The following is a 134674-nucleotide window of genomic DNA, read 5'->3' as shown; positions in this document are numbered from 1 at the left end:
CCGAATCAGGCTGCAGAGGTTGCGCGGGAACTCTGCCCGAGCCGGCAGTGGGAGGAGGGCCCCGCAGGCAAGCACCAGCCCCCGGACTCCAGGGCTGCTCTGCACAAGCTAGCAGCGTCCCCGGTCAGCGGTCGCTGGGCAGGGGCAGGGCCAGGGAAGTGGACAGGAGCTGGGCAGGGCGTGTGGCCGGCAACGGGCCTGCACAGAGAGAGGACGGAAGCCAGCTGGAAGTCTGCTCGGTGACAGGGTGCCCAGCACACCCCGGGACGGCCCTCCTGAGCCTGCCGGGCTGGTCCTGTTCCACCCTAAGCCTGCAGCAAAGGGAGGGAGTGGGGGAGCAGAGCTGGTGCCCCCACATCCCCGCCGGGGCACCCTGCTCAGGGAGCCATGCGGACCCAGCTCCTCCCCGCAGGGCTCCGGAGGCAGAGCCGGGGCACAGCCCGGCCCCCAGGGATGGGAACGGGGAGGGGCTGGGGCGCCAGGCGCCCACCCACCTTCTTCTCATACACGTCCTGCCACACGATGCTAGCGAAGAAACGGTGCTGCATGATCTCCTTGGCGTCCTCCGGGCCTCCTCCAAGCCTGCGGGGACACACCGGCTGCGGCTGCCTGCCTGCCCGGCTCAGGAGAGGCCTGCCCCCCACCGGGCTCTAGTGCAGTGCAGGGACGTTGTGGGGGGTGGGCTCAGAGCCGGGGCCACGGCCGGGTCCTGGGGCCGCAAGGGTACGGCAGCCCCTCTGGGGGGGGCCGTGGACAGGCCGTGCCCCCGCGTGCAGAACACTGAGGAGGCAGGCACTGCCGGCACGGTGGGGTCTTCCTGAGCAGCTCTGGGAGGCTGGGAGGTCAGGGTCAAGGTGCCTCTCTGGCCCCGGCCAGCCTGGCCGAGGACGGCACACATCAGCCATTGCTGCGGCCTGGAAGCAGCCCCGCTGTCCCGAGGGGAAACGGGGCCGGGGCCGCGCGGCTCACCTCTGCTTCGGGTCCTTCCGGAGCAGCCCCGACAGCAGGGACTTGGCCTCGGGGCTGAGCGTGCGCGGGAAGCGGAGCTCCTCCATGAGGATGAGCTCGAAGAGCTTCTCGTGGTCCTGGTTGTAGAAGGGCAGGCGGCCGCACAGCATCTCGTACATGACCACGCCCAGCCCCCACCAGTCGACCGCCCGGCCATAGTCGTTGTCCTCCAGCACCTGGGGGCGCAGGGCCGCGGGGTCACAGGCCGCCTGGGGGCGCGGGGTCCCAGGCCGCCCCAGGGGATGCAGCAGGGGCGCACCTCGGGGGCCAGGTACTCGGGCGTCCCGCAGAAGGTCTTCATGGTGGCCCCATCCTTGATGCCCTCCTTGCACAGCCCGAAGTCGGTGATCTTGATGTGCCCGTCCTTGTCCAGCATGAGGTTCTCCAGCTGAGGGGCGGCCTCCAGGTCAGCACCAGCCCGCCCCCCCGCCCCCCCGCCCCGCCGCCCCCCGCCGCCCGGCCCGCCCACCTTGAGGTCGCGGTAGACGACGTTCTTCTCGGAGTGCAGGTAGTGCAGGGCGGACACGATCTCGGCGCCGTAGAAGCGGGCCCGGTCCTCGGGGAACACGCGCTCCCGGGACAAGTGGAAGAAGAGCTGCGGGGCAGGGGTGTGAGGGGCGCCAGGCCGCAGGGACGCCCCGCCCCCGCGTGAGACCCCGCGGGCCTGACTGCCCCCGCCCCCCGCGGGCCCTGTGCTGGCTCGGGGAGGGCCAGCCCCAGGCGGGCCGCGCAGCCCCCCTACCTCGCCTCCGTTGGCGTATTCCATGACGAAGCACAGGCGGTCGTGGGTCTGGAAGGAGTACTTCAGGGCCTGTGGGGACACGGAGCTGGTGCCCGGACCCCGGCCCGCCCAGAGCCCCAGCCCCCACAGGCCGGTCCCAAAGGAGCAGCTTGGGCTCCGCACCCAGTCTCAGCCGGCTGGGATCACAGACGCCAGCAGGTTCTGGGGACAGTGAGGAGGCGTCCCTGCGACCCTCGGGCTCCCGGCACAGGAAGCAGGGCGGCAGCCAGACCCTCCGCGAGGCCAGGACGCGCCCAGGGCAGAGCTTCCCAGCCGCCTTCCCACCTCATGGCTCAGGAGGCCTGGCTCAGAGAGGAAAGGCCCAGGTGACCAAGTCGTCCCCCCAGGTGAATGACCCCAGATCTAACCTAGCGGCCAGAAGGAGCCGCATTCACGGGAAGGCCAGCTCCTGACTTCAGGCAGCAGGACCAGCCACGCCGCACGGCGTCCGTCCCCACGGAGAACCCGCAGGACGGGGGGTGCCGCTGCCGGGCCAGAGGGGCAGGGGCTGGTGTGCGGGGACCCCAGCGTCTGTCCACCGCGACGGGGGTGCCGCGGTCACGGGGCTGCGCGGAGGGGGAGGGAAGGACACGCAGCCTGGACATGAGGAAGGGGGCGAGCGGACACAGAGGAGGCGAGACCAGCATAATGAGTGAGTCCGGCAAACCATCAAACCTCGTCGAGATGTCGGCTGCTTCTCAGAAGAAACCACTTTAATGACCAGACACGTTGGAGAAATACAGCCTTTCTCTGCTCTGCCCCTGCTCTGGGCCAGGCAGTCCCCTTGGAAGAGGACGCCACACTGAGCAAACGGTGACAGGGCCTGGAACTCCCGGGGAGAGCCCGGGTGGGGGCGGCCGTCTGTCTCCTCCATGCCGACGGGCTTGTCTACCCCTCCGGGAGCTGCCTGAGCCTGGGACGCTCACGAAGGCTAACAGCACTGCACGCGCCCCTCCTGGGCTGGGCACCCCCCCTCCGGGACAGGGACCCTCCACACTCCAGCCTCGGAGCAGAAGCAGCAGGAAGGTGGTGTGTCCAATGGGGGGCGTGGGGGCCTGCCAGGGCTCAGGCAGCGCAGAGGGAAGACTCGGGGCTCCCATCCCATTTGCTACCCCACCCCCGCCCAGCCTCGGGGGCCTCCGTCCCCAGCCTGGACTCTGAAGGACACCAGCTCGGTGGCAGGGATACAGGCACAGGGCCTCCAGGACTCACTGTCAGGAACGGATGCCTCGAGTTCTGGAGAACACGGTTCTCCGTGAGCGTGTGGGCGACCTCGTCCTGGAAGACAGGGCCGGGTGAGCGGCCCGCCCCCGGCCCGCCGCAGCCCGCCCCCGCCCGCCCCCAGCCCTGCGCCGTGGGTACCTTAGCCACGATGACCTCCTTCTTGAGGATTTTCATGGCGTAGTAGCGGCCCGTGGCCTTCTCCTTCACCAGAATCACCTTCCCGAACGTGCCCTTCCCCAGCAGCTTCAGGTACTCAAACTCATTCATGGTCTGCGGGGCGGCGGGCAGTCGCCTGAGGTCAGGGGGGCCCTGCCCCCCCAGAATCCCGCCTCCCCGCCCACACGGGGCTCCCTGGGGGCCACGCGGGGAGGGGGGTGTGCGGCCTCACCACACGGTGCTTGGGCTTGGCCAGGGACACCTCCATCTCTTCAGCCCCCGAGTTGTCGCTGGGCGAGCCCGACCTGAAGTCCATCATCTCCTCCTCCTGCCTCTTGAGCCCATCGGCCACCGTCTGGATGGCGGTCGTCCACTCCTCCCTGCAGGGCGGCAGGTCAGGGCCCGGGAACGGCCTGGATGCTGGGGACACGGAAGCCCTGCTCCCCACACCCCGCCCCCACCATGCCCGTGGGTCAGCCCCGTACCGCTCCTCAGGGGTCTCCACGTGGAAGGTCCGCTCGATCACCGTGGTCCACTGCAGGCAGCGGATGATGAAAGTGTTGGGCCGGGGCCGCTCCGTCTTCATCAGCTGGCATTCTGGGGGGCACAGCTGGCACATGAGTGCCCGCACCCCCCCACACGGCCCACCTGCCCCCCAGAACCCCACCCTGGGGCCACGGGAGGCCCACTCCAAGCCCTGGCCCCCCTCCTCGTGCAGTGGGGCTGGGACACCTATTCCCGCCAGGCGCCATGCTCTGAGCAGTGAGGCGCCCCTGTGGGGCCAGCTGCTGTCCTCTGCCTCGGTCCTTCGGGCTCTGAGCCTGTGCCGCCAGCCAGGCCACGGCTCGACGGGCCAGACAGTGAGTGCGGGCGCCCCAGTGAGGGGTGGGCAGGAGGGAAAGCATCTGGGCCCTGAGCAGCGACCCCCTGCTGTCTTCCTGCCCACCGCCCCCCAGCAGTCCCCTTCCAGGGCAGAGGCTGCTGGTGACTCAGCCTTCAGAGAGGCCCCCGTCCTGGTTGCAGGCAGCTGGAGCACACGACCCCCGCGGAAGCTGCCGGGCTGTACCCCCCTCACTGGTGACACCCTGCCCCCCCAGAGGCTGCTGATTCCAGACAAAGAGCCAGAACATGCACACACACGGGGAGCACACAAGCACACACACACCGGGCACGGGCGCACACACCGGGAGCCCAGAGACTGTGGGGATGCACCAGCCCCGAGGGGGAGGCCGTCGGGGGTGCTGCCAAGAAATCCTGGGCCGATGCCGGCCCAGCCTGTGTGAGCGGAGAGGGAGCCCAGGGCCGGCCAGGGGCTTCTGGTGGTCCAGCACCTGGGCCTTGGCCACCCCAAGGGGTCCCGCGTGGGCTCAGCAGAGTGTAAGGAAATGGCCCACCAGGGCTCTGCACCAGAAGGGGGCTTGGAACCAGCCTATGGCGAGGTGGCCTGTGTCAACATGGGGGTGGGGGACCCGGAAGCCCGTGGTCTTCTCTGCCCTGCACCCTGCCTCCCACTCGCTCTGCCCTGCACCCTGCCTCCCACTCGCTCATCAGAGACCAGGTCTTCCAGCGTCCAGGGGCCTGGCGTCCGTCTCAGAGCCTGGCTTCTCGTCCCCTCGCCCCCACCGTCCATCCCCAAGGAAAAGCCCCTCAGCAGAGGCCGCAGCCCGGCCACCTCCCTGTCTGTGGCTCTGCACCTTGGCTGGGGCTCCAGCTGGCCTGTGTGGCCTGGCCTTAAGGCCCCAGCCCCTCCCCACCGCTCCGGCCACTCTCTGGACGGTGCCTGCCTCCTGCGAGCCTCCACAGGGTCCCGTTCGGCCCCTGCACTCTGCCCATACCGAACACTCCTGAGGACCCTCGCAACCCCTGCCAGCAAGGTGGCCCACGCCCCAGCCCCGGCCGAGGCGGCAGTGGAGGGAGCCCACGGGTCAGCAGGCTGCAGGGGACGCTGGTGCCTGCCTCTTTGTCTCCCTTCCCCCGGGACCCTTACTCCATCCGCGTCTGTGGAAGCCTGAGGCTGGGGGGTGGGAGGGAACGGGGCTCCGTGGACTCCGTGGTAAAACCTCCCTGGGAGACCCCCAGGCTGGGAACTCCTCGACAGAAACCCCTGGGGCAGGGTACATTGGCACCGGTGCACCCTGGGAAGATGGGCAGGGCAGCCAAGGTCCGGGGGCGCCCCTGCTCAGACCCTGGACCAGAACCTGCCCCGGGCCGCGTGGGCAGCGGGACTGGGAAGGCGGAGCTAGCCAGAGCGTGGAGGAGCGCAGACGCCCCACTGGACACTGCACTCCGGCATCCCAAGAGGGACCTAGGAGGCCTGTTGCTGCCTGAGTCCCTCCCTCATGCTCCCCCCCGACTGGGCCTGCGTCCCAGGAAGTGCCAGGACAGAGCCAGGGACCGGGGTGCCTGGACCAGAAACAGAGACCAGGCCAAGGCCCACTCGGCTGCGCAGCACCCCCTCCGCACCCCCCGCAGCCCAGCTCCGTGTCCGGCGCTCCCCAGCCCCAGAGTCACCAGCCCTTGGGACTCAGCTCAGAGAGCTCCCACTGGCCAGAACCGGCCACTCACCAGTCCCCACGGGGACTCAGGACCAGCCCTGCCCCACCTGGTCCCTGGCCACCGCTGGCCTCAGGGGATGTCAGTGCGGGGCTGCTGGGCCCAGAGGACTCCTGGCACCCTGGCCGCCTGTCTAGCCAGGGCCAGCCCCACGCCCAACAGCAGGGGACCACATCCCTGCGTGGCCCTGGGCACTCACGAGCCACAGAGAAGTTGTTGAGGGGGGCCTCCCGCTGCTCCACATCCTGGGGCCGCTCCTTGTAGCCGGTGAAGCTGCCGTCGCTCTTGAGCAGGAAGTACCTCGGCCGCCAGGTTTTGATGTACTCCCCTGAGGACACCCAGAGGACACCCAGGCAGTGAGGGGCTGGGCCGCCGGCCCTGCTCCCCGCCCCCCAACGCAGCTCCGGCTCTGCAGCATGCCAGACACTCACTGTGCCTGAGCAGACAGGACGCCCTAAACCCAGGCCCCTACCCCTGCCCCACCCCCAGCATGGAGGGCAGGCCGCCTGCCAGGGCGTCGGGGCTGAGCGCTCCCCACCCTCCTGGGGCCCCCAGTTACTGCACTGACCGGGGCCAGGGGACTGCCCACCACAGCCAGTCCCTGGCCTACGGGTTGGAGCCTGGCGTCCAGAACTGAGAGGACAATGGCTGAGACTTAAGGCCCAACCCCCGGGGCTGGGCACCAGCACAGCCCCTCACCACCCCGCCCAGAGCCCCAAGGAGAAGCCAGACCCTGGAGGTGTCCGTGCGGTCCTCGGGCTGCGAGTCCCAGCCCTGACCCCCACGGCACACTATGAGTTACCCAGGTACATGGGGAACTTTCCCTAAAGTTTCGCCACATCAGCCATAAACAGGCGTTCACACTTAAGAACCAGAGCAGATGTCCTCTGCGATATTCGGGCGACTGTCATTTTTCATACTGACACCCAGAAAAAAAATGTTTCATTTACATTTTGCCGAGCAAGGAATTTGAACAACAACGGAGAACTTCCTAATTAGACAACTGCTTTATCACAGGGGCCACTGGGCAGCAGGTGGGGAGGGGGTGGGGTCCCCACGCTCTGGGTCAGGCGTTCCCTCCCAGCTGAGCCCCAGGGGAGGGGGGTGAGCAAAAGCCCCATGCTGGACCGGGCGCCTGTGCTCCCCGAGCCTCACCACCCAGCCCCTCCTCCCACGGGCCTCCGGCCGTGGCCTCTGAGAGCCAGCCCTGCCTCTGCTCCGCACAGCGTGCCGCTGTAGGCCCAACGCGGCCGGCTCAGGGAGCACCCGAGGGACGGCCAGCAGTGACCTGCCCCAGAGCCCAACAGCGCTCAGTGGGCTCTCCGGCCAGCACCGCCAGCCCGGGAAGACACTGGGAAGGCTGCGGTCCGGTCTCGTGTGGACGCCGCTCCTGGGACCCCCCCCCACCCCCAGACACCCCTTCCCTGCTGGTACGGCGGGTGGGCAGGAGCGGAGCAGGCTCCGGGGGCGCTGCGCGTGGCCCCCCCCCGTGCCGTCCCGGGCCGCTTGCTCCCACCCGCCTGCGCGCCGGTCTGGAGCTGTCGGCCCCTGATGGAGTGCTTCCCTCCTGCCAGCTGCCGCTCCCCGGGACGCTAACTGAGCGGGGAGACTGATGCGCGCCTCGCCCGCACAGACCCCAAATCCATCTTGATGCACCAACTGCCACCAGCCCTCACCATGCCCGCACAGCCCCTCAGCACCATGCCCCGTGCGTGCAGTTGGGGAGTGTGCGCCTGCCCAGCAGCACCCACGTACCAGAGGGGCCCTCAGTTTCCCCACTGGGTCCAGGATCCCTGGAACGGGGGTGCCGGTGCTGCTAAGGAGCCACAACTCACCCCGCACCTGCGGTCTAGCAGCCTCCACCCCCTCCCCCACTCCAAGGCCAGGAAGGTTCTGGAAGCCAGAACTGGGGAGTGGGGGCGAGGAGGCAAGGGAGCAACACTGGCAGGGACGAGGCGGAAGGGCAGGCTCGGCCCCAGCTGAACCTCGGACAAGGGTCCAGGACGACAGGCGGGGACTCTGCTGGGCCCTCCGCCAGCCCCAGCCCCAGGGCACGGAAGGGGGGACCATGGTAGGTCCCCAGCTGCCCCCTTCCCCGCCTGTGAGCCCAAGAGCCACACAACACACAGGGGGGATGAAGGCCCAGGGAAGGTGGCCTCACTCGGCCCCCACCTGGGCAGCTGGGCCCACAGACCCCCTGGGGAGGATCCCCCGGGGAGGCTCCGAGACACACAGACCCCTTCTGTCTGGCGGGGTGCACCCCAGGGGCCACCTGGGGCCGCTGCAGTACCAGACTCCTCCTGGGCTGTGGCCTGTCTCTGAACGAGTCCAACCCAGGCCCCAGAGTCCTGAGGGCCTGGGGTGACACAGGCTGGACCCTGTGGGGGCTGCAGCCACCCCTGGGCCGAAGCACCGCTGTCCTCAGCCACAGGACTGCAGCCATCGGGCTACTGGTGGGAACCCCGGCACCTTCACTCTGGGCCGGGGACAAACAGGGAAGACCAAGCAGGCCCGTCAGGCCACGACTCCCTCCACGGGGCTCTGGGCCACTCCTCTGGGGACAAACGCCTGCCACAGCTGGGGGAATCTCCTGGCGGCCACCTGCGTGCAGCAGGAAGCAGCCTGGCCGGGACCCAGGCCCAGGGCACGTGTCTGGTCCCTGCCCTCGCAGCCTGGCCCAGGGCACGTGTCTGGTCCCTGCCCTCGCAGCCTGGCCCAGGGCACGTGTCTGGTCCCTGCCCTCGCAGCCTGGCCCAGGACCCCCAGAGCGGCTCTCCATCCCTGCTTCCTCCCCACCCTCCCCACGCAAACATTTCAGACCAAGGCCCACACAGGGTCTCCGCAGAGGCCCGGACCAGACTCAGAGTCCCCTGCACACCGCCCAGCAGCCCAGCCAGGAGGACCCCATACCTGCTGCCACGAGCCAGGAACCAGGGCGAAACTGCGGGCAGGCGCCCCTCCCCAGAGGGTCTCTGCCTGGGGAGGTAGCTTCTCCCTCCGCGCTCCGCGTTCTCTTAGAAGCCCAGCCCCAGGCCGGGGTCGGGGAGGGACCCACACTGCCCCGGGCCCCACAGAACCACACCCACCCACCCCTCGGGGACCACATCTCGCCCAGCCACCAGACCAGGGGCGGGGGGCGGTGGGGGGCTCACGCCCTCCTGACCCCCTTCACTCCCACACGAGGGCGCCCAAGGAAGGGCCCCAGCTGGGGTGGAGGCACGGCGTGCAGGCTGAGCCAGGGTCCTAGTTGCCCAGACCAGGACTCCCCTAGCTCCTACCAACCCTCCAAGGCCCCTCGGCTCCCAGCACCAGCCCCTCGGTGTCCCCTGTGTCATCCACCAGGAGGGACCTTCCAGTACCCCAGCTCATCCTGGCAGCCAGCTCAAGCCTAGAAAAAGGCTGGAGGACCCCAGAAGAAGGGGGGTTCTTTGTTAGCAACCCTGGCCCCCCAGAGCCCAAATCACACTGACAAGGCAACACGGCAAGGGCTCAGGGACAAGACAGGCAGAGGCTAAGGGCCTGTCCCCGCTGTGGTCCCGGGCACGTGTCCCAGGCCACGCTACGGTCAGGACACCCCAGGCAGAGGACCGGGGGCTGGATCCCAAGCTGGGGGCAACCCAGGGGTCCCGCACAGCCCGGGCCTGACGCTCCAGAGTCCTCTACACCATAGGGGTCCCGGCATGCTACCCCCGACCCCCAATTCGGCTGCCACGCCCTGAGCTCCACGAGCATTCCCTCCAAGTCCCTGGTTCTTGGGGAAATTGCTGGATAAACACTTTGCCGCGGCAGCGGTGCGGGCGGCTGGCAGGGGGCCAGGCAGTGCCGAGCTGTTTCTCCACAGCAAAGCGAGCCCCAGCAGGCCCGGGGAGCAGGCGCCAGCTGACAGCGGCGACCGTGCGGTCCCCTGCCGCCAACACATCCATCGCAGGCCGACAGCTGCCGGGCGCCCATTTACCTTCTCCAGCACAGTGAGCAAACGGCCCCGCCGGCGGCTGGCCGCGCCGATCCATCCGGCCCGCCAGGGAGGGGGCGGGCAGTGGGCGGGCACAGGCCATCCCGGGGGGCCCAGCCTGCCAGGCCTCTGCCCTTGTGCGAGCCAGGGTCCCGGGTCCCCACACTACCAGCAGGGCACTTGGCCACAGAATGACACCGGAAGCCAAGAGTGCCCTGGGAGTGGGGGTGGGGGGGTGTCACAGCCCCACTCAGGCCCCGGCCCGTGCACCACACCAACCCGCCCCCCGAGGCGGAGGCTCTCCAAGGGCAGCATCACGGGTCTTCCCGGAGGCCGGGCTCGGACGGCCATTGTGGCTGCGAGGAGGCAGCCACTCCGTGCCCAGCAGCAGGGCGACACGGGGAAGATAGATGCTCCCCTACTGAGGCCCTGAGCCAGGCTGGGCCCGCCCCTAGCCCACCATCGCTCCCGGCCCTCCCCTCCCAGAAGGCCCCCCTGGCAGGGCTCATCATGCCCACCGGCCACCTGGGGAAACTGAGGCCCAAGCAGGGGACTCTCAAGGTCACAGAGGGTGAGCAGAGACGCCGGGCCTGCTGTCCAGGATGGGCTCACTCCAGACCACCAGCCAAGCTCGTCGGGAGTCTGGTTCTGCCCTCTAGCAGGCAGGCCCCCAGTCAGGACCCGAGGCACACAAGTGGACAGAGGAGCACAGGGAAGGCCCTGGGGCCACTCCCCGCCGCCCTCCCGCCTCCGACCGCGCCTCCCGCCCTGGCCGCAGGCACATCCCCTCCGCCGGGCCACCGCGCAGCATCTGCAGGCAGGCAGGAGGAGGGGCCTCCCGGAGCCCCAGGCCGGCTACCGCACGTCCACATCCCCCCAGGATGTACCCCCGTGGCTTGGTCCCACAGCCTGTGCCCACCCCCACTGTCTCACTGCTAGTATCCTGCCCTTTGCCCACATCCCGGCTCACCCAGAGCCCCCGCGGATAAGGCCACGGCCCCCCTGCCCTGGTGCCCCACGTGCTATGTCCTGCCCACCCCCCACCCTCTCCCCATTCCAGTCTCCCTTGACCAACTAGCCACTGGGCCACCTGCCACACCTGCCCTCACCACAGCGGGGTTCAGGAGACTGGGTTTCCAAGACCAGGGGCAGCCACAGCCACATCTGTGCCTGAACAAGCATCCAGGGGGCTGGGAGGTCAAGCGGGCAGCCCCCAGGCCCATCAGTCCCCCAGCGGCCCCGTATCTGCGGGCCCTCGGGTCCCAGGACTGGGTCCCAAGACTGGGGCTGCAGTCTGGGGGCCCACCTGAGTAGAGACCCTACCCCAGAGCACCAGGGCAGCACCAGCAGCACAGAGAAACCCCTCCCCAACCATCAAGTCTCACGTCCCCGAAACAGGGGACTAGTCCACTATTTCTGAAGGCTAAAGAGACCCCCTGAGGGCGGCAGAAAGGAGAGCAAAGGCCGGGCCCAGGAGGGTCGCGCGGCTCCCAGCAGCGGGCTCGGGGCTCGCCTTGCCCCGTCCACCCTAGCCGGGAGTCCCAGGGTCTCTGCCAGCTGGTCAGAGCCAGATCTGGGCCTGGGGGAGGGGGCCTGCCCCGCCAAGTGGAGAGGAATGGCAGACTATCAGCCCATGGTGGGGTGGCCCTGGCGGGTGGGCACAGAGCCACAGCTGCAGGCTCTGGTTACGGGCCCGTAGGGACGGCACTGGCCCCAAGCCCAGCGGGGTGTGCCCGGGCAGGAGGGACGCCAGCAGTGGCCAAGCCAGCTCCCACCCCACGCTGTCCCACGGCACTTCTAGGAACCCGGCCTGGTGCAACCCAGGCCGGTCTCTCCTCAGCTGCTGGCAGGAGGCGGCCCGGCCCCCTCAACCCAGGCCCCAGTGTCCCTTATGCCACAAGGGCACCGCGCTGCCTAGGGTCATCTGGAGGGAGCTTAGGCCCCTCCCTAGCCTGCAAGGAGCCTGGCCCACCGCAGGGCTGCCCTGCCCAAAGCGCACGCCACAGCCACCTGCTGGGGCCGCCAACACAGGCCAAGTGACCAGGATTGGCGGGTGGTGACCCTCACGCCCCAAGCGAGTCACCCCAGCTTCCTCTTCTGTTGTTTGTTCTGCACGGAGAACCCAGCACGCTCACAAAACAGGAAACAGCCCCCAGCGACGGCGGCCACGGCCACGGCCACACACCAGGGCCAGCAGGCCCTGGAGCACACGTCCAGCCCCAGGCCCGCCTGCTCTGCACCGAGCTGCCCCAAAGGCAAGGCCTGGGCTCCGCCGGACACGGGGCTCAGCAAGAGCCGCCTCCTGGACCAGGGGCTGCTGTAACCAAAGCCACGGCCACCTCGGTGTGCCCTGGACAGGTGCTAGGGCCGCCCCTCCCTGACAGCCAGGGAGACTGAGGCACACAGAAGGCCCAGGGCAGCCCCGCCCTCCAGCCCCGGGCACCGGCTCCAGGGAGCCGACACGCGCCCTCGCTGTTCCCGCTGAGCCCCCTGCTCTGGCGAGGCAGCCGGCGGCACTCCGTGCAGACCCCAGGGCCGCTGGGGCCCAGAAGTGCGGTAAACAGGCTCCTGGGCCTACGTCCCCGCATCTGCCCAGCAGAGCTGCCGCCGCTCCGAAGGGGAGCAAGGCCGCCTCCACGTGGGGCCACAGAGCTAGGGATGGAGAAGGGCCTGTGCCACCAAAGTGGAACTGCCTCAGAGCCACATGAGGGACACAGGCAATGCCATGGCCACGACAGGAAGCCGGACCTTGCCACAGCCCCAGGGGCCCCTCCCCCGCCAGGACCCAGGGGACCGACACAGCCTGGAACCCGAGGAGGCCAGACCCCCTCCACGTGCCTGCAGATGTCACCAGTGACGCACTCCCATGCCAGCCCCAGGAGCCGAGTAGCCCCACTCCCACAGGCCAGCTGCCCAGAGGGGCCGGGCCGGCCTCACGGTGCTCTGGTGAGGACGTCCCCCGCAGCCGCCCGCTGGCCTGCACCAGCACAGGGTGCCCGCCCAAGGCTCCCCACCCCACCCCAAACCCCTTCCTCCCCTCTCCTGGTCCACCTGGCCCAGCCGGCCCGTCCAGGGGTGCGGAACACCCAGGAAAACTCCACGAGCCTGGCTGGGCATGCAGTGCACATGGGCACATATGCCCCGAGAAATCCCAAGCTGAACATCTAGCCGTGGGCCCAGGGGCAGAGACCCCCAAACCAGCTGCACAGACGGAGGCCATGGTCTTCGCCTAGAGCGGTCTGAAGACAAAATCAGACGCCACAGGCCAAGCTCAGCCAGACCAACACCCTGGAGCTCACCTGCTGCTTCCAAAGTGCCGACCCATAAGTCCCAGGGGAACACCCAGAAGGGACCGAACACTGGCCCGGCCCAGCTTCTGCTGAGCCCTGGCGGCCGGAGCTGGGCTCGCTGCTCCTTGCTTGGGGCATCTGCCCGTCACTCAGGACGCGGGTGTCAAATCACCCAGCTCCGTCGCAGGAAACCCGCCCATCTCGGGGGACTCCTGTCTGCCCAGCCTGCCTCCAGCCGCTGGAGCTCACTCCCGGGGACCGGCTCCCCAGTGCACAAGCTGGGACACTGAGGCCCGGCCTGACTGGCCCACAGAACAGGCCACTGCTCAGCTGGAAATCACCACCCAGGCCGAGCTCCCCACCGCCCACGGCGGCTGCTCTGGCCCAGGGCACAAAGCATCGCGACACCCAGGAGACCACCCAAAGGTCACTCACCACAGATGACGCCCACCTCCCCAAGGGGAGCAGGACACCCTCTCTCCTGGCCTGAGGCTGGGGCCAGACAGCAGGGCCTGGAGGCTGCTGAGGCTGCTGGACCCTGACTTAGGGCCCCGATAAATCACAAGCTGAACATCAGCAGACCGGTCCCCACCACCATTCCTGTCACATACACAGGGACACCAGGGTCCAAAGAGCTCAAAACAGATTTGCAGTTACAAAGCAGCTAAATCACATTCAAACTCAGCTCTGCAGACACCCCACTGGGCACCACCCCCGTACCCTACCCCCAGCGCCTTCAGAAGGCATGTGCCCCGAGTGGCAACTGGAATTCACCCAGGCCTCAGAAAGGCCTCCCCGCCCCAGCCTGGCGGGCCCGTGCACGTGCCGGTGACTGGTCAGTCAACACGTGTTTGCCAAGGACAGAGGAGTACCGGTCCCATGGCGGGCTGTGGGCGTGTGCTGCTGCCGGGCCCAGAGAAAAGGCATGGGGCCAGGCCAAGGCGGAGGGGGCACCAAAGGGGTCTATGAGAGGAGGCGGACAGGGCGGAGCCAGCAAAGGGGCTCCAGGCGGGAGGCAGGACTCCTGGGGCAGCAAGGAGGTGGTACGCAGTGGGGGAGGGGATCAAGAGGGCAGGTGGGAGCAGGGGTGCTTGGGGAAGCTAGGCGGAAGGGCTCCCCACGGACCACAGGGCCTGGAGCCTCCTCACCTCCGTGTCAAGGCTCAGTGCACTGGCCTCCCTACAGCTGCCAAACTGAACTCTAGAACACGCCGCTGACCACATCCTCGATCCTCTGTTTCAAGCCCTCTGCAGCCCCCGACCCCTCACCCCATCACCTCTCACCTCCCCCTGCCGCTCCTGCAGGCCCCCAGCCTGCTCTGCCAGGGAGCTCCTATGCATCCTACAAAACCCAAGCTGGTGACACCCACCTCTGCCACGCCTCCCTGTCTGCTCCCTCTGGGGCCAAGGCTCCCCCTCCCAACAGCCCGTGGGGTCCTGGAGCGGGGATGGGGCACCCTCCAGCCATCTGCCGGAGGGCACACGTGAGGAAGTAGCTAGCTGGGGTCACCACAGCTTTGGGAAGGAGCAGGTCTGGAGGAAGAGGAAGTTGGGGGGGTTGTCGCTGAGCCCTACCCTGAGGTAGGAGGGCGTCACCCGCCTGGGCACCTGGACGGAAGCCTATCCAGCCCCCACCCCTCATCCCCACGCAAGGACAGGGCTGTGGGCAGGGCTACAAAGCAAGGGGCCGAGGCCACGGTTCCGGCCCCACTAGGCCCCGCCAAGCCCCTCCCTGGGTACAGAGCCCTCAGTGCGGACAGGGGAGGCTGGACGGGTGCCGGGCTCAGGCCACTGACTGCTCCAGCACAAACACAACCCATGCCGGGCCCCTGGGTGGCGCAGGTCCCCCGGCACCCCCCACCAACTGCCTTCCCAGCCCAGGCCTGAGGCAGGCACCAGGCCAGGCCCAACAACTCTGCCCTGCCCTCAGGAGCCCTCAGGCAGTGCCCCGGGCCGCCAGCGAGCCAGGCCTTGGACAGGCCCCAGTGTCCTCACTGCCTTCCAGGAAAGCAGGGACGGAGGCAGCAGGGCTCTGCGGCCCGAGGGCCCTGGCCAGACAATCCCGGTGCGGCCCAGGGAACGCCTACAGGCTAGCTCCAGGCCCCCGGCCCCGACCCGGCCGCGAGGGCACTGACCTCTCTTGTGCAGCCAACCCTCCTTCACGATGGCCACGTCGCTCATGGCGCCCAGTTCCAGGAGCTGCGGCACCCCCAGCGCCACTCACGGTCCCCTCTCGGCAGTGTCGCCCTGAGCCCAGCCGATGTACCCAGCGTCTGGAAGAATCGAAGGGAAGAGTGTGAGGTGGTGCCCGGCTTGGGGCCACCCCTCCAACCCCACGGTGAGCCCGGGAAGCGCTCTGCACCTAGGGTCCCATTTGGGGCCCCCTTCCCACATGGCTGGCCCCGCTCACAGCCCACAGAGCTGCTGCCGCCCCCCACTTGCTTCCACCACAGCACCTGACAGAACATTCACGTGATTCCATCTGCTCCCTGGGGCCAGGCCTTCCCTGCCCTTGGGGTGCAAGCCCCCTGCCATCCCCTTCTGACCCCCAGACCTCAGCCTGTGACACATCATGCATATGCCTTTGTACAGATCACCCCCATCCCCAAAAGGCCCTCCTCCCATATTCCAGCCTCCATAACCTGCCACCCCAGCAGAGGCCACCTCCTCCAGGCAGCCCCTCTGACTGCTTGGCCTGCCCAAGCCCCTGCTCTCCCTGCCCACGCTGCAACCCCCCGCCCCCACAGGCTAGGGTGCTCGGAACAGGACCAAGATTCCTCCTTCTTGCCCCAGACTAGGAAAGAAGAGAAACTCAAACACAAAGCAAGTAGGGCCAGGAGACTAGTCGCCTGGCGCCAATGAGAGCCCAGAGCCCTCCAGGGTGACATATAAGCCCCTCCCTGAGAAACCCCAGGACCCTCCTAAACCACAGGAGCCCAGCTGTTCTGAATCTGGCTCATTCATAGGGCCAGCATGTGGCAGGCATCCCTGGTTTTGCCAGGATCAGCCCTGGGGACAAAGAAAGGTTCAGATGGGTCCCGTCTGTAACCAGCACCCAGTCCCAGTGGTTACGAGCCCATAATTACAGCATTCCGGAGGCAACAAACGGGGGGTGTGCGGTCCACCAGCAGCCTTCTCCTGAACACACACTTTGGCCATTGAACCAGAAGGGCCCTTCCCATCGCTCCCTGCTGGATGAACTCCTAGGCATCCCTCAAAACCCAGTTCAAACATTGCCCATTCTGGGCATCCCAGGGAAGAGCGCTCCTCTGCTAGCCCCACACACAAGCACTCCTGAGAGCAGACCAGCAAAGACCCCCTCTCCGACCCCTAGGCAAGGAGGACCCCTGAGGACCTCCCAGCATGGATTTTCCTACAGCTACCTAGGAGTTCCTGGGCAACACACCTCACTGGCCTCCTGAGGCAGGGGTTGGGACCCAGAGAAGGGCCGCTGTGCACAGGTCGTCCTAGGCTGAATTTAGTAGAGCAGGAAGACCCCACTGCCTGTGTCTCCTGCCAGCCCAGAGAAGACCCACTCTGTCCCAGGAGGAACGGGCCTAGTGAGCTCAGCAGGCCATGGGGCAGCGACAGGCAGCAAGCAAGATGGAGGAAGGAAGACCTCCAAGGACAGGGCTCTGTGCCCCTGCACAGCAGAGGGGGGACCTAGGAGGGGAGAAGGCCCCCTCTGGTGACACAAGTGGGTGTGGCCTGGACGCAGAGGGCTGGACCCCAAGACCTCTAGATGTCCCCCCTACCCCGCCTAAGCAGGGCCTGCTGCTGACAGAGTCGGACAGCTGGCGAGCCCCGTATGTAAAAATATATCTGTGCTCACGCGTGGGGTGGTGCACACCGCAGAGAAATCAACAGACCACACCAGCGCCTGGGTTGCTGCTGGGCACAAGGCAGAAGGGACGGAGGGTCCCCTTTCCTCATGACCACACTGCCAGCGCCTTTACCATTAAAGTGTGTCAGTGCCGTGATTGTTTACGGAACAACTTACCCAAAATTTGCTCCAAACACTGGTTTGTGAACAGCATGTTCAACTGGGGGAGGACAGGGAACCCAGACCCCCGTGCACCCCCGCCCTTCACTTGGCCCAGGGGCTCAGAGCAGGCAGGGGTAGCCTGGAGCAAGCCTGGGGGGCCCTCTGGCTACAGAGCACAGGCCCGTGCCCCCTACTCTGTCCACCATGGCAATACACAGGAACCAGTCGAGCCGGTGGGCAAGTTCACCGGTCGACCCCCCACCTCCCAACCTGGGAGGCAAGTCCCAGCCCCCCGCCGGGCCCCAGCCTCCGGGATGGGCTGGGCAGCACCTCCAAAGCCCACCCAGGTCAGGAAGCAGTTTCGGCCGAAGGGTCGCTAGCCCTTCGGGGGCCGGCCCGGCACCTCGCCCTCGCGCACAACTTCTCCTCCAGGAGCGAAGGAGGCTCCTTCCAAGGCCCACCCACAAACCTGAGCGACGGCGGCGGCCCCCGAGCACCCACTCCGCGCGCGTCCGGCCGGCCCGCCGCGTCCCTCGCCCCTGCCCGGCCCGATCGGCCGCTTCCCCAAGGTCATGAGGGAGGCCCGGGCCGCGGCCCGCACCCCCGCCGCCGCCGGCCCGGCCCGGCCCCGTGCCCTCCCCGCCCAGGCCGCGCTCGGCCACTTCCTGCTCCGCTCCTCCACCCCGGCTGCGCGCAGCCCGCGCCCCGGGCCCCGCGGCCGGGAACAAAGCGCCGGGCCGCGGGAGGAAATCCGGGCCCCGGCGGCGGCGGGCGGGTGCGCGCGGCGGGGCGGGCGGGGACTCACCGGGCGCCGCGTCCGGGCCGAGCGCGGGCCTAGCCGGGCCGCGGCCTCCGGCGCCCTCCGCTCGGCATCCCCGCGCGCCCTCCGGGCGGGGCCGGGCTGGAGGCCGCGGCGGGCGGGCGCTGCTCGGGCGGGCCTCGCGCGCCGCCGGGCCCGGTGCTCGTGGCGGCCGCCGGCTCGCGTCCCCCGGCTGCGCTGCTGCGCTGGCCGCCCGCCGCGCTCGGTCCCGCCGCCGCCCGCCGCCCGTCCGCCGCCGCCGCCGCCGCCGCCGGCCCGCCCTCTCCCCGCCCCGCGCCGCCCCGCCCGGCCGCCCGCCCACATCCGCCTCCGCCGCCCGGGGCGCCCCCGGCGCGGCCGGGGCGAGGGCGCGGCGCCGGGAGCGCGCGGCGGACGGGCCGCCCACGCTGCCCCGGCCGCGTGCTCCCCGGCCTCAGTTTCCCCGCGCGTCCGGGGCGCCCGCGCTGCCCGGCCCGGTTCCGCCGCGGCCCTGGGGGAAGGGCCGGCGGGGGACGATCCCCGGGCTTCTGCCTCCGTGGCGTCGGGGGTGGGGGGGGGGGCGGTGTGCCTTTCCAGAGGTGCCCCAAGTGGGAGCCCCTGCCGTGGGCCGGAAAGCCGTGGAGATGACCCCAACAGGCCCGATCCGAGCACCCTGCCAAGCGAGCGGTCCTGGGGCCGCGTGCAGGCGGCTGGTGGAGGTCAGGTGCCAGCGGCCTGAAGGCTGGCTGCGGTGCACAGGGACAGGGAAGGCTGCGGAGGAAGGGGACACGGGCCCCTTGTGCTGATGGACGACCTTGCCCTGGGAGGGGCGCCCCACCCCTTGAAAGGGGCTTCCAGGAGCTTCCCCTTGCCCCTCAGGAACACAGGGATGATCCTGCAAGAGGAGACGGGAGACGTCGGGGGGTGACAGAGGGCTGAGAGGCTGAGGAGGCAGGAGAACCCCCCGACCCCTCCGCCTACAGATTCCCAGGACACCGCAGATGACTCCCCACCCCGACTCCTCCCTGGGCCCTGCTCTCCCCCGGAGCCAGAAGGTTCTCCAGCAGCAGCCCCTCCCCCTATCCCTGAGGCCTCCCAAGTTGACAGGGACCCTTTTGTAAAAGGAGGACTCCTGAACGTCGCCCTTCTGGGGTGGGAGTGTATTTTGTGGGGTGGAGGGGGGCATTTTTGTTCCTCATTCAGGGTCAGAATTCAGCCTGGAGGGTAGAGATCCTTCTTCTGGGTCAGAGGCAGATGCAGCCCGGCAGAGCGGCTCACCAAGCATCTGCGCCCAGAACTGGGGCTCCTGGCAGACTTCCTGTGGCTCCGGGACAGAGTTATACTCCTTGGAGAAGGACCCTCCCCTCCTCAGGGGGACACCCTCTCCTCGGGGAGGTGGCTGCCAGTTCCGCCCCTTGGCCCCACCTCCCCTCTCCCCAACCCAGCCCAGGACTCCCAGCTGTGACTGAGTGCCCCTCGCCAGCCCCCACGGGCCCTGCCTCCAGGGGGCCCAGTGAGAGGCCTGGATGACTCAGTCATGCATGCTTCTGGGGCCGACACCTGCCCTGAGGCCACCCGCCAGCTGTCCCACATCTGTCCACCCCTTACCCTGCAAACCTTCCCCGTGGGCCCCTGGGACCCCTCAGGAACGGTCCCAACTACCCACCACCCTCCCAGGAAGAGGGTCCAGACCCGCCCCCATCCTGGCCAGACAGGGCTATGGAGAAGGCCCAGGGCAAGAAGAGATTGGGGTGAGGGGTCTGGGCAGGTGTCCTTTCATGGAAGACGTGGTGGCTCCCCGGGCCTTGCGGGAGCCGCGCGGCCATTTGAGGAAAGGCATCTTGGCCAAGAGGCTGCACCGTGGGGGTCCGAAAGCTCCCTGCTGACCCAGGAGGCCTCCCCACAGCTCAGCATGGAGCTCTGGTGCCCACCTAGTACCTTGAGACCCGCCGGCAGCCCCATGCCCCACCCCTACAGCCCCCCCCATCCCGACCGCACCTCTGTGGGAGCCCACCCTGTGACATGGGGGCAGCCCCGAAGGCAGGGCTGACCCTCTCCTCCTCTGGAACCTTCCCCTTAAGAACATCCGCCCTGCACCTCAGACAGAATGACGAGATGGGGACCCAGTCCTGTCAGTCCAGCCTGGCCCACGCTGGGGCCTCTGGGGAGCCCCTTGACCAGATGTTTGCAGCCAAAACTGCTGTAGCGGTCTTGGGGAGGGTGGCCTCCTCCCTACCCCCACCCCCACCCTCCCACACCGCCCCCCCCCCCCCGCCGCTGGAGCTCCGGGGCCTCGAGCCCTGTCACCTTCTGCAGCTGCCGGCCATCGGGCAGGCGCAGGCCAGCACCCCCGGCCGCCACCGGGGCTCAGCGGCAGCTGTGGGGCGGGGCCGGGGGCAGCTCCCAGGCCAGATGGCCGCCTGGCCAGCTGCATCCAGGGAGGCTCTGCCCGCACCACCGCGGCCGCCTCCCGTCATCCCGGTGTCCGCGACCTTGTCTAGCCAGAGAGGGGATGCTGGGGGGGGGAGGGGGGGGGCAGCTCCCAAGTGCCATTCCAGGGGCTTCTGGGACAGCCCCTCCTGGGGAGTGGGGGGGTGGGGACAGGGGCACTTAACTCAGGCCTTCCCACCTGAGAGGCACAGAGTGGGGGGCCTCCCCAGCAATGACGGCCCTCCCCCCTCCTCTAGCTCATCCCTACCTGGGCGGGCCTCCCAGGCTCCCACCAGCAGTGTCCTAACCGGCTTCGGCCCGTCTCCACACCCCGCAGCCTCGGTCGGGGCCCCAAGGAGCGCTTTGTCCCACTAGCCAGGCGGGCAGGCCAGGACACACCGCCCGCCCCAGGGCCTCACTCTGGCCTACCTAGGGAGCTGTCCGCCCAGAGCCCCAGGACACTGGCCTCCCTCCTGCCTCCCTGGCCTCAGGGGCCCAACCTGGGGAAATAGCACTGGACAGGCAGGCGCCACGGAGGAGTCAGGATTTGGTTGGACCTCGCTCACAGAAGCCCCTGCATTCACTCGAGACATGTACTGAACCCCCATTTAGGGCCGAGCTGACTTCTTTGCATGGAGGAGGCAGCAGGAAAGCCTGAGGTCACGCGCGGTCTCGGACCCCGGGGAGTGCTCTGTAGAAGGCTCAGGCTAAGAAAGGAGAAGGTGGGCCTGGGGGCTCTTAGCTGGGGTGTTCAGCAGAGACTACGGTGGGAGAGGGGCACGGCCCAGGAAACAAAGACAGAAACGGGGGAGGAGCCAGGGCAGGGCCCTCTGGGGGAACACAATGGGAACCCCCCCCCCATAGTTAACCTCCCACTTTGCAGATGAGTGTTTCAAGGCTCAAGGAGGTTGAGCGCGGGGACCGAAATTGGGAGGGGGCAGCTGGCAGACTTTAAGCCAGACAAGACCCCAGGGGGCCATCCCATCAGGGCTCACTTGGACCTGACTTGAATCCATCTCCTCCTGCTGGGAGCCCGGGCGGTGGGGGTGGGGGACCAGCCAGAACAAGCCTCCAGAGCCAGGGCAGTCTCAGCGGCTGTGTGCGGTGTGAGTTCAGGGTTCCAAGGGTGCTGGCCAGATTTACGAAAGAAAAATGCAGGATGTCCCGTCAGATGTGAACTTCAAATGAATAAGGAATAATGTTTTAGTATAAAAATGTGGCTTTCCTTCCCGCAGACTTGAGATACCAGCTGTGCTGGGCCCTTCCTCAGGTCTCAACCCGAGGCTTTGACTAGGACCTCTGGCTGGCTGGCACCCACCATCCCACGGGGGCCGCGCCCTCCTCCTGGAGAGTTCAGCTGGACCCCTCCCCACTCATTCTGCAGCCTGGTGATCCAGCCCCTTGGCCAGCACCTCCTCCACCCCTAGTCGATCCGGGTGGGGGGTCTTCTCCTTCCCAGCCAGCCTCCATCTCTGGGGATGCATGCAGGTGGCAATTCAGGAGACTGTCGGGATTCGAATCCTGATTCAGGGACTTCCTTTTTTTTTTTTTTTTTTTTTAAGATTTTATTTACTTATTTGACAGAGAGAGCACAAGCAGAGGGAGTAGTAGAAGGAGAGGGAGAGGTAGGCTTTCCGCTGAGCAGGGGACCCAATGTAGGGCTCGATCCCAGGACCCCAGGATCATGACCAGAGCCAAACGCAGACACTTAACCGACTGAGCCCCCCAGATGCTCCCCACCCCTAGTTTAGGGATTTACTGCCTGCTCTATGGCCTGCTGGTGGCCCCGGGCCCTTCCCTCGCTAACCACCCCCCACCAGCAAACAGGGGTAATAACAGGAGCACCTAGCCTGCCGGACAGCTGGGAAGGGAAGCTGGGCAGTGGTCAGTGCCTTGTCCCTGCTCCAACAAGGGCAGCCCCTTTAGAAGAAACTGGAAGAGAATGCCAGCCAACAGTGCCCCCCACCGCCGGGGCCCCAACTTCTCCAAAATCGGCGCTATTCCACCCAGGTTCTTCTCTGGGCAGACCTGGCTGACACCCTGACACCTTCCGGGGGTCTCACAGCTGGCCCTCAGGGGGCCAGCTGCGCTCCTCCACAGGGTCTCCCCCTTCCTAAACACGTTTCCGCCTGCCCTGGACTTGGGGCACTTGGGGCTCCCTCCGAGGCACTGGGCTGTCCCCCAGGTCTGCAGAAATGTGCCCTGTCCCTGGGGCTCCGGGACACAGAGCTCAGGGCACCCGGCCCCGCCCCCACAGGTGGAGCTAGGCCCTGCTGACCGGGTGGGGGTCCCCCTTTTCTGGGCTCTGCCGTGGAGATCCCGCCCAGGTGTTTGGAGGAAAGTACCAGCCAAATTAATTCCAATTCAGAAAGAGGCTTTCAACCAAGAAGGGGAGGTGTCAACTTTTCAAAATTTACGACCTCCTCCATGGGTCCCCTCCTTCCTCCCACAGCCAGCGCCCCCCAAAATGCGCCCTCGGGTGACAGCCCCAGCGTGGGCCCGCAGAGGAGCGGGTCCTCGGAAGGGGTGCTATAGCAGAGGGCGCAGTTGGGACCCCGTGGGGGGCGGTAGACACCCAGGCGGAGGCGGCAAATATCGCGAGAGAGCCCCCTCCCCGGCCGCGCCCCTCACCCCCTCCCACCCCGGTGCCCCAGCTGGCGGCTCGCCGGGCCCCGGCGGGGCGAGGCGGGGCGAGGCGGGGCGGGCCGGGAAGGGGCGGCGAGGGTGACCTCAGCGGTTCCGCCGCTCCGGGAAGTCGCCTCGGCCCGCCCCCTCCAGCCCCCGCCCCGAGTTTCGCTCTCTCCGGGGCGGGGCGAGCGGCGGGCGCGGTCTGGCCGGCCAAGTTGGAGCGCGCCCCGCCCGGCGCCCTGCCGTCCCGCGCCCTCCCTGCCGGGGCGCGCCGCCCGGAGCCCCGCGCACCGGGGCCGCACCGGGGAGGGCGCGCGGCGCGCGGCGCGGGCGGCGGCCGGAGAGCCGGGCGGGCGGCGGAGGTGAGCGCGGGGGGCGGGCGCCGGCTCCTCCCGCCCCGCCCGCCGGCCCGCTCCGGCTCCCGCTCCCCGCGGCCGCGCTGCCATAAATGGGGCCCGCGGCGGCGGCGGCGGCGGCCGGGCATCGGGCGGCGACGCGGGCGTCGGGGGACGCGGCGGGCGGCACCCCGGAGTGAAGTTCAGGGGCGGCCCGGCGGGGGCGCGCGCAGGTTCGCGCCCCGGGACCCGCCCCCGGCCCGCGGCTTCTGTTTACTTTCGGTGGAGTTTCTCCTGCGCCCGGGCAGGTGCCGGCGGCGGCGGCGGCGGGGGCGGGGACGCCCGGTCCGCGCCCGCCGGGGCCCGCGGCGCATGGAGTTCCCGGAGCACGGCGCGCGGCTGCTGGGGCGCCTGCGGCAGCAGCGCGACCAGGGCTTCCTGTGCGACTGCACCGTGCTGGTGGGCGCCGCGCGCTTCCCGGCCCACCGCGCCGTGCTGGCCGCGTGCAGCGTCTACTTCCATCTCTTCTACAGGGACCGGCCGGCGGGCAGCCGCGACGCGGTGCGGCTCAACGGCGACGTGGTCACGGCGCCCGCCTTCGGCCGCCTGCTGGACTTCATGTACGAGGGCCGCCTGGACCTGCGCAGCCTGCCGGTGGAGGACGTCCTGGCCGCCGCCAGTTACCTGCACATGTACGACGTCGTCAAGGTCTGCAAGGGCAGGCTCAGGGACAGGGGCCGCGCGCTGCACCGGGGGACCCCCGCCGCCCGGGCCGAGCCGCTGGACCAGCCCCCGCGCCCCCAGCCCGCCCGGTCCCCGGTGTTCTGCCCCGCGGCCCCGAAGACCCAGCCGCCCCGGACTGGGGTCCACGCCCTCCCTCCGCGAGCCCCGGGCCCCCCTCCCTGGCAGGGCCCTGGAGACTCGGACCGGGCCCTGGACCTGTCACTGAAGCGGAGCCCCCGGCGGGAGCCAGTCCACCCACCCTGCGTCCTCCAGACAGCCGCCTGCCGCCGGAGGCAGCCCGGCCTCCCGCCGCCGGTGAAGGACTCGCGGGACTCGCTGTCGGAACCCGAGGACGACAGCGGCCCTCGCGGCCCTCACCGCCCCCTGCAGCCCCCCTGCGCTCCTACAGCTGAGCGCCGGGCTGTGGGCTTGGAGCCGCTGCCGGCCGCTGGCGCGGGCCGCGGGCAGCTGGAGCTGGATGCAGAGCGGGGAACCAGTGGGGGCGAGCTGGGTCCCGGCGGGCCCCTCCGCGTCTGCCCGCTGTGCACCAAGCTGTTCCCCGGCGGCCGCGGCCTGCAGCTGCACCTCAGCGCCCACTTCCGCGAGCGGGAAGGGGCCCGGGCCGGGCTGTCGCCTGACGGCGCGCTGCCCACCTGCCCGCTCTGCGGGAAGACCTTCTCCTGCACCTACACGCTGAAGAGGCACGAGCGCACGCACTCGGGCGAGAAGCCCTACACGTGCACGCAGTGCGGCAAGAGCTTCCAGTACTCGCACAACCTGAGCCGCCACGCCGTGGTGCACACGCGTGAGAAGCCGCACGCCTGCCGCTGGTGCGAGCGCCGCTTCACGCAGTCCGGTGACCTCTACCGCCACGTCCGGAAATTCCACTGTGGCTTGGTCAAGTCCCTGCTGGTGTGACCTGTCCTCGTGGGGCGTGGTGTGGCGTGACCTGTCCTTGGGAGGGCGGGGAGGGGCCGCCCAGGGGGGCCGCAGGGACGGAAGGCGAGGCATGGGAGCTCCAGGTGGCAGGGAGCCCCCGTGCTGTAGCTCCCAGCGGAAGGGCCCCCACAGCCCCTGGACCGCAGTGCCAGACTTGGGGGCACTCAGCACGGCTGGGGCCGCCCTCTTCCACACCTTGCTCCCTCCCCCCAGCCTCCAATGGACTCCGTCCCCCAGCTATGCCCAGACCTTGGTCACTGTCTTCCTCTCCATCCCGAGTCAGCTCCGTGGGGGGTGGGGGGGTTGTCCCTAGGGCCCTGAGCTCCAGCCCAGCCACCGTCCTTGAACCCAGAAGGAGAACGCACTTCTGCCTCCGAGGGGGGCTCTCCTGACCACCTCGCTGACTCGCTGGGGCACCCTCAGGAGCCCGGCACCGGGCGTGGTAGAGAACTCGCACATCACGGAGGTTGCCGGCGTGTCGGGAAAAGGGTACTTGGACGGACCAGGCCGTTTCTGGTGGGTGGCAGCAGGAGCCTTCCTGGGAGGCCCCGGGCACAGGGGGACATTGAGGACAGGCGGGGACATCGAGGCACAGCTGCTGTGGCTGGGCTGCAGAACCAGCCGGATGCCAAGGGGCTCCTGCATTCCTGGTGCTGGGGCAGGAGGTGGGTCCCCGGAGTCAGTGACCCTGACCACACTGCAGGTAGCTGGGAGGGAGGAAGTCGCGGTTTGGGAACAATTCTCTTTAGACGCAGAGAGAGCTTCCCTGAGGTTGCCAGATGTCTGCCCACGGGCGGTGGGCCGTGCTGCCTCCCTGCCTGAGCTTGGGGCCTGGGGTGCCTCAGAGCTTCCCTTGGGTGGGGCCAGGAGGGGCCTTGAGTGTCGCAGGCTGCCACAGGGCTGCAGTGGGCCTCACCCTGAGGTCCTTGGCTTGCCCGCTTGAGGTCTCCCCAGAGCAGCCAATCATTTCCAGAGCACCGAGCTGGGGGCCAGTGCAGGGCCATGTTTGCAGGCTCTCCCTTCCCTCCAGCAGGGCCTGGGTGCACACTGCCATCGAACAGGGAGGGGACAAGCACCTGCTGGGCTGGGGTCACGGCCCCCCACTGTCATCCACAGCTCCTAGACCCCGAAAGACCTCTGCATTTGTAGCTGGTGGGGGTCACCCAGCCAGTCTTGCTGCCCGAGTGTGATTTTGACAAAGGGGGAGAGGGCAGACGGGGCCTTGTCCCCACTTCCAAGAGCCCCCTGGACTCCTCAGGTCCGCGGACTGGAGGCACTGAGGACAGAGTCCAGCCAAGCTTAAGTGATTTTCTCATGTCCTGCAACCACTTGATGTCGTATGTATTTGTCTGCCTTGTCTGGAGTGAGATGACCGATGGCCTTCACGGCGGGCGGGCGGAAGGGGGTCGGCTCTCCCAGCAGGTGGACAGCCTGCCACGTGCTGCAGGGCCTTTCCTGGTGCGCGGGGCTCCGAGGCCCTGGCCCATCCACAGACCAGAGCGCACTGAGGAAGGGGCCCCTGCTTGAGATCGTCCTGACCGTGGGCTCCTCCAAAAGGGCTACCTCACACTCCGTGTCATGTCCTCCATGAGCAGGTTTCCGTGTGTGTGTGTGTGTGTGTGTGTGTGTGTGTGTGTGTCTCCAGCAAATGGCGAGGTGAGCCATGCCCACAGCCCCGCCACACGGCAGGGAGAGGTGGCCGCCCTGGTTTTCCCCAGAGGTTCCGTGGGGGAAGAAGCGGACTTTCCTCCTGACTTACCAACACTGGATTCATTGTCTTCGGCAAACAGTTACTGTGAAGTTAATGTAAAGAGAAGTGGTTAGTTTTTAATGTGACAACCAACACCGGTCCAAGGAACTCTGTATGTCTGACGCAGAAACATGTGCGGATGTGTGGTAGAGGCGCACGGATGCCGTCCGAGGTGGGCCTGCCGTGTGGGGTCCTCCTGGTCCTGTCCCGCCCCCTCCCCGCGGTCTCATGCTGCTCTGCCCCAGGGTGGGCGACTCCTGGGACCCAGAGGACACTGGTTTGCGTGGGACGGTTGGCTTGCGTGCACCCGCCTGCCACGACAGCCTGGACACCGGAGCTGTCCCGTGTCCGGTCATCGTCTTCATGCTGACCCTGCTAATAAAGTCTGCACCCTGTGGAGATGGCCGGGATCATTCCAGGGACAGGAGCGCGGGCATCTCCAAGTGTGTGCGGGAAGTGGGGGCACCGCTGGCTTGGGCGGGTGGGGGCAGAAGAAGCCCAGGTGCAGGGGAGGGTCCTAGGCAGGGAGTGGCCACTCTGGGGACCCTGCCTCAGAGGGTGCCCTGTAGAGGGGGGTGTGGGCTAGTGCAGGGCCATGGATGGGGGCACACCCTCTTGCCTCAGGCTGCTCTCCCTGCCATGGGGGTGGGGGCAGGACGCAGGCTGGGACCTGGTGAGGGCACTGGTTTCTTGCACAGGGGGCAATGGGGGCACCTGCTGAGCAGCCACAGCTTGGATCTGAGGCCTCCTGGTCCACTGGTCTTGGGCCCTCTGTCCACCTGCCTTCTGGAGGCGGCGCGACGCCCGGGTGCCCCCACCGGCCCCCCACATACCCTTTGCCTTTTCCTCTCCCACCACAACTCCTACGTACCCCGCCTCCTTCCGGGTGGGCCTGGGCCCCCAGAGGCCCAATCTGGGGAGATGTGGGCAAAACTTGGGGGTGTGTGTCTCTCCTGGCCCCACCTTCACCCCGTGGGGCCCTCCTGCAACTCTAGAGAGACCAAGTGGCATGGAGCTGGGCAGTGGCTGGGCGGCTCTGCCCCCGTGGGGGCAGCCCCTACTCTGCCCTCGCGTGGGGACGTGGCCCCGGGGCTCTCGGGGCTGCCCTTGTATTCTCCAGGCCCGGGGCAGACGAGCAGACAGCCTCATGTGTGTGTCTCAAGCCTGGTCCTGGCCAAAGTGTCCTCCAGGTAGAGCCAAAGCAGACCCAAGGGCAGGGGACACCGTCCTTGCCAGGGGGCCCCAAGGCAGTGCTGAGCTGAGCTGGCACTGAAAAGGGCTGCTGGGCTTTGGGCTGTACTTTGAGGCCTTACCAGTCCTGACCCCAAATGCAGGCCATTGCTTCTCAGAAATGGTGCCCAGCACATTCCCTCCCCCACGAAGCCTGGCTCCCGATGAGCCTGCCTTCTGGACCAGGGCCACTGTCCTGCAGGGAGACCCTGTCACATTCTCAGTTGGGCTGGTGACTCAGCCGGCCTTCTGAGAACCAGCCAGGAGGCTGTTGCCATGCCAACCAGGCGGTGGGGGGGGGCGGCGGTGGAAAGGCATCCTTAGCGGGAGGGGCTGACCGGGACAGGGCTGCAAGGCCCGACCCACACGCAGCTCACTGTGGGCTCCGCCACCCACGCCTCTGGGGCTGGAGCCATCCAGCCTAACCTGTCGACAACATGGTAAACTGAGGCACGTGGCAGGGCCTGGAGCCTCCTCCTCCCTCCACCAGCACTTCTTCCCAGTAGAGTCCCACAGAAACCGACCCCTAAAATCTGGGCCAACTTCCAAGTGGAGGACGGAAGGCTCGGCCATGCTGCCCAGTGGTGGGGAAGGGGTGTTCCTTCCCTGGGGGCTCCCCGCCTCTCGGGTACTTCCCAGCTCCACCGCACCTCCTTTGTCCCTTCTGAAGGGAAAATGGGTCTGGGTCTCTCTCACCACGCTCACCCGACCTCCCCAACAGCAGCGTGGAAAGCAGCCCTCCGCTGCTTATCACAGAGTGGAGGCCTTTGGGGAGGGCCACCTTCTCCTCGCCCGGGTCCCCAGGGTGCTTCCGTTCTGCCTCAGTCTTCTCATCTGAAGGAGGGAACATCGGCACATGCCTGCAGGCGACTGGGGGCATGCCCGGGGACACACAGGCAGCAGCCACCAGGAGCTGGCCGCCCCCGCTGCTGCGGACCACGGCCGGCCGGTGTACCACAGCTGCCTCCCCTGGGGCCATCCCCAGCTCAGAAGAGCCCCCGTGGCCAAGGGCTTCGGCCACAGTGCCCTGCGGAGCAGGCCGCGCTCGTCCTGGGCATGCCGGGCTTGTGGCTGTGCTGGGCTGCGGGCGCCAGCAGTTTGCGGTTTGGGGACCAGCACTGTTGGGATCTGGGCCTGCCTCCTTACCTGCCCCCAGCCCTCAGCCTCCCTGGCCGAGCCCCCCGTAGGGGTTCCCATGGGCACATGGGGCTTTGGGAGGAGTATGGGGACGGCTGGCCAGGGGCCCGGGATGGCAGGAACACCCCCCCCAGCTTCAGCCTGGGTCTGCGGAGACGTCAGCGGACCTGGGGCATCACCGGAAATCCAGGGGTGCATAGACTCACCTCCCTGATTGGAGCCAAATGGCATTGTTTTCAGCAATTTGAACGGAAGTCTGTAAACAGAAAAACCCATTCCCTGCCCTGTGCTGCAGACACAGCGCCTGTCCTCGGCTGTGCGACGCAGCACCGCGCCCTGGGCAGCTTTGCACCACAGGTGTGTACACTCTCGAAGTTCCTGAGGCTGCAGATCCAAGGTCCCGGCGTCAGCAGAGCTGGGTGCTCCAGGGGCCTCTCTCCTGGGCATGTAGACGCCGCCCTCTCCCCGTGCCTGGGTCCTGATCGCCTGCCCCTATAAGAACGCCAGTCCCAGGGGACGAGGGTCCCCCAGGAACCTCGTTTTAACCCGACCGCCTCGCCTCTGTAAAGACCGTACATCGCAGCTCAGTGACCGTGCAAGGCAGACTCTGGAGAGACCCACTCTAGCCCCTCCAGCAGTCAGTGCCTCGGAAGCACACCCAGGCCCGGATCGGAGCCGGTCCCCGCGGTGTTCTCGTCAGTAAGGTTTGCTGAGGATTCGGTCTCACCCTCCAACGGGCCGGGCAGCCCACGGGCCGCTGGCCACCACCACCTGCTGCCGTCCCCTGTCCAGAGCCACGGCGCAGGGAGGCCTGGCCTTGACGGACCCGAGCCCACCTGCCCACTCCCTCCTCGGCGGCCCGCACCTGAGCCTCACCCCCTTGCTGCCGGCGCCCCAGGGCACGAACCCTCGGCCTCGCTGTCCCACCGGGCTGTCCCTTCCAGCTCTGCTTCCCCTGCAGGATGCCGCTCCCATCTGCCCCCGTAAGCGGGGCCGGGAAGGGACATCTCTCCCCCCGCCTCTCCCGAAATCTCATGGGTCTTGAGGCTCGCACCCCCCTACGTGTAGACCATCCTCTCCCCACTGGGCTCTGCGCCCTGAGGTCCCTTTGCTCACAGAAGCTCCAGCTCCCTCTGCCTCCCTGTCCAGGGTCTGAGGCCAAGGTCCTGGACACCCAACAGTTTGTGGGCAAACGCATTCAGTGGCCCCCCCAGGCTCCATGGCCTCTCCCCCACCTCTGCACACCCCCCGGGCCCGGGTCCCACAACAGCTACAGCCCCTCGGGAACCTCAAGTCCAGGGCCCCCACCCCCCTGCAGCACAAGCTCCATCTCCCCGTCCCCTGACCAAGCAGCTCCTCCATCGTGCGCCTGGGCCCGCGTGTCTGAAGCTGCCGGCCCCTTTCCCCTCCACTCGGCTCCCCTGTCCAGGCCTTGAGTCTTTGGCTGTTTCCTCCTGAGCCCTCGGGAACCCACACCTGGATGGATGCGGCCCGTCCCCTCCCTGCGCAGCCTGCGGAATGGGAGGTCTGCTGGAGCCCATTCTGACGACACCCAGAAGGAGAGTGAGGCCAGCCGCCCGGGGTCCTGGGGACACCAGCCCCGCGTGGGTGGGCCAGGACCTCACCATGAGAACCACCCGTGTTTGAGATGAGGTGAAGGCGCAGGAGTGCGGGTGGGTGGGTGGCAGGTGCATGGGGCGCCGAGAGGCACACAGTGTCTCCGCCGGGAGATGCCTGCGGCAGCAGCAGGTTTGGTGGACGCGTCCCAAGACTCTTAGGGGGCATGCGGACCAGCACTCAGCATCCCTAGTCACTGCGGCCCCCACAGTGAGGTCACGGGACATGCCCGTGTCCGAACCGGAAGCCTGACAGCACCAGACTGCGGGACCTGCACGGGGCAGGAACTTGGGACGGTGCACCACACTGGGGAAGGGACGCCAGTTCCCTGTGAAGCGGGGGGACACTGGTCACAGGACCCGCCCATTCCCCCAGAGGGCTCATCCAGGGGAGGGGAGACATGTGTCCCCACAAGGACCTTCCTTACGGTCCGTGGTAGCAATAGCCACATTCCCCGGGAGCCTGCGACAACCCAAATGTCCCCTGGCTGGAGAGGACACGTCATCCCGTGGCATGTGACTGTGAAGGTGGGAGGCTAGCCGGACGCGACGCCGGGGACGAAGGTCCCCGGTGCGAGGGACAGACAGCAGGCGGGAAGGGCATCCGCCATGCAGTCTCACCTGCGCGAAGCTCTAGGACAGGCGGGGCAGCGTCTGGGAGAACCACCGACATCTGCCCCCGCACAGGGGGACGAGGGGACTTTTGGGGAGTGGCGGACAGTTCTCAGGTCTTATAGGGTGGTGAGCCACGTAGCCGTCAAGAATCTTCACTGTGCATTTCCACGTGTGTATGTTTAAGGAAACCCCAAGAAAATAGTGAAAGGTCACGGACAGAGCCGGGGCTGGGCCACACAGGGGCGAGCGAGCGGCTGCGGGAGCCGGCGACGGGCGCAGGGAGCTCTGAGCTCTGGAAACTGGCAGGTGTGACGCTTTCCGTGAGAAGATGCTGACCAATGCCCTCCTGCTTCAGACCGGCACAGACGACACCATGGTCACAGCCTCCTGGGCGGGGCTGTGGGGCCTGAGCCTGGCAGGCTCGTGTCTGACTCGGTCCGGACAGAGTCTGTGGGTCCCCGCTCCCCTGCCTCAGCCCCCGCAGCCTGGGGGTGGCAGTATGTCCCCTCCAGGGACCGAGAAGTACAAGAACGCACATTTGCGTCGCGACCGAAGTTTCTTGGAAGGATACCAAAGAAATTAAAGGCAACTGGGAATTTTGGTCACTCGCAGGAAGGGAAGTTGGTTCCTGCCTGATGGGGTCTGGGCGGGGGAAAGTGGGGTCATTCGGGGGTTATGGGTCATTAGGCACCAACGTACGTGATTTACGTTAAACTTGAAACCGGGTCCTCTAGCCCGCACCTCCAGCAAGACTTCCCATCACTGCTTACGTCGGTCCTTTTACCTCCCGGATTCCCTGGGTCGTGTTTTCATCCTGATTTTGTCATTCAAAGACACACCAGGGCTGCTTCCTCCGGCGTGTGCCCCCAGCACCAGGGGCTCCCACCACCACTCATTTCTTGGGTGTTCCCCAGTGTTTCTGTAAATACGGATATTCTTTCTCTCGCGTCCCCCCGAGAGGTGTCCTACCACAGAAGCCGTTCTGAGTGCTGTGGATTTTCTCTTAAAAACAGACGGCAGAGACCTTCCCGGCCTGGAGGCTGTAACCTCTGAACAGTCCCACCCGTTTCACCGTGGGCTTGTGTCATCGCCCGGTCCCGGGGGGTGGACACCGGGGGGGTTCCCAGAGTGATGCTGGTACATGAGACACTCCAGCAAATGACCGTGACTGGGTCTCGCTGGCCCGCGGAAGCCCGGGCGGACATCCTCGTGGGCAGCAGCACTTGTGATCCCAGGAAAGCACCACCTCCACGGAGGCGTCGGTGGCTTTGCGTCCCCGCCCCGCACCGGCCCTCTGCTTGCCCACCACGGCACGTGACCACATTCCAGGATTTTCCAAAATCGACAGGTAAGGAACCGTGTCTCTGCATGACTTCGTCTACATTTGTCCTTACAGGTGACCCTGCGCTCGTGCCCACGAGCGTCGTCTGTCCGTCTGGCTACTGAGCATTTCCGCTCTGGTGTCATGGGATTCACCGTTGTTCTCGGCAGCACTTTTACAGGTTTACTTCACTTACATTTATATCTTTGATCCTTTTTAACCGGCGCATGATCACGGTGTGGCTCCAACTTTCTCGTTCTTCAGAGGAGCAACCGCCTATGCAATCTGTCGGCCTGCTGACCGCCGTGACCACGCGCGGACTCCTGCCCTGCCGTGCCGTGCCGTGCGCTCTGCCCTCCGCTGCCCTCCCCTCGTTCTCCTGTGCCACTTGACTAATTTTGCTCGTTCCTCTCCCACGGGGACGCTGGACTCCGCACACCCGGCTCCGGGGAAAGCTGTTCCCCTGCGGTCCACTCCAGCTCGGCTCCTCCCGACCCTCCCACGCGGCTCATGACATCTGCGACCTCCAGGCTGTCTTCAGGTCACGGGCCCGGGGCCTCCACCGGACTGTGGGTCGCTCAGCTAAGCACCCCTGGCTCCCGAGGATCCCAGCTTCCTTCCACCCCGCTGGCCTCGCTTCACCCCGTCCCATCTCTGCAAGCACGGCTGGGCTCAGCCCCGGCAGGCTCCCTTCTGCGTCCCTGCTGCTCCCGCGGGGTCTCACCCTCTCCGTCGTGACAAACGCCATCTCTCCCTTTTTAAGATACTTATTTTAGAGCGAGTGTGCGCAAGCGAGCACGGGAGGGGCAGGAGGAGCGCGAATCCTGAAGCAGCCCCCGAAGGAGCATGAAGCCCAGCGTGGGGCTGGGTCCCACGACCCAGCTGAATGAAATCAAGGGTCAGCCGCTCTACGGACTGAGCCCCCAGGCACCCTCCACCAGAGACCCTCCCCACGGTGCCTCCTGGGCTGATGCCGCCTGTGACACCCACACGCTCTCCTGAGGGCCTTCCAGGAGCCCAGGATGAGGTCTGGAAGTCCCCCCCACACCAGTGCTCTCTCCGCCGCTCCCTCTCCAGCAACCAAGGGCCCCCGGGAGCCTGCGTTGCCTGCTCCTGCCGTACTCCTCACTTCCACAGAAAGGGCTGGGGTTTCCGTCTGCAGCAGACCCGGGGACATCCACCTCCACTGCTGACACCCCGGTCCGAGGCACAGTCACCATCCCCAGGACGACCGCCCTGGTCTGCCAAGGCATCTGTCAGGCCCTGCCAGCTCGCATCCCCGTTCGGACGTCCAGCCCGTTCTTCCCTGGCGGACGTGGCCCCAGCCTGCCCTGGCTCCCAGCCCTGCCCTCGTCTTTCTTTCCTCTCCAGAGTTTGGGGTCACCAGCCTCCAGCCAGGTCCCAGAGCCGCTGCTCACTGTCCTGCCTGGCCTGATGGACCTCCACAGGGAGGGGGCTGGGGCCGAGGGCCTGAAGGATTGGTGGTCTGGGGGCTGGGCCTGTGGGGTCTGGGGCCAGAGGACTGGGGTCCAGGCACTGGGGATGTGGGAGCACTGGGGTGAGGTCTGGGACTTGGGGATGTGGGGGTTGGGCCCAGAGGGCTGGGGCTTCGGGGACTGGGGGTGTGGAGTCCGGCCGGAGGACTGGGGGTCAGGGCACTAGGGGTGTAGGGGCCCAGGCACAGAGAACTGGCTTGAGATCTGAGGACTGGGGGTGTAAGAGTCCGGGGCGGGAGGACCAGGGGTCATGGCACTGGGGCTGTGGGGGCCTGAGGCTAGAGAACTGGGGTGAGGTCTGGGGCCAGAGAACTCGGGGTCAGGGCACCGAGGGTGTGGGGGCCGGGAGACTGAGCTGAGGTCCAGGCGTTGGGAGAATGGGGTCCGGGGCCGGACTGGGGCTCCAGGGGTTGGGGGTGTGCGGGTCCCGGGATAGGGATGTGCGGTCGGGGGCGGGGGACTGGGGGTCCAGGCGCTGGGGGCGTGGCAGCCGGAGGACTGGGGTGAGGTTGGGGCGTTGGGGTGCGGGGCCGGGCCGGGCACCCCGCTCCTTCCCGCCCCTCCCCGGGAGGTCTCGAGGGGACGACTCGACTCGCCCCGCCCCGCCCCCCAGCTGACGGGCGCGAGGAAAGGCGGGCAGCGGGCGGAAACGGCCCCGCACGGCCGACCCGGGGTCCGGGGCCCACAGCCGCACAGGGCGACCCGCCGAGCCTCCGCCCGCTGCCCGCCCGGAAGTGCCGACCCGACCGCGCATGCTCGCTCCGCCTCCCCGCGCTCCCCCGTCACAGGGGACGGCGTGCGGCCGCTCCCGGAAGTCCCCCGGGAAACGCGAGCCCCTGGGCCGCGGGTTCCGCCGCGGGTCGCGGGTGGACTCGGGGGAAGTCTGTCCGTCCCGCGCCGTGGGCGCTCGCGGAGGACGCGCGGCGCGTGGCCCCTCGGCTGCGTGGGGCGGGGCTCCCCGGGCCGGCGCGCTGGGCGGCGGGACCGGACGGTGACTCGGCGCCGACTTACCTGCCGGGCTCACCTGTCCGCGGGGCGGGCCGCGGACCCCGCCCGACCCTCGTCCGCCCGCCCGCCGCGCCGGGTCAGCGGGAGCGCGGGGACCTTCCCGGGGCCGGAGGGGATGGAGGAGGCCCTCCGCCTGCGAGCGCTGCGCTCCACGGGCCGTGTCGCGCGGCAGGGACGGAGTGCGGGGGTGTCCTCGCGGGGCAGCGGCAGATCGCGGAGTCCCACCGCCCGCGGACATGGGTGGGGGGACCCAGGCGCACCGGCCCGCGCCCCCGGGGCGACCCACGTGCCCCCGCCCCCGCCTCCGGGGCGACCCACGCGCCCCCGCACCCGCCTCCGCCCCCGGGGCGACCCCACGCGCACCCCGCCCCCGGGGCGACCCCATACGCCCCCGCTCCCGCCTCCGGGGCGACCCACGCGCCCCCGCCCCCGCTTCCGGGGCGACCCACCCGCTCCCGCCCCCGGGGCGACCTACGAGCACCCGCCCCCGCCCCCGGGGGACCCCACGCGGACCCGCACCCGCCTCCGCCCCCGGGGCGACCCCACACGCCCCCGCCCCCGCCTCCAGGGCGACCCACGCGCCCCCGCTCCCGCCCCCGGGGCGACCCACGCGCACCCGCCCCCGGGGGACCCCACGCGCACCCGCACCTGCACCCGCCTCCGCCCCCGGGGCGACCCCACGCGCACCCCGCCCCCGGGGCGACCCCACACGCCCCCGCTCCCGCCCCCGGGGGACCCCCACGCGCACCTGCACCCGCCTCCGGGCCGATCCACGCGCCCCCGTCTCCGCCTGGGCGGATGGTTCTAAGCCCCTCCCCTCTTCCTCCAAGCAGTTGGAAAAAAGCTCAATTTACTTGCTAAACTTGGTGAAGTGAGTTTGAGAAATGCCACGCGTTTGCTGAAAAGCTCGTGAACTCTAGGATGTACCGACCGCAGCCCTACCAGTGGACGCCCTTTTAGCTTGGAGTAGAAATACAAGTGTGGTCATTTGAACCCACGCGGCTTGTTTTCCTCCCAGGGCAGGAGGCCTGGAAGCGAAGTTCAGCCGCCCAGGGGTGTCAGCCTCTCTGTAACCTGGAGGGGCCTTTCCCTCCTGGTCACAGAGGGTTGCCATAGCTCCAGCTGCTACACCCATGCTCCAGGCTGGGCAGAGTGGAAAGGGAGAGTGACAGCAATGTCTCTTTTATCATGGAAATGCCCAGACGCTCCCCATTTCACCGGCCAGAACTATGCCCCAAGACCAACATGGCGGCAGCGCAGCTGGGAGAGTGGACACTCAGCTTTTCCCGTGTTTATAGTGGAGGGAAGAGAGTGGAGTTAACGGCCAGGGTAGGGATCTGTCACTGTGGCTGTCCCGTGTCTTTGATTGTTCCCGTGTTGGGAATCCTGTCTTCCCAATCGGAATTCAGAGGGACCACCCAAGCCTGCGTCCCTTGCCTCGTGTGACGCCTGGAAGGGGCCTGCCACACCAGGACACCAGTGGGCTGCTGGGATTACGCTTTGCTGAGTCTGTTCCCGGCCAAGGCCGCGTATTTCTGGGGCCGGAGGTGGCGGCCGCGTCAGCTTGCTGCTGAGCGATGGGGTGTCTCTGGGCTTAGCGCAGCCTGCAGATCCATTACCCAGACAGGCTCTGGTAGGAGGTTGGGGCGCAGTTCCTGGAAACGTCACCCAACCCTCAAGCTATCTTACAGCTCCTTGTAAATCCACATTCGCTTATCAAGTAGGTTCTCTCTGCAGCCAGATGGGTTGGATTGTGTCCCTCAAATGTTCTGCTGAAGTCCTGATCCCCAGTATGTGTGACTGACCTTATTTGGAAATAGGGTCTTGACCGATGTAATCAAGTAAGAAGAGGTTATTGGGGTGGGCCTTAATCCAACATGACTGGTCTCCTTGTAAGAAGAGGGGCCTTTGGACACAGACACGCAGGGGGAGAGGCCGTGGGACAGTGGGGCGGAGTTTGAAGGGATGCAGCTGGGAGCCCAGAGCACCCCCCCGGAGGACCACGCGGAGCGCGGCCCTGACCACACCTTGATTCTGGATCTGGCCTCCAGGGTGTGAGAGGATAAACTTCTGTTGTTTTAATCACCCCAGTTTGCGGTCTTTTGTTGGAAACCACAGTGTGGGGGTGAGTGAAAAGGGGGCCGGATGGAGCATAACCGGATTCCAGGCGGGGGGGTTTGCTTAGGGAGGAGGCTCCCCACATCCCTAAGGCAGACGGCTGGCCCAGACTCCCCTGTGCTTTCCAAGAAGCAGCAGGGGGACCTACCATGGCCACCGCGCTCCTCCATGCCCACCAGGCCGCCCTGCCTACCTGCGCAGAGGAGGGGGGGAGGGGAGACCTTGGCCTCATGGGGGTGCCGTGTTCGTGGGGAGATGAGTGATTTTCACCCCCCGTGGCCCCTGAAGCCGAAGAGGACTTTTGCACTTACGCTCGGGTAGGAGTGGGCACTACCCCTGGGAGCGCGGGCGGCGGCTCACTCGGCCAGGCCCTGCGGGTACAATCGAGGCCTTCCACGTTCCCCCACGAGGTCTCCTGGGGGAGGGTTCAGTCCGTTTGGGAAGCTATGGGACTGGGACGGCCAGACGGTGGGGGTCACAAGGCGGTGAGCCCTAGACTCCTGCTCTGAGCAGCGTGGAACCAGGCGTCTGCGCGGGGACGCCCCTTCCTTCTGGAGCTCCGGGTGCTCCGCCTCCCGCGACGTCCTCAGCGCCCGGAGGTCTCTGCGGGTAAGGGGGTGTCCTCAGCTCCTCTCAGTCTGCAGGGGCTCTCAGCATCTGGGGACCCGCTCAGCGTCCCGAGGACACTCAGCACCGGGCTCTCCACATCTGGGGTGGGGGTGGGGCGCGCCCGGCCTCCCGGGGACCGCTCCGGAGACCCCGTGCTTCTGCCGAGGGCCGCAGCGCATTCGGTGCAGGACCCGCCTCTCTCCGGGATGCGCTGGGGGTCCTGGGTGCAAGCCGGCTCCGCGCCCAGATCGTGGGGCTGGGGAAAGCGCCGCGCTTTGAGTGCAGTTGGCGCCGGTGGAAGGTGGGCTCCCGCCCTGCGGGGAGGTCGGAGCGGACGTCTAGGGAGACCCTGCCCCTGCGCGCGGACCAGGGGGCGAGTGGGACCGGTGGCGGGGGTCAGCGGGGCTGGGGGGGGGGTTCCCAGGAGAAAGGGGGAAGCACAGGGGGCTTTGGGTGCAGAGAGGGGGGCGGCTGCCCTGGTGGGAGGCGAGGACGAGGCCTGGACTCCCCCGACCCAAGCAAGCTGTGAAGGCCTTGCGAGCGTCTGCGTGCGGACCGGGGGTGGGGGGGTGGGAGGCGAGGCAGGTGGCCAGGATGGGCTGGACAGGGACGGCAGGGGGTGGGGGGGCCGCCGGGGCGGTGACCTCGACTCTGGCACAGGCATGGGGGGACAGAGAGGTCTGCCTAGGGGGATGGGTGGAAGGGGGTGGGGGGGCGCCTTTGCGGGGGTGGGCCTGGAGTGGCAGCCTTGGCCTCTGCGGGAGCCCGGCCATGGCAGAGCAGGTTGAGGTGGGGACCTCCAGGGGTCTCTGGGCAGTTTGGGGGGCGGCAGCCCCAGGAGGGCAAGGAGAAGGGAGTGCAGGAGCTGGAGAGGCTCCAGTACCGGCCCAGGGCTGCCAGGGGTCTTCAAGGAACCGCAGGCCCCCGCACTCCCGGCCTGCCCTCCACCTCCGCTCCTGTTCATCTGCTCCATTCTCCCCGCAACAGTGACTGCAGTCTCCCCCGCAAAGCTGCTCCATCTGGGGTCTCTGGAGGGGGCTCTCCATGGGAACCCAAGACACTGAATGGGGTGCCCTTGGGTGCCTACAGAATCCCTCCTGGGGAGAGCTGCCTGTGTCCTCCCTGGGGGACTCAGCGAGGTGGCTGGCTGCGGGGGGCGGGTGACCACAGGGCTTCCTGGCCTCTCTCTGTGCCCTGGCAGGGGAGATCTGGGGACCTGGGGCCTCCATGAGTTGGGGAGGTGGCTGGTTTGGAGAGGGAGGGCAGGCGGGGAGAGAGGTGGCTGCCAAGGCCTGAGGGGCCACAGAGCTGGGATGAGCTCCTGATACATCCACCTCCTGCTGCGTGCCTTCACCCCTGCCTGTCCCCCGGCCCCTCCCAGGATAAACTATTTTTGTTTAAACAATTATTGAAGCTTATTTCATGTGTACGTGGTTTTTTAAAAAAGATTTTATTTATTTATTTGACAGACAGAGATCACAAGTAGGCAGAGAGGCAGGCAGGGAGTGGGGGAAGCAGGCTTTCCGCTGAGCAGAGAGCCTGTTGCAGGCCTCGATCCCAGGATCCTGGGACCATGACCTGAGCCGAAGGCAGAGACTCAACCCACTGAGCCACCCAGGCGCCCATGAGTTAATTTTTGGTCCCGACCCGAGGTGAGGGTCCCACTTCGTTCTCTGCTTGCTAGTGCCCAGCTGTTGTTGACAAGAATGTCCTCTGGCCATTGAGAGGTCTTGGCACGGTCGTCAAACACCGGCCGACCATCCGTGGGGAGGTCTCCGTCCGGGCTGTCTATGCGGCTCCATGGGTCCTTTCAGGCGTGCTTAGGCCAGTCCTGCACTATTTTAATGACTGTAGCTCTGCAGGAAGTTTCAAAGTCGGGAAGCGTGAGTCCTCCGACTGGAGTCTTTTTCAAGACTGTCTGGGCTGCTCGGGGCCCCTGGCGATTCCACGCGAACCTGAGGATTGGCCTATTTCTGTGGGAAAGGCTTTCGGAATTCCCATGGGGACCGCGCGGAATCTGTAGGTTGCCCTGGGTAGTACCGACCTTTTGCGATGTCGAGCCTTCTCATCCGTGGGCACAGATGTCTGTCTGCTTATGATTTCTTTCCAGCGCTGCTTTGTAGCTCTCAGAGCTCAGGACTCTGCCCGGATCAGGTGGATTTATTCCTCAATATTTCATTCTTTTTTTTTTTTTTTTTTTTTTTTTAAGAGAAAGTGTGTGCATGCCTGTGTGAGTGGGAAGGGAAAAAGGGACAGGGAGGGAGGATCCTGAGCCGACTCCCCACTGCCGGCAGAGCGTGCTGTGGGGCTGAACTCATGACCCAAGGTCATTACCTCAGCAGAAAGGAAGTGTCAGGCTAAGGGACTGAGCTGAGATGGCCAAGTGCCCCATAAATATTTAAATTGTTGAGATGCTATTGAGGATGGGCTGCTTTCTTTTTTTTTTAAAGATTTTATTTATTTATTTGAGGGAGAATGAATGAGAGAGAGCATGAGAGAGGAGAAGGTGAGAGGGAGAAGCAGACTCCCCAGGGAGCTGGGAGCCCGATGCGGGACTCGATCCTGGAAGTCCGGGATCCTGACCTGAGCCGAAGGCAGTCGTCCAACCAACTGAGCCACCCAGGCGCCCCAAGGATGGGCTGCTTTCTTAATTTCTTTTTCTCTCCCGAGTTATTTTTTTGATCTCAGGACTTACTACTCCCTAACATTTAAATATATTTTGGGGGGCACCTGGGTGGCTCAGCAGGTTAAGCCTCTGCCTTCGGCTCACATCATGATCTCAGGGTCCTGGGATCGAGCCCCACATGGAGCCCCACATCGGGCTCTCTGCTCAGCGGGGAGCCTGCTTCCCCCTCCCCTGCCTGCCTCTCTGCCTGCTTGTGATCTCTGTCTGTCAATTAAATAAAATCTTTAAATATATTTTTTGTTTATTTTTATTTACTTATTTTTTAATAGACTAAAATTTCGGTAAGGGTTAGAGCTTTGATTCGTTTCCAGCCTTAGTCCCCATATGGGGACTATGAAACATGAAACAGTCACATAAAACAGTCACGCACGTAGTAGGTCAGTGCGTAACCGCTGAGCGCGGTGATGACTGCCTCCGTCGGCATTCGCTCTCCCGACCAGAGCTTTTCCCCTTGTGCGGTGATGACGGGGCTCTACTAGGTGATGACGGGGCTCTAGTGGGTGATGACGGGGCTCTACTAGGCAGTCTCTACCCCCAGTGTGGGTCTTGAACTCACAACCCTGAGATCGAGAGTCACACACTCCACCGACTGAGCTGTCCAGGCGCCCCCAAAATCTGTTTTTTCTCCCCTAATCCTTTTGATTTCTGCACGTGGTGGCTGTGTCAGGCTGCTTGGGGCGCGGACCTGCTCTGGGAACTTGCCTCCCGTGGCCCGGCCTCTACCTCTTCAGCGACCTCTCGCCTCTGCCGCCCTGCACAGAATTCTCCTACATGAGGTGACGATTTCTGGAACTTGTACTCGGGTCCAGGGATTTGTCTAGTCCCAAATCCGTTCCACATTCACTGGGTTACACCGTAGCTTCAGAGGCTGAGCTAATACCTGGGGAGGCAGCCCCCTACCCCCTTGGGTCTTTTCGGTGTATCCCCTCCGGCTCTTGTCTCTGCTCATCTCGCCCTGCCAAGCCCTCCTGCGCCGCAGACCCGCGCTGCTTTCCCTCATCGGATCTCGCTCTGCAGACCGCAGAGCTTTCTTCACGCAGGTCCTGGGCCGTGCTTACTGGCTCCTTAAGTGTTTCGTATTTCTGTGTCACGGCAAGAAATGGGACAGATTTTTCTTGTTTTAAAAGCTCATTATTGGAACAGAAAAAAAAAAGTTTAATCATTCCATACGCTTCTCTTGCCAGTTCGCCAGCTTATCCTATAATTCCGGTAGTTTTTACTAGAGTGTGTCAGCTTGTCCAGGCGGCCCAGCACACCGTCCTCAGTGGCTTTGGGGTTCGCCTTCCCCCAAGCTGATGCTCATCACCGACTTCCATCTGTGTTCGTAAGCGGGAAGACCCCCTTCTCTTTTCTTGTCACCTGGGTGGGGGGAGGGGGAGGTCCGCCTTTCCCTGCGCGACGGAGCAGGGTCAGCCCGCTCCTCCTGCGCTGCCTCCTTTGCTCACCAGCGGGTCTGCTCCCCGCCCACCCATCAGGGGAGGTCATTGATCACCTGAAACACGGCGTCCTGTGTGGGGCGGCCCAGGGCCTGTAGTGGACGGCTCTCCCCAGCCCGGGGTGGGGCGTGAGCCCCCTACGTGGGGGCCGGGGGGCTGAGAAGGAGAAGCCTAGAGCCCAGCGCTCCAGAGCCACGAGGAGCCCGCCCAGCCCAGCTGTGGTGGGGCTGCCGTAGGCCGCCCGTGGCGGGTAGGCAAGGCCGGGCTTCACAGGGGCACCCAGTGGTGCTCAGTCTCGGAGGGCTCCCTCCCAGGGCCCTGCCTCCCACTGAGCCCATGGTCCTTCCCGCCGTCTGCACCTCTCTGTGGACCGGCCCTTTCCGCAGGCTCCCCATCCTGCTCCCCATCCTGCTCCCCATCCTGCTCCCCATCCTGCTCCCGGTGCCGGCCGCCTCGGAGCCTCCTTGCTGGCCAGACCCCCTTCTTGCTTTCTGCACCCACGGCTCCCCCACTTCCTGAAGCCGCCTTCCCTCCCGCAAAGAGCGAAGTCTGCGCTCCTCGGTTCTTCTAAGTCGCCCAGGACTCTGGAGGTGGCAGCCCCTGGCCTGCACAGCAGGGAGGTCCCAGGAACCCCATCCCCCGGCGCTCTGCCCCGCGTCCAGGCAGAGCGGAGCCCCGTCCCGGGGGGCAGAGTCAGGGCTCGCAGACAGGTGAGGCTGTGGGGAGCTCAGCAGGGACAGATTGGCCCGTGGGCTTAGCACAAAGCTGTCCGGACAGGACAGGTTCCCTGACGCCTCGACTCTCTGACACTGTGGGGGAGCTGCTGTGCCTCCCCTTCCCTTGGTAACCCCTCCGGGGGGCCTTCGTACCTGCCCACACCCCCACTCCAGGGGGAAGCTCTGAGTCCAGTCTGGGCCAAGAAGGACAAACACTTTGGCTTTGGGACCAGCGTCTCTGCTGTGGCTTTGGGAACTCCAAAGACTGACTGTTGTCTCTGGCGTCCCTCCGAGCCGCCGGGGCGCATCTCCAAACATGCTCTGCGGCCGCTCTCTCACGGGAAAAGAGAGCACACGTTCAAAAAGTCCCAGCCGGGGGCACGGCGGGGCTCAGTGGGTCTGCCTTCGGCTCAGGTCATGATCCCAGGGTCCTGGGATCAGTCGGTCCTACATCGGGCTCCCTGCTTCTCCCTCTGCCTGCCCCTCCCCCTGCTCATGCTCTCTCTCTCTCTCAAACAAATAATAAATAAAATCTTTAAAAAAAACAAAAAGAAAAATCCCATCTGTGCCCACACTGGGGCCCACACTGGGTCTCCCGGGGCCTCCTCCTGCAGCTCTTCACCCTTCCCGTTGCCAAACCCTGCCGGGGGTTGGGGGGGCCTGTTTCCACCTCTCCTGCCCCCTCCCTCCCTCTGCCTGGGCCGGGCACCACATCTGGGTTTTCTGATGGTGAGGAAACTGAGTCACGGAGAAGCCACGTGACTTGCTTCAAATCCCAAGCCGCTGGGTGATTCACGAGTGCCCACTGGCACCGTCCTCCGGGACAGCCGGACGTGTGTCTGGGCAGTGTCCACCACTGGCCAGGCCGCGCCGGACCTCTGGTCCTTCTTCCTCTGGTGGAGGCTGTCCTCACGGGAGTGTCTGTGTCTTTGCGCTCAGACGCGTCCGCCACGGCGACATACTTCCGACAGCGAGTCCCTCCAGCGGGAAGGTCTCGGGGCTCCAGGTTTGGAAGGTGCCTCGGAGCACAGTGTGTGCAGAGGGGACCTGCTCCAGGGCACGGGGGTCCGCGGGGGAGGGTGAACGGAGTGACACAGCTACGAGGCAGGCAGGGCCCCTCGGTGGCCCGCGGGCTTCAGCCCTTCCTCACCCAGCCATGCTCTCTGTCAGGGTCGAACCGCCGGTGGATAAAGCGTGACCGGTGGGTGCGCCAGGGCTGGCCCAGGGGCCACAGGGCAAACGGCAGAGGTGCAGAAAAAGCCTGGGGCTTGTGTTTCGGGGCGGCCCCGTCGGCTGGTGGGGAAGACGGGGAGGTGGGGAGCCCTCCCTGCGGTCTGCTTGCCCTGCGTCCCGAGGTCCGCAGATGCCTTCCGGGGAGGCGGGGGGCTCTGACCCCCCACAAGGGGAGGCTGAGGGTCTCCTGCAAAAGGGTGGCTCCTCCTTCTCCACCCGCATCTCCCCCGCTTCCTGAAGCCGCCTTCCATCCCACAAGCCAGGCCTGTTCAGACTCTGGTACCCCCACCTTGCCCGCAGCCCTGCCCTGGCCAGCGCCCCCCCCACCCAGGGAAGACTGCCTGGTGCTGGACACACTCCTGGTCAGCAAGTGTCCCCACAGCAGACCCCAAGCCGAGGACCAGAGTGCGCGGTGAGGGGGTGCACGAGGGAGGGGGTGGGCAGGCAGCCCCAGCGGGCCGCGGGAACCCCTTTACGGGGACCCTGGTGGGACTGAGCTGGGAGCTCGCCTCCCTGAGAGCAGAGGCCGTAGGCGCCGGCTCCGAATGCGGCTGAGAGCCTCTCCTGCACGCGCCGTCCAGGGCCAGCCAGCTCACTCGTAGTTCCAGTTATTTACTGTCAGTTCCCGAGTTTCCATCTCATAATGGTTTCACAGCTTCCAGGTCTCTGGCAGAATTCTCCATCTCCGTCCTTTGTTTCTTGAATGTTTTAATCATAATTGTTTAAAAATCCGTGTCTGATAGCACCAGTATCTGGACCACCTGTGAATCAGCTGCTTTTATCTTTTTCTCTGTATTTTTTTTTTTTTTTTTTTTAGTATTTCATGGGACAGCTGGGTGGCTCGGTCAGTGAAGCGCCTGCCTTCCCCTAGGGTCGTGATCCTGGGGTCCTGGGATCGAGCCCTGCGTTGGGCTCCTCGCTCCGTGGGGGGTCTGCTTCTCCCCTCCCTCTGCCCATCTCCCTACTCATGCGAGCACGCTCTCTCCCAAATACATAATAAAAATCTCTTAAAAATAAAAAAGTTGTTATTTATTTATTTGGGAGAGAGAGAGCGATCTTGAGTGGGGTGGGGGGAGGGAGAAGCAGACCCCCCGCAGAGCCAGGGGCCCACCTTCCACCCCGGGGACCCCGGGATCGTGAGCTGAGCCGAAGGCAGGGGCATCACTGACTGCGCCCCCCAGGCGCCCTGCCATGTGCTTTCAAATCAAGCTTTTGAGGTCGTTCTTGGTGCAGGTTTTGTCTGATATTTGCGACTCGCCAGAGCGGAAACAGAAGTGTTGGCTTGGTGCTGAGACTTTCGGATGCCTGGCATTTCACGATTGTGATTAAAAACTAAATGGTCGGATAAACTATAAGGAGCGCCTAGATCTGATGGGTGAACGGTAAGATTAATCCAGCAGACGATCTGATGTAAGAAATTTTAAAAATTATATACCTTGTATTTTTAAAATTATATATATTGTGTTTTTAAAAACATTTTATTTATTGGGCACTTGGGTGGCTCAGAGGGTTAAGCCTCTGCCTTCCGCGCAGGTCATGATCCTGGGGTCCCGGGACCGAGCCCCGCATCGGGCTCTCCGCTCAGCGGGGGGTCTTCTTCTCCCCCTGCCTCTCCCCTTTTCATGCTCCCTCCCTCTCTCTCCCATTCCTTCTCTCTCTCTCAAATAAATAAATAAAATCTTTTAAAAAATATTCATCTATTTATTTACTTGGCAGAGGGACACAGGGAGAGAGGGAACACAGCCGGGGGGAGCGGGAGAGGGAGAAGCAGCCTCCCCACTTGAGCAGGGAACTCGATGCGGGGCTGGATCCCGGGACCCCGGGATATCACCTGAGCCGAAGGCAGACGCACAGCGACTGAGCCACCCAGGTGCCCTGTATTGTGTGTTTTAATTTTATAACAGAATAATGAGAGAAATAATGTTGCATTTATTTATTTTTTAAGGTTGCATTTATTTTAGTAAGAAATTTGTTAAGAGGGAAACATGTCAGGATACAGTATTCTTTTCTTTTTCTCCTAACATTTGGCCCGAGAGCAAACCCGGTTCCCCCGGCCGTGTTTCTGGGTGGGAACCTCACGCTCGGCTCCGCACGAGCACAATTCCAGAAGAGTCTGAGAACCCCAGTCCACTGCACCGAAGAGCAGCGAGCACATGTACATCTCATTCTGCTACTTGGGAGTTGGTCCTTTTGGTTCTGCCTCTGACCTTGGGAGGCTGCCATCGGTATCTCTCCTTGGAAGGATTGGATTTCTGCCCCGTTTGAGGCCACAGAACCTTGCCGCGTTTTGTTCCAGTGCTTCCCTGGGAGGGAAGGAGCCGGCTGCGTGGAGCTGGCTGCGTGGCGCACGTTGGGTGTGCGGCAAACACTGAGGGAGAGGCTGAGCACGCGCGTGGGAATCGCAGAGCTGCGCGCCTGGTCTGCGGCCGGGAGCAGGCGGGCCGGCGGGGGGCAGAGTCCGAGGAGGTGGGGCGCCCTGGACAACGGCGTGCACTGGGCTCACACATGGGTCGCGCATAACCTACAAATGCTGTTGGAACGCGTTTTAAAAATATGCGGCTTTCCTTAAAAATTTGAAACTGTACAAAGAGCCTGTGTGCGTGAGTCAAAATGCACCAAAGAAAGAAATGTAGTGTTAGAATAAATATATAAAATATATAAAAAATAAAATATAAATCAGGGATATGACACAAAACATCCATTATGGGAATCAAGATAAAAAGGCATTTTGCTTAATAAAATGTGACACTTCTGTATCTTCACAAGAGCTCCAGCCGATGACGTTTCTGCCACTGTCCCGTCCAGTAGAAGAGCCGATCTGGTGCCTCTGGCCACTGAGGGGATGCGGGCCACCCAGCGGCCCTGCTCCTGCGCGCGTGGGCTGGCGAAGGTGAGCAGAAGCAGCGCTGGCTCTCCGGGGGCCACCTGACAGAGGACCCTGGGGCGCGGGAGACGGTCCCCTGCCTTGTCTGCCCAGGGGACCTGCAGGGCTGTGGGCAAGCATGGGGTGTGAGGGGCCTGGGCTCTCGGCTGCTATGGGCTCTGGGTTCCAGACCGAGGGTGCAAGAGAGCAACAGGGCTTCCCATTTTTTTTTTTTTTAAAGATTTTATTTACTTACTTGAGAGAGAATGAGTGAGAGAGAGCATGAGAGAGGAGAAGGTCAGAGGGAGAAGCCGACTCCCCAAGGAGCTGGGAGCCCGATGCGGGACTCGATCCTGGAAGTCTGGGATCCTGACCTGAGCTGAAGGCAGCTGCTCAACCAACTGAGCCACCCAGGCACCCGCAACAGGGCTTCCTTGACTGGACGTTCCAGCTCCTCACTGTCCGACTCTGTCCCATAGCCAGGGGCATGGGGGGCAGGGATGTGGGGGGAGGGGCACTGGGGGCAGGGATGCGGTCTTCCCCACTCGGGGATCAGGGATCGATCCCCTGTGCAGGGGTCACTTCTGGGAGGGCTGTGGGCAGACACAATGCCCTTTAGGAGGGCGGCTCAGGGACGGCCTGGGGGGACCCCACCTTCCAGACGCTTCCAGCCACCTCTCACCCCTCAGGTTTAGCGGTCCTGGGGCTCCTGCCGCTTCTGCTGCAGCCCAGGGCCCCGCTGCTCCCCAGCCAGGCCCCAGAAGGACAGATGGCGCGCCTCCCACCGCAGAGAGGTGCCGGGTCTCAGCTGGGCGGGTAACGAAGCTTGGACAAAGGGCAGCTCAGGCTTTCTGGGCTCTGGCCTCCTGCTGTCTGCAGATAATCACCTTCAGCCACGAGGACTGGGTCTCCAGGAGGCCAGCAAGCCTGGGTGGGGGGCTGGGGGCGCCCTCCAGGCTTCTGATGGGCAGCGAGGCCAGTGGGGAAGGCTATGCCCGGGACCACCGTTGCCAGGCCCCACTGCTCAGGCAGCAACCCAGCCCCAGCAGGCTCCCTAGCTGGGGGCCAGCGGGACTGGGGCCAGCAGACAAGCGTGGCTCCGGCCTCTCCCGGGCTGGGCAGGCCCCTGCAGACCTGGGCAGCCGTACAGCCGATGCCGACAAGGAGTCGTCTCCTTGCCTCACCTCTAGGAAGGCCCAGCGCCTGGTCGCAGCTGACCTTCGGCTTCTGGTCACCGACAGGGGTGTGCAAGGCCCAGGCTGACTGTGGGAAGGGGAGAAGCGGGGCGGTCCCTCTGCCAGGTGTGTGTGTCGGGCACCTCCGTGTCCTCAGGTGTCCTCAGGTGCCAGCTGTGAGGCCTCCTTCTGCGTGCAGCGCTGCCCAGTGCTTAGGCTGGAAGCTCTCGATGTCCTGATGCTAGTGGCTGGGTGTGAAACCCCAAAGGCAAGAGGACAGTCGCAGTATCACAGGACCCCCAGGATCCCACGTGGACGACAAGGCGGCTGGGCTGCCTGACGGTCAGCCACTGCAGGCGCAGGCTCAAACGGACACCCCTGGCCCAAATCCTCGAGGGTAGCCCACAAAGGCCCAGGAGCACAGGCTGGTCCCAGCCCTGACCTCAGCTGGAGGCTGTGGAGCTTAATGGCTTCAAAGGGCCCCGGGCCCTGGGGCTGGGGACTGGCCGCCTGGTTTCATCTCTTTGATTCTTCCCCTGGCTCCAGTCCCACCTCTGGAGGAGGGGTCTGCACACTCCACCTAAAGCTGTAGCCACCCCATCAGGCCCCTGCCTGACCTTGTAGCCTTGTGTCCTTGGCCCCAAGCCCGCCGGCCCTGCTGGGAGCTCCCCTGACTCTGAGTGTGCTGCAGGCTGCTCCCGCCCCTCTCCCGAGTCTCTCTTCCTTCAGGAACACAGCACATCTCGTCCTCTTTATTTTTTTTTAAGGATTTTATTTATTTGACAGAGATCACAAGTAGGCAGAGAGGCAAGCAGAGAGAGAGGGGGAAGCAGACTCCACGCTGAGCAGCGAGCCCGATGCGGGGCTCGATCCCGGGACCCTGAGACCATGACCTGAGCTGAAGGCAGAGGCTTAACCCCCTGAGCCCCCCAGGCGCCCCCTTGTCATCTTTAATACAGCTTTCTGGTTTAAGAAATTTCAAGCAAAGCTAAGGGTAAGTGGTGGAAACAGGCCCCCCCACCCCCAGTTCCCATGTGCAGACACCAGACTGGGACCAGACAGAGGGGCTGTGGCTTCACTTCGAATATCAAAGACATGGTTCTGGGCTCCCCAGGATGCTGCTGGGGGTCCAGCCTCACTCAGGGGCGCCCTCGCGTGGACACACGTGCAGCCTGTCTCTCGCTTTGCTGGGAGAAGCAAGGCAGTGATGGGAATCGCAGCTGCCCTCGGGTCTGTCCCCACCGCACACATCCCAGCAGGGAGGCAGGGCTGGCCCGACACCTGCCTTTGTGAGGTGCGTCGCCACGCAAACTGCTCACTCGCCTTCGGGATGTCACGGGGGGGGGGGGGGCCCTCTCTCCATCCCTCCCCCGCTGACCCCTGCTGAGACTTCCTGGTCTCCCTGCGGGGAAACAGCTACCTCCAGGGAGCAGGCACTTGCGTTTCTCTGACCGTGAGTGAAGTTCAGCCTCGTCCAACAAACAGCGGTTCCCGTTTCCCTGCGCCCACGTCCGGCAGCACGACGGCTTCGGACGCGGGGTCGGCCTTCACCTCACTGAGCTGGAGACTGCTTGGCTAGCTCATCCTTGAGCATCCGCGTTACAAAGTTTCCCGTTTGTCACGCGTCCTTGGACTTAAAAGGCTGTATCTATGAGAAATGTTGCAATTTGTAATTTAATTGGACTTATAAGCTGTATTTTTAGTGGCTTCTGCATCTGTATCATGCTGAGAAGAGCCTGCCTCACCCCGAGACTGTCAAAGTCTCCCGTGTTTTCTTGGAATGCTTTTGTCGTGCTGCGCTTTTTTGCACTTATGTTTCTGGACCATAAGGGTTTCATTTTGGAGACAGATAAATAATACCCTTTTCTCGTGGATTTTAAATGCCCCCGGTCACGTGACAAACGGCGACACACACCTCTGGTCCATGTGTCCAGTGAACTGCCCATAGCAAAATGTTCCGGTTGCCTCTACAGCAGATCGTGCTCTCCAGCCGGATGAGGCCTCCGCTTCAGAATGTTGCAGGGGCCGTCTGCTTTTCCTTTCCCCCTTTTTGTTGTGTTTAATCTGCGTACTATGAAACTTGCCATCTCCACCATGTTTAAAGGTAAAGTTCAGGGGCATGAAGCATGCTTACCTCATCGTGCAACCTTCGCCGGCACCCACTTCCGGAACCTTTTTCATCTCCCCAAACTGGAACTCTGTCCCTCTGAACACTCCCAGCCCGTTGCCCCAGCCCCAGCGCCCGCATCCGACTTTCCGTCCCCGTGAGTCGGACTCCTCTAGGAGCTTCATGTTAGTGGACCCACAAAGGTCTTTTCCTTTCGCGACTGGCTCTGTGCGCGCAGTTCATCCACCTGCGGCAGGAGCCAGGATCTGCTTCCTTCTTGACTGAGCGACACTTGAGGTAGGGCCGGATCGTCCACGGATGGGTGCTGGGTGCTGCCACCTTTTGGCCACTGTGAGTAGTGGTGCTGGGAGCCCCGCGCCTCTGGGTCCCTGCCTTCAGCTCTCTGGGTGAAACCTGACGTGGAATGAATGCATCATATAATAATTCTATTTGTAAGTTTTTGAAGAACTGCCGTACTGTTCCCCAGAGCAGCTGCACCATGCTACATGCCCACCAGCAGTGCACAGGGTTCCAATTTCTCCACATCCCTGCCAGAGCTTATTTTATCTGTCAACGTACCTGCTTTTCTTGCTAGTAGCTTTCCTGATGGTGTTCGCTGGGTCTCGCGCTGGGACACGCTGGGCTGCCCAGGGGCGGGTGATGCCGAGACCCTTCCATGCGCTCGTGGCTGTCCGTGCACTGTCTCAGGGACGTGGCCGTCCTAGCACTTTCGGCCTATTTCTTCTTCTCCCCCCCTTTATAAAGATTTATTTATTCATTTGAGAGAGAGAGAGAGAGAGAGCACGCACAGGGGGACGGGCAGAGGGACAGGGAGAGAGAGAATCTCAAGCAGGCTCCCCGCGGAGCGCAGAGCCCGGCATGGGGCTCCATCCCACCACCCCGAGACCAGGACCTGAGCCCAAACCGAGAGTGGTCACGGAGCCGACCGTGTCTCTTGGCTCATTCTCGTGCCTTTCTTCTTCAGGTGGACTTCAGAACTGGTTTGTGTAGTCATAAAGGACACCCTGCAGCCACTTTCACTGCTTGTGTTCACCATACGGGTCCGTTTGGGGGGCTGTGGCCCCACTTGTCCTGTTTTCCTTTCCCTCGCTCCTCTGTGGATTCCTGCCTGGGAGTGCCTCCTTCTGTGCGGGCCCTCCCTGTGGCTCCAGGGATCCCCCCTTGTCCGACGGAGCCCAAGCTGCTGCCCTAGCTCTGTCCTGAACCCCCAAATATTGCCGGACAGCTCACCTGCTTGTCCTCGGGCTCTCGACCCCTGTGTCAATCTGTCAACTGCCCATCCCTGCACGTCCGCTCCCCTGATTCCCAGGGACAGGGGCTGTCCAGGTGACCGCCGGGAACCACACTTGCCTCTCCTGTCCTGCTCCCTAGAGAAGTCAGGATCCTGGCAGGAGACAGACACAAAGAGAGAAAAGGACTTTTTAAAAATTTTTAAAAAAGATTTTATTTATTTATTTATTTATTTATTTATTTATTTATTTATCTATCAGAGAGAGAGGGAGGGAGACAGCACAAGCAGGGGGAGGGGAGAGGGAGAAGCAGGCTCCCCGCTGAGCAGGGGGCCAGGTGCTGGGCTGGATCCCAGGACCCTGGGATCATGACCAAAGCCAAAGGGAGACACTTAACGACTGAGCCCCCCAGGTGCCCCAAGAAAAGGACTTTTGTGAACAGCCATTTACCAAGCTGTGTACAAGGGTAGGTGAACATCTGGGTGGGGGCTGGTCCCAGCCCTCAGAGGACAGGAAAGGGACCCTGGGGAGGGACTGGGGCCTCTGGTCCAGTAGGAAGTTGGGGAAATTCCCCAACCTCAGGGCTGGAGGCCAGACTCACCCGGAAGCCAGTGGGGGTGGGGCATGGGGCCGCAGACGCGGTGCGCAGCCCAGGGCGGGGCTGCAGCGGGAGAAGGGCAGGTCTGGGGGGCCACCGGGGAATACTCCGTTCTCTTCCCCCTCCTCAGCCCCCACCGCTTCTAGCGCAGGGCCTCTGGCTGGATACCTGACCGTTCCCACACCCCCCGCCACCCACCCTCTTGGGCACCCAGAGCTAATACCCTCATCAGGGCGCGTCTCGGCTGGCATGAAACTCTCCTGCGGCGCCACGTTGCCCTTGGGACCAAGTCCAAACTTCTGGATCACCCAGCGGCAGGTCCCTCCCCTGGCCTGTTCCTCCTCCCACCACCGCAAGCCCGGGTTCCCTGCCTCCGTGTTCGCCCGGGTTCCCTGCCTCCGTGTTCCCACCAGGGGTCCTGTGTGCGGGCCAGAGTGTATGGGGGGGGCGCCTGCTGCCTCGCACAGTCCAGGCAGTGCCCCAGTCGCCCCCCGCCGGGCGGGTGGGTTTCCACCTACACGGTACGTGCCCGAGGCTCCCTTTCATATTCCAGGTGTGCGCCCCGCTTCTTGCTCCCACCCCCAGTCAGGGCCCGGCACGAGAGTTTCGTGGGGACGGAGGACCATGAGGGCGGACTGTCGCACGGGTGCACGGCAGGTGGGCAGCGTCGCAGCCCCAGCGGTCCGGGCCACAGAGCCCAGGCTCCCCAGCACAGCCCCCTCCCAAGCCCTGCCCGCGGGACTTCCCCGCACGGCCCTGCTCAGCCCCGAGCCTCTGCTCAAGACCTTCCCCACACCTGGACGGTAGGATGCCGGCAGGTAGGAGACGTCTCCCACGCTGTCCCCGCCCCAGCGTAATCTCTTTCCCTGTCCCAGCTCCCGGGTCACCCGACGCCCGCAAGCAGCCCGGGAGCCCTGACCCCCGGAGCCGGGAGCATCTCCACGGCCCCCAGACCCACCGCGCCCCCCGGCCCACGCCTCCGTCAACGCCCACGAGCCCATCCCACGAGCCCAGCCTGGAACGCCAGGTGTCCGGGAGCTGGGGGCGCGGGAGGGAGGGTCGGGGCGGGGGGGGATGGGTCTCAGGGACTCCCTTCCCCTCCCCCAAGCGCCACCCTCATTTGGGCGGGCGGGGCTAAGGGTTCGGGGCTGGGGAACGCCCCCCGAGCGGGGTTTAGCGTTAACCCTCCGGCCCAGGGCCCGGACTCCAGGCTGCTCCGGCCCCAGGTTCCGCTTGACCCGCGGGAGCGGGTCCCCCAGCCGAGCGCGGGGCGGGGAGCGGAGGTGAGCTGGGGGGTCTGCCGGCGGGTGGGACCTAGAGACGAGGGGGCGGACGCGGGCGACCTAGTGGAGAGCGCGGGGGACCCGACCGACACAGAGAGGGGAGGGGTCTGCGGGGGACGGGGGGGTGCGGGCGCGAGGGGGGGCGGGGGCGAGCGCCGCGCGCACCTGGCGCCGGGGCCCGCCCTAACCTGGATTTCCGGGGGCGGGGCGGGCGCGGGGGCGGGGCGCGGGGCGGGGCGCGGGGCGGGGGCGGGGCGCCCGCAGACGTCAGGGACCCGCGCGCCAGGCCCGGGCCGCCGCTCCGCCCGTGGGCTCGGCCGGGGCTGCCGGGAGCGTGCGGGCCGCGCCGGGCATGTCCTAGGCGGCGGCCCCGCCCAGCGCTCGGCCGGCGGGCGGGAGGGCCGGGGCCGGGGCCGGGGCCGAGCCGGGGCCGAGCCGCAGGTAAGACGCGCGCCCCGCGCCCGCCGCGGCCGGGGCCTCCCTGCGCCCGCACCTGCGCCCGCCGGGCCGCGCGGGGATGGGGATGGGCGGGGGGCAGGAGCCGGGGGAGCGGGTCTCCTCCGGGCGGGACAAAGGCGTGGGACGGCGGCCGCGGGCGTACCTGGCCGGGCTGGTCCCCGCCGCCGCGGAGGCGGCCCGGGTCTGCGCCAGGCCGGGAGGGGCGCCCGGCGCGCGTCTACGCGGCCTGGAGTCGGGGGCGCAGGCCCTGCGCGCCGGGGTCCCCGCCCAGGCACCGGCTTGGCCATGGCTGCCCCGGCGAGCGCTGATTCAGAAGGCGCCGCTCCCTCCCCCTCCGGGCCCGGCCGCCGCCCGGCCTGTCCTCCCGGCCCGTCCTCCCGCGGTCCCTCCTCCTCCTCCTCCTCATTTCCCTCGTCGCCGTCGCCTGTGCGCGGTCGCTGCCTCCTCTCCCGGCCTGCTCCCGGCCTGCGTTCCGTCGGCTCCTTCCAGCCGCCCGCCCGCCCCAGCTCCTGCGGCGCCCGGACCTACCCCCATCCGTTCCCTCCCCGGGTCCCCGCCGGCTCCCAGCCCCTGCCCCGGGCGGCTCCCCTGCCCTCCTCACCTCCGGGCCGGTGGCTTTTCTGGCTGGGGCGGCCGTGGGTTCAAGTTCGGGGTGTTTATTATTCCCCTCCTAGCAGGGATGGCCAGCCCAGCCCCAGTCCGGCTGGGCTGTTTGGGAGCATCCTGGGCTTCCCGGCCTTTCCAGGATGGGCGGGTGGTGGCAGAAGCAGGGTCCCAGGGCTTGGCCTCCCTTTGCTGTAAACCCAGGCTGTGGCCTCCTCTGGGTGGGGTCGCTGCCTGTGGGAGCGGGTAGCAGGTGATGGAGAGGGTGGGATGGGGGGGTCGGGAAGGGCACGGATGGGGCGGGGGCTCTGCCGTAGAAAGCCTGTCCCCACCTGCCCTGAGGAGGGGTTTTAGAGTAGGTTGGGGTTGTGGAGGCCCCCAGAGCCCTGCAGGGCAGTGATGGTGGAGGTCCCCACTCCTTTGGCCTCTAGCGCCTGCTCCTCTGGCTGGACTCAGACGAAGTGCCCGGGGCTCTGGGGAGGGGGTTCTGGCAGACTTCTCCTGGCCTGGATTTTTCTCACCTTCTTGCCCCAGGTGACATGAGGCTATGTCGTGGGGTCGCTTGGGCCTCCGTGGCCTGGTGGGTCCTGGTGTTGGCTTTGCTCACCGCCTGGCCCGAAGGGAGCTGAGAGCTGGGGCCTCTGGGTGTGGGTACTGCAGGAAGAGGGACTGGGGACACCCCCACTGCACCCACCGTCAATTCTCTCCCTTATTGTCTTACCTCCTGTCTGTGCTCCATTCCCTGAGTCATGTCTGGGCCTCAGGACCTCCAGGGCTGGCCACGGGGCGCCGACCCACGCCCTTCCACTGTGTCCCCTGCTCAGGCCCCATGCTCTGCTGCTCACTGGTCCTCTGGCACACAGGTGTTTTTGAAATTCATTATGACTTGTGGACAAGGCTGCCCATTCTCTCTTCGCACTGAGCCTGCCACAGCGGAAGCAGGTCCTGGAACTACCTTTTGCCTCCAGCACCCACCACAGGACTCCCCACACCTTGTGACCTGTGTCTCCGGACTGGTTTCTTCCCTCTGTCCGGACCCAGCCGCCGCCGCCCGCACGGCCCCTTCCATCCACCCGGCCCTGCCCTGCTCCTGGCATCGCTCACACGTCAGCATCCCAGGGAACCTTCCCAGACCCCTCCCATTGCTCCCCCACTTCTTCATTTTCCCTTTAAGACATGTACACCTTCTCAGAGCTTTTCACCTCTGCCGCCTGCCCCGCCAGCTGGCGGGAAGGCCCGTGGCGCGGGCCCAGCTATGTCAGAGCTCAGGACACCTCTGGCACCCAGCAGTGCTCCCATGTGTTCTGTTCAGTGTGTGTGTGTGTGTGTGTGGAGAGGAGTGGCTGGGACACTAGTGGGCTGTGCTCTGGGTGCACATGTGTGTCCCATGTGTACACGTGGGACATGTACACGCGTAGGTACGTTTGTCGTCTATGTACAGGGCCCACGGCAGTGACACAGCCCTTCTCTGGGGCTCTGGGTAAGCAAGACACCTGTGAGAGTGTGTGTGTGTGTGTCGGTGGGGGGGCTGCATGGGGCCTCAGGTTGCCCCAGGGCCTTGTTGTCACTCAGATTGCCCCCACTGTGCCCCCCAAGCTACCATGGGGTTTCCGTGCCCATCTGGGCCATACCAGTGTGTCATGATGCCCTCGGGATCTCGGGCACCAGGCACTACCTCTGTCACATGCTGCCATGGTCACCTGGTACTGTCCTGGCTGGGGGACCTCAGCAGGATGGCTGTAGTGGTCCTCAAGGGCTGTCTAAGTGACCGGTGTGTTGATGGCTCAGGGCTCCTGTCCTGGTGTCGTCCCCTGGCCCACCTGCCAGTGCATCCCTGAGTGTCCGGCTAGGGCAGCCCAGACCCTGGGGCCGAGTTTATTTCCTGGGGTGGGGTTGGGTCTGGGGTCGTGGGCACCGCGATGGGCCATGCCAAGTCCCTGTTCCTTTTCGGGTTTTGAGGACATGTGCGGCTCCACATGTGGGCAGTGTGGCCCAGGCCTCCTCCCTCCTAGACCCAGCGGCTGGCACCTAGGAGGGAGAGGAGAGGGGCCTAGGGCACAGGGAGGACAGGAGAATATAGGGGTAGGCATCTGCAGGGACGGGCAGGTGGCCTCGTATGGCCGGGGCCCAGCGTTTCCGGGAGTGGCCGCTGAGTGGCCATGCGGGTGCTCGAGCCTTGGCGGGTGGCGGGGGCAGGATCTGGGCTGGGCCTTTTGTGTCCAGGGCCTGGGGCCCAGGGCGGGAAGGCAGCTCTCACGTCTTCTTCCCCGTAGGGCCGCACGGGCCTGGCCGGTGCCAAGATGAGCGTCACATCCTGGTTCCTGGTCAGCAGCAGCGGCACCCGCCACCGGCTCCCGCGAGAGCTCATCTTCGTGGGGCGGGATGAATGTGAGCTCATGCTGCAGGTGAGCCGCTCCGGGCTGAGAAGGCGGGGGTGGGCCCGGGCCAGGCCGCCTGTCCGGCTCGCTGGGGGACACCGGCGGGGAGCCCTCCAGGCGGCCCTGGCCCCGCAGGTGCGGGTGTGCGGGCCCGAGCGTGGGCTCGCGCGGTGGGTCCCTGCCTCTGCCTCGTGGACTGTCTCGGACAGGAGGGTGTTGAGGCTCCTCTCGGGTTCTCAGGGCATCAGGGACCCACCTTTGGAAGGTGCTGGAAAGCAGACCTATCCATAGCTTTGTTGTCTGGGGCCCCATTAGGCCATTGCACGGAGTGGGAGGCCCCCGAGCCAGCTGGGACCCTCGGAGCTGCCTGGGGAAGGCCCTGCCCCTCTGAGGCACCCAAGGGCAGGGAAGGGTCCTTTCTCGGCCGGAGAAACCTGGTGGGGCCAGGGCACCGTGCTCTTGGCCGTCTCAGGCTCTCGGTTTTGGAGTGTGGGTTTGGCTGTCACCGGGCTCGTGTGTCTGGGAGCAAAGAGGGTCAGTGTCCTTTTCCCTGTGCTTCATGGGTCTGATTGAGTCAGGCTTCCGGCAGCCCTGCTCCCCCCCCACATGGCACGTGGGCCCTTAAAGCCCCCCAAGTTCCACGCCCCCCACTGTGGGACCCTCAGAAGGAAACAGGTGTCCTGGGCGGGCCTCTCGGGTGCAAGGAGAGGCCTCGCGCAGGCCGTGGCTCCCTTGTGCAGGGCCGGCTGTTGTCGCCCGCTCCCTGGGCCGCCGGGGCTTGGGCTGCCGCCGGGGGTGCCACTGTGGGCACGCACGCTTGGGCAGCAGGTGTCAGTGTCCCTCTCTTGAGGGCAGACCTGTCCTTGTCTGGACACCCTGGCTTGCCCTGAGGGTCCTCAGACTTGCTTGACTAGACTAGCGAAGTGCCCCAGTTGCACAGGTGTCTGGGCCTTCTGAGTGTCTTTGATCCAGAACCGTCTGTCGTCTTACTTCTCTTCGTGCCTCTGGCTGCTGGAGAAACTGAGTTGGTGATTGTATGGGGGTGAGCACCTGTCTTCTGTAAAGACCGGGCTGCGTCCTGGAGGCCTCTTGGGCCACACACTGCCTCGGTGGCGACTGCTCTGCCGGCGTCCGGAGCAGCGGCCTGAGAGCAGTTGCGCAGGTAGCGCCGGGGAACCCTCTCTGTGGGCAGCGAAATCTCAGCGTCCTGTGGCTTCCACATGTCATGAGATGGTCTCGACTTAACAGAAACCCATTGGCAGATAGAAGGGGGCCCCGAGCGTGTGGTGCGCACAGAGCAGACCGCGGGCTGTGGGTCACACCCCTGGCGCCCTGAGCCGCCTGTTGAGGTCTGGATGTGTCTGGCGGATCCTGATGGTGACTCGGAACCGGAGCCCCCCCGTTCTCTGTCACTGGAGGCGGGTCTGGAAGCATGCTGAGTCTCTAAGCCCCGGCAAGGTGCTGTGCGCCTGGGTAGTGTGTTCGTGCTTTGCGGGTCTTCCTAGGGTGGTCAGGAGGGCCTCTTGGAGGAGGCAGCATTTGATGGGGGCCAAGGCCCGGCTCCCCAGGGATTGTGGAGAGGTTTCTGGGTCAGGAGGTGGGGATCGGGATGCTTGAGTGAGTTTGGGGTCTGGTTCCTTGTTTGGGGTCCGGTTCCTGGTTCTGGGGTCTGGTTCCTGTTCCTGGTCCTGGTTTGTCATTGGTGGAGCCTTCACGCAGGGCCAGCCCCTGGCTCAGGTGCACCTGGGGAAACTGAGGCTCCAGGAGACCATGCTTGCTGTCCACGCCTGCAGCCTCCTTTCCTGCCCGGCCCTGAGCTCCTGGGGGTCCACCCCTTGTGTCTCCTGGGGGTCCTGTCACTCCTGTGCCTTGGTTTTCTCATCTGTTCGGGTGATTCCCGCGGTGTCCTTGTCTGTCCTGCCCCGGCCTCAATCACCTGCGCTCATAGCCTGTGTGGGCATCACCGAGGCAGCCCAAGCTCTGTGCAAAAGCCCTATCCTCCATCCCCCTAGCAGGGTCCCCACCAGCGTCCCCACCAGGGGTCCGGGGACACACCTTGACCTTCCCTCTCCCTTATCCGCAGGGGGCTCTGTCGCCGCACTGGCTCAAGGGGCAGGCACACCGGTGGGTCCCAGCCTTGCCCTACGGCTGCCCCCCCCATCCTTCCCAGGCAGGTCCTTCTCACCCCGCCTGCCTCTGCTCTCCTCTGGAGGGTCCGTGTCCTCACCCCCATGTTGCCACTTGGCCGACCTGCAGAGACCTTGCCTTCCAGGGTCGCTGCTCCCGGAGCGGGGGCCGGCCACACCCATGTCAGCAGGGACCGGATGAGTCCCAAGGGCGGAGGTCTGCAGGAGTTGGTCCTGGGAACAGGATGGAGGGCAGTGGGGCCAATGGGCCTCTCAGGAGGGGTGCGGGGGGCCAGCAGAGGTGCTGGGGTGCAGGGAGGAGGTGGTGCGGGGAGGCAGCGGAGGGCTGTGCAGGGGCCTGTGCTGCCCCACGCTCTCTGAGCCCGGCACAGAGCCAGTGCCCTGGCAGCGTGTACGGACTGACGTGAGCATGAGTGTGCATGTGGGCTGCCTGCCCTGGCCCTTGCCACCGGGGGCCCAGTGATGTGATGCGGGGCATGTGCCCGTGCACGTGGGTGTGTGCCCATGCGTGTCTCTGTGCCCGTGCACGTGGGTGTGTGCCCATGCGTGTCTCTGTGCCTGTGTATGTGTGTGTGCTCATGCGTGTCTCTGTGCCCATGCACGTGGGTGTGTGCCCATGCGTGTCTCTGTGCCTGTGCACATGTGTGTGTGCTCTTGCGTGTCTCTGTGCCTGCGTGCCCCTGCACACACGTGGCTTCCCCGCCTCTGCGCAGTTTGCCCTGTAGGGGTGTGGCAGCGGGCGTCTATCTGCTCATGTTCTCCTGCAGAGACTACAGCCCCACGCCAGCAGCCCCCTGCACACATGCCGGCCCCACCTGTCCATGGTGGTCCCCGCTCAGGTGGCTGTCTAGCCTCTGAGCATTTGGGCCTGGTGGAGCTGGGGTCTGCTTCTGGCTTGGGACGTCGGGGCTGGGAGGGTTTCCGGAGCTGGGGTCCCTCTTGCCTGCTTCCCATCAGTCCTGCTGCTACCCGCTCTCTGGGAAGGGGGCTTGCAGCAGCCGTGCCTGGTGCTAGAGCCCCGGGCGGGAGTGGGGGCTAGGCGGGTCGGCCCAGGCTCTGAGGGCACATGGGGGAGCACTGTGCAAGGTCCAAGAAGCTGGAAGATGGCTGGGGAGCAAGGAAGGAAGGCACAGAGAGGGAGGTGGTCGTGGGTGAAGGACCCAGGTCCAAGAACGGGCGTGGCCTCTCCAGAACCGCAGAGCAGTCTGGCCCGAGGGCTCGCCTGGCCAGGGCAGGAAGGCGGTTTGGAGAGGCCTCCGTGGCCTGTGGCTCATGGGACAAGGCCAGCCTTTCCTCTCATGCTGGCCAGGAGCCTCAGGAAGTTTCTGCAGACAGTGATGGGCAGGACTGATGGGGCAGGGAGGGCAGGAGAAAGGTGGCCGCGGGGGACAGGCTGCCGGGGAGGGCCGGCGGGTGTCTGCGGGCAAGGGGTGTGGTGGGAGGCTCTGGACCCCCAGCTGCTGCCTGCCCGGTGCCAGGTGGACAGGAAAGGAGGAGTCCGATAGGGCCCGGCTGGGCTGTGCCCGGGAGTCGGGAGTCTGAGGCTTGGGCGGAGGGCAGTGGGGGGCTCGGGCTGGGAGGTCAGCCCGGAAGTCCCTCCGGGGAGTTCCTCCTTGGTGGAGGTGGCGCGTCCAAGCCTGAGGGGCAGTGTGCCCTTGCTCCTGCCCACCCCTGCCCGCCTCGGGCCGGCCTGTGTTGTGCTGCATGCTGGGGTGGTGCACCCCTGCCCAGGGCCCGTCCCAGGCTGGCAGCGCCCCTGCGGACCAACACTTGGCAGCATGATGGCCACAGCCCACCCCCAGGCTCACCTTCCAGAGACTGGGGCCCTTTGGCGCCGGGGTGTGTGGCGGGGCTGCGGCGGGTGGCTGGCCCGTTCTCGAGCCCTGGGAGGTATGTGGGAGGGGGCGCAGGAGGAGGCAAGCCCCCAGACCCCGCGCGGCGAGCACTGTTCTCCACACAGCCTGGCTGCACTTGGGGATTCACAGCAGCTGCTCGTGGGCTGCCCAGACGGGCGGCTCAGGGCCTGGGGCTGAGGCGAGCCTGAGCGCTCGGGCTGCCCCAGCCAGCTGCTGGGTCCTGTCAGTCCGGCTGCAGCCCGGAGCCTGAGGCCCAGGTAAGGGCGTGCCAGGGTCCTCTGCCTGTGCCGGGTGCAGGAGGCCCAGGCCAGGGCAGGGGGTGGGGCGGCTGCTGTGCAGGGCTGGCCGGCCGCATCCGGGACAGGCAGGGGAGTCTGATGCAGGAGGGGTGCCTCGCACCCAGGGAAGAGGCTGTGGCCGGAGCTGTCCGGCTGCAGGTGCCACCTCTGCCTGAGGAGATCGGGGTGGGGGCAGAGGTGAGGCCTGGGGAGTGAGCAGTAGGTCTCAAGGTCAGAGTCATGTCCCCCCCGCCCAGCCCCATTGGAGAGCTGTTGCTGCAGGTGCACTGGCAGCGGGAGCCGTGGGGCCGATGGCCCAGGGATGGCCGCGGTGTCAGGGTGGCTCCAGCCGGCACTGCTGGGCGCCTCGCAAGGCCCCTGTATCCCTCTTCCTTCCAGAGGACTGAGGGTCTGCAGCAGGATGAGGTGTGGGTCCTGCGCCCCGTTCATCCTCATGCCACCCCCCAGGACACCCGCCGTGACAGCATCCTGTGCGTCCAGTTGGCCACCTGGGGCCTCTGAGCACAGGCAGGGCTGGAGCATGGAGGCTTCTGCTGCGGGTGAGGGCCACGGCCCCCACGAGCCTTGCCCACGATGCCCAGCCCTCCAGGGGTCTCTGCGCATCTGCCAGGCTGAGGAACCTGGGACAGGGCGGGGCTGGGCCAGAGCCCTTGCCCACCACACCCCTGCCTTGCTGTGTCCCTGGCTCTGGATGAGACAGGAAGCCCTGCCCTGGGGGCTTCTAGTCCTTGGGAGGGTGCCGGGGCCCCTCCTGGAAGCCAGGGAGGTCGTGGGTTCTGTGGGGGCAGCTGCCTCAGGGAGGGAGGGTCTGGGTTCTCACCTGTGGGAACAGAGAAGCCTGGCGGTGTGGGGACACAGGGCATGAGGTCCTGGGGCACTACCTCGTGGGCTAGAGGCCATCCGGAGCCAGGTGGTGGAGAGCCGCTGTGCAGCCTGTCGGTCCCACACAGGGGCTCTGGAGGGAGGTGTGGGGTCCTGTGCTGTCCCAGCCGGTGTGAGCATCCAGATGGATGGTTCTGCCGGCATCTCGGGCCGGTCCGCAGGCCTGCGTCTCCTTAGGTGGCAAGAGAGGGATGCAGATGCCTGGGCCTCTGGCAGAGTGGGGGTGGGGTGGGCAGTGGTGGTGGGCTCTGGGCCGGGACTACTGACCTGTGGCTGGGGGACGTGGCCTGGGCTGGCAGTGTCTCGGCCGAGGGAATGTGGTCCCGTGACCCTGTCCCTGCTCTGGGCCCCGAGTGCCACAGCAGAGAGGCATGCTGGGGATGGTCTCGATCTTGCAGCCGACTGCGGGAGGGGGCCCAGTCACTGGCCTGGGGAAGGGTCCTGGGAGGGTTGGGGGTGAGGGACAGCGGGCACATGTGTGTGTGTTTGGGGTGTGCGTGAGGCCTGTGCCCCGGACATGTAGGTAGAGGGTCTGAGATCCATCCTGCACGTGCGTGGCCAGCACGGGGAGAGGCTGTGCCCTGTGCGGCCGGCCGGGAGTGAGGGGGAGGCCTGTCTGTGAGCTGCCCCCCTGCAGTGCTGCTGTCCTCTCTGTGGCTCTGCCTGCCCCCATCTGCCCTTGGGAGGGAGCGGCATGTGCCAGATGGCGGGAGGCTCCCTGCCCTTCCCCTGCCCTAACCCAGGCTTGAGGGGGGCACTGGCCGGTTGGTGCTAAAGAGGGACAGAAAAGGAGGGGCCCGGGTGGCCGCCGGGGGTGGGAGGACCTGGCCTTGGCCTCTCCGCGAGTTCCTGTGGCCTGTTCCGGTGGCTGGGATGGTTGAGGCAGGCCGGGGTGGGCTCTCTGGGACACCCACACTCGAGGTATGGGGGCGTGGGCTGGACCTTGTGGGCCCCCAGGCCCAGGCGGCTGGTGTTGACATTGACGTGGGGTCATGAGGCTCCCGCGGGGCCGTCCTCCCCCTCCTGGGCCTCACCCAGCCCGCGGGGCGCGCTGAAGGCGACCCGTGTGTTCCCAGTCCCGCAGCGTGGACAAGCAGCACGCCGTCATCAACTACGACCAGGACAGGGACGAGCACTGGGTGAAGGACCTGGGAAGCCTGAACGGGGTGAGTGCGACGGGCAAGGGGCCGGGTCCTAAGTAACCCCTCCCTCTGTGCTGGCCCCGGCCCTTCGCGACCCTCCCTTGGTGTTGGCCCCGCCCCTTCCGGACTCTGCCCCTCTGTTGGCCCCGCCCTTCTCTGCTGGCCCCGCCCCTCTTCCTGACGCCCCGCCCCATACCAGCCGCACTCCAGCTCCTTCTGCTGCCTGTCCCCCATCATGGCCTGTTCGTCCGCCTTGACCCCACTCTTCTTAGTGACCCCCCTTCTGATGGGCCCCGCTCCTCTCCCCAGCCCACCCCAGACCTGCCCACCTGCTGTGGTCCCTCCCGTGTTGGACCCCCTGCAGGCTGTCTGCCAGGACACCCTGTCCTGGGGGCGGTGTGAGCTCCTGTGCGAGTGAGGAGGGGTCCGGTGAGGGGTCCCTGCGGGGTCCAGTGTCTGGCCGTGTGGTCGTGTGGTTTCCTTCTGTGTTTGGTGGACAGGCACCTGCCCGAGGCCGGCCTTCCGCCCCGTGCCTCCCAGGCGTAAGGTCTGCTCTCTCCATCGTGAGCTGGGGGGGTCCCGCAGCAGCCTGAGGCTGCCGAGTGCTGGGCACAGCTCACCACATCCTCCACGGGGCTCCCGGGGAGCGGTCTCAGGCTCTGGGGGTCTGCCCCTGAGCCCCTCCTCTGCTGGCCCTCACAGAAGCCAGAGTGGTCCTCACTGCATGGGGCTTCACGGGGGTCCTGGCCTCCAGATCACCGCGGCTCAGAGAGGGTCCCGAGGGCTGCAGGCCCGGTGCGTGGTGTGGAGGCTTGTGTGATGTCCACATATGAGGACCCAGTCTTACCTGCTTGTGGAGCACCAAGCCACAGGCTCGGGCTGACAGGCTGTATGCTGCCAGGCCTGCTGCCCTCTGCTCCTGGCTCTGAGCTCCTAGAATTCCTGCGTCACCCACGGCACATCCAGCCTGACGCTGCCGGGCTTCCAGCCCTCTCTGCCACCCGGCTGGGTCGTCCCTGCACGACCCAGCCCTGGCCTGGGACCCCTCCCTGGGGGCCTGCCCTCCTGCTCGCTCCGGAGACCCCCTTCTGTCCTGTAACGGGTCCTCCCTGGTTCTTGTACCTTCTAGTGACAACGGCACAGTTGCCATGCCCAAGCTCCTCTGTCTCCTGTCATCTGGCTGGCCCCCAAGGCCCTGAGAGTCATCATCTGGCCAGAGCGCGGTGCCCATGGCCAGTCCGTGGCGGCTCTGGTTGGGGGAAGAGGGTTTTGGAGGAGCAGGCAGCCTTACTCAGCCTGGCCAGCCTTGCCATGGGGCCGGCCCGTGGGCATCCCTCGGCCACCTCAGGGTCCTGGGCGCTGGGCAAGGCCAGTCCTTCAGCAGGCACCTGTCCCATGCTCCCTGCAGGGGTGAGGCTGGGTGCACGTGTGTTGGAGGGACAGTGCCTGGTCCAGAGCAGCAGGGAAGGAGGGGGCCCCCCTGGGGGGCCCTGCCTGCTGCTGGCCTGGCCCTGCCACCTGTTTCCTCTGCAGACATTTGTGAATGACGTGCGCATCCCGGACCAGAAGTACGTCCCGCTGAAGCTTCATGACGCCGTCCGATTTGGCTATGATATCCTTTCCTGGCTGTGCTCCTGGGGCCCGCGGGCATGAGACCGTCGCCAGTGTGACCCCAGCCCCTGGCCCCCTGACAGACACCCTGATCTTAGGAACCTGCGTCTTGCATCCTGGCCTGAGTTTACACAGAGCCCCAGGAACAAGTGAGCCCCCCTGGGACCCAGGGTCCCCAGTGACCAGGGGCCTGCCCAGGCGTGGCGTTCCGTGCTCAGACCATGCGTGAGTGGGGCCTGCGTGGTCGTCCTGGGGACCCATAGCCATGGCAGGAGCACGTGCTCTGCTCTCCTCAGCTGGCACTCTTGTTGGCACAGCTGCCTGTGGAGGTGGACCCAGCTGCTGTCCGAGGCCCTTCTGTCCGCTAGATCCCTGGGAGCCAGCGCAGAGGGGTGGTCTAGGGAGGAGCTGGGAGCTAGCTGTGTGGTGTGGCTCCTGGGCACGTCCCCTGCCGGCCCTGCATGCCCTTGGCGGAGGGGTTAAAGGGCGCGTGCACAGCCCCAGCGTGGGTGTGAGCTGTGATCTGGCGTGGCCCCGGTCCTGCTTCTCCGACTCAGTGTGGTGCGGACACGGGCCTGGTGCACAAGCGGGCATGGGGGCCAGCGCAGCCCCCCCACACCTCGCTGCTCCGTCTGACCTGCCCCTGAGTTGTGTGCACGTCCTGCTGCGGAGAATCCCCAACCGCGTGGTCCCGCAGCCTCGTGCAGAGGCCGTCCTGGCTCTTCTGCTCTGGGTTTGCCTTAACTCGTGGCCACATTCCAACATGTACGTCCTGGAGCGGGTGCAGCACCGGGTCCCCGAGGAGGCGCTCAGGGTCAGTGCCGACGCCCTGCCGGAGGCCCCGGCACCCCTGCACCCTGCACCCGTCCTCACTCCCACGCCTCCGGGCTCCCTCGGCCCGGCTGTGGTACCATGAGTCAGCCCGGCCTGGCCTGGCCTGTCCTGCAGGACGGCCCAGTCTGGCCGGTGGGGAGGAGCCCCCCCCATCCCCGGGGTTAATGCAGCTGCAGGTGGCTGGCGGAGAGGAGGCCGGCGCACCTGGGTGGGGGAGGGAGGCCCAGGGGCCTCTTGGGTGCTGAGGAGGACCCCAGTCAGGCTACCACAGGTGGTGTCCAGGACAGAAAGTAGGGACCTGGGTCGGCAGCCGTGGCAGGTGGGACCTGTCCTCTCCCCTTGCTTGATAGTGCGGGAGTCACAGAGCACTGACTTGGGGGAGCTCGCCCAGTGCTTTCCCCCGGAGCCCGTTGTGGGAGACACTAGCCTTAGCCCCATCTTTAAACGAACTGTGGGTGGCCTGCGCAGAGTCACACGGCCGATGTGAGCCTGGGTCTGACAGCCAGAGAGCTCAGCCGGGCGGGCCCTGCGTGCACGGGCTCGGACAGACCGCTGCCCCACACCTCCGGGGCCCCTGAGCAGCGTCCTCCGTGGCCTGGGGCCCATCCTGCCCTTGCCTCGTGGGTCCTGAGTGGGCATTGCTTGTCACCTCTGATGACTGCCGCCCAGCCCTGCCTCCCTGACCCGAGCAAACCCCAGCTTCTTCTCGGAAGCTTTGTGGCCGTGAGGAACCCCCCAGCTTCAAGCCTTGGGATGTCCCCTCTGTGGGGGCTGTGAAGGAGGCCTCGTGGTGCATGGGGCCAGTCCTAGCCCTCTCTGGAGCCAGAGGGAGGCAGCTGCCCTGGGGGTGCTCCCGAGCTGGCCCGGCCCTCACCACCCCCCCGCCGCCCGCAGCACGAGAAGTACACCAGCCAGCTGCAGGTGAGCGCCCGGGGCCTGGCGCCTGGGAAGGGCGAGGCCCCGCCCCAGCATGCCCCTTGCTGTGAATCCTCGGCCCCCAGGCCGGAGAGGGGGGACCGGAGGCCGGGAGCAGGTAAGGTCAGCGTTGTGGCGGGGTCCCGGGCGGGACGTGCACACAGGCCTGCCCCCAACGGGCCTCCCCCATGGTGCGCTTTGATCCGTCTGCTCTGGGCCGTGTTCCCTTTCCAGTATAGCCCTTGATGCTGCCCGGCAGCCTCTTGGGCAGCCAGAGCACTGAGCTGCCGTCCTGTGGGCTCAGGCGTCCACACACCCCACAGCCGCACGAGACACACCCGCCGTGGGCACTGCGCCCTGTGCCTTGTGTGGCCCGGTCTGCCTGGTGGGTGGGGCCCCCCTTCAGGGCCGCCGCTCTGTGGCTCAAGTCGCTTACAGACCTTGGAGAGACCCACCCTGGGTGCAGACCCTGCTGTCCACCTGCCCTTCCAGCGGGCAGGCTCCGGGGGCAGAGGGCTCGGGGAGGGCTGGAGGGGTTGTTTGCCCCAGGACGGGGGCGCTGAGGGCCGTGGTGCCCCAGGTGAGCCTCTTGCACGGGAGGCCAGGGCGGGGTCGGGGGCGGCGAGCACCACCTGCTGTGGACGTGGAAACGGGCCTTTGAGTGACCAAGTTGGTGCACCCGGGCAGGGTCCTGGGCTGAGATGGGAGGTGACCCTGGGGACCCCCAGAGCCCCGAGCCTTCCCAGCCTTTGTCTGCGCTGGGGCTCAGGGACCGGCTCGAGCTCCTGGTCCTTGTGCAGAGGCGGCGGCCTACCGCACACCCCTGTACGGGCAGCCCTCCTGGTGGGGAGAGGAGGACGGCGGCTGCCCCCCAGAGGCCCGGCGCCGGGAGGAGCCCTACGCCGGTAGGTCCCAGAGGCCCGGCACCTCCTGAAGGGGCCTGGCGGGAGGGCCCGTTCCGGGGGAGACGGCGGACGCTGCTGGTGGCGGGGTGGGCGGAGGCCGCCACCCTGCAGCCCCCGGGGACATGTTTTCTCACCCCCAACCCAGAGCGGCCCAAGGAGCTGGTGCAGCCGGACGGGGAGCTCTCTGCGACCATGGCCGGGTTCCGGGCTGCGGCGGAGCCTCAGGGCTTCCCGTTCAGGCGGGAGCCCAGTTACTTTGAGATCCCCACAAAAGAGGCTCCGTCCCCGCCACCGCCACCTCCGCGGCCCCCCGAGGGGGCGGCCCAGGAGGCACCGACCAAGGACATGGAGCCCAGCGGGGGTGGGGCGGCCCCCGTGGTGCAGAGCCACGCCTCCTTCACCATCGAGTTCGACGACTGCAGCCCCGGCAAGGTGAAGATCAAGGACCACGTCACCAAGTTCTCACTGCGGCAGAGGAGGCCCCTGGGCAAGGAGGCCACACCTGTGGAGGCCGTGTCTGCCGAGACCAAGGTGGCCGACTGGCTGGTGCAGAATGACCCAAGCCTGCTGTGCCGGGCGGGCCCCGGCGAGGACCGGCACAGCACCAAGAGCGACCTGCCCATCCACACCCGCACCCTGAAGGGTGAGCTCTGGGTGGGCCGGGGCCGCAGCGTCTTTGCCTCCTGGTGGGGTGCCCTCCTCCTGCGGCTGGTTTCTGCGTGCACTGGGTTGCAGGTGTGCTCCTGGTGCTCACCTCCCCGCGGGGGCGGGGGTCCCGTGACGTGTGACGTCGGGACAGCTTGGGGAGGGGTGAAGAGCCCCTCCGCCCCCCAGGACACTGCATCCTTTCCCTCGGCCTGATGCGTCGCGGCCCCCCCACCCCCAGGCCACAAGCACGAGGACGGCACCCAGAGCGACTCGGAGGACCCCACGGCCAAGGCGGCGGCAGCGGCATCAGCTGCGGTCCCCGCGGAGGGCGGCGGGGGACCGGTGCGGCTGCAGAGGCAGATGAAACGTGACCCCCAGGAGCTGCTGCACAACCAGCAAGCCTTCGTCATCGAGTTCTTTGACCAGGACACACCCCGCAAGAAGCGGTCCCAGTCCTTCACGCACACCCCCTCCGGGGATCCCAAGGCCGACAGACGCCGAGGCCCCGGGCCGGCAGACAGAGACCGCTCAGGTGTCCCTGCCTCGGCGCGGGGCACGGGTGGTGGCTCGGGGCCGCAGCGGGCCAGCTCGCTCAAGCGGGAGAAGACGGAGGAGCGTCCGGGGGGCCCCTCGCCTGCCTCCCGGGGCTCCGTGCGACCCTTTGGCAGCGTGGGGCGTCGCTCCCGTCTGGCCCAGGACTTCATGGCCCAGTGCCTGCAGGAGGGCTCTCCGGCCGCCCGGCCCAGCCCTGACCGGGCGCCCCCAGCATCCCCGGCCCCCGAGACACCCCGAGGGGCCAGCCCTGTGGCCCCTGCGACCCCTCCGCCGCCCCCCGCCGCCCCCCAGCTGACCAAGGCTCGCAGACAGGATGAGGACGACAGTCTGAGTGACGCGGGGACCTACACCATCGAGACAGAGGGGCCGGACCCGGAGGTGGAGGAGGCCCGCCAGATGATCGACCAGGTCTGCAGGGCAGGGTGCTGGGGGCTGGGCTGGGGGGGGCTGGGCTGGCTCTGACCTCAGGGCTGGTCCTCCTTCCTCGCAGGTCTTTGGGGTACTGGAGTCTCCTGAGCTCTCCAGGGTGTCCTCGGTGGCCTTCCGTCCGGTCATCAGAGGGGACAGAGACGAGGCCGGTGATGGGGTCGCCCAGCGAGTGGCCCTCCTGCAGGAGTTTGCCTCTCGGCCGGTGGGCACAGCCCCCCACGGGGAGCTACAGGTACCTGAGAGGCACACTGCTCTGGGGAGGGCCTGGGCCCCGTCATCTGGTCCCCTGTGAGCTCGAAGGTTAGGGTCCTGCCTGCACAGGATTCCAGAGGGGCATGCCCACCTGACAGGCGGGCGGGGGCCCCTAGGTGGAGGTTCAAGGGCAAGCCGTGAGGTCCCAAGTCAGGCTGGGCCCCGTGTGCCCACGCAAGGGCCAGTGTGAGCCACAGCTGCTGACCTCGGGGTGTGCAGTTGCGTGGAGGTCTGTAAGCTCGGAAGTAGGCAGGTGGTTTCCTGGCTGTTTCTTTGGGGCGAGGTGTCTCAGGTCTGGAGACAGCGAGTTCGGGGCCAGGTGTTAGGGTGAGGGACCCGTGGGGCTCTGCTGCTGCTGACGCTCGCTCGTCCTCTGCCGGCAGGGCCTCGCGGTGCCCGGCTCCCCCGGGGGTCAGAAGTGGGTGTCCCGCTGGGCCAGCCTGGCTGACAGCTACTCGGACCCCGGGCAGACAGGTGAGTGGTCCGGCCCCTGGGGAGGGCATGGGCCGGGGCTTCCTGCTGGACGGGCAGCTGTGAGCGCGTGCCAGCCGAGTCTGGAGGAGGGTCAGGCTTCCGGCACACACCAGGGGCCCGCCGACCGTGGCCGCTCCAACCAGGCTGCCCTTGTCTTCGCAGAGGAGAGTCCTGGGCGCAGAGCTGGGGAGCCGGAGGGGGCCCCGCCTGTGCGCCAGCGACGGCGACTGCCACAGCTGCCCAGTGACTGCGCAGACAGCCCGGGGCGTCTTGAGGCCACCGGGAGGAGCGGCCCTGGGCCTCCGGAATCGGCCAGTGAGCAGCCCGGCTGCCTCTTGGGCCAGGAGGACTTGGAGCCCGACAGCCTCAGTGACGCCAGTGGGTCAGACGGTGGGCGGGGCTCTGAGTTGGGTGCAGGCCCCCAGGAGGGAGTAGCGTGGACAAAGGGCCGGCGCTCGCCAAGGGCCCCCGGAGAGCCAGCCGCCACCTCTTTCTTCATTGGGGACCAGAATGCGGAGCCAGCCTTCCCCAGGCAGCCCTCTGTGGCTGCAGGGGCGGTGGAGGGCCCAGGGCGGGCGGCCCAGCCCAGCCCCGCAGCGAGGGAGAATGTCTGCCCCAGCACCGGCGGGAGTGCGGTCGTCCGGCGGCACACAGAGCGGTCCCCGGAGCCCGAGAGCCCTGCCCCAGCCTTGGTGCGGCAGGAGAGCTTCAGCAAGGAGCCGGCCGGCGGCACCCCCGCGCCCGGCCAGCTTCCACACGTCTCCAGCCACCCCCTCCTGAAGGACCTGGCTGCCACCCGGGCCTCCCGCGTGGACCTCCACGCCCAGGACACCCGCCTGATCCTGAAGGAGACAGAGACCGCCCTGGCAGCGCTGGAGGCCCGGCTGCTCTCCAAGCCCATGGAGGAGGCAGAGGGCCCGATGGGCAGCGTCCCTGGGCCGCAGGAGGACTCCCTGTCCGGGGACTCTGACGTGGACACGGCAAGCACGGTCAGCCTGCTCAGTGGCAAGAACGGGCCCAGCCCGACCAGCCCCAAGCCCGCGGGGCCGCAGAAGGAAAAGCCGCCGTCCCCAGCAGCAGCGCAAGACCCAGCAGGCATCCCCTTGAACTGCGGCCGAGAGATGCTCTCAGAAAAGCACCGTCGTGCCCTGGGCCCCACAGACACAGGCCGGGCAGAGCCAGGGAGGCGCCTGGCCACGCGGCGCGGCACTGGGCCCCGGGGGTCCTCGGACTGGCCTGACGAAGACCAAGGCTCTGGCCTGGCCTACCCGCCCGGCACAGACACGGTCACCTCTGACCACGAGAGCCCTGTGGCCGCTGGGGTGGGGCGGCCAGGGCCTCGCCGGAAACCGGCACCACCAGCACCAGCCCCGGCTCCCCGGGAGGAGCAGGCCCGTGGCTCTGCCCAGAAGGTACAGCAGGTGCTGACCCGCTCCAACAGCCTGTCCACGCCGCGGCCCACGCGGGCCTCCCGGCTGAGGCGGGCCCGGCTGGGGGACACCTCAGACACAGAGGCTGCTGATGGTGAGCGGGGGCCCCCGGCCAACCCTGAGCCGGCAGGGCGGCCAGCGCCCGAGCAAGCCAAGAAGCTGTCACGCCTGGATATCTTGGCCATGCCCCGAAAGCGGGCGGGCTCCTTCACGGGGCCCAGCGACTCCGAGGCGGCCCCTGCCCGCGCCGGCTTCTCGGGCCGCAGTGTCGAGTTGTACTGCTCCAGCCGCAAACCCGTCATGGCCGAGGCTCGCACTGCCGCCGCCAGGAAGTCTGCCGGTACCGCCGTGGCCCCCCGCCAGCCCTTCAGCAGGGCCCGCCCAGGCAGCGCCCGATACTCCTCACCCAGTGAGTCGGAGAACAGGCGAGGGGCCCTGCGCCCTGCAAGCCCGGGGGAGGGGTCTTGCCACGTCCTGGGTCAGCCCCGCTCAGTGCTGGGGGACCCCAGTTCCAGCCTAGAAGAGCCCCCGTTCCCAAGCAGGCCTGGCTCCACAGACACACCCAAGTGTCCTGAGTGCGCGTGTCGCGTGCTCCGCTGAGCCCGGGGAGGGGCTCCTGCCGACTCCCGCAGGGGGCCTCGGGGGCTGCCTGCTGTGCCCTGGTGCTGTCCCCTGGGGAGCAGGCACTGGGGGAGGGCCGCGCAGTCTCCCACACACCTGGGCCCCGGGTGGCCTGTGGTCTGCGCCCACGCGAGGTGTGGACAGATGGTGCTGGGGTCGTGGGTGCTTGTCCCCCAGCGGGGTGGCTGAGGGCACTGGGCACGCTGGGGGGACCGGAGGAAGGGAAGGGGTGGGGCGGCGGGGGAGGATGAGCACCGCTGCCCCTGCGAGCCTGTCCCGCTGCTGCTCTGGCTGCGTGCTTGCTGCGGCCGCCGCGGGGGCCCCAGAGCAGGGCGGGCGAGGAGTGGGCCCAGAAGACCAGGTGGGCAAGGGAGGGGCTGCGAGCTCAGCCGCCCTCTGAGGTCCGACCCCACCCCGGGGCTGATCCGCATGGGGAGGTCGGCCCTGACCGGGGGTGTCTGTGGTTTCCGTGCCTTGGCACCAAGGCCAACAGTTCCCATCTGGTGGGCACAGACCCTCCCCCTGGGACGCGGCCTCTGCCACGGGCTGTGGGGATGTCAGGCTGCCCCTTCCTGCCTGTCTTGCCCGTGTCCCTCCTGCGCTGGTCCCTCCCCATCCCTGCCGGTCTCTGCCCGTCCCTCCTCTTTCTTCTGTCCCTGCCTCTCCTCCGTGGCCTCCCCATCCCTCCCTGTCCCTCTCCCCGCCGCGCCCATGCGTCTGGGCTGCTGATGGCCTTGCAGTGGTGCGGCTCTGTAGCTGCTGGTGCTTCAGCGGCCGGGCCTCTGGGCTGGGGGTGAGGGGGCAGCATCAGCGTGGCTTGCCCTGCGGCGCGGGGCCGTCTGGAGGGCCCCAGGGCTGCGGCAGGGTGCTGAGCGCGGCTCTGTTCTGTTCTTGCTTCTGGAAACCATCCGCGCCCCTGAGGCACGCGTCGCCGGCAGCAGGGCTCAGACTGCACGTCCACGTCCGAGGAGGAGTACGGCTCCCACCACGGCTCCCCTAAGCACGCACGCTCCCTCGCCTCAACAGCCACGCAGACCCCACGGGCTGGCGGCTCCAGCCGCACGCGCCCCCGGGCCCCCGGCCTCCGGGACACGGATGACGAGGAAGAAGACCCAGACCCGTACGGCTTCATCGTGCAGACTGCGGAGATCGCGGAGATCGCCAGGTGAGTGGCTCCGGCCTGGGGGCACCCCAGGGCAGGCATTGGGCTGGAGGCTCTTTTCTCGAGGGCGCTCAGCACGTGCCGCTCGGAGGAGTTGTGGGGGACGGAGAGGGGCGTGGGGGGCTGCAGATCTGCCCGGGAGGCTGGGGGGTGTCCGGGAGGAGGAAGGGCTCCATGGTGTGCATTAAAGAGGAGCTCCTGTGTCGTAGTTCCTGGGGTCGCCTCCAGACCGGGGGCTGGGAGGCTGATGCACAGGTGGTGGACCGGGAAGGGGTCTTCTGCTGAGGGTGGTCGGTGCTTTGGTGGCTGGGTCCTTTGGGGCTCATGCAGGGGCAGGAGGAGTCCAGGGCCGAGTGCGTGGCCCGTGTTTGGTGCTGAGGAGGCTGAACTTGCGCCCTTCAGACAGGTGAGCGGGGGCAGGTAGTCCTTGGGAGAATGGTCCGTGGGGACAGAGGCACCACGATGATGACAGTGGCCGTGGTGGCTGCAGGTTGAATGGAGAGGACCTGTAGGGCGTGAAGAGGGCCGGGGACAGAGCTCCCCGGATGTGGGGGGCGGTTCCCGGGGCTGACGAGGGGCGGTCCGGAGGGGGCAGGCTGGGGCATCCCAATGTGCTGGGGGCTCCAGAGAGACGTGGGGGTCAGTGCTCAGTCAGGGGCACACGTCCGTTGGGCGTCCGTGAGTCTGAGGGATGTCCTTCTGTATTTTCTTGGTGTAGGGAGGGTGGGAACCAGTTGGGGGACCCCCATCTTGAGGGGGTCTAGGTCAGCCTTGCTGGGAGGTAGGGGCCGGCCGGGTAGTTTTCCCCAGCCGCGCGAAGCATTTCTGAGTTCAGGCGGTTATGCCCGGCGAGGGGCAGGTGGCATTGGGAGCGGACAGGCCCCGAGAGCCGGCTAGGAGGTGCCCTGGGCAGTGCTGGGACAGCTGAGGGGGGACGCCTGGGCCTTGGTAGGTCTTGAAGGGCCCGTCGCCTGGGCGCCTGCAGGCACTGGTGTGCCAGGAACCTTGGGGCTGTTGCTCGTGTGCCCGCCAGTGAAAGGAGCGGCATGGACACTGACAGGTGACTCCTGTATGCCCAGCCTGGGCCGGGGGCTGCAGTGCACAGGACAGGCTGGTGGAGGGACCTGATGTGCTCCGAGGACAGGGCTCAGTCTGAGGACTTCCTGGGCAGTTTGGGGTAGAATGTGCATCTGGTCCCTGCTGGCCTCTGTCCCTTTCCGGGTGGCCTGAGGGCCTGGTGGGGAAGCACGCATAGCCTGCCTGGGAGAGTGAGCAGGGCTGGGCTGGGGCAGGCTGGGGCGGCTGTCGCTGGCCTCCTTCCCGCCCCTGTGTGGAGGCTCCTGGTCTCTGTCTGCCCGTGTCACCCTTTGCCTGATTCTGACCCTTGTCTGTGACCCCTTCCCTGCCTCAAGTGTCCGTGGGCCTGGGAGGCCCCACCTGTCCCCTGGTGGCGACGGGAAGGTGTGGCCTGCCCTGGGGCCTGAGAGTGCCCCCGTCCCCCTTCCTGCCCAGCCCCAGCCCTGGGCCCCCTCTTGGGCCCTCAGACACTTGAGCCTCCCCCGGGGCCCTGTCCATTGGGCATTGCTGGCGGCTGGTCAGGCACAGTTTGGGCCAGGCTGGGGGCCGCACACCTTGGCCGCTGCCCCTCACGGAGCACTTGCCTCTTGAGAGGGACCCCTGCCTCCGCTGGAGAGGAGAGGTTGGCCCGGGGAGGTTCTGTCAGGCCGCCGCTCCCCGACCTCCCCAGCGCTGGTCCCTGGCCAGGAGGACCCCACGGGACCTGTCCTTCTCTCCTGCGGGCTGCAGGCTGAGCCAGACGCTGGTGAAGGACGTGGCCATCCTGGCGCGAGAGATCCACGACGTGGCTGGGGACGGGGACGCGCTGGGCTCGCCGGGGCCCGCACGCAGCCCCTCCCTCAGCAACGTGCCCAGCACCCCTGCTTCAACCATCTCCGCCCGTGAGGAGGTATGCCTCCGCCCACCGCCCCTGCCCCCCGCCCCGGCCCCCCTGCCCTGCCCCTGCCACATGCGCATCTCAGCCAGGAGCTCTCCCCATGGTGCTGAGCTCCCCACACGGCTGGCCTGAAGCTGACGTCTGGGACCACCCTCCTTAGGGGTTGGGGGGTCCCGGGGCCCCCAGTGGGCTGCATGTGGGGTCCGCTCCGTCCCCCTGTCGTGGGAGCAGGAGAGGTGCGGTCTGCCCCTGCGAGCGGGAGCCTCCTGTGTGGAGGCCGGCGGGTGCCAAGGAGGACTGACGGCTCCTGCCTCGTCCACAGCTGGTGCAGCGCATCCCCGAGGCCGGCCTCAACTTCCAGAAGGTGCCCCCTGGCTCCCTGAGCTCCCGAGACTTGGACCAGAACATGAACGACCGCTGTGGGGACTCGCTCGCCAGCAAGACGCGGCCTCGGAGCCGTGAGGAGGCAGGCGCCCTCCCCCCCAAGCTGGTCGGCCGTCGGGGTGTGCCCAGGGCGGGGCCTTCAGGAGGGCCCCGGGCAGCGCGCTGAGCCCTGGTCCTCGCAGGTGATCTTCGACAACCTGATGCTGAACCCCGTGTCGCAGCTGTCCCACGCCATCCGGGAGAACACGGAGCACCTCGCCGAGAAGATGAAGTGCGTAGGGCCCCACGAGCTCCGTGGGCCAGTGGGAGCTGCCCCCAGACCCCCCCATACCCCCTCAGACACCAACATGAACACGTGCACATCAGCCAGGACCTGCAGGGCAGAGAGGGGCGCACTGCCCTGGGGGTACACGGGTGCATATGCCTCCCCAGTTTCGGGAACCAGGGCTCCCAGGACGACCACAGCCCCCAGCCCAGCCCTCCCTGCCTGCGTCAGGCCGGAGGCCAGGACTCTGGGTCCAGCTGGCCCCATTCCTGCTCTGGGCCTGCGTTCCCGCTTGGGGACAGGCGGGGGGTGGTGGGAGCAGGTCCGGGCGCGCGGGTCTGGGCCCCGTCATCTGGGCCTCTGCCCACTCCCCCGGCGGCAGGATCCTCTTTCAGAACACGGGGCGGGCCTGGGAGGAGCTGGAGGCCAGGATCAACGCGGAGAACGAGGTGCCGCTCCTGAAGACGTCCAACAAGGTGAGCACCAGCCGCCCCCCAGCCCCGCGGCGCAGGGCGCGGGGACTCACCCGCTCGGCGGTTCTGCCCCATGTGCCCCCTCCCGCCCGCTTCCAGGAGATCAGCTCCATCCTGAAGGAACTGAGGCGCGTGCAGAAGCAGCTGCAAGGTGGGTGGGCTGCGGCGGGGTGGGGGTGGGGGCTGGAAGGGGGAGCCTGGGTCGGGGGGGGTGCCTGGGTGGGGGGGCCGGCTGCGGGGTGGGTGACCCCCAGCGCTGCCACCCCTGGCGCAGGCAGAGGGAGGCCCGGGGTGGGCACGGGAGGCAGGGCAGGACCGGCCAGCTGGCCTGACCCTCCCCGCCTGCCCCACAGTCATCAATGCCATCGTGGACCCCAGTGGGAACCTGGACCTGCTGGCCGGGAACCGGAGCCCCGCGGGCTCCGCCCAGCTCGGGAAAGGCCGGCCGGCCGCCCAGAGCCCAGGCTCGCCCCCCTTGGCCCTGCGTCTGAGGAGCTTCCCGCAGCGGGTGAACTGCGGCTCCCCAGGCCTCCCGGACCCTGCCCTCCTGCCCGACTTCCTCCCGGACGCAGAGAGGTTCCTGCTCTAGGCGGCCTCCACGTGCCCTGGGTCCAGCGCTGCCAGCGCCTCTTGTCTGCCTCCACGGCCCTTCCCGGCTGCGGACGGTTCACCGCAGACCCCCACATGTGCCATAACCCTGTGGGCAGGTGCCTCTGTGCCCAGACCCCCTCCCTAGCTCCCAGCCAGCGCCCCAGCTGGACGGTCCAGCCCCTGCGGCTGCCCCCGCAGAGCCTCTGGCCCAGCTCCTGCTGCGGCCGTCCCGAGGGCTGGCGTCACAGGTGTGTACCCTGTCTCCTCTCTACTCCTGTTATTTTTGTCGTTAGCTGTTAAGGGAAGAGTGGTCTGGGCCAGTACGGCAGCCCCGGGCCTGGAAGGCCATCATCCTGCCCGTGCGCTGGGGGCGGCTGTTCTGCTACGGGCTCTGTGGGCTCAGCAGTCCCGTCCCTGTGGGCTGGCCGGGGCCAGGCCAAGGAGGGGCTGGACCAGGGGTGGGTATCATTCAGTGCCAAACACGGAGCCGGGAGGGGCTGCCGGAGCCCCGGGCCTCGAGGGCAGGGTGCTCCCGGCTGGCCCTGCAGCCCGCTCTGCCATGGAGCCGCTGGCTCCTGCAGCCCCGGGGTCGGGTGGCCTGTGGAGTTGTCTGGGGTGGGAACCCCACTGCTTCGAGCCTTTGGTGCCAATGCTACTGCCAAACCCAAAAGTGTGCAGGCCGCGGCCGCGCAGGCTGGGCATACGGGCACACATGCTGGACACGCGCGCCCACTCTCCCGGCGAGCCCAGGTGCGCGCGCACGTGGCGGGGCCGCCCTTCCCGGCCACGGAGGCTGGGCTCCTGCACTTGGCTTCCTGCAGTCGGAGGCTGGGGCTGGGGGGAGGGAGGGGAACCCTAGCCCGAGGCTGTGGGAAGCCAGGCTTCCGGAAGCTTCCTGGGCTGTACCCCTCCCCCAGCCCTTACCCCTGTCCTCCCTGATGCTGTGGGCATTCCTGGGGTGTCTGCAGCCAGCTCCAGGCCCTGCAGGCTGCTGTGCTCCTGGTCCTGCGGGGGCTGGGGGACACGGAGAGCCCCCAGGGACAGTCTTGCCTTCTCAGGATTCTTCCAGCTGGGAACACGGGTGGGCAGAGTGTGCGCCGCCCCCGGGGCAGGGGGTGTTTCTGGAGCCTCTAAAGCCAAAGAGCCTGTGGGTGGTGGCAGGTGGGGGCACGGGTGGCTGCGCACCAGCCCGGCCCCTGTGTGAGTGGCGACTGCAGGAAGGGGCCCGGCGGGCGGGTGTGAGCCCGGCCGCCATGGGCGACGCGTGTCTCTGTTTACGTGTAGCCGACGTGCAGTCGCGTGCATGGGTCCTGGGCCCCCGCCCCCACGTGTCCGTGTGTGAGTGTGTGCGAGTGTGAGTGGTGGGCTCCCTGCCAGGACCCCGCCCCTGAGCCTGCTGTGTCCACAGGGAGGCGGCGCCGGGCCCCCTCCCGCCCCTGCATGCCGCGCGGTTGCCCGCAGCCTGTCCCCCGGAAGCGCGGTGGCCGTCCCATCCACACCCATGCTCTGCCATCGCCGCCGCTTCTTATTCACCCACTTCCGTCCCTCCCCCTTCCAGCTTCCCCTTGGGATTGGTAACTCACCTGTCTGGCTTCTTGGAGGTACTTCTGTCTGTCCGTCCTTGGGTGGTCTCACGGATGTCTTTCAGGAAACGGTTATTTTATATGAGTTGTCATGGGGTTTGTTCTAATAAATCATTCTGTCACATGGCGAAGATGCTGGCGTCTGCTGCCTTGGCCTGGGTTCGCCGCTGCGGGGGTCTGGGGTGGGGTCTCCCCTCCCCTCTGACGCGGGATGCTGCGATGCCCGGACCCAGCCGCCAGGGGGCGGCGCAGGCGAGGACGCGGCCCGGAAATTTCACACGTTTCTCCCCCAAGAAAGAAATTGCTTCCTTGGAGCTGTTCAAGGGTGACCAGAACCGCCCTCAGGCCGTGCTGTGGACGCGCAGCGGTCCCGGCTCCGGGTGCCCAGCCGCAGCTCCTTCCGATTCCCTCACACTTTCTGTGGCTTCGGAGCGTCTCTGACCTGACCCCAGGGCTGTGATGGCGTCCCCGGGTCTTCAGACACCCCCAACCCCGGCTGCAAGGAGGGCCCACAGGAGCCGGACGGGCTGAGGAGACTGTGCAGCCTGCTGTCCGCCCAGGAGGCTGGCCGCCACAGGACCTGCCCTCCAGGTCCCTCGAGCACGCCCAGGAGGCCCTAGTGTCTCCTCGGGGCCCACCTCGGCTCTGTTCCCCACGCCAGCTGTTCCCCGCCTCCGCTGTGTACACCCGAAAATCTGCACCCCCCAACATGTGGACGTTATGCTGCACTAAGAATTCAACACAGTAACCAGGAATGGAAAATGAATGTATTGACATAAAATTCTTCATAATGTTCCTTTGCTTTTGTAAAAGTGTCCGTGAGACCCGTTTCTGGGCTCTCATTTTCCGCCTGAACAGGGCGATTCACACTGACCTCTGTCCGCCGGCTGTGCGGGGTCTACAATCTCGTTCCTCTTTGCATGGAGCCGGCTGTTTGGTTTGGTTGGTTTTCTCTGTGACACATTTGTTTCTGCTTCATTAATCTTCCTCGTCCTCATCTTTGTTAGTTTCCCCCTTCCCTGTTGTAGTATTTCTTTCTTCCGTGAGGTTAATTTTCAGCTCTCCTTATTTTCTGATCCATGGATTTAAGGCTACAAATTGCTTCCTAAATGTAACTTCAGCTGATCTCATGTCGTTTGATACATTGTGTTTTCATTTTTATTCAGGAGAAAAAAAGTTGTTCATTAGGATTCCTTCCTTGGCTCATGCGTTATTTGGATGCGTGATGCTAAATTACCAAACATTTGAATATTTCCTAGTTATTCTTGAACATTCCTACTTATTCTAGCTTATTCCCACTGTGGTCAGAATATATACCTTAAATTATTTCAATTTTTGGAAAGGTATAGACTATGCTTTTTCACCCAGAATAGGGACAGTTGTAACAAATGCTTCATGTGCCCTTGAAAATAATACATACTTAAGTTTTTTTAGAGAGATTATCTTTTGTCAATTTGATCAGCTTTATTGTGTTCAGATCTTCAAATATATCCATTAATGTTATGTCTGCGTGCTCTACAGCTGCCGTCGGTTTTTCCTTATGTATTTTGAAGTTGTATTATTAGGTGCGTAAAGTTTAGAACTGTATTCCTGATGGGCCTTTCGTCATCATGAAGTCGTCTTTTTTTTTAAGATTTTATTTATTTACTTGACAGACAGAGATCATAAGCAGGCAGAGAGGCAGGCAGAGAGACAGGAGGAAGCAGGCTCCCTGCTGAGCAGAGAGCCCGATGCGGGGCTCGATCCCTGGACCCTGAGATCATGACCCGAGCCAAAGGCAGCGGCTTAACCCACTGAGCCACTCAGGTGCCCCCATGAAGTCTTCTTTATCCCTAGTTATTTTTCTTGCCTTAAAGCCTACTTTGTATGATATTAGTATAGCTATGCTAGCTTTTTTTGTTTTTTTTGTTTAGTGTTGTCATAACATCCTTTTCATCCTTAAACTTTTGTAGACTTGGTTTTATAAACTTCAGTGTGACATGTGTTTTTTAATTGGAGTGTTTTTAGTACATTTATTGCAATTATCAATGTATTTAACTTTGAATTTTCTGTATTATGTCTGTTTTTCTATTCTTTTTTAGGATTAATGAAGTATTAGTAGTATTATTCCATATTTCTCCCACTTGCTTGTTTGTAAATGTACTTTCATTGTACATTTTTTTAAAGATTTATTTATTTATTTATTTGACAGAGATCACAAGCAGGCAGAGAGGCAGGCAGAGAGGGGGGAAGCAGGCTCCCCGCCAAGCAGAGAGCCCAATGTGGGGCTCCATCCCAGGACCCTGAGATCATGACCTGAGCCGAAGGCAGAGGCTTCACCCGCTGAGCCCCCCAGGCGCCCCTCCTTGTACTATTAGTGGGTACTCCAACAACTATAAAATTCATCCTTCACTTATTATGGTCTAATGAAATTCTTTTTACTACTTCCTGGCAATTATAAAACAGTTCACAATTATAAAATTCAATGATAAAATTTATTTTTCACTTATTAGGGCCTGATGTAGGTTTGCAGTTTTACCACTTCTTGGTCCCTGTATGGGCCTCCCAACACTAAGTCTGTCCGCTTCTCCCGCCTTTGTGCTCCCGTGATCAGGCGTTTTAATTCTGCGAATACCATAAACCCTACAGTGAACTATTTTATTAATTTCTACAGTCGACATGGCCTAAAGGTATTGCGGTGTTTGTCTCTGCTGCTCCCCCCACTCCTGCACGACCGTGTTCGCACATGGGACCATTCGCCAACAGACGGTCTTGGAGTGTGTTTCTGGTGTCGGTTTACTGTGATAAAATCTCTCCCCTCTTGAGCAGGCGTGTTTGGAAATGCTTTGCCTTTTCCTTTCCCTTGTCGCACTGACCGTACTGATAGAGCATTCTAAGTCGCCAGTAATGTTGTGGGCATGCGCACGTGTTGCCCATTGTCTTCTGGATTTCACTGCTTCCGTGGAGAAGTCAGCGCATTACTGTAGACTTTCTAAATGGTGTCCTTTTAGACTTTCTCTTTGTTTGTAGTTTTTCTGTGGTTTTCCTGCAACGACGCGCATCTTCGCGCTCGTCTGTGTTGACGTTTGTGGCTCTTCTTCCCGGGTGTCTGTCTGTCCGGCTTTCCCCGGTTTGGGGAACACCTCGTCCATTTTCTTTTCAGACACAGTCTGTCCCGTCCCGATTCTCTTGCTGGGGTTCCCTTCATGTCTGCGTCGCACTCCCGTGCGCCCTGTGCGTCGCTCGCGCCGTGGTCCGTGTTTTCTGTGCGTTTTCCACCTTTTACTCTCTGCAGACCCTACAGCAGCCTAGATGTCCTTCAGTTCTGTCCAGTTGACTCTTTACTTCGGTTATTTTATTTTTAGTTCTAGAACTCCTTCAATTTAACAACACTATATTGTATTTCTCTAAGTGGAAGTCTCCATCGACCTCGTCCAAGAGCTCTGACCCCGGCCTCAGCGCTTGGTTCCGTGGTTGGATGTTAGGCGACCCTTGAGTTGAAGTGATACACGCTGTGAATGGGGTGAAGAGGGACCCCCTAGAGGACGCTGTCGCTCGGAGAGGGTCACTGCTGAGCAGGGACTGGTCCCGTGCAGTCAGGGGCGAAACTTCAGATGTGACGAGGCGTGCTCCTCCTCTTAGCGCCTGGCCGCCCGTGCTCCTGGGGCTCTGCCCTCCGGGGCTCAGCAGGAGCCCCACCTGTGGGTCACAGCTGCCAGCACCCTGTCCTCCATGGAAGGAGAGCCCAGACTCAAGTTTGAGTCCCCAGAACCATAATAGCATTAAGCTCTGTTCAGCTTCTCAAGCTCAGGGCTGTGCCCTCAGCCTCTTGTTCCTGTGCAGGACATCTGTCAGCACCTCACGAGGGAAGGCGGCCCCCGAGTCCGGGAGACCCCGGCGGAGCCGCAGCGTTCCCGTGCCGGCTCCGTGGGGCTCCCAGAACATGCCCTGCCTCTCGGCCTCTCGCGCTCCGCCTCCTCTGCCCGCGGGGGCATCGGGAATTGTTAGCCCGAGTCGTGCGGTTTCAACCGCGCGGAGGTGAGATTTGAGGTAGAAAGGGCAGTCCCCATGCACCGGGCGTCACGTGGGGACCTGGAAGCTGGAATGGCCAAGGGGCCGCATTCCTCTGGGGACAGCTACGGGCCCAGAAATGCCCCTCATGGCCGAGCTCTTGAGATTTCTGTCCACACGCACTCAGGACACAGGACTCGTGTCCAGCAAGAGCAGGGGTGGAATTAAGAACCGTGCTCAGAGCCGAGCGTCCTCAAGGCTGACGCACAGGGAAAGGGCGAAGAGAGCCCGGCCCGGGGTCCCCGGGGAGCGAGCAGGGAAGCTCATCTTTTCCCCAGGCTCTGGGGGGGAGGAAAACCTCGGAGGACGCCGAGCAGCGGGTTAGCCGAGCCGAGTCGCACCTGGGGCGGCAAGGCTGAGGCGCAGACGGCAGCCGGGGGGGAGTCGGAGGCGCCGGGCGCGGGGGTAGAGGCTCACCGCACGCGCCGCCCGCGTCCCGCAAGGGGAGGACATGGGAAAGAGGCAGAGGCCGTGGCCTCGGAGAGGATGGCTGAGAATGTTCTAGAAACGATCACAGGCACAACTCCTGCGGTTTGAGAGCTCCAAGCCCCAAGGTGAGAACCAGTCTCACCGCGACGTGCCCCGCTGAAACCCAGAAGACCCCAGTCAGAGAGAAAACCTCCAGAGCCAACCGGCGGGTGAGAGAAGTGGCCTCAGGGGACAGCCGGGGGACGGACGCCCGTTCCTCCTGGGAGCGCTGCATGGAGGTTGGATCGGGCCCTTCGGGGACAGAAGACAGTTGTCACCCAGCTAAACTGTCCTTTCAGAGTGATGGAGAGAGAGGTGGTCTCGGGCTGGGAAGCCGGACGCGTTCGCTCTGCGGGTGGCGACGCAGGGGTCCGGAAAGGGTGTCAGCGGAGCTCGGAGGAGCAGGGCCGCGAGCCGGCGGGGAGGAAACCAGCCCATGGGCGGCAAGTCTCGGGACCCACGACCGTCGCTGGGGTGCATCCCCCAGGAAAGGGGGGCTGACACCCCAGAGGTAAATGCACGGAACGCCCAGGCCATCGCGGGAAGCAAGTTCCTCCTGTTCAGGGGCGGAGCGAGCCCTTAGCGGGGCTGCAAAGGCCCCTGGCCCTTAGAGGCCGCAGATGCGGGAGGCGGAGCAGCGAGGGGGGTGGGGGCTCGTGCGCCACCTCACGGTGGGTGACGGCCCCTGCCCGCTCGGCCTGCGCCAAGCCCCGTGCTGGCCTGGAGGGACCGCGAGGAGAGTGAACCGTCAAACTTTCCATCTGGGGGTCCTGCCTGACCTCTCCTGTGGGGACACGGTGGCAGGGATCAGACTGGACCCCCGAAGGTGTGGGAGCAGCAGGGCCCAACAGGGGGGCGGCCTCATCACAAAGGAGACCTTTATGGGGTCTCAGGACTTGGCGTCAGCTTGTTCTTTCCTCAGTCTGCCTCGGAAGCCTGGCACCACATCCTTCTAAGTTCTCGAAAGAAGGACCGGCCCCTCTGGCCTCCAGGGCGGGTCTGAAGCCACCTGCTGTGTGTGCCGAGTGCTCGGACCTGGGCTCCCGCGCTGTGTGCCGGACAGCATCCAAAAGGAGACTGCCAGGGCACCCGGCGGGCTCGGTCGCTACAGCATGCGACTCCTGATCTCGGGATCGTGAGCTCGAGGCCCGCTTTGGACGTAGAGATGCCTGAAGTAAATAAACTTCAAAAAAAAAAAAAAAAGGAAACCACCGCAGGAACACTGAAGAACGCCTCAGTCAAGGAGAATGTCTTAAAACCAGCCACAGCGGCGCCTGGGTGGCTCAGTGGGTTAAGCCGCTGCCTTCGGCTCAGGTCATGATCTCGGGGTCCTGGGATCGAGCCCCACATCGGGCTCTCTGCTCAGCGGGGAGCCTGCTTCCTCCTCTCTCTGCCTGCCTCTCTGCCTGCTTGTGATCTCTGTCTGTCAAATAAATAAATAAAATCTTTAAAAAATAAAAATAAAACGAACCACAGAGTAAAATCCCTTACACAGGAATGATGGGGTTCTCACCATAACAGACCCCTAAGGACCTTGGGTTCTAGGTAAAACAATGGTCTGTCCAGAATTCTGTGCCCGGAACGCTATCCTTCAATAGTGAAGGAAAACTAGAGACATTTTCACGTTCCCGAGGACCGAGTGTCACCAACACATGCTCGTGCAAGACGATAATCGGCGACTGAGGGCCGCACAGCCAGGAGCGTTCCTACTCCGGCCGGTTGCAAAGGATGTATTTCGGGAGGTGAGCAGCGGGTAGGTGTGAAATAGGAGAAGGAGGGTGAGCAGATCATTCTCGCACACCCTGACTGCACAAAATGATGATACGGTGTACAACGTGTGGGGCTTAAAGTAATAATAGTAATAGTATCGCAAGACAGGACAGACGTGAGAGACACACGCTGGAGATATCAGAGGTGAAGTTCACGAAGGTCCTTGCGCTCCCCAGGAAGAGGGAAAGATGTTCCTGATGTCTATGCCTCCTCATGGAGCTTATGGGTAAACACCCAAAGACGAGCCGGTGACAGCACGGGGACGTGACCGCCTGCAGCAACACAACGAAAGGGCGTTTACTGCGGGAGCAGACTCGCAGTGGCCTGTCCTTCGGGTGCGAAGCTGGCGCCCCCGCTCCCCCCTGGCTGCGTGGCCAGATCCCAGGAGGGAGCGAGGGAGCCCCTTCACCGGCGTCCCCCTGGGCAGCGCGTGGGTCAGAACCCGCGCCGTGGCCATCACGGGGACCACAGCCAGCGGGAAGAATGACCCTCTCGGCTCTCGGAAGTGCAGAAGAGCGCTCGGGAAGAGCGGCGTGGGGGGGCCGTGGAGGGCCCGTCACCGAGAGGTCACAGCTCGAGCGGGACAGGAAAACAGGAGAAAAATTAGTCCACCAGAAGAGCAAGAAGAAGCCCAAGAACCGCAGGACGAGAGAAGGCATGACCGATGGAAACGCAGCGGTGATCCCAACAAACGCCGGCAGACGAACCCAGCTGGGACGGGTAAGGTCGGCCGCTCGGACGGCCTTTACACGCCGGAGCTGGCGGCGCTGGAGGCTCAGTCGGGGAGCGTCTGCCTCGGACTCGGGTCATCTCAGGGTCCTGGGATCGAGCCCCATGTCGGGCTCCCTGCTCCACGGGGAGTCTGCTTCTCCCTCTGCCCCTCCCCCTGCTCCTGCTCTCTCTCTCGCCAATAAATAAATAAAATCTTAAAAAAATTAAATTCCAGCTCTCTTACTCACGAGACACAGATCTGAAATGCAAAAAGGCCCATCAATCTAAGGTAGAGGACATTTTTTTAAAAACCACACAGATTTTAAGCTAAAAATAAGACAACATAGCATTTATTTAAGTTTTTTTGTTTGTTTGTTTGTTTGTTTGTTTTGACAGACAGAGATCACAAGCAGGCAGAGAGACAGGCAGAGAGAGAGAGAGGGAAGCAGGCTCCCTGCTGAGCAGAGAGCCCGACGCGGGACTCGATCCCAGGACCCTGAGATCATGACCTGAGCCAAAGGCCGAGGCTTTAATCCACTGAGCCACCCAGGCGCCCCACAACAAAGCTTTTTAAGACCGAAGTGCTTACCAGGGCAAGTGAGAGCGCAGGTACAGGTGGCTTAGTCGGAGACAAAGAGACCCGGCAGTGCAGCCTCCACTGCAGGAAGCCAGAGTCCACGTGGGAAGCCACGGACCAGCACAGCCCTCCCACGGATTCCGGGCCGAGGACACAGAACGTTCATAAGTGACACATGAGAGTTGAAAGCACATCCGTGAGCGGGATTCGCAGACGGATCTAGATGCCAGAGCCCCCCGGCAGAGGCGCACGCTCTTCTCAAGCGCGTTTCAGTTCTGAGCCCACAATGTGCACACGAGACGCCTCTTGAGCAACATTAAAAACATGACACTCTGTGAGCTTTGAAGGAAAGAACTTCACGTATGCTTGGAAATCTTAAACTGAATTTCCTTTTTTTTATGACTTTATTTATTTATTTTTAAAGATTTTATTTATTTATTTGACAGACAGAGATCACAAGTAGACAGAGAGGCAGAGAGAGGAGGAAGCAGGCTCCCCACTGAGCAGAGAGCCCGATGTGGGGCTCGATCCCAGGACCCTGAGACCATGACACGAACCAAAGGCAGAAGCTTTAACCTACTGAGCCCGCCAGGCGCCCCAAGATTTAATTTTTAAGTAATCTCTACACCCAACATGGGGCTTGAACTCAACTTTAAAAATTTTATTTAAATTCAAGTTAGTTGACACAGAGTGGATCACTGGTTTCAGAGGTAGAATTTATGGATTCATCAGCTGCGCGTAGCCCCCAGGGCTCATCACATCACGTGCCTCCTTCATGCCCGTCACCCGGTTACCCTGTCCCCCCACCCCCACCCTTCCAGCAGCCCTCAGTTTGTTTCCCAGAGTTAAGAGTCTCTTTGGGTTCGTCTTCCTCTCTGATTTCATCTTCTTTTATTTTTCCTTCCCTTCCCCTATGGTCCTCTGTTTTGTCTCTTATGCTCCACAAGTAAGTGAAACCATATGATAATTGACTCTCTCTGCTGGACTCATTTCACTCAGCATCATCTCTTCCAGTCCCGTCCATGTTGCTATAAAAGTTGGGTATTCGTCCTTTCTGATGGAGGCATAATACTCCATAGTGTATATGGACCACATCTTCTTTATCCATTCATCCGTTGAAGGGCATCTTGGTTCTTTCCACAGTTTGGCTACCGTGGCCATTGGGCCATTGCTGCTATGAACATTTGGGTGTACGTGCCCCTTCGGATCACTACATTGGTATCTTTAGGGTAAATACCCAATAGTGCGATTGTGGGGTGGTAGGGTAGCTCTATTTTCAACTTTTTGAGGAACCTCCATGCTGTTTTCCAGAGTGGCTGCACCAGCTTGCATTCCCACCAACAGTGTAGGAGGGTTCCCTTTCTCCGCATCCTCACCAGCATCTGTCATTTTCTGACTTGTTGATTTTAGCCATTCTGACTGGTGTGAGGTGGGATCTCATTGTGGTTTTGATTTGTGTTTCCCTGGTGCTGAGCGATGTGGAGCACTGTTTTATGGGTCTATTGGCCATCTGGATGTCTTCTTTGGAGAAGTGTCTGTTCATGTCTTCTGCCCATTTTTTGACATGATTATCTGTTTTGTGTGTGTTGAGTTTGAGGAGTTCATTATAGATCCTGGTTATCAACCTTTTGTCTGTACTGTCATTTGCAAATGTCTTCTTCCATTCCGTGGTTGCCTCTTTGTTTTGTTGACTGTTTCCTTTGCTGTGCAGAAGCTTTTGATCTTGATGAAGTCCCAAAAGTTCACTTTCTCTTTTGTTTCCTTTGCCTTTGGAGACATATCTTGGAAGAAGCTGCTGTGGCTGATATCGAAGAGATTACTGCCTATGTTCTCCTATAGGATTCTGATGGATTCCTGCCTCATGTTGAGGTCTTTTATCCATTTTGAGTTTATCTTTGTGTGTGGAGTCAGAGAATGGTCCAGTCTGATTCTGCATGTGGCTGTCCAATTTTCCCAGCACCATTTATTGAAGAGATTATCTTTTTTCCATTGGACATTCTTTCCTGCTTTGTCGAAGATTAATTGACCATAGACTTGAGGGTCCATATCTGGGCTCTCTACTCTGTTCCACTGGTCTATGTGTCTGTTTTTGTGCTGGTACCATGCTGTCTTAGTGATCACAGCTTTGTAATAGAGCTTGAAATCAGGCAACATGATGCCTTCAGCTTCAGGGTTTTTTTAATAGTTTTTAAAAAATATATATTTATTTGACAGGGAGAGAGACACAAGCAGGAGAAGTGGGAGAGGGAGAAGTAGACTCCCCGCCAAGCAGGGACCCCACTGCGGGGCTCGATCCCAGGACCCTGGGACCATGACCAGAGCCAAAGGCAGACACCTCATGACTGAGCCACCCAGGCGGCCCTCTAGCTTTGGTTTTTAAAGTCTGACTTTAGAACACAGTGCTTGATTTTTACCTCCTCAGACACATGTAATATCAAGAAAATCCTTGTAGAGAAGTCTTAAATTTCGGTTAGTAGCACTACTGTTTGTAGTGATGCTAGGATTATTACTTGGAAACTGTGTTAAACATGTTATAAGCCAAAGCTAACAAGTAATTGTATGAGTGTCCGGGGCCGCATGTTCGCGTGTGGAAGAGAAGGGAGCGGAGTACAAACCCGCGAGGAAGGAGAGCTTGTCGTCCCCGAGGGAAACGCGTCCCCGCACGTCCACGGCAGCGTGACCCGCCGCAGCCGAGACAGGATGGCGGCGTTCGCGTCCCCCGGAGACAGTGGCTGAAGAAAGGTGTGGTGTGCTCGCACACACGGCGCGACCGTTCTCAGCCATGAAAGGGGAGGAGATCCTGCCGCGTGCTGGAGCTGGAGGCGCACTTTGAAGGGAGCCGAGTGATCGTCTCCAGGTGTGGAATGCCAACGGCGACCTCAGGCCGCAGCGGGACCAGCAGGTGCTTGGGGCAGGGCCGGCGGAGCACGTGAGGGGCACATGGACACACCTCGGTCGGCCGGGCCGGGGATGGGCCAGGGGCGCACGGGGCGCGGTGCTGCGTCCTGGGACGCTGCTGAGAGCGCAGGCCTTGAGCGTCCGCATCACAGGGAAAAACCCCGATGCTGCGAGGTGACTCGGCGGTCGTCCTGCGGAATAAGCAAATCGCGATGGTTCCATGGCCCCCGGAAACCGGTGTGACACACGCCAGCTCCATCACCATAAAACGGGGTGGGGGGTAATAAAATTAAGAAGCAAGAAAAGAAAGCAGCCCTCGTGATGTCGCGGCTGACTTGGAAGCTCTTGCCAAAGGCCGTGGGCCGTGTGACCGCGGACGGAGTGGCGCCGGCAGCCGGGCTGGTCAGGAAGCAGGAATGTGCGTCGCGCGGGGCATGAGCCCTGGGTCCTTGCTGGGAGCGAGGCAGGAGGCACTTTTTTCTAACAGTCAGACAGAGCATCCCTCGCCGGGGAGCTGAGAGCCAGCGGGACCCGGGGCCCCCGAAGGCCAGGACGGCATCGCTGCCGGGACGAGCTGTCTCTGCCTCACTCCCCGCACCTGGTTGCAGGGCGAGGAGCAGAGACTCCGTGGGGAGGACAGGTGGATCTCCGGGTTGTGGCCAGGTCAGACGATGCAGCCGTTAGTGCCCTTATGAAAGAGCCCCCAGAGAGTCCCGGCCCTTCCCTCTCGGGAAGACACAGCGAGGGGAGATGCAGGACCCAATCTGCGCGTGCCGTGACCTTACTCCCGACCCTCAGAGTGGTGAGGAGCAAGTGTCTGCCATCTCCAAGCTGCCCGGTCCGTGCCGCTTGGTTAGAGCAGCCTGAGCAGACTCAGGGAAGCCTGGACTACGCTCCTGGGAACACGGAGCTGACGGCTGAACCCCAGCAGCCATTGTGGGTCACGAGGCTGCTCATCCACCCCAGGGTTCGGGAGCTAGGGTTCCCAAGGAGGGGCCTGGAGGGACCTGGCTCCCCATGGCCTTAGAGCCAACACCGTCTTTAAGCCACCAGGCCCTAACCTTGGTTAGTGCAAGAGAGAGATGCACAATCTTGCTCGAGCCAGGCTCCTTGGGTCTCTGGAGCTTGTGTCGAGCCCAACTGATGCCCGGGCCTCCACCTGGGGAGTGGGGCCGGGGGAGAGACTTTCTCTGGAGGCGGCAGTTCCCAGCCGCACCCTCTGGCTGGCCCACCCAGCTCCAGATGTCTGTTGGGGGTGTCAGCGAGGGAGGTACTCCGGACGAAGAGGAAGTGGCCGAAAGGGGAAGCAGCGGGCTGCAGGGAGGAGCAGGTGGGCTGGGGGCGGGGGCAGCTGCCGGAGCTTAGGGCCTGCAGTCTGTGGCTGGAGCAAGATGAAGGCCAAGGCGGTACCCCCGGAGGTGAGTCCGGGAGCCCGGGGCCAGGCGGGAGAGGCAGGCCGAAGCGGGCGGCCAGAGAGCCCAGGCCCAGGGGATCACAGGGCGCCCCGCGGGCCTGGCAGCCTTACCCCAGCTCCGCAGGGCAGGAAGTCGCACGCTGCCAGCTGTGACCACTGATGCCCAGAGGGCCCCAGCCTATCCCCAGCCCAGGAACACGGTGGCTATTGGGCCACCCCCTCCCCACGGCCGGCCCCAGCCCAGGGACACAGGCTTTCTGTCACTGCAGAGAGCCAGCAGCTCTGCAGCTGCCTGGAGCTGCCCCGGGGGGCGCCTCCCCAGGCCCCAATGCTGTTCCGAGGGCCCAAGAGGGGGGAGGATGTGCTCCGGGGAGCGGAGGTCAGAGAGGCGCCTGGGACAGCTCCGAGTCCCAGTGGGGCTGTGGGGCTCTGATCTGCCCTCTCTGCCTGGGACACTTGGGGAACAGGCCCTTTTCCCCTGTGGTACAGCGGAAAGGTGGGGGAGGGAGCGGCCAGTCCAAGGAGGTCCCTGGGGCCCCTTCGCTCAGCCCCCAGCCTCGGACTTCCCACGCGCTGCATCTCCTGAGACTCGGTGAAGGCTCGATGGGCCCCGGGGCGTGGGCGGTCCCCTGAGCTGGGCTCTGCCATGTGGGGGGCAGAGTGAGGTTCTGAACGCAGCTCTGGGGGAGCATCCTGGCTTCCCTCTGGGGGGACTCCCTGGTTCTGCCGGAGGCCCCGCCCTGCACTCCCGGCGGGCGCACCGATCCCTGGAGTGCTTGGCCCACCGAGGCCACTATGGGGGAGCCCTGTCCGCCTGGCTTCCAGCTCTCTGTGGGACTAGCTGCCCTGAGGAGGTAGAGTCCTGGGGCAGAGGGGGTCCCCACACAGCACCCCAGGTTCCCCAGCCCTCAGGCCCCCGGATGGCAGCGAAGGGTCTCTGCTCAGCCCCCGCCGTGCCTTCCCAGCCAGGAAGTCCTCCTGAGTCCCAGGAGGGGGCTGCTGAGGCCCCCCAGGCTGAGGCCCCACCCTGGGAAAGGAGGCAGCCGGTAAGGAGGGCCCAGCTGAAAGCAGAAATGGCTCCGGGCCTCACTACGCACATGGCTGAAAGAAGGAACCAAGGTTCAGACACGCGGGTGCCCGAGGAGAGCAAGAGGGCGAGGGAGCCAGAGGGCCGGGCTAGCTGCTCTGGCGCAGACGGACACGAACACCCACGCGCGCACACACACAGCCATGCGCACACGCGCGCACACGCACACGCACGCACACACAACGCACACACACACACACACACACACCGGCTTCGGGCTCCACACGGAGTCCCCATCTGCAGGGCCTGCGGAGGGCAGTGGAGGGCAGACCAGTGCCGGGCCTGCGGCTGCTGGTGGCACCAGGTCGCCGTGTCAGGGGCCGAGAGCTCCGCAGAGCGCATCAGAGGCCCTGGCGCCCCCGCTCCACAGGCCCACAGCCCAGGGACAGAGAGCCTAGCGCAGCAGAACAGGGGCTGGAGGGAGGAAGCTCCGCAGGCAAGGATGAAACCAGCCAGACCAGCGCGCTTCCCTCAGCTCCCCAATCCCTGTCTCGGGGCCCAAGGGAAAGCCTCAGGCCACTTGGTCCCCTGCCCCACAGGGAGCTCAGCCCTGCTCAGCGGCTCCTCATCCTTCGCCCACCCAGCCCCCTGCAGGCCTGGCCCTCCCTGGGAGCCGGGGACAGTCTCTGTCAGCACCGGAAAGGCCACCTCAGCCCACCCAGAAGTAGAGCAGACGCACGCCATCCCGGGACCCCACGGTGACACCCTTTTCCTGCTGCAGGTGCTGGGAGCGCTGGCCGTGCTGGGGCTTGGTGCTGGGGCTCTTGCCTACGTCCTGTGGCAAGTGCACCTCCCGCCCACCAGCGGCCAGCTGCACCCGGAGGAAGGGCCCACCTCGTCCCCGGGCCAAGGCTCCCGCCGGCCTTGGGAGCCCCAGAGTGGGGAGGCTGCGCCACGGCTGAAGGACGCCTGCCGGTGAGTGTCTGTGAGGTCTGCGGGCCCGTCGCTGCACTCAGCTCTGCCCTCTGTGAGCTTCCCGCCCTTGGACTAGCCCGTCGGCCGGCATGACCCTCTGCCACTTCTTAGAAGAGAGTGCTGGCCGGGAAGGGCGGCCCCAAGGTGGGGATGGGCCGGAGCTGACGGACTTGGGGTATTCTGCGCAGCAACACAGGCCGCTGCCCCACAGCTCCGCTGCAAAGCCCGGAGCCACCTGGGCAGCTTCTCAGCCTTCCTGTCACGGTGTCGCTGTTCCCAGCTGCCCGGCCACCTGCCTTTCACGCTTTCTGCTGTGGGGGGAGTCCTGCTCAGAGCCCCGCCCGTGGAGCACAAGATGCGCTCCCACCACCGCCTGGTCCGGGCCCTGCCTGGGGCCAGGCCTGCAGGGCGCTCCTGCACCCTGGGCCCGGCCGGTCAGCTTGGGCCGCCTCCAGCGGCCTCCCTTGCAGTCGGCAGCCCAGACCCAACCTCAGCTCAGAGCGACGGCTCTGCAGCAGCCGTGCCTGGAACTGGGCTGGGCCCGGGGCCCCAGTCTGCGCGGCTCCCTCCCTGGCTCCCCCCACCGCCCCCAGGGTCGCTGCCCTCAGTGGGCTCGTGGGGCTCATGCCTGCCCCATCCAGTCTAGTTGGCTCCCCTGGCCTGGGCTCAGACCCCATGTTGGTGGTGACCCCCCGGCCTGACCAGTGGGGACGGGGCAGGGGACGCGAGGCGGGTTGGTGGCCCCGTGCTCCGCTCAGGCCCCATGGCTGTCTCTGCAGGCTGGCCCTTGTGGAGAGCACCCCCCGGGACCTCCCTGCTGCGGCCGGCAGCCCGTCGGCCCAGCCCCTGGCCCAGGCCTGGCTGCAGCTGCTGGACGCCGCCCAGCACAGCATTCACGTGGCCTCCTTCTACTGGTCCCTCACAGGGGCCGACATTGGGGTCAACGACTCGTCTTCCCAGATGGTATGGCCGGCCCTGCCCACCCCACCTGGGTGCTGGGGCGCATCTCTCTCACTCTGAGCTGTGGGTGGGCAAGGTGGCCTCCCGGGAGAGGTCTGGGTCCTTCCTAGTTGGTGAGGCCTCACCCCCCATGGCTGGCCCGGCCTCGCAGGGGGAGGCCCTTCTGCGGAAGCTGGAGCAGCTGCTGGACAAGAATATTTCCCTGGCTGTGGCGACCAACAGCCCGTCACTGGCCAAGAACTCCACGGACCTGCAGGTCCTGGCGGCCCGAGGTAGGTGCCTGTCCGGCCCGGGCCCGCAGCCTCGGGGGCAGGCATGGTTCGTGACCTGCTGGTGCCACAGACGAGGAAGGCGCGCAGAGCTGCGTGGGAGGGGCCAGGAGGGGCCCGGTGCTTCGCTCGTTCACCAGGAGGGCAGGGGCCTGGGGCGGCGTGCTTAAAGTCCGCCTCGCGGGACTGGGGCTGGTTCCAAGGGGCCAGACGGTCATCCTCCGTGGTGGGCAGAGGTGGGTGGCTGCGGGGCCCCCCTGAGCCCAGCTGCTCTGACCTGTGGGTGGGCTCGGGCTGGGAGCTCAGCTGGGAAGTGATCCTGTAGCCCCGGGCTCTGGAGAGGGGCTGCCCTGAGGGGTGGGGTCAGTCGGTGCCTTCGTCGCCCGGACACCTGGCGAGACCCCGGTGACCGCACGGTCCTCACCCCCCGCCCAGGTGCCCAGGTGCGGTTCGTGCCCTTGAGGAAGCTCACCGGGGGCGTTTTGCACTCCAAATTCTGGGTCGTGGACGGACGGCATGTCTACCTGGGCAGTGCCAACATGGACTGGCGGGCCCTGACGCAGGTGAGTCCCAAGGGCAGGGAGACCCATCAGGGACCCGTCCGCTGCCCGTGCTCCCGAGGCCTGGCGATGTCCTGTGCAGCCCCGGGTGAAACAGGGCTGGGGCGTCGCCCTGGTGCACGGAACAGGCGCCGGGTCAGGGGTTCGGGGATCCCACACGGCGCCTGCCCCCGCGCCCCGGAACGTTGTTGCACCCACGGGAAGACGCCGCAGTCTCTGCACCAGGGAAACCTGCGTCCCTGAAGGAAAAGCAAAGCATGAAAAACCAGCCCGAGAAGGGTGGCGGCCAGCGCAGCCACGCCGGTCGTCGGTCGCCGGACAGGGACGCGACGAGCGACTTCTCTTAGGCATTTTCTGTTTCTGCGGTAACCAGCACGCGCCGCGGCTTTGACGGTTGGGTACAGCGTGCAAGACCAGCAGGGCCCCCGTCACCCCGCAGCTCCTGCGAGCGCCGTCTGTCACACCGTCTGTCCTGACTCCCGCGGTGCTGCTGCCAGCGCGGGGGCCACGCTCCGTCCCGGGGCAGAGGCCCGCCCCCCGAGCCGCCGCCCTGTCCCTACAGGTGAAGGAGCTGGGCGCCGTCATCTACAACTGCAGCCGCCTGGCCCTCGACCTGGAGAGGACCTTCCAGACCTACTGGGTCCTGGGGGCACCGAGGGCTGTCCTCCCCAGAGCCTGGCCTCGGAGCTTCTCGTCCCACATCAACCGCTTCCAGCCTCTCCGGGGCCACTTTGACGGGGTGCCCACCACGGCCTATTTCTCCGTAAGAGCGGCCAAGGGGGCCTGCCAGATCCCCGGGGAGCCTGCCCGCCGCCGTGCTGCCCAGGGCCCAGGACCCAGCTGTGGTCCCCCGGCCAGCGGCGGGCTGTCCACAGACCCAGCTCCAGGAGAGGACGCAGGCTGCGCCGTCCACGGCCACGGGAGACAGGCAGCCTGGGAGGGGCGGGGCTTCCCGTGGCCCAGGGAGGGGCTCAAATAACTGTTGGGTGGGGTGGAGGGGCTTTTGCCTGGGGCCTGCGAGGGCCAGGGCGGACCAGCTCATCAAGTGGGTCCGTCTGGGAAGGGGCTGGGGGCGGGCGGACCCTCCATCTGGGCGAGTGGGAGCAGGGGCTGGTCTCTGAGACCCAGCATCAGGCCGGGGCCGGGTCCTCCGGGGGTCGGGGGTGCAGCGCGGGGCAGGCTTCCTAGCCTTCCTACCCAGACTGAGGGCAGCCCGAGGTCCCGTGTCCTGTCCCCACCTCTCCAGGGGGCCCCTCTGGTCTTCCTCTGAGATCCCACATGCTGGAGGGTGAGGGCAGGCTGGGTCGCAGGTCCAGGAAGCAAGCGGCTCAGTGCCCTCGGGGACCTCTCTGCCTGGACAGGCCTCGCCCCCCGCACTCTGCCCACACGGCCGCACGCGGGACCTGGAAGCCCTGCTGGCCGTGGTGCGTGGTGCCCGGGAGTTCATCTACGTCTCAGTGATGGAGTACTTCCCCACCACGCGCTTCAGCCACCCGGCCAGGTAGGGGCGTGGGAGCCCGGGATGGGGGGTTCGCTCTGCGGAGGGGCAGCCCCCGGCGCATTTCCTCTCCCACTGGGACCCCTGCTCAGCCCTGGCTTGCAATCAGGGTCCCCGTTGGCCCGAGGACCCTGAGCCGCCCTCCTACAGGTACTGGCCAGTGCTGGACACCGCACTGCGGACAGCAGCCTTCAACAGGGGTGTGCGCGTGCGCCTGCTGGTCAGCTGCTGGCCCCACACAGACCCCAGCATGTTCCCCGACCTGAGGTCCCTGCAGGCCTTCAGCAACCCCGCGGCCGGGGTCTCGGTGGATGTGGTGAGGACCCCCCACCAGGGCCGGGCTGGGGTGGGCGGTCCTCCTCCCCTCCTCACGTGCTCCCTTTCTGTTCCCCAAAGAAAGTCTTCATCGTGCCAGTGGGAAATCACTCCAACATCCCCTTCAGCAGGGTGAGCCACAGCAAGTTCATGGTCACAGAGAAGGAGGCCTACATCGGTGAGCAGGCGCTGCCCCAAGACCCCGAGTCTTTGAGGGGCACCGAGCACGTGTGCATGACCACAGAGGCCACAAAAACCCACAGAAGGGGGACATGACCCCCAAGCAGTGGCTGGGCCAGGGTGCTAAAGGGGACTCTGTTCTCACGGGCAGCACGGACCCCTCAGGACAGAGGCGAACCGAGGGGGGGCTCTCAGGTCCAGGACAGGTCCAGGCTCAGGGCGCCAGGCGGGTGGGAAGCCCCAAGCCCCAAGTTTTCAGGACGCTGAGTCGGGACACCAGCCCCAGGGGAATTGGGAGGAGCCGCACCGCACGCGCAGAGAGCTGGTTGGCTCTTCTGCATCTGAGGGGCTGGCCCGGCTGCAGTTTCTGGCAGCAGAGTGACCTTGGAGCCCCTCCGTCCCCAGCGTCGTGGCCGAGCCTGATGGCTGGGCCCTGCGGAGGGAGAGAGCCCCCTCCCAGTCACATGGGACTCTCTCCCGCCTACTGCCCCAGGCACCTCCAACTGGTCGGAGGACTACTTCAGCAGCACCTCGGGGGTGGGCCTGGTGGTCAGCCAGAGAGTGCCCAGCGGCCGGCCGGGGCTCCTCACCGTGCAGGAGCAGCTGCGTCGCCTGTTCGAGCGAGACTGGGATTCCCGCTACGCCGTGGGCCTGGACGCACAAGCCCAGGGCCAGGATTGCGCCTGGCGAGGCTGAGGGGCTGCTCTGCCCAGTCCCCGGCCCGCAGCGCCCGCGTCCCGCGGCGCCTCCCCACCTGCTGCGGGTCAGGGCTCTGAGCCGCCCTCCTCACAAGCCCTGCTCACGTCTAGGACCTCCCAGCTCCCGGCCCTTGGCGCCTGAACCGGCCCCTTGCACGCCCCACCTCCTCCAGGGAGCCTTCCGGGATCGTCCTCCCTGACCCACAGAGCCACAGCCCCTACCCACGAAGAGGCTTTAGAATCCACGCACCTCCCTGCCTGTCTGTGTGGGTCTGGCATGGGCGGCTTCCACTCCTCCCGGCCCCGGGCTGGGGTTCTGCACCCCCCACCCTGCCGCCCTGGGACGGCTCTGCCTGCCTGTCGGTGCCTAGGCCTCCCCCACAGGAGCCGGGGGTGGGGCTGGAGCAGGTGCTGGGACGCGCGGACCCAGGATGGGGGACAGATGGAGAGGGAGGGTGCAGGGCTGCTGTGTGGCCCCAGGACCATGTGCAGTGAGGGCCGGCACTTCAGGTAGGGTCGAGAGAACCTGGTTTGGAGCCAGGGCTGGGGGGGTGGGGGTGGGGTGCTGGCACCAAGCCGGGGTGGAGCCTTGGACACGGACCTGCCCAGGGGACACCGCCCCAGGAGACGGCCGGACACCGCCCTGCAGAGGCTCTGAATCCTGTTTGACACCTGGGTTCTGGCCCTTCTGCCGGATCGGAGGCCGTCCCAGCGCACCCACTTGGCCTCTCCCGACTTCTGGTTTCTGACCAAGGCTCCAGAGCCCACCCGATCTGTGGAGGCCGCCCTGGGCGGCAGTGTGGGGTGAGCTCCGTGGCCAGGGAACCCTGGACTCTGAGGGGGCTGAGCGAGGAGATGCCCGCGTCCGCCCTCCCACACCCTGGAGTGCCGCACCCCTGCCCGCCCCGTCCTCTCTGCCCCACAGTGAGCAGGAGGGCTGCAGTCGGGCCCCGTGTGTCAGCATCCTTGTCAGCTCCCTCCTCTGGGAGCTGGTCTGTGTGTGAGCAGCCCTGGACCAAACCAAGCCTCCCGCCACTGTGGCGGCTCCCCACAGCTCCTGTCCCCTGCCTGTGGACTGCACAGCGACCCCCGTCAGAAAGAGACCCTGTCCTGGACCCATGGTGCCCTCCAGAGCTGAGTGGGGGTTTGCACTCTGGTCCTGGCCCCCAGCAGCGGTGTCCCCGGGCCGGTCAGCCACGAGCCATCAGGTCCCCGTGCTCCAGGTCGTGCCTGGATGACAGGGAAAAAGCCACAGCCATGGCCCAGTGGCCATCACCACGGAAGGGGCTGGTGGCCACACGTCGGGGCAGTCTCTATGGCCTGTTCCAAAGCAGACCTTCCCGTCAGGAGACCCAGCTTGTGAGGCTTGAGAGCCCCCCCGGGGTGCCTTGATGTGGCTCCTTCTGTGCCTCGGTGGACAGACTCATGACCTTGTCCCGGAAGCCGTGTCCTGTGTGACCCCTCCCCTCGGCGGTGGGCACAACCGTGTTTGCTTGTAAGCAATAGAGCACACAAAGGGGCCGATCTGTCACTTCTGCGACTGTGTGACGCGCGTCTGTGAGTGCGCCCGCTGGGGGTCCGCTCCTCGCAGGCCAGAGGAAGCTCCTGGGCTGTGGCCGGTCCTCAGCGAGGACCCTGAGGCAGGGCACCGAGCGCGGCAGCGAGACGCAGCGGCCCTCACCCGTCCAGCCCGCAAGTGCTGTGAGCGGCCGGCGGCTCTTTCCCCACTCGGATGGAGGGACCCCAGCCCCGGCCCTCACCCCAACTCCAGCCTGCAGGACCCTGGGCTGAGGACCCAGCTAATCGGGGCTCCAAGTCCCAACGCACAGGAACTGGGAGGTGACAAACGCACGTTGTCGTCAGCGGCTGGCCTGTGGCAAGGAGGCTGCGTGGGAGGACCCTCTACACTTCCCGCCTCCAGCCCCGAGGCCCCCATGTCTCCGGCCCTGACCACAGCCTCACCCGAGGCCAGAAGCCCACGGTGCCCAGCTGACCCCCACGTCGGTGTTCCCAGGAGGAGGGCCTGACACATGGGATAGGCCGGGGGCGTCTGCCTGGGGGTGCTGGTCTCTCCTGACTTCGGGACAAACGCCCCGCTGACTTGGTCCCGTTTCGAGTTCACGGACTGCCCGTTCTCCAGAGGATGGCCTGTCCTCAGGGTGGGCGGCCTTCCCACCAGCCACGGGGAGGGCACGGTGTGCACACGCTAGGGGGGGAGCCCTCTGCTCTGCCTGCTGGGGCAGCACCAGGTGGGGGCTCAGCCACAGTCTGAAAGGGGGAAGGAGCGGGTCATCAGGAGTCCCCCGGGGCCAGGCGGGGGCGGGACAGGCTACACTGGGGACGCTGTGAGCTCGGGCCCGGGAGGGGCCTGCAGGGCACTCCAGGTGAGGAGACTGGGTACCTGGGAGCTGCTTGGGCAGAGGGAGAGCAGCCCCCAGCGGGGCCCCCATCACAGCCAGGGGTGTCGGCCCAGCTGTCCCTGCGCTGCCTTTGTGGGTGCCGTGTCGCCCTGACGGCCAGCCTCGCTCCGAGCTTCCGGCCTGCTCCTCCTTCTGGCTGCTGGGCTGGGGAAGGACCCAAGGACCCAGGACAGCTGGAAGACCCACAAACCTCTAGGGCCGGGAGAGGTTAGCTCTGGGGCGTGTGGGCAGAGTACGGCCGGAACAAAAGACCTATCAGCCGGTGCTGGGGTGGGTCTTGCTCTTTATTGTCCTTTGCGGGGGTGGGGGGGTTCCAATGGCGTCCTGGCTGCAGCGTGTACAGTGGGGGCTGTGTGGGCGGGACACTGCAGACCTCCCCCGGCTCCCCCCTCGGCCGCCACGTCCAGCCGCGTGTGCCGCATCTACACCAAGCACCCAGGCTTGCCCGGGGGAGCATGTCCCACACACGAGCTCATACAGCGAAGCAGGCAGGGGGCTCCTGCAACGCACCCGACTGCCTGGAGTCGAGGGAAACCACGTTGCCCGAAGCAGCAGGAGAAGACAGGGGCCACGGCAAACACTACATCTACACCCACGGTGGTTAACCACCCTCTTCCCCGAGATCGCGGCTGGGACCCGCTGGGCACTGCCTGTGGCTCCCTGGAGGCGCGGCTCAGGGAGGCCTCACCCCAGCCGCCGGCGCAGCACCCCCTCCCTGGACGGAGCCTGGCGCCTGGGCCGTCGGGCTGCCTCCCCGCTTCTGCAGCTCGGCCGCGCGTCGGGGCCGGCCGTGTGTTGTGCGCCTCAGCGCTAGGAGAGCGGTGGGTGCCCGCGCGGTCGGGTGGGAGGGGTTCTGGGGCTCGGTGTGGGTGTCTGTCCCGCGTGGAACAGTCTCCCCTTCCCAGTCCTCAGGCCGTGGCGGGCCCCGGCGCAGACTGCCGGGTGGCGGCTGCGTCCCGCTGCAGCAGGACCCGCGCGGTTCTTGCGGCGGAGGTCACCGTGGAACTGGAGCTGCGCCAGCGCGCACCGCCTCTGCCGGCTCCCCGGCTCCCGGCTCCTCCGCGGAGAGGCTTTCTCGCGCATCGTAGAAGGTGCCTGCCTCGTCCTGGAGGTCTTCCTCGGCTGGGCCGGTCTCCTCTTCTGCACTTTTGCTTTTCTTGGTAGGGGAGGAGGAGAAGCCCAGCTTGGGAAATCGGAACCAGCCCCCCTTCTCCTGCGAGGGAGGCGGCCGCGCCTCGGGCTGGGTCTGCACAGGAGCCGGTCTCTGGGCACCAGCTGGGGAACCGGCACCGGCCTCGGACACCGAGGAGTAAAAGCCGATGCTCGGGAGCCAAAACCGGAACAGACCAGAGGACCATTTGCCTTCCGGTCCTGCCTTGGGAGCCGGGTCGCCCGCAGCCCGGGCCCCGGCCTCCGCTGTCTCCGGGTCCTCTTCCGGCAGGGGCTCGAGTGTCTCCGCCGGCTCGTCGTCGGAGCAGCTGTCGGTGCGCCCGCGGCCGGAGCGCACGTGGGACGGGCCCGCTGCCGGTCCCGGCGCGTCCACTCCGGGACAGATGATTTCGAAAGGCTCCCCGGTGTCAGGCTGGAGGTCTCCAGCAGTGGGGTCTGGTCCTGGGACCACCAGTTCCTGAGCCTCTCGGTGTCCCGCTGGCCCACGGTCTGCAGGCGCCACGTGCACCTGTGCCCGTGTCGGGGGCTCTGGGACCCTCCCCTTTAGCAAGGAAAACCCGTAAGAAAGCGTTTGGGTCTCTGACACGGGGACCTCTGACTCCCGCACGATCTGGGTAGGAGAGACCTCGGGCCCCGAGAGCTCAGTGCACACAGTGGTCACCATGCTGTGCACGGCTACCTGGCGGCTGGCCGCCTCCACGCCCTGGATGTGCACCCTGACCTTACAAACGGGGGCACTTTCTGAGGGGGGCCTGAGGGCCGGGGGGGCCTCCGGGGTGCGGGCGCCCCGCCCTCCAGCACTGCATGTGAGCAGAGCCGTGTCGGGAGCTCTCTGCGGGCAGGACAGCTTTCTCACACTGGGCACGAAAACAACGGCCTCCGAGCTGGGGGCCGGGAAGCTGAACCTCGGGACCTTTAACTTGGGGATCTGGACGCGCAGCACGGAGTCTTCCCAGACCCGACCCACACTGACCACGGAAACCTGCGAGGGCAAGTGCGTGCTGCAAGCCCGCAGTCTGAGAGGGCCCTCGGGCTGGGAAGGCGGCCCCTCGTCCCCCTCGGGCCCCCCGACCAGGCCCGGACCCCCTGGTGCAGGAAGAGGGGCCTCTCCTGCTTCTGCTGGAGGTGGTCCGTGCAGCAGGAGGGGCAGGGAGCCTGCGCCCGGCCGGACCCTGACCTCGGGAGCAGACGGCCCTGCGGGCATGCGAGGGTCAAGGTTCCCCCGCAGGACGTCTGCGTAGGAAGAAGCCGGGCTGCCCGCGGCTGTCCCGTCCGCACCAGGCTCCCGGGGCTGCGGGGACTTAGCCGTGCCCACCTCTGTGGCAGGTGCGGGGACCACTGCCTCGCCCTCCCCTGGCGCACCTGCAGACTCTGCCCACTCCTTGGGGGCGCGTCGGAGGCTGGGCAGGCCGAGTGAGGGCATCCTAAACCAGCTCTCCCTGGGGCCCCCCGGCGCTGCTCCCTGCTCTGAGCGCCCCACCATCAGGGACGGCGGGAGGGGCTCCTCTGCCAAGGGGGCCGTGCCCTCCCCACACAGCAGGCTTGCTGAGCCGGCCCCAAGCCCAAGGCCTTGGGCGCTATCTCGGGGAGACAGGCCATGTTTGGAAAGAGGGAGGGGGCCTGCGTCCAGGCCCCCCTGTGCCGCAGCTTCGCCGGCGCTGAGGTCAGGCTGGACAAAGTCCAAGCTGGGAATGGGGGTCTCCGAGAGGCGGAGGCTCACAGCGGCCCCTTCAGGCAGGCCCATGGCTACGCCAACACCCCCAACACCACCCTCACTGTGGGCCAGACCCGGGTCTCCCTGAGGAAGGCCAGGCCCTCCTGGGGAAGCCTTCATTCCGGGAGGCACAACCTTCAGCAGGGCAAGGGCAGCCGCGCTGACCGCTCCCGCCTCTCCCTCCTTCCGGAGGGTCACGTCTGCAGCAGCCTCTGCAGCTGGAGCGCGACCCCCCGGCCGGCCGGCCAGGGCGCCGGCATCCCCCGGGCCGTGGCCAGGGTCTGCTTCGGTCTCTGCCCCCTTCCTCGGGGACCAGCCGAGCGAGGGAAGCCGGAGCCTCGGTGCGCTCCCCGGACTGCCTTGCCCCTTGCGTGCGACACGTCTGCCTGGAGCTGCCGTCCCTGCTGTGCCTGTGCGCCCCTCTGCCCCCTCAGACACAGAGATCCCCACAGGTGGCCCCGGGGGGCCCGGCATGGGGCGGGCCACGGCTTCCTCCGTGGAGGCGTCCAGCCCCTGCGCAGCGAGCTGGGCAGATGTAGGGGACGCGCACTCGTGGTCTCCGGGCGCCGCCACTCCGGACCCTGAGGTTGAGAGCGACAGGCAGAATTTGGGTCGATGAAATTTAGGAAAAGTCACCCGGCCGTAAGAGTCAGGAAGTACAGTGTCCATGGGCCCCGGGGACCCGTCAGGATGGGACAGTAGAACGTGTTCAGTGGAGCTGGGGTCGCCCGCCCCTGCTGGGCTCGGAAGCTGAGGATCGATCTGGGACCCAGACGGGGCTTCACAAGGCAGCTCAGGGGGCACAGGGCCTCTGGGGACAGTCACCTGGAATTTTGTAAGAGTGACGTCCTCGCAGGGGCCGAGGCTGGAGGGTTCCACAGGGAGACCGCTGAGCCGACCTAGCATGGACATCGGCAGGGAAGCCTCCACGGAAGCCACAGGCGGCCCCTGGGCAGAGACACTCACAGTTGAAGTGACTTCGTGTTCCTCTGCAGACGCTGCAAAGCCTTTAGCTGTTTTCCCTGGGGGAGAGAAGACTTTGGGCAATTTAAAATAGGACTTTTTGCTTTTGCTTCTTTCTCCACCTTTTCCAACTGACAAAAGCGCATCACCATGTGTATGGAGATGCTGATCACTGCCAGAGACCACGGGAAGTCTGAGGCCGGAGGAGGAGGAGAGACCTGTGTCTTCACGTGCCCCGGAAGGCTGGCTGGGGGAGGGGACGGAGGCGGAAATGCTGACGTTAGAGATCGGGATTGTCTTCCCTGCGGGAAAATCTTTCCCATCCCCAGAGATACTACCTTCGGCCAACTGTGAGCCGTGGACCTGGGCGTCCACGTCCAAACCAGACACAGACACGTCACTCTCAGGGGCACTCAGGACCTCTTTGGAGCCCTTGATGTCCAGTTGCGGGGACTTGATGTCCACCTGCGGGGCCTTGACGTCCACAACAGGAATCATGACCGAGTGCATTCTCGTCTCAAGAGGCAGGCCCATGGTGGACAGTGCTTCGGCTTCTTGAGACGTTGTGGACACAGCGAAATCCGCTTCCGGGAGAAACGGATCCATTTCTCCTGCAGGATGGCCAATATCCACAGTGTGCACGTGGAGAGAACGGGACACAAAACTTGGCTCGTCCTCCAAGAGGACCGGGGACGGTTCAGCCCTGAGTATAGGCAGGGACCTGTCCACTGCGGCCTCCGAGGACTTCCTCCCCACCGACGCACTGAAGAACGGTATCTTGATCTTGGGCATCTTGAACTTGCTGTCTCGGGCGGCCACCTCCTTGTCTCCCAGGGACAGGTCAGCGTCCAGCCTGGCGCCGGGCACCTGGGCGTCCACCTCCACGCTGGGCAGGGACACCTTCACATCGGGGGCGCTCACCTCCCCTTTGGCGGCCTTCAGGTCCAGTTTCGGCCCCTTGATGTCCACCTGCGGGGCCTTGACGTCCACCTGCGGGGCCTTGATGTCCACCTTGGGCATCTTGAGGCTGGGCATCTGCACTGTGGGCAGCTGGCCCTTGATCTTGACCCCTTCTGCTTTGCCCTTCAGCCCGGACACAGCCACCTCTGCCTCGGGGCCGGACACCTCCAGCTCTCCCCCAGGGAGCTGGATGTCAGCAGCGGGCAGCTGGACGGCACCCTCTGGGGCTCGCGCCTCCCCTCCCAGGGACGGCAGTGTGGCCTCGCCTCCGACCTTGGGCACGGTCACGTCCACGGAGGTTCCCAAATCCTTGCTCGGCGCCGACACGCCGAAGGACGGCATCTTGAACTTGGGCATCTTGAACTTGCTGTCTCGGGCGGCCACCTCCTTGTCTCCCAGGGACAGGTCAGCGTCCAGCCTGGCGCCGGGCGCCTGGGCGTCCACCTCCACGCTGGGCAGGGACACCTCCACATCGGGGGCGCTCACCTCCCCTTTGGCGGCCTTCAGGTCCAGCTTCGGCGCCTTGATGTCCACCTGGGGGGCCTTGAAGTCCACCTTGGGCATTTTGATGCTGGGCATCTGCACCTTGGGCAGGTGCCCTTTGAGTCCGGCTCCGGCCGAGGGTTCCTGGAGCTCCCCCTCGGGCACGTGGCCCTCAGGGAGCTTCAGGCCCAACGAGGCAGTCTTGACCTCCAGGTCGGCGGATGGCAGCTCAACGGTCACCTCACCGGCCTTGACGTCGGCCTGTACGGAGGGCACGGACACCTCAGCCTGCACCTTGGGCAGGGACGCGTCCACGGAGGCCTCCAAGGACTTGCTCGGCGCCGACGCGCCGAAGGACGGCATCTTGAACTTGGGCATCTTGAACTTGCTGTCTCGGGCGGCCACCTCCTTGTCTCCCAGGGACAGGTCAGCGTCCAGCCTGGCGCCGGGCACCTGGGCGTCCACCTCCACGCTGGGCAGGGACACCTTCACATCGGGGGCGCTCACCTCCCCTTTGGCGGCCTTCAGGTCCAGTTTCGGCCCCTTGATGTCCACCTGCGGGGCCTTGACGTCCACCTGCGGGGCCTTGATGTCCACCTTGGGCATCTTGAGGCTGGGCATCTGCACTGTGGGCAGCTGGCCCTTGATCTTGACCCCTTCTGCTTTGCCCTTCAGCCCGGACACAGCCACCTCTGCCTCGGGGCCGGACACCTCCAGCTCTCCCCCAGGGAGCTGGATGTCAGCAGCGGGCAGCTGGACGGCACCCTCTGGGGCTCGCGCCTCCCCTCCCAGGGACGGCAGTGTGGCCTCGCCTCCGACCTTGGGCACGGTCACGTCCACGGAGGTTCCCAAATCCTTGCTCGGCGCCGACACGCCGAAGGACGGCATCTTGAACTTGGGCATCTTGAACTTGCTGTCTCGGGCGGCCACCTCCTTGTCTCCCAGGGACAGGTCAGCGTCCAGCCTGGCGCCGGGCGCCTGGGCGTCCACCTCCACGCTGGGCAGGGACACCTCCACATCGGGGGCGCTCACCTCCCCTTTGGCGGCCTTCAGGTCCAGCTTCGGCGCCTTGATGTCCACCTGGGGGGCCTTGAAGTCCACCTTGGGCATTTTGATGCTGGGCATCTGCACCTTGGGCAGGTGCCCTTTGAGTCCGGCTCCGGCCGAGGGTTCCTGGAGCTCCCCCTCGGGCACGTGGCCCTCAGGGAGCTTCAGGCCCAACGAGGCAGTCTTGACCTCCAGGTCGGCGGATGGCAGCTCAACGGTCACCTCACCGGCCTTGACGTCGGCCTGTACGGAGGGCACGGACACCTCAGCCTGCACCTTGGGCAGGGACGCGTCCACGGAGGCCTCCAAGGACTTGCTCGGCGCCGACGCACCGAAGGACGGCATCTTGAACTTGGGCATCTTGAACTTGCTGTCTCGGGCGGCCACCTCCTTGTCTCCCAGGGACAGGTCAGCGTCCAGCCTGGCGCCGGGCACCTGGGCGTCCACCTCCACGCTGGGCAGGGACACCTTCACATCGGGGGCGCTCACCTCCCCTTTGGCGGCCTTCAGGTCCAGTTTCGGCCCCTTGATGTCCACCTGCGGGGCCTTGACGTCCACCTGCGGGGCCTTGATGTCCACCTTGGGCATCTTGAGGCTGGGCATCTGCACTGTGGGCAGCTGGCCCTTGATCTTGACCCCTTCTGCTTTGCCCTTCAGCCCGGACACAGCCACCTCTGCCTCGGGGCCGGACACCTCCAGCTCTCCCCCAGGGAGCTGGATGTCAGCAGCGGGCAGCTGGACGGCACCCTCTGGGGCTCGCGCCTCCCCTCCCAGGGACGGCAGTGTGGCCTCGCCTCCGACCTTGGGCACGGTCACGTCCACGGAGGTTCCCAAATCCTTGCTCGGCGCCGACACGACGAAGGACGGCATCTTGAACTTGGGCATCTTGAACTTGCTGTCTCGGGCGGCCACCTCCTTGTCTCCCAGGGACAGGTCAGCGTCCAGCCTGGCGCCGGGCACCTGGGCGTCCACCTCCACGCTGGGCAGGGACACCTTCACATCGGGGGCGCTCACCTCCCCTTTGGCGGCCTTCAGGTCCAGTTTCGGCCCCTTGATGTCCACCTGCGGGGCCTTGACGTCCACCTGCGGGGCCTTGATGTCCACCTTGGGCATCTTGAGGCTGGGCATCTGCACTGTGGGCAGCTGGCCCTTGATCTTGACCCCTTCTGCTTTGCCCTTCAGCCCGGACACAGCCACCTCTGCCTCGGGGCCGGACACCTCCAGCTCTCCCCCAGGGAGCTGGATGTCAGCAGCGGGCAGCTGGACGGCACCCTCTGGGGCTCGCGCCTCCCCTCCCAGGGACGGCAGTGTGGCCTCGCCTCCGACCTTGGGCACGGTCACGTCCACGGAGGTTCCCAAATCCTTGCTCGGCGCCGACACGCCGAAGGACGGCATCTTGAACTTGGGCATCTTGAACTTGCTGTCTCTGGCGGCCACCTCCTTGTCTCCCAGGGACAGGTCAGCGTCCAGCCTGGCGCCGGGCGCCTGGGCGTCCACCTCCACGCTGGGCAGGGACACCTCCACATCGGGGGCGCTCACCTCCCCTTTGGCGGCCTTCAGGTCCAGCTTCGGCGCCTTGATGTCCACCTGGGGGGCCTTGAAGTCCACCTTGGGCATTTTGATGCTGGGCATCTGCACCTTGGGCAGGTGCCCTTTGAGTCCGGCTCCGGCCGAGGGTTCCTGGAGCTCCCCCTCGGGCACGTGGCCCTCAGGGAGCTTCAGGCCCAACGAGGCAGTCTTGACCTCCAGGTCGGCGGATGGCAGCTCAACGGTCACCTCACCGGCCTTGACGTCGGCCTGTACGGAGGGCACGGACACCTCAGCCTGCACCTTGGGCAGGGACGCGTCCACGGAGGCCTCCAAGGACTTGCTCGGCGCCGACGCGCCGAAGGACGGCATCTTGAACTTGGGCATCTTGAACTTGCTGTCTCGGGCGGCCACCTCCTTGTCTCCCAGGGACAGGTCAGCGTCCAGCCTGGCGCCGGGCACCTGGGCGTCCACCTCCACGCTGGGCAGGGACACCTTCACATCGGGGGCGCTCACCTCCCCTTTGGCGGCCTTCAGGTCCAGTTTCGGCCCCTTGATGTCCACCTGCGGGGCCTTGACGTCCACCTGCGGGGCCTTGATGTCCACCTTGGGCATCTTGAGGCTGGGCATCTGCACTGTGGGCAGCTGGCCCTTGATCTTGACCCCTTCTGCTTTGCCCTTCAGCCCGGACACAGCCACCTCTGCCTCGGGGCCGGACACCTCCAGCTCTCCCCCAGGGAGCTGGATGTCAGCAGCGGGCAGCTGGACGGCACCCTCTGGGGCTCGCGCCTCCCCTCCCAGGGACGGCAGTGTGGCCTCGCCTCCGACCTTGGGCACGGTCACGTCCACGGAGGTTCCCAAATCCTTGCTCGGCGCCGACACGCCGAAGGACGGCATCTTGAACTTGGGCATCTTGAACTTGCTGTCTCGGGCGGCCACCTCCTTGTCTCCCAGGGACAGGTCAGCGTCCAGCCTGGCGCCGGGCGCCTGGGCGTCCACCTCCACGCTGGGCAGGGACACCTCCACATCGGGGGCGCTCACCTCCCCTTTGGCGGCCTTCAGGTCCAGCTTCGGCGCCTTGATGTCCACCTGGGGGGCCTTGAAGTCCACCTTGGGCATTTTGATGCTGGGCATCTGCACCTTGGGCAGGTGCCCTTTGAGTCCGGCTCCGGCCGAGGGTTCCTGGAGCTCCCCCTCGGGCACGTGGCCCTCAGGGAGCTTCAGGCCCAACGAGGCAGTCTTGACCTCCAGGTCGGCGGATGGCAGCTCAACGGTCACCTCACCGGCCTTGACGTCGGCCTGTACGGAGGGCACGGACACCTCAGCCTGCACCTTGGGCAGGGACGCGTCCACGGAGGCCTCCAAGGACTTGCTCGGCGCCGACGCGCCGAAGGACGGCATCTTGAACTTGGGCATCTTGAACTTGCTGTCTCGGGCGGCCACCTCCTTGTCTCCCAGGGACAGGTCAGCGTCCAGCCTGGCGCCGGGCACCTGGGCGTCCACCTCCACGCTGGGCAGGGACACCTTCACATCGGGGGCGCTCACCTCCCCTTTGGCGGCCTTCAGGTCCAGTTTCGGCCCCTTGATGTCCACCTGCGGGGCCTTGACGTCCACCTGCGGGGCCTTGATGTCCACCTTGGGCATCTTGAGGCTGGGCATCTGCACTGTGGGCAGCTGGCCCTTGATCTTGACCCCTTCTGCTTTGCCCTTCAGCCCGGACACAGCCACCTCTGCCTCGGGGCCGGACACCTCCAGCTCTCCCCCAGGGAGCTGGATGTCAGCAGCGGGCAGCTGGACGGCACCCTCTGGGGCTCGCGCCTCCCCTCCCAGGGACGGCAGTGTGGCCTCGCCTCCGACCTTGGGCACGGTCACGTCCACGGAGGTTCCCAAATCCTTGCTCGGCGCCGACACGCCGAAGGACGGCATCTTGAACTTGGGCATCTTGAACTTGCTGTCTCGGGCGGCCACCTCCTTGTCTCCCAGGGACAGGTCAGCGTCCAGCCTGGCGCCGGGCGCCTGGGCGTCCACCTCCACGCTGGGCAGGGACACCTCCACATCGGGGGCGCTCACCTCCCCTTTGGCGGCCTTCAGGTCCAGCTTCGGCGCCTTGATGTCCACCTGGGGGGCCTTGAAGTCCACCTTGGGCATTTTGATGCTGGGCATCTGCACCTTGGGCAGGTGCCCTTTGAGTCCGGCTCCGGCCGAGGGTTCCTGGAGCTCCCCCTCGGGCACGTGGCCCTCAGGGAGCTTCAGGCCCAACGAGGCAGTCTTGACCTCCAGGTCGGCGGATGGCAGCTCAACGGTCACCTCACCGGCCTTGACGTCGGCCTGTACGGAGGGCACGGACACCTCAGCCTGCACCTTGGGCAGGGACGCGTCCACGGAGGCCTCCAAGGACTTGCTCGGCGCCGACGCACCGAAGGACGGCATCTTGAACTTGGGCATCTTGAACTTGCTGTCTCGGGCGGCCACCTCCTTGTCTCCCAGGGACAGGTCAGCGTCCAGCCTGGCGCCGGGCACCTGGGCGTCCACCTCCACGCTGGGCAGGGACACCTTCACATCGGGGGCGCTCACCTCCCCTTTGGCGGCCTTCAGGTCCAGTTTCGGCCCCTTGATGTCCACCTGCGGGGCCTTGACGTCCACCTGCGGGGCCTTGATGTCCACCTTGGGCATCTTGAGGCTGGGCATCTGCACTGTGGGCAGCTGGCCCTTGATCTTGACCCCTTCTGCTTTGCCCTTCAGCCCGGACACAGCCACCTCTGCCTCGGGGCCGGACACCTCCAGCTCTCCCCCAGGGAGCTGGATGTCAGCAGCGGGCAGCTGGACGGCACCCTCTGGGGCTCGCGCCTCCCCTCCCAGGGACGGCAGTGTGGCCTCGCCTCCGACCTTGGGCACGGTCACGTCCACGGAGGTTCCCAAATCCTTGCTCGGCGCCGACACGACGAAGGACGGCATCTTGAACTTGGGCATCTTGAACTTGCTGTCTCGGGCGGCCACCTCCTTGTCTCCCAGGGACAGGTCAGCGTCCAGCCTGGCGCCGGGCACCTGGGCGTCCACCTCCACGCTGGGCAGGGACACCTTCACATCGGGGGCGCTCACCTCCCCTTTGGCGGCCTTCAGGTCCAGTTTCGGCCCCTTGATGTCCACCTGCGGGGCCTTGACGTCCACCTGCGGGGCCTTGATGTCCACCTTGGGCATCTTGAGGCTGGGCATCTGCACTGTGGGCAGCTGGCCCTTGATCTTGACCCCTTCTGCTTTGCCCTTCAGCCCGGACACAGCCACCTCTGCCTCGGGGCCGGACACCTCCAGCTCTCCCCCAGGGAGCTGGATGTCAGCAGCGGGCAGCTGGACGGCACCCTCTGGGGCTCGCGCCTCCCCTCCCAGGGACGGCAGTGTGGCCTCGCCTCCGACCTTGGGCACGGTCACGTCCACGGAGGTTCCCAAATCCTTGCTCGGCGCCGACACGCCGAAGGACGGCATCTTGAACTTGGGCATCTTGAACTTGCTGTCTCGGGCGGCCACCTCCTTGTCTCCCAGGGACAGGTCAGCGTCCAGCCTGGCGCCGGGCGCCTGGGCGTCCACCTCCACGCTGGGCAGGGACACCTCCACATCGGGGGCGCTCACCTCCCCTTTGGCGGCCTTCAGGTCCAGCTTCGGCGCCTTGATGTCCACCTGGGGGGCCTTGAAGTCCACCTTGGGCATTTTGATGCTGGGCATCTGCACCTTGGGCAGGTGCCCTTTGAGTCCGGCTCCGGCCGAGGGTTCCTGGAGCTCCCCCTCGGGCACGTGGCCCTCAGGGAGCTTCAGGCCCAACGAGGCAGTCTTGACCTCCAGGTCGGCGGATGGCAGCTCAACGGTCACCTCACCGGCCTTGACGTCGGCCTGTACGGAGGGCACGGACACCTCAGCCTGCACCTTGGGCAGGGACGCGTCCACGGAGGCCTCCAAGGACTTGCTCGGCGCCGACGCGCCGAAGGACGGCATCTTGAACTTGGGCATCTTGAACTTGCTGTCTCGGGCGGCCACCTCCTTGTCTCCCAGGGACAGGTCAGCGTCCAGCCTGGCGCCGGGCACCTGGGCGTCCACCTCCACGCTGGGCAGGGACACCTTCACATCGGGGGCGCTCACCTCCCCTTTGGCGGCCTTCAGGTCCAGTTTCGGCCCCTTGATGTCCACCTGCGGGGCCTTGACGTCCACCTGCGGGGCCTTGATGTCCACCTTGGGCATCTTGAGGCTGGGCATCTGCACTGTGGGCAGCTGGCCCTTGATCTTGACCCCTTCTGCTTTGCCCTTCAGCCCGGACACAGCCACCTCTGCCTCGGGGCCGGACACCTCCAGCTCTCCCCCAGGGAGCTGGATGTCAGCAGCGGGCAGCTGGACGGCACCCTCTGGGGCTCGCGCCTCCCCTCCCAGGGACGGCAGTGTGGCCTCGCCTCCGACCTTGGGCACGGTCACGTCCACGGAGGTTCCCAAATCCTTGCTCGGCGCCGACACGCCGAAGGACGGCATCTTGAACTTGGGCATCTTGAACTTGCTGTCTCGGGCGGCCACCTCCTTGTCTCCCAGGGACAGGTCAGCGTCCAGCCTGGCGCCGGGCGCCTGGGCGTCCACCTCCACGCTGGGCAGGGACACCTCCACATCGGGGGCGCTCACCTCCCCTTTGGCGGCCTTCAGGTCCAGCTTCGGCGCCTTGATGTCCACCTGGGGGGCCTTGAAGTCCACCTTGGGCATTTTGATGCTGGGCATCTGCACCTTGGGCAGGTGCCCTTTGAGTCCGGCTCCGGCCGAGGGTTCCTGGAGCTCCCCCTCGGGCACGTGGCCCTCAGGGAGCTTCAGGCCCAACGAGGCAGTCTTGACCTCCAGGTCGGCGGATGGCAGCTCAACGGTCACCTCACCGGCCTTGACGTCGGCCTGTACGGAGGGCACGGACACCTCAGCCTGCACCTTGGGCAGGGACGCGTCCACGGAGGCCTCCAAGGACTTGCTCGGCGCCGACGCGCCGAAGGACGGCATCTTGAACTTGGGCATCTTGAACTTGCTGTCTCGGGCGGCCACCTCCTTGTCTCCCAGGGACAGGTCAGCGTCCAGCCTGGCGCCGGGCACCTGGGCGTCCACCTCCACGCTGGGCAGGGACACCTTCACATCGGGGGCGCTCACCTCCCCTTTGGCGGCCTTCAGGTCCAGTTTCGGCCCCTTGATGTCCACCTGCGGGGCCTTGACGTCCACCTGCGGGGCCTTGATGTCCACCTTGGGCATCTTGAGGCTGGGCATCTGCACTGTGGGCAGCTGGCCCTTGATCTTGACCCCTTCTGCTTTGCCCTTCAGCCCGGACACAGCCACCTCTGCCTCGGGGCCGGACACCTCCAGCTCTCCCCCAGGGAGCTGGATGTCAGCAGCGGGCAGCTGGACGGCACCCTCTGGGGCTCGCGCCTCCCCTCCCAGGGACGGCAGTGTGGCCTCGCCTCCGACCTTGGGCACGGTCACGTCCACGGAGGTTCCCAAATCCTTGCTCGGCGCCGACACGCCGAAGGACGGCATCTTGAACTTGGGCATCTTGAACTTGCTGTCTCTGGCGGCCACCTCCTTGTCTCCCAGGGACAGGTCAGCGTCCAGCCTGGCGCCGGGCGCCTGGGCGTCCACCTCCACGCTGGGCAGGGACACCTCCACATCGGGGGCGCTCACCTCCCCTTTGGCGGCCTTCAGGTCCAGCTTCGGCGCCTTGATGTCCACCTGGGGGGCCTTGAAGTCCACCTTGGGCATTTTGATGCTGGGCATCTGCACCTTGGGCAGGTGCCCTTTGAGTCCGGCTCCGGCCGAGGGTTCCTGGAGCTCCCCCTCGGGCACGTGGCCCTCAGGGAGCTTCAGGCCCAACGAGGCAGTCTTGACCTCCAGGTCGGCGGATGGCAGCTCAACGGTCACCTCACCGGCCTTGACGTCGGCCTGTACGGAGGGCACGGACACCTCAGCCTGCACCTTGGGCAGGGACGCGTCCACGGAGGCCTCCAAGGACTTGCTCGGCGCCGACGCGCCGAAGGACGGCATCTTGAACTTGGGCATCTTGAACTTGCTGTCTCGGGCGGCCACCTCCTTGTCTCCCAGGGACAGGTCAGCGTCCAGCCTGGCGCCGGGCACCTGGGCGTCCACCTCCACGCTGGGCAGGGACACCTTCACATCGGGGGCGCTCACCTCCCCTTTGGCGGCCTTCAGGTCCAGTTTCGGCCCCTTGATGTCCACCTGCGGGGCCTTGACGTCCACCTGCGGGGCCTTGATGTCCACCTTGGGCATCTTGAGGCTGGGCATCTGCACTGTGGGCAGCTGGCCCTTGATCTTGACCCCTTCTGCTTTGCCCTTCAGCCCGGACACAGCCACCTCTGCCTCGGGGCCGGACACCTCCAGCTCTCCCCCAGGGAGCTGGATGTCAGCAGCGGGCAGCTGGACGGCACCCTCTGGGGCTCGCGCCTCCCCTCCCAGGGACGGCAGTGTGGCCTCGCCTCCGACCTTGGGCACGGTCACGTCCACGGAGGTTCCCAAATCCTTGCTCGGCGCCGACACGCCGAAGGACGGCATCTTGAACTTGGGCATCTTGAACTTGCTGTCTCGGGCGGCCACCTCCTTGTCTCCCAGGGACAGGTCAGCGTCCAGCCTGGCGCCGGGCGCCTGGGCGTCCACCTCCACGCTGGGCAGGGACACCTCCACATCGGGGGCGCTCACCTCCCCTTTGGCGGCCTTCAGGTCCAGCTTCGGCGCCTTGATGTCCACCTGGGGGGCCTTGAAGTCCACCTTGGGCATTTTGATGCTGGGCATCTGCACCTTGGGCAGGTGCCCTTTGAGTCCGGCTCCGGCCGAGGGTTCCTGGAGCTCCCCCTCGGGCACGTGGCCCTCAGGGAGCTTCAGGCCCAACGAGGCAGTCTTGACCTCCAGGTCGGCGGATGGCAGCTCAACGGTCACCTCACCGGCCTTGACGTCGGCCTGTACGGAGGGCACGGACACCTCAGCCTGCACCTTGGGCAGGGACGCGTCCACGGAGGCCTCCAAGGACTTGCTCGGCGCCGACGCGCCGAAGGACGGCATCTTGAACTTGGGCATCTTGAACTTGCTGTCTCGGGCGGCCACCTCCTTGTCTCCCAGGGACAGGTCAGCGTCCAGCCTGGCGCCGGGCACCTGGGCGTCCACCTCCACGCTGGGCAGGGACACCTTCACATCGGGGGCGCTCACCTCCCCTTTGGCGGCCTTCAGGTCCAGTTTCGGCCCCTTGATGTCCACCTGCGGGGCCTTGACGTCCACCTGCGGGGCCTTGATGTCCACCTTGGGCATCTTGAGGCTGGGCATCTGCACTGTGGGCAGCTGGCCCTTGATCTTGACCCCTTCTGCTTTGCCCTTCAGCCCGGACACAGCCACCTCTGCCTCGGGGCCGGACACCTCCAGCTCTCCCCCAGGGAGCTGGATGTCAGCAGCGGGCAGCTGGACGGCACCCTCTGGGGCTCGCGCCTCCCCTCCCAGGGACGGCAGTGTGGCCTCGCCTCCGACCTTGGGCACGGTCACGTCCACGGAGGTTCCCAAATCCTTGCTCGGCGCCGACACGCCGAAGGACGGCATCTTGAACTTGGGCATCTTGAACTTGCTGTCTCGGGCGGCCACCTCCTTGTCTCCCAGGGACAGGTCAGCGTCCAGCCTGGCGCCGGGCGCCTGGGCGTCCACCTCCACGCTGGGCAGGGACACCTCCACATCGGGGGCGCTCACCTCCCCTTTGGCGGCCTTCAGGTCCAGCTTCGGCGCCTTGATGTCCACCTGGGGGGCCTTGAAGTCCACCTTGGGCATTTTGATGCTGGGCATCTGCACCTTGGGCAGGTGCCCTTTGAGTCCGGCTCCGGCCGAGGGTTCCTGGAGCTCCCCCTCGGGCACGTGGCCCTCAGGGAGCTTCAGGCCCAACGAGGCAGTCTTGACCTCCAGGTCGGCGGATGGCAGCTCAACGGTCACCTCACCGGCCTTGACGTCGGCCTGTACGGAGGGCACGGACACCTCAGCCTGCACCTTGGGCAGGGACGCGTCCACGGAGGCCTCCAAGGACTTGCTCGGCGCCGACGCGCCGAAGGACGGCATCTTGAACTTGGGCATCTTGAACTTGCTGTCTCGGGCGGCCACCTCCTTGTCTCCCAGGGACAGGTCAGCGTCCAGCCTGGCGCCGGGCACCTGGGCGTCCACCTCCACGCTGGGCAGGGACACCTTCACATCGGGGGCGCTCACCTCCCCTTTGGCGGCCTTCAGGTCCAGTTTCGGCCCCTTGATGTCCACCTGCGGGGCCTTGACGTCCACCTGCGGGGCCTTGATGTCCACCTTGGGCATCTTGAGGCTGGGCATCTGCACTGTGGGCAGCTGGCCCTTGATCTTGACCCCTTCTGCTTTGCCCTTCAGCCCGGACACAGCCACCTCTGCCTCGGGGCCGGACACCTCCAGCTCTCCCCCAGGGAGCTGGATGTCAGCAGCGGGCAGCTGGACGGCACCCTCTGGGGCTCGCGCCTCCCCTCCCAGGGACGGCAGTGTGGCCTCGCCTCCGACCTTGGGCACGGTCACGTCCACGGAGGTTCCCAAATCCTTGCTCGGCGCCGACACGCCGAAGGACGGCATCTTGAACTTGGGCATCTTGAACTTGCTGTCTCGGGCGGCCACCTCCTTGTCTCCCAGGGACAGGTCAGCGTCCAGCCTGGCGCCGGGCGCCTGGGCGTCCACCTCCACGCTGGGCAGGGACACCTCCACATCGGGGGCGCTCACCTCCCCTTTGGCGGCCTTCAGGTCCAGCTTCGGCGCCTTGATGTCCACCTGGGGGGCCTTGAAGTCCACCTTGGGCATTTTGATGCTGGGCATCTGCACCTTGGGCAGGTGCCCTTTGAGTCCGGCTCCGGCCGAGGGTTCCTGGAGCTCCCCCTCGGGCACGTGGCCCTCAGGGAGCTTCAGGCCCAACGAGGCAGTCTTGACCTCCAGGTCGGCGGATGGCAGCTCAACGGTCACCTCACCGGCCTTGACGTCGGCCTGTACGGAGGGCACGGACACCTCAGCCTGCACCTTGGGCAGGGACGCGTCCACGGAGGCCTCCAAGGACTTGCTCGGCGCCGACGCGCCGAAGGACGGCATCTTGAACTTGGGCATCTTGAACTTGCTGTCTCGGGCGGCCACCTCCTTGTCTCCCAGGGACAGGTCAGCGTCCAGCCTGGCGCCGGGCACCTGGGCGTCCACCTCCACGCTGGGCAGGGACACCTTCACATCGGGGGCGCTCACCTCCCCTTTGGCGGCCTTCAGGTCCAGTTTCGGCCCCTTGATGTCCACCTGCGGGGCCTTGACGTCCACCTGCGGGGCCTTGATGTCCACCTTGGGCATCTTGAGGCTGGGCATCTGCACTGTGGGCAGCTGGCCCTTGATCTTGACCCCTTCTGCTTTGCCCTTCAGCCCGGACACAGCCACCTCTGCCTCGGGGCCGGACACCTCCAGCTCTCCCCCAGGGAGCTGGATGTCAGCAGCGGGCAGCTGGACGGCACCCTCTGGGGCTCGCGCCTCCCCTCCCAGGGACGGCAGTGTGGCCTCGCCTCCGACCTTGGGCACGGTCACGTCCACGGAGGTTCCCAAATCCTTGCTCGGCGCCGACACGCCGAAGGACGGCATCTTGAACTTGGGCATCTTGAACTTGCTGTCTCGGGCGGCCACCTCCTTGTCTCCCAGGGACAGGTCAGCGTCCAGCCTGGCGCCGGGCGCCTGGGCGTCCACCTCCACGCTGGGCAGGGACACCTCCACATCGGGGGCGCTCACCTCCCCTTTGGCGGCCTTCAGGTCCAGCTTCGGCGCCTTGATGTCCACCTGGGGGGCCTTGAAGTCCACCTTGGGCATTTTGATGCTGGGCATCTGCACCTTGGGCAGGTGCCCTTTGAGTCCGGCTCCGGCCGAGGGTTCCTGGAGCTCCCCCTCGGGCACGTGGCCCTCAGGGAGCTTCAGGCCCAACGAGGCAGTCTTGACCTCCAGGTCGGCGGATGGCAGCTCAACGGTCACCTCACCGGCCTTGACGTCGGCCTGTACGGAGGGCACGGACACCTCAGCCTGCACCTTGGGCAGGGACGCGTCCACGGAGGCCTCCAAGGACTTGCTCGGCGCCGACGCGCCGAAGGACGGCATCTTGAACTTGGGCATCTTGAACTTGCTGTCTCGGGCGGCCACCTCCTTGTCTCCCAGGGACAGGTCAGCGTCCAGCCTGGCGCCGGGCACCTGGGCGTCCACCTCCACGCTGGGCAGGGACACCTTCACATCGGGGGCGCTCACCTCCCCTTTGGCGGCCTTCAGGTCCAGTTTCGGCCCCTTGATGTCCACCTGCGGGGCCTTGACGTCCACCTGCGGGGCCTTGATGTCCACCTTGGGCATCTTGAGGCTGGGCATCTGCACTGTGGGCAGCTGGCCCTTGATCTTGACCCCTTCTGCTTTGCCCTTCAGCCCGGACACAGCCACCTCTGCCTCGGGGCCGGACACCTCCAGCTCTCCCCCAGGGAGCTGGATGTCAGCAGCGGGCAGCTGGACGGCACCCTCTGGGGCTCGCGCCTCCCCTCCCAGGGACGGCAGTGTGGCCTCGCCTCCGACCTTGGGCACGGTCACGTCCACGGAGGTTCCCAAATCCTTGCTCGGCGCCGACACGCCGAAGGACGGCATCTTGAACTTGGGCATCTTGAACTTGCTGTCTCGGGCGGCCACCTCCTTGTCTCCCAGGGACAGGTCAGCGTCCAGCCTGGCGCCGGGCGCCTGGGCGTCCACCTCCACGCTGGGCAGGGACACCTCCACATCGGGGGCGCTCACCTCCCCTTTGGCGGCCTTCAGGTCCAGCTTCGGCGCCTTGATGTCCACCTGGGGGGCCTTGAAGTCCACCTTGGGCATTTTGATGCTGGGCATCTGCACCTTGGGCAGGTGCCCTTTGAGTCCGGCTCCGGCCGAGGGTTCCTGGAGCTCCCCCTCGGGCACGTGGCCCTCAGGGAGCTTCAGGCCCAACGAGGCAGTCTTGACCTCCAGGTCGGCGGATGGCAGCTCAACGGTCACCTCACCGGCCTTGACGTCGGCCTGTACGGAGGGCACGGACACCTCAGCCTGCACCTTGGGCAGGGACGCGTCCACGGAGGCCTCCAAGGACTTGCTCGGCGCCGACGCGCCGAAGGACGGCATCTTGAACTTGGGCATCTTGAACTTGCTGTCTCGGGCGGCCACCTCCTTGTCTCCCAGGGACAGGTCAGCGTCCAGCCTGGCGCCGGGCACCTGGGCGTCCACCTCCACGCTGGGCAGGGACACCTTCACATCGGGGGCGCTCACCTCCCCTTTGGCGGCCTTCAGGTCCAGTTTCGGCCCCTTGATGTCCACCTGCGGGGCCTTGACGTCCACCTGCGGGGCCTTGATGTCCACCTTGGGCATCTTGAGGCTGGGCATCTGCACTGTGGGCAGCTGGCCCTTGATCTTGACCCCTTCTGCTTTGCCCTTCAGCCCGGACACAGCCACCTCTGCCTCGGGGCCGGACACCTCCAGCTCTCCCCCAGGGAGCTGGATGTCAGCAGCGGGCAGCTGGACGGCACCCTCTGGGGCTCGCGCCTCCCCTCCCAGGGACGGCAGTGTGGCCTCGCCTCCGACCTTGGGCACGGTCACGTCCACGGAGGTTCCCAAATCCTTGCTCGGCGCCGACACGCCGAAGGACGGCATCTTGAACTTGGGCATCTTGAACTTGCTGTCTCGGGCGGCCACCTCCTTGTCTCCCAGGGACAGGTCAGCGTCCAGCCTGGCGCCGGGCGCCTGGGCGTCCACCTCCACGCTGGGCAGGGACACCTCCACATCGGGGGCGCTCACCTCCCCTTTGGCGGCCTTCAGGTCCAGCTTCGGCGCCTTGATGTCCACCTGGGGGGCCTTGAAGTCCACCTTGGGCATTTTGATGCTGGGCATCTGCACCTTGGGCAGGTGCCCTTTGAGTCCGGCTCCGGCCGAGGGTTCCTGGAGCTCCCCCTCGGGCACGTGGCCCTCAGGGAGCTTCAGGCCCAACGAGGCAGTCTTGACCTCCAGGTCGGCGGATGGCAGCTCAACGGTCACCTCACCGGCCTTGACGTCGGCCTGTACGGAGGGCACGGACACCTCAGCCTGCACCTTGGGCAGGGACGCGTCCACGGAGGCCTCCAAGGACTTGCTCGGCGCCGACGCGCCGAAGGACGGCATCTTGAACTTGGGCATCTTGAACTTGCTGTCTCGGGCGGCCACCTCCTTGTCTCCCAGGGACAGGTCAGCGTCCAGCCTGGCGCCGGGCACCTGGGCGTCCACCTCCACGCTGGGCAGGGACACCTTCACATCGGGGGCGCTCACCTCCCCTTTGGCGGCCTTCAGGTCCAGTTTCGGCCCCTTGATGTCCACCTGCGGGGCCTTGACGTCCACCTGCGGGGCCTTGATGTCCACCTTGGGCATCTTGAGGCTGGGCATCTGCACTGTGGGCAGCTGGCCCTTGATCTTGACCCCTTCTGCTTTGCCCTTCAGCCCGGACACAGCCACCTCTGCCTCGGGGCCGGACACCTCCAGCTCTCCCCCAGGGAGCTGGATGTCAGCAGCGGGCAGCTGGACGGCACCCTCTGGGGCTCGCGCCTCCCCTCCCAGGGACGGCAGTGTGGCCTCGCCTCCGACCTTGGGCACGGTCACGTCCACGGAGGTTCCCAAATCCTTGCTCGGCGCCGACACGCCGAAGGACGGCATCTTGAACTTGGGCATCTTGAACTTGCTGTCTCGGGCGGCCACCTCCTTGTCTCCCAGGGACAGGTCAGCGTCCAGCCTGGCGCCGGGCGCCTGGGCGTCCACCTCCACGCTGGGCAGGGACACCTCCACATCGGGGGCGCTCACCTCCCCTTTGGCGGCCTTCAGGTCCAGCTTCGGCGCCTTGATGTCCACCTGGGGGGCCTTGAAGTCCACCTTGGGCATTTTGATGCTGGGCATCTGCACCTTGGGCAGGTGCCCTTTGAGTCCGGCTCCGGCCGAGGGTTCCTGGAGCTCCCCCTCGGGCACGTGGCCCTCAGGGAGCTTCAGGCCCAACGAGGCAGTCTTGACCTCCAGGTCGGCGGATGGCAGCTCAACGGTCACCTCACCGGCCTTGACGTCGGCCTGTACGGAGGGCACGGACACCTCAGCCTGCACCTTGGGCAGGGACGCGTCCACGGAGGCCTCCAAGGACTTGCTCGGCGCCGACGCGCCGAAGGACGGCATCTTGAACTTGGGCATCTTGAACTTGCTGTCTCGGGCGGCCACCTCCTTGTCTCCCAGGGACAGGTCAGCGTCCAGCCTGGCGCCGGGCACCTGGGCGTCCACCTCCACGCTGGGCAGGGACACCTTCACATCGGGGGCGCTCACCTCCCCTTTGGCGGCCTTCAGGTCCAGTTTCGGCCCCTTGATGTCCACCTGCGGGGCCTTGACGTCCACCTGCGGGGCCTTGATGTCCACCTTGGGCATCTTGAGGCTGGGCATCTGCACTGTGGGCAGCTGGCCCTTGATCTTGACCCCTTCTGCTTTGCCCTTCAGCCCGGACACAGCCACCTCTGCCTCGGGGCCGGACACCTCCAGCTCTCCCCCAGGGAGCTGGATGTCAGCAGCGGGCAGCTGGACGGCACCCTCTGGGGCTCGCGCCTCCCCTCCCAGGGACGGCAGTGTGGCCTCGCCTCCGACCTTGGGCACGGTCACGTCCACGGAGGTTCCCAAATCCTTGCTCGGCGCCGACACGCCGAAGGACGGCATCTTGAACTTGGGCATCTTGAACTTGCTGTCTCGGGCGGCCACCTCCTTGTCTCCCAGGGACAGGTCAGCGTCCAGCCTGGCGCCGGGCGCCTGGGCGTCCACCTCCACGCTGGGCAGGGACACCTCCACATCGGGGGCGCTCACCTCCCCTTTGGCGGCCTTCAGGTCCAGCTTCGGCGCCTTGATGTCCACCTGGGGGGCCTTGAAGTCCACCTTGGGCATTTTGATGCTGGGCATCTGCACCTTGGGCAGGTGCCCTTTGAGTCCGGCTCCGGCCGAGGGTTCCTGGAGCTCCCCCTCGGGCACGTGGCCCTCAGGGAGCTTCAGGCCCAACGAGGCAGTCTTGACCTCCAGGTCGGCGGATGGCAGCTCAACGGTCACCTCACCGGCCTTGACGTCGGCCTGTACGGAGGGCACGGACACCTCAGCCTGCACCTTGGGCAGGGACGCGTCCACGGAGGCCTCCAAGGACTTGCTCGGCGCCGACGCGCCGAAGGACGGCATCTTGAACTTGGGCATCTTGAACTTGCTGTCTCGGGCGGCCACCTCCTTGTCTCCCAGGGACAGGTCAGCGTCCAGCCTGGCGCCGGGCACCTGGGCGTCCACCTCCACGCTGGGCAGGGACACCTTCACATCGGGGGCGCTCACCTCCCCTTTGGCGGCCTTCAGGTCCAGTTTCGGCCCCTTGATGTCCACCTGCGGGGCCTTGACGTCCACCTGCGGGGCCTTGATGTCCACCTTGGGCATCTTGAGGCTGGGCATCTGCACTGTGGGCAGCTGGCCCTTGATCTTGACCCCTTCTGCTTTGCCCTTCAGCCCGGACACAGCCACCTCTGCCTCGGGGCCGGACACCTCCAGCTCTCCCCCAGGGAGCTGGATGTCAGCAGCGGGCAGCTGGACGGCACCCTCTGGGGCTCGCGCCTCCCCTCCCAGGGACGGCAGTGTGGCCTCGCCTCCGACCTTGGGCACGGTCACGTCCACGGAGGTTCCCAAATCCTTGCTCGGCGCCGACACGCCGAAGGACGGCATCTTGAACTTGGGCATCTTGAACTTGCTGTCTCTGGCGGCCACCTCCTTGTCTCCCAGGGACAGGTCAGCGTCCAGCCTGGCGCCGGGCGCCTGGGCGTCCACCTCCACGCTGGGCAGGGACACCTCCACATCGGGGGCGCTCACCTCCCCTTTGGCGGCCTTCAGGTCCAGCTTCGGCGCCTTGATGTCCACCTGGGGGGCCTTGAAGTCCACCTTGGGCATTTTGATGCTGGGCATCTGCACCTTGGGCAGGTGCCCTTTGAGTCCGGCTCCGGCCGAGGGTTCCTGGAGCTCCCCCTCGGGCACGTGGCCCTCAGGGAGCTTCAGGCCCAACGAGGCAGTCTTGACCTCCAGGTCGGCGGATGGCAGCTCAACGGTCACCTCACCGGCCTTGACGTCGGCCTGTACGGAGGGCACGGACACCTCAGCCTGCACCTTGGGCAGGGACGCGTCCACGGAGGCCTCCAAGGACTTGCTCGGCGCCGACGCGCCGAAGGACGGCATCTTGAACTTGGGCATCTTGAACTTGCTGTCTCGGGCGGCCACCTCCTTGTCTCCCAGGGACAGGTCAGCGTCCAGCCTGGCGCCGGGCACCTGGGCGTCCACCTCCACGCTGGGCAGGGACACCTTCACATCGGGGGCGCTCACCTCCCCTTTGGCGGCCTTCAGGTCCAGTTTCGGCCCCTTGATGTCCACCTGCGGGGCCTTGACGTCCACCTGCGGGGCCTTGATGTCCACCTTGGGCATCTTGAGGCTGGGCATCTGCACTGTGGGCAGCTGGCCCTTGATCTTGACCCCTTCTGCTTTGCCCTTCAGCCCGGACACAGCCACCTCTGCCTCGGGGCCGGACACCTCCAGCTCTCCCCCAGGGAGCTGGATGTCAGCAGCGGGCAGCTGGACGGCACCCTCTGGGGCTCGCGCCTCCCCTCCCAGGGACGGCAGTGTGGCCTCGCCTCCGACCTTGGGCACGGTCACGTCCACGGAGGTTCCCAAATCCTTGCTCGGCGCCGACACGCCGAAGGACGGCATCTTGAACTTGGGCATCTTGAACTTGCTGTCTCGGGCGGCCACCTCCTTGTCTCCCAGGGACAGGTCAGCGTCCAGCCTGGCGCCGGGCGCCTGGGCGTCCACCTCCACGCTGGGCAGGGACACCTCCACATCGGGGGCGCTCACCTCCCCTTTGGCGGCCTTCAGGTCCAGCTTCGGCGCCTTGATGTCCACCTGGGGGGCCTTGAAGTCCACCTTGGGCATTTTGATGCTGGGCATCTGCACCTTGGGCAGGTGCCCTTTGAGTCCGGCTCCGGCCGAGGGTTCCTGGAGCTCCCCCTCGGGCACGTGGCCCTCAGGGAGCTTCAGGCCCAACGAGGCAGTCTTGACCTCCAGGTCGGCGGATGGCAGCTCAACGGTCACCTCACCGGCCTTGACGTCGGCCTGTACGGAGGGCACGGACACCTCAGCCTGCACCTTGGGCAGGGACGCGTCCACGGAGGCCTCCAAGGACTTGCTCGGCGCCGACGCGCCGAAGGACGGCATCTTGAACTTGGGCATCTTGAACTTGCTGTATCGGGCGGCCACCTCCTTGTCTCCCAGGGACAGGTCAGCGTCCAGCCTGGCGCCGGGCACCTGGGCGTCCACCTCCACGCTGGGCAGGGACACCTTCACATCGGGGGCGCTCACCTCCCCTTTGGCGGCCTTCAGGTCCAGTTTCGGCCCCTTGATGTCCACCTGCGGGGCCTTGACGTCCACCTGCGGGGCCTTGATGTCCACCTTGGGCATCTTGAGGCTGGGCATCTGCACTGTGGGCAGCTGGCCCTTGATCTTGACCCCTTCTGCTTTGCCCTTCAGCCCGGACACAGCCACCTCTGCCTCGGGGCCGGACACCTCCAGCTCTCCCCCAGGGAGCTGGATGTCAGCAGCGGGCAGCTGGACGGCACCCTCTGGGGCTCGCGCCTCCCCTCCCAGGGACGGCAGTGTGGCCTCGCCTCCGACCTTGGGCACGGTCACGTCCACGGAGGTTCCCAAATCCTTGCTCGGCGCCGACACGCCGAAGGACGGCATCTTGAACTTGGGCATCTTGAACTTGCTGTCTCTGGCGGCCACCTCCTTGTCTCCCAGTGTCACCTCCCCTTTCTTCTGTCTTTGTGTCTCTCTTGTAGATGGCTGTATCTCCTCGGTGGGTATTTTTTCTTCTCGTTTTTCTCTCAGTGTGTCTTTTTCCTCTGTCTGCAGGGTCCACTCTGTTAAGGTGCCTCCTTTCTCCTGGCCCAGCTCCTCCGATGGGGGTTCCGAGGCGGCTCTCACTTCCTTTTTGGGCGACCAGGCGAAGGAGCTCACGTTGAACTTGAGCACCGTCCTCCTGCTCTCCCTCCTTCCTTTGTCCTTGTCCCCGTCCTTCACGTGTCCTATCCTGTGACCTGCCTCTGCTCCCTCTGCTCCTCCTACCTTGCCTTGTGGCCGGTGCCCGGAGGGCTTCCTGGGCGCCTCCGGCGCAGCTCCCTGTTCCCTGACTTCCGGGGTCCTTCTCCGCCTGTCTTCCGGCCCCTGCGCTAGGCCTCCTTCTGGGTCGTGTTTTTTTTCTTTGGAAACTGTAAACCTGGGTGTTTGGAAGCTGGGGATTTGGATGTGGATATCTGCGTGGGGGCCCCGTGCGTCTCCTTCGCCTGGCCCAGCGGACCCAGCAGTCCCCACTTCTGTGCCCCGGGCCACCTGTCTCCGGCCGTCCAGCCCGTGTGCAGGTGAGCTCGCCCCAGGCCTCCCCTCGGCCACAGCGGCCTCCTGCTCCTTTGCCTCCTTTGTTTCTTTTCGGCCCGCGGACACCATGCTGGCCCCTCCCCGCAGGGCTCCCAGGGCGGGGGCACCGGGCTCTATGGGCAGCTCTGCCGTCAGAGCAGGTGTCCCCTCCGGTCCCTCTGCCATCCAGTCCTCTCTCCTGCTGAGCACAGTGGCCTCGGCGGCCTGTTGTCTGTCCTCCCTGGCCCCGGCCTCCTCTACGCCCCCGGTCTGGAGCGCTCCCCCCGGGCCCCCTCCGCTGGGCCGCCCCTCCCGAGTCGGGCCCTTCCCCGAGCCCATCCTGAATCTCAGGGTCAGGAACCTCGTCCTGCGGGGACTGTCCGGTCCTGCCTTCGGCTCCCGCTCCTCTGCTGGGCCTGGGGCTTCCGTGTCTGTGCTGGTGGGGGATACGTTAGGGGCGTTCCCGCGCCCGTCGGCCTCGGAGGAGCTGTGGGACCTCCGCGGTCCCGGCCTGCGCTTGCTTGTTATGGATTGGAACTTGGGCCAGGACAGCCTCTCCTTCTGGGCTCGCCTGCCTCTGCCCTCCCTGGGCTTGGCGAGCAGTCTCTCCTGGTCTCCGCTTCCTTCTAGGGTCTGAGGAGGGGTCTCTGTGGAGCCGTCAGCCACATCTTTGTCCTGAAAGACAAGGCGTGGGAACTTGCAGGTGCTCAGACCAGACCGCTGAGTCCCGGGGCTCAGGGGAGAGAAGAGGGTGGTGTGGGGCCCCCACCTCGGCCTCGGCCCTGCAGGTGGGGAGCTCAGTGGGGCCCGGCCTCCCGGGCTGCAGGGCCTCACCTGCTTCTCCCTGTCCTTCGGGCCAGGCTGAGTGCCCCCAGCGGCCACGTCCTCGTCATCTGGGGCGGGACGTTTCCGTCTGACTTGGAACTGAACCCTGTAGGGCTCTGAGTACTGCAGGATTTTGAGAGCGTCTTCATACTTAATGTTGTCGAAGAACACGGTGGCACTGAGCAGCTGGTCCCCTGGACAGACAGAGCCTCGGGTTGGTCTCGGGTCTCGCCACGACCCCGAGAGACGCGTCCACCGGGCCAGGGGAGGCAGACCCCAGAGCAAGAGCCCCACACCCCCTCCACAGAGCCCCATGGGGGCAGGAGGCCACCCCGCCCCACACAAGCGGCAGCCCCGTCTGGAGGTGGCCAAGCCGTCTCAGCAGGGCCGTCCTGAGCAGCACATACGGCCCGTTTTCCTCCGAGTCCCTCCGTCCTCAGGGAGACCATGGGGGGCCCAGGGAGGGGCATTCGAGGCACCTTCTCTCAGGCTGAAGAGCTTGGCCGCTGAGGAGTCCTTCAGCACCTGCTTCACGAAAAGGCCCTGGTGCCCGCCCCCTGTGACGCTGTAGCCGCTGGCTCCGGCTTCCGCCTCGGTCATCAGCGTCACCTCCGTCGCCTCCTGCACAGACCGGAGCACAAGCACATCAGGGCCGTGGTGCACTTCTGCCTATGCCACCATGGGCCTCAGAGCTGGGGACCCACCCTCCCTGAGCACAGGGACCCCAGAGTCCTGTGCACCCTCTAGGTGACGTGTGGCAAGCTTAGGGCCCCCAGGCAGGGCCGGGGCTGTCGTGTCCAGGCCTCGGAGGGAGCCAGCTGCAAGCCACCTCCGGCGGGAGCGGCCTCCTCTTATCTGCACCCCCAGCTGCAAGCTCGCAAAGCTGCTGTCTAGGCCCGGCGCGAGCAGGGAGCAAAGCCAAGGGCCTCCTGCTTGCAGGGTGGCCAAAGCCTTGTCCATCCTCTGGCGCTCCCGCCTCCCCACAGGCCCATCCCTGGCCTCTTTCCTGGCTCCACCCCAGCCCTGCCTCCCCCAAGCTGAGGCCCGTGCAGAGAGACCATCTTTCTGACTCTCAGGCCCTGCCACACTCACCTGTGGTCGACTCATTCTGGAGAATGTCCGTGAGTCCCCTGAATCTCGCTTCCACCAGGACCTCAGTCCCCCAGAGCCTGAGGAAGCCCGCCGCCTTGGTGTGTCCTCCTGCAGCCACAGAGGCCAGAGGTCATGCACCTGTCCATGCCCCGGGCACGGGAGGGACTCAGGAGACCAGGGGGCCCCAGAGCAGTGCTGTTTGCCAGGGGAGCTGACCTCATGGCTTGGGGGACAGGGCGGGGGTGGGGGTAACTCTTTGTCCTGGTGCTGCCTGACCGGGCCGAGCCCCCACCTCCAGGGCAGACCCCACAGGACTGGGGTTTTGTGTGCAGGGTAAGGAGACACAGCAAGAACAAGTCTTTTAGGAAACAGCCCTGCTCCCACCCCTCCCCAGGCCCTCTCCAGGGACAGCCCACGTACGCACACATCCAGAGCAAAGCCTCTCTTTCCCACATGCGCACACACGTGCACAGTCTCAGCCACGTCCTGGCCCACTGAAGGGAGGTGTTCTGGGCACAGGACAGTCAGAGAGGATGGTGGAATGGGCATCACTGTGGCCCAGCGGGCAGCAGGGCAGGGCTGTGTGGCTGCACAAATGGAAGGGAGTTGTCCACACAGGGTGATGAAGGAGACATGGCCATCCGTGGCCCCACACCGGCACACCCCCTCGGCCTGTGGGTCTCTGTCCTGCAGGCTTACCGGGAGTCCAAAGCTGGTACCCTCAGCCGCGTATTCATACACAGGGGAGGACCCCTGTGGCCGTGGCCGAATGATCTCGTCCACGGGCCCTTCAGTCACCTGGCAGCAGAGAGAAAGCAGGCAGCCCTCAGCCCCCTAGGGTCTGAGCAGGGGCTGTGTGAGGTAGGTGGGCGTCCTCCAGGGGCCTCACTTACCGAGGGGTCGTCTTCTGTTTCGGCCTCCTGCTCCTCCGGCTGCAGCTGCCGGCCGGACACTGTAAAGAGAGAGGCTGAGTCAGGGGGGCCGTGCAGGCAGGCAGATCAGATGGCGGACCCGGGGGCGGGGCCAGGCGTGTCCGTCGCTGCGCCGTGTTGGTGCACGCATCACCCCATTCTGCATCGAGAGCACATGCGGGGCTGGGCAGGTTGTGACACAGGCTGGGTGGCAGTGAGCCCGCACGAGGGCAGCTCAGGCCAGGCAGCCTTCACAGATCCAGTCCAAGAGAGTCACTAAGCAAACACGGAGAAACAACACTCACCGCCCCGAGGGGCCAGAATCCAGAGACGCTGCGACATCTCCCCCACAGTGTCCAGCACCCAGCCGGAGCTTACAAGACATGCGGAGCAACGGAAGCCTCCGATCTGCTCCTGGGAACAGGGCCACCCAAGGCGAGTCTCCGAACACCCAGGGAGGAGGGACCGGGCGCCGACTTCAACAACTCGAGATAGAAAATGCTGTGGCTCAGCGAAGGGCATTGTCATAAAAAACAGAAATTGCAAAAGGGCTACATGGAAATTCTGGAGTTGGAAATGTACTACAGAGACTCAGGAGCAGAACTGACACGCCTGGAGAAAGCATCGCAAAACTTGTAAATTAATAGAAATTAACCCATTTTGAGAAAAGAGGAAAAAAGATTCAAGGAAGTGGCAGTGCCTGAGAGCTGTGTGGGAACACAGTCAGCCCATCAGCACTCCCGTGGCCTGGGTCTCCGGGTAGAGAGGGGGACGGGTGGGGGCAGGCAGGGAGAGAGGAGGAGGGCAGCCCTCAGCCCCCTGGGACCCGACCCGTCACAGTCCGAACGGAGGCGAGAGCAACAAGGGAAACATGAGCCGCACGGGAAGGGCAGGACGGCCCAATCAGCCCCTGGTGCCCCAGGGGCCACGGGACCCGGAGGACGCCCTCACAGTGCTGAAGGGAAAACACGGGGAAGCTAGATGTCCGGGTCTAGCACACCATCCCGCACAAGGAAAGGCAAACGGAGGGACACACAAATGAGTAAAGACGGGGAGAATCCACCGCTGGGGCGCCTGCCACACCAGCAGCGTTGAAGAAAAGGTGAGGTTGCTGGACGCTAACTCGAGTCCACAAGGAGGACCCAGAGGATGTGCTAAATGTCGCACGCGTGGGCGAGCATCAGACACTATAAAGACATTTTTCCTCCGTCCATGTCTTCACTGCTTTAAAAGTCACAAGATTGTAGGAGGCAAGGGTGGGCAAAGTTTTCCTGTAGACGGCCAGAGAGTGGATAGTTTAGGCTTCACAGGCCACGTGAACTGTGGCCAAGGAGTGGCCGTGCTGACAAAAATGAGCCACATGACCGTTGCAACAGACTTAACTGCCCAAACGAGCAGTGGGCAGGGTTCAGTGCACAGGCCCGTCCTTCTGCTCCGCAGGGAAGGCAGTCATCCCAGGGCCCCTCATCGGGATGACCACACATAGATGCGTTCCGAGCGTGATGACCGCAGCAAGAGGGAGGGGAGGAAAGCACGTGTGTTGGGTCGAGTTTTTGTGTTTTACCAGAAGTGAATGTCACTAGGGTTCCAGCCGGGCGCAGGCGTGGACCATACCCAGGCCCAGGGGAATCTGCAGTGATGGGAATGTCCCCGAAGTGCATCGTGCAGATGGTCACACAACTTCATGAAGTTACTAAGAATGACTGCACTGTACATTCACGACGGGTGGGTTTTACGGTCAATAAAGTATCCCTCTATTATGCTGTGAAAGAAAAATGGAATCAATTGCACAAAACAAAAGTAACAAAATGTAAAATTTACCACGTGTAGAAGTAAAGCTACGAAGACTATAATTTGGAGGATGGGGTTGAGGGGATAGAAGTTGCCATAAAGTTGTAAAGTTCTTACCTTACGTGTGAGGCAGTATTCCGCCATAGGTGCAGAGTCCCCAGTATTAACCATAAAGGAGCCACTGAAGAAGACGCAGAGCTGATAAGCCAACAGTGGGCATGGAATGGAGCCTAAACACACATGATCTGTAAGCACACACAGTACGTGTGTATCTACATATAAAATGTATATTCCTGAATAGTTATATATGCGTCAATGAGTTTCATGAATCCTAAAACACGGTAAGCAAAGAGGGAGAGAGGACCAAGGATAAAATCGAAAGCCATCAGCAATATGGTGGGATTTCGACCAATCCTGTGGACAATCACATTAACTATATAGGGACTTAAAATTCCGATCAAAAGAGAGAGATTGTCAGAAATGATTTAAAGAGGTAAAACCTATTTTTACGTTCTTCACAGGAAATGGACTATAAATGTAAAGATATAGATAGGTCAAGTGAAAGGAAAGAAAAGTATACATCACGCACTAACCATCCTAACATTTTATAATGATAAAAGGGATTGGGGGACATAGGTGGCTCAGTCGGCTAAGCGTCAGACTCTTGGTTTCAGCTCAGGTCGTGCTCTCGGGGTCCTGAGATCGAGCTCTGTGTCGGGATCCACATGTTTACAGAGTCTGAGACTCTGTCCCTCTGCCTGTGCCCCTCCCCACTGTGCACTCTCTCTCAAATAAATAACCCTATTTAAAAAGGGAATAATTAATTAAAAAAACGCAATATATTTATGTCTGTATACACCTAATAACAGAGGTTACAAACAGAAAAGATGGCCACACTGACAGGACACCTAAATCCGTGTGATAACAGGAGAGCCCAACACTCCCTTGGGTACAAACTAGGACAGGGAAGAAAGGTGAACCACCTGTGAATCAGTGAGACCAAACTGGCAGTTGGAGACCCGTCCACCTGCTGACAGCAGCATACACATTCCTCCCACATGCACAAGACATTCACCAAAATAGACTATTTGTCTCGGTAAGTTTAGGAAAAAAGGTGGGTCACCTGGGGGCACAGTTGGTTGAGCATCCAACTTTTAGTTTCCACTCAGGTCATGATCTCAGCTCCACGCTCAGCAAGGAGTCTGCTTGAGCTCTCTCTCTCCCTCTGGCCCTGTCATTCACTCTCTCTCTTTCTCTCAGAAATAAATTGTCTTAAAATAAATAAAATGTTTCAGTAAGTTTAAGACAATTGAAATCATGCTAGGTATTTTCTCTGATCCCCCGTGGAATCAAGACAGTATGATATAAATATAAAAGATCGATGAAACAGAACAGAAAGTCCAGAGTAACCCCACACTTTGTGCAGTTGATTGATTTTTGACAAAGTAACCAAGTTATTTCAATAGAAAAATGATCGTCTTTCCAACAAAGGTGCTGGGACAATGGGGTATGTGTTTGAAAAATAAAAAACAAAAAAAAATCATTGACTCTCACCTCACATCACACATAAAAATGAATTCAAAATGAATCAGAGATAAATGTAAAATGCAAAACAATAAGCCTCTGGAAGAAAACACAGGGGACATTCTTCACCACGCTGAGACCAAGGGTGTGACCCACAAAAGAAGATGTGATAGATTACATGTCATCATAACTAAACACTTCCGGTCTTGAAGGACATTCTTAAGAAAATGAAAAAGCGGGGCACCTGGGTGGCTCAGTAGGTTAAAGCCTCTGCCTTCGGCTCAGGATATGATCCTGGGTCCTGGGATCGAGTCCCACATCGGGCTCTCCGCTCCGTGGGGAGCCTGTTTCTCCTCTCTCTCTCTGCCTGCCTCTCTGCCTACTTGTGATCTCTGTCTGTCAAATAAATAAATAAAATCTTAAAAAAAAAAAAGAAAATGAAAAAGCAGTGCCTAGATCTGACAAAGGATTTGCATTCCAGATAAACTCTGACAGATCAATAGATAAAGACCAAAAAACAAAAAGCCCACCTCAATTAAACATGGGCAAAAGATTTGAACAGACACCAGACACTTGACAAAAGAAAATATACTGATGTGCACTAGAAAAGATGGACAACTTCCTCAGCCATCAGGAAAATGCAAACAAATCCCAACAGACCAGATCAAAGATCCCAGAACCAAACTCACAGATGCAGAGCCGTGGGAAATGGATGATCTTTTCAGTTACTCGTGTGGGTCTGGTGACTATCCATGTGAACAATGTTAATCTCAACCCTATACCAGCCACAGAAAGTACTGATTTCATGCAGATTATAGGACCAAAGCAGAAGGTTTAACCATAAAGCTTCCAGAAGATAAACAGAAACGACCTTGGGGGGGTGGGACAGCAATCCCTCTGCATCGCGCGCAAGTGGCCAGGCCGAGAAGGTTCGGTGGAGAACTGGCCTACGGTAACTTGAAGAGCTTCAGCTCATCAAAAGGCAGCGCCACGGGAGTCGGCCGTCGGGCCATGCGCTGGGCAGGGACACGCAACGTGCCTAACCAAACCGAAGCCTCCTGCCTGGAAAGTACGAAGATTTCTTGCCAACCGAAAGGAAAATACCAACAACCCAATAGGAAAATGGGCAAGAAAACCTTGGAAAGGCAACTCACCAAAGAAGACATCTAGTGGTCAATTAGCACCTGAGCGCAGCGTGTTGGGTGGCGGGGACAAGGCCAGGAGAACCCCGCGGGCAGAGACGCCTCCGCCCTCCGGCCTAGGCCCCGCCGCAGACCAGGTGCCCTTCCCCGCCGCCCCCACTCCGCCCGCCCCCACAGGAGTGGAGGAAAGGACCGAGGCTGACCTGCCGCAGGCTGCTGTCTTGCCTGGGGGGCAAACCATGGAACACCCATCCTGAGGCGCGTGTGGGGTGACCTGGCACGACCACTTTGGGAAAGAGCCTGGCACGTCTCCTGGAAGCTGAGTGGTCCACTCTATGGCCAAGCAGCTCTGCACCCGCGGACATGACCGACAAAATGCATTCCCCAAAGGCGGGTACAGAAGTGCCCACCTGTGGGCACCAGGGGGCCCTGTCGATGAGGCGACCGCCTTCGGCGCAGGCGCAGGTCATGATCCGAGGGTTCTGCTCCACAGGGAGCCTGCTTCTCCCTCTGCCCCTCCCCCTGCTTGTGCGCACGCTCGCTCTCCCTCTCCCTCCCGTTCAAATTTGTACAACTTGTACTCTTCTCAAGAAAGAATTTTTGAAATTCTCCATGAAACTGAAATGAGGAAATGGTCAGCTTCATGCCAATGAGTCCGAACAGCCCGACGAATTAGACCCATCTGTCGAGAAGCGCAGGGCCGGCGCGGGGAGAAGTCGGCCGTCTGCATGCTTCCGTCCCGACCCAACAGTCACCGCCTGTTCACCGCCTTTCCACAAACACAACTCCAGCCGGACCCCCCGGAACTGGGCCACATGTTCCACGAAGACACAGCAGGGAGGGACACCAGCTCTGGCACGTGGGCCTGGGCTTGGGGACGCCCTCTCTGCTGAGGCCCACACTGCCGGTGATGAGGGACCAAGCCCCCAGCCCCCTGCAGCCAGCAGGGCACCACGTGGGAGGAGCGAGTCCCTGCCCCATGGGGTGGGCACCCAGCCTGGGGGACGGGGCAGGTCCCTGTCCCTGCGGAGCAGATAGGGGAGGCCCAGCCCCCACAGCCGTGTGGCTTGGGTACCTACTCTCCGGCCAAGCTGCTGCGTGACCCCGAACACGCCGGTTCGTCTCCAGGCCTTGAATTCCCTAGGGACATCTGAGGGCTGCTGTTGCCCACCCAGAAGCCCCAGGGCAACTGCCCAGATGGGGAGCGGAGAGTCGGGAGCAAGTCCCTCCCTCGGATTCCAGACCCCGCCTCTTGTCCCGGCTCCCCTGCTTGCCGGCTAAAGGCCTCCGTTTGGCTCCAATTCTGCCCACGGCGGGCGGGCTGTGTGTAAGCAGCGAGACCTGAGAGCAGGCCTGGAGCGGGGGAAGCCTCTTGCCCAAGGTGGCTCACGCCCAGGGGGCGGGGTGCAGGGGAGGGCTGAGTCCGAAAGAGGTGGGGCGCCCCGCCCTTGGGCAAGGGGCAGCAGTGGGGGCTGCACGGAGGAGGGTCTGGTCTGGGGTGGGGCCTTGGCCGGCAGGTGGGGGGTCTCAGGCAGCCCCACTGGCAGAGGGGCTTGGAGAGAGCTGCCAAGCTCCCCCGCCTGCCCAGACACCCGGCCGCCCGCTCTCAACCATCCTCCGCAGCCAGCCGGCCGGCCGCAGCTTCTGTGAGTCAGACAACACAACAAGGGCGGGTGACCGCCCTCTCCTTCTCCCAGCAGGCAGGCAGGCAGGCAGGCGTGTTCCCCTGACCCAGTCCCGCCTCCCACCCCCGCTGGCCTGGGAAGGGGACCCCAGGCGGGGCCTCCAGCTAGGCGCCCTGTGCTGGGGAACTGGGGAGTGGGAGACCCCACACCACGGTGGAAGCATCCGGGGTGGAGCAGGGATCCCCGGCCCCAAGAACCTGCACCCCCAGATCTACTCTAGAGGCATTTCGGTTGTCGAGGCCACGGTGCAGCGTGGAGGCAGGGCCACCCCCCCACCCCCCGCCCCGCAGCCAGGAACCTGAGCCGGGGGTCCCCCGCTGGCGCTGGCGCTGCTCCAGCCACCAGCCCCGCTGTGGCCCCGCACCGCCACCACCCCCGCCCCGTGTCCCTCGCCCACCGCGGGGCGAACAGCAGGCTCCAGGAGGCAGCGGGACCTGCTCCGCACTCGGTTCCCGGAGGCCACAGCACTAGGAGGACGCAGGCTGTGGTTCAAGCGCTGGGTACCTCTGTGCCCCCCTCAGGCAGGAGGGCCAGTGGCCAGCACCCGGCCCAGGACGCACAAACAGGAAGGAGGAAATCCTGCCCGCCTGCTGTGGGGCCAAGCTGCCCAGAGCCTGCCAGCCTCAGACCTGCTCCCCGGGGAAGGGGGAAGAGGCAGCCCAGGATCCCCCACTGCATCGACCTGTCTGTCCCCATCAGCCAAGGCCCTCCCCCCCCCCACCGCCGCCCCCGCCGCCGTCCCCGCCGCCGCGAGCGCATGGCTGTTGACCGGTGACCCGCCAGCCTGACCCGGCCCCCTGCCCGCTGCGGCCCCACAGACAGGCTCTGCAGGCAGCCCGGGGCAGTCACCTCGAATAATGACTAATGGCGAACCCAAGCCCCACCTGGCAGAGGAGGACGGGGGCTTCCCACACGCCCGTCCCGCTGCTCGGCGCAGGCCCCCACCCTGACCCTCAGGGCCTCAGACACTACTGCCGTGTCCAGCGCCCGCCGGGGCTGGCATGAGGGCTCAGGCCTTACGCACCCTGGGGGAGAGCGCCCGAGCCCTCCCACTGAGGGACGGGGGTCTGCGCTCCCAACAGCTGCACTCCACAGACCAGGGGGTCGTTCTGGGGCAGGGTCTCAAGGAAGTGCGTCTGGAGAGAGGGCAGAGCCAAGGTGGGGAGGTGTGCGGACTGGCCAGGTGGAGGAGGGGGCAGAAAGGGGGGCGCTGGCCAGGATGCCCTCCCCACACCCACCGCCGCCCGGGGGGCTCCAGGCCTGCCCGGGGACTCTCCTGCCAGGCCCCGGCCAGAGGAGGCCGCCTGTGGTGGGGCCATCTTCCTCAAACAAAACCCGAGTTTGCATGGACCTTGGCTGCCCTCCAGGGGGCCGTAGGGTGGGCACGTCTGCATGTCGCCAGGGCAATGGCGGGCCTGGGGGACTGTGAGAGGGCCAGGAGGACAACTGCGGACGGGGCCCAGATGGGGGCCGAGAGGTGCGGTGTGCGCGCATGCGCGCGTGTGTGTGCAGTGTGCACGTGCATGTGTGTGTGTGCGCGGTGTGCGCGTGTGTGTGCGGTGTGCACGTGCGCGCGCGTGTGTGCAGTGTGCACGTGCGTGTGTGTGTGAGTGCGCGTGTGCGTGCGCCCACGAGGGCGTG

The 134674-nt window shown here is 65.1% G+C and overlaps 5 protein-coding genes and 1 long non-coding RNA gene across 10 annotated transcripts in view; 3 read left to right on the top strand and 3 right to left on the bottom strand.

The window, feature by feature from the left end:
* Nucleotides 1-17894, bottom strand: part of AKT1 (AKT serine/threonine kinase 1) — a 19734-nt gene extending 1840 nt beyond the window's left edge. The window contains exons 1-12 of one of the 2 annotated variants that reach the window (XM_082737366.1): nucleotides 17754-17894; nucleotides 15099-15236; nucleotides 5922-6050; nucleotides 3655-3766; nucleotides 3402-3549; nucleotides 3152-3283; nucleotides 3002-3067; nucleotides 1751-1819; nucleotides 1478-1603; nucleotides 1268-1396; nucleotides 970-1184; nucleotides 495-582 (exon numbers count right to left, since the gene is read on the bottom strand). In XM_082737366.1, the coding sequence (XP_082593492.1) occupies nucleotides 495-582; nucleotides 970-1184; nucleotides 1268-1396; nucleotides 1478-1603; nucleotides 1751-1819; nucleotides 3002-3067; nucleotides 3152-3283; nucleotides 3402-3549; nucleotides 3655-3766; nucleotides 5922-6050; nucleotides 15099-15144 (1260 nt within the window). In that variant the 5' untranslated portion in view covers nucleotides 15145-15236; nucleotides 17754-17894. Of the gene's footprint in view, nucleotides 1-494; nucleotides 583-969; nucleotides 1185-1267; nucleotides 1397-1477; nucleotides 1604-1750; nucleotides 1820-3001; nucleotides 3068-3151; nucleotides 3284-3401; nucleotides 3550-3654; nucleotides 3767-5921; nucleotides 6051-15098; nucleotides 15237-17417; nucleotides 17557-17753 lie in introns of those variants that run through there. The other variant, XM_082737367.1, reaches the window with a different exon arrangement.
* Nucleotides 17895-23476: 5582 nt separating this feature from the next.
* ZBTB42 (zinc finger and BTB domain containing 42) lies at nucleotides 23477-26930 on the top strand. Its single transcript, XM_082737365.1, has one exon. It carries the CDS (start codon nucleotides 23492-23494, stop codon nucleotides 24758-24760), a length of 1269 nt encoding a protein of 422 aa, XP_082593491.1. The 5' UTR covers nucleotides 23477-23491; the 3' UTR covers nucleotides 24761-26930.
* Nucleotides 26931-48913: 21983 nt separating this feature from the next.
* LOC309868008 lies at nucleotides 48914-54294 on the bottom strand. 2 transcript variants are annotated; one of them, XR_014313451.1, is made up of 4 exons: nucleotides 54089-54294; nucleotides 51149-51302; nucleotides 50477-50652; nucleotides 48914-50311 (listed from the first exon to the last, which is right to left on the bottom strand). It is a non-coding gene; the product is annotated as an uncharacterized lncRNA (long non-coding RNA). The 2 variants fall into 2 exon arrangements; XR_014313452.1 differs by lacking the exon at nucleotides 54089-54294 and adding an exon at nucleotides 51969-52115.
* CEP170B (centrosomal protein 170B) lies at nucleotides 52247-78011 on the top strand. Of its 3 annotated transcripts, none has more exons than XM_082737323.1 (20): nucleotides 52247-52266; nucleotides 56364-56495; nucleotides 62729-62818; nucleotides 64328-64408; nucleotides 65163-65219; nucleotides 66134-66272; nucleotides 66955-67059; nucleotides 67205-67702; nucleotides 67946-68670; nucleotides 68753-68923; nucleotides 69327-69417; nucleotides 69580-71256; nucleotides 72390-72633; nucleotides 73616-73690; nucleotides 74437-74596; nucleotides 74907-75050; nucleotides 75151-75239; nucleotides 75616-75709; nucleotides 75806-75857; nucleotides 76060-78011. In XM_082737323.1, the coding sequence occupies exons 2-20, from the start codon at nucleotides 56391-56393 to the stop codon at nucleotides 76293-76295; spliced, it is 4833 nt and encodes a 1610-aa protein (XP_082593449.1). In that variant the 5' UTR covers nucleotides 52247-52266; nucleotides 56364-56390; the 3' UTR covers nucleotides 76296-78011. The 3 variants fall into 3 exon arrangements, with proteins under 3 accessions (XP_082593449.1, XP_082593448.1, XP_082593450.1); XM_082737322.1 differs by lacking the exon at nucleotides 52247-52266 and adding an exon at nucleotides 53349-53469; XM_082737324.1 differs by lacking the exons at nucleotides 52247-52266; nucleotides 73616-73690 and adding an exon at nucleotides 53349-53469.
* An 11443-nt stretch (nucleotides 78012-89454) lies between these two features.
* On the top strand, nucleotides 89455-97772 carry PLD4 (phospholipase D family member 4). Its single transcript, XM_082737336.1, has 10 exons — nucleotides 89455-89772; nucleotides 91577-91770; nucleotides 92550-92733; nucleotides 92882-93002; nucleotides 93435-93562; nucleotides 94122-94322; nucleotides 94921-95060; nucleotides 95208-95373; nucleotides 95454-95550; nucleotides 96046-97772. The coding sequence occupies exons 1-10, from the start codon at nucleotides 89746-89748 to the stop codon at nucleotides 96246-96248; spliced, it is 1461 nt and encodes a 486-aa protein (XP_082593462.1). The 5' UTR covers nucleotides 89455-89745; the 3' UTR covers nucleotides 96249-97772.
* Nucleotides 97773-98936: 1164 nt separating this feature from the next.
* Nucleotides 98937-126759, bottom strand: AHNAK2 (AHNAK nucleoprotein 2). Its single transcript, XM_082737584.1, has 6 exons — nucleotides 126680-126759; nucleotides 125981-126088; nucleotides 125368-125509; nucleotides 124898-125082; nucleotides 110076-124738; nucleotides 98937-109040 (listed from the first exon to the last, which is right to left on the bottom strand). Exons 2-6 carry the CDS (start codon nucleotides 125993-125995, stop codon nucleotides 99665-99667), a joined length of 24381 nt encoding a protein of 8126 aa, XP_082593710.1. The 5' UTR covers nucleotides 125996-126088; nucleotides 126680-126759; the 3' UTR covers nucleotides 98937-99664.
* Nucleotides 126760-134674: the final 7915 nt, after the last annotated feature.

Source organism: Mustela nivalis (assembly GCF_964662115.1).
Source record: "Mustela nivalis genome assembly, chromosome: 6".
Taxonomy (NCBI): domain Eukaryota; kingdom Metazoa; phylum Chordata; class Mammalia; order Carnivora; family Mustelidae; genus Mustela; species Mustela nivalis.
Note: the sequence above shows the minus strand (reverse complement) of the source record. Positions and strands in the feature narration are given on the sequence as shown.

Excerpts from the sequence above, each read along its gene's own strand:
- ZBTB42 (XM_082737365.1), top strand. The coding sequence starts at position 23,492 with ATGGAGTTCCCGGAGCACGGCGCGCGGCTGCTGGGGCGCCTGCGGCAG.
- CEP170B (XM_082737323.1), top strand. The coding sequence starts at position 56,391 with ATGAGCGTCACATCCTGGTTCCTGGTCAGCAGCAGCGGCACCCGCCAC. Across the intron at positions 69,418-69,579 it reads CTCGGACCCCGGGCAGACAG|AGGAGAGTCCTGGGCGCAGA; the intron begins GTGAGTGGTCCG and ends TTGTCTTCGCAG. Across the intron at positions 75,710-75,805 it reads TCCTGAAGACGTCCAACAAG|GAGATCAGCTCCATCCTGAA; the intron begins GTGAGCACCAGC and ends GCCCGCTTCCAG.
- PLD4 (XM_082737336.1), top strand. The coding sequence starts at position 89,746 with ATGAAGGCCAAGGCGGTACCCCCGGAG. Across the intron at positions 89,773-91,576 it reads CCAAGGCGGTACCCCCGGAG|GTGCTGGGAGCGCTGGCCGT; the intron begins GTGAGTCCGGGA and ends TTCCTGCTGCAG. Across the intron at positions 92,734-92,881 it reads ACGACTCGTCTTCCCAGATG|GGGGAGGCCCTTCTGCGGAA; the intron begins GTATGGCCGGCC and ends CCGGCCTCGCAG.
- AHNAK2 (XM_082737584.1), bottom strand. Across the intron at positions 125,083-125,367 it reads GCTCTTCAGCCTGAGAGAAG|GGGACCAGCTGCTCAGTGCC; the intron begins GTGCCTCGAATG and ends CTGTCTGTCCAG. Across the intron at positions 124,739-124,897 it reads CGAAGGACAGGGAGAAGCAG|GACAAAGATGTGGCTGACGG; the intron begins GTGAGGCCCTGC and ends CTTGTCTTTCAG.